The sequence below is a fragment of the Protopterus annectens genome, chromosome 12.part0, assembly GCF_019279795.1.
Source record: "Protopterus annectens isolate FY-2018-M chromosome 12.part0, PAN1.0, whole genome shotgun sequence".
In the NCBI taxonomy this organism is placed as follows: domain Eukaryota; kingdom Metazoa; phylum Chordata; order Ceratodontiformes; family Protopteridae; genus Protopterus; species Protopterus annectens.
Window position 1 is genome coordinate 230,463,958 of NC_056746.1, and position 144,179 is coordinate 230,608,136.

The window sequence follows — 144,179 nt, forward strand, 5'->3', positions numbered from 1 at the left end:
CAAATAGTCCCTCCAGACCAGATAGGAGCTGGATTCTACTCAAGACTATTTTTGGTGCCAAAGAAACCGGGGACTGGAGACCAATTTTTGATCTCAGTGTATTGAACAAGTTTGTGAGAGGACAAAAATTCCGGATGGTCACTGTGCAGTCTATCCTCCCACTTTTGGAAAAAGACTATTGGATGTGCTCTATATATCTTCAAGATGTGTACTACCACATAAAGGTGGACAGGCCATCAAGAAGATTTCTGCACTTCTGTGTGGGAGCCAGTCACTACCAGTTCAGAGTACTGCCCTTTGGACTCTCTACAGTCCCCAGAATGTTCACAAAGTGCATGGCAGTTGTCACAGCTCACTTGCGACTTCAAGGATTCCAGGTGTTTCCTTACCTAGATGACTGGCTCATTTCTGCCCCCACCAGACCTCTACTGGAAAAAGCCCTGGCATACTTTCTCCTCACTGCTCAAAGGCTAGGCATAACCATAAACTGGCAGAAATCCAATCTCACCCCATCTCAGTCGACAGAATTCATAGGGTTATCTTGGACACACAAAAACTGCAGGGCTGCTATTCCAGAGCACAGAATTTTAAAGATAAAGCAACAACTAATTCCAATCTTTTCAAAGGAAAAATCCATTGCTCACTCGGTTCTGCAGCTGTCTGGTTCCATGGCAGCCTCCATCACCATTTTTCCCCTGGCCAGGTTTCACATGAGGCTTCTACAGTGGCTACTGCTCACCCAATGGTATCCTTTTCAGCATCCTCTTTCAGCCATGATTTGAGTAACCCACAGGTGCAAACCAGATTTAAATTGGTGGATGCCGCAGAATCTCTCGCAGTGGTCTCGCCTCTTTTCCCCCCCAGCAACCCAAGGCCACAGTGACAACAGACACCTCCCTGATGGGGTGGGGGGGCTATGTCAGGGACACAGTCCAAGGCACTTGGTCCCAACTGGAGGCCTATCTGCATATAAATGTTCTAGAGCTGAGGGCAGTGCTTCTGGCGTTGCAAGCATTCCATCCCCTGCTGCCGTCTGGGACAATTGCAGTTCAGACAACATGGCAGTGGTCTGGTACATCAACAAGCAAGGTTGAACCAAATCTTTTCCCCTTTGTCGAGAGGCCATGAGGATATGGCAATGGGAGATGGCTACCAACCGTTTTCTTCTAGCAACGCACATTCCCAGGAGTTCCAATGTGATAGCAGACAGACTCAGCAGGTGCATTCTTCAACCTCACGAGTGGTCCCTGAATCCCTTGACAGCGGCGGAGATCTTCCACCGCTGGGGCCGTCCTTGCTGTGTCCTCTTTGCATCCCCGACCAACTACAAATGCAGCAACTACTTTGCCCTGATTCCCCTGCTGGGACAGTCACCCAGGGATGCTCTAGTCCACGATTGGCCCTCGGGTCTTCTCTACGCATTTCCGCCCTTTCCTCTCATTCCCCAGTTTCTGAAGAAAGCCCGGCGGTTGAAGAGCAAGGTAATCCTCATAGCACCATATTGGCCACTACAGATTTGGTTTCCGATTCCTTTGGCCTCACCTACTAGATCGACAATGGATTCTCCATCAAATCCCGGAGTTGATCTCACACCCACAGAACCTGATTCATCCCAACCTGAACAGCCTGAAGCTAATGGCTTGGCTACTCCAATTCCCTTGATTGCCAGGCAGAAAGATCTTTCTTTACCAGTACGTGATATTCTCATTGCTTCTCATAAGTCTTCCACTAGAATTACTTATCTGAGCAAGTGGAAAAGATTTACCTGTTGGCTGAAAAATAAACAAGTAGACCCCTTTTCAGCACCAGTGTCGATAGTACTAGACTATCTGGCCGACCTGTTTCAATCGGGTCTATCAGCCTCTACCATTAGAGTTAATTTGGCTGCAATTTCTAATTTTCATGAGGGTGTCCAAGATTCCTCTCTTATATCCCATAAATTCTGCAAGACCTTCATAAAAGGTGTGAATCATCTGAAGCCACCTTTTAGAGAACCTATTTTAACCATAGGATTTATCGTTGGTTCTACAAGCTCTGATAATGGCACCTTTTGAACCAGCCTCTTCTTGCGACCTCAAGTATTTGTCATGGAAAACCTTGTTTTTGGTCGCTATTACTTCTGCCAGATGTATTTCTGAACTTCAAGCTTTATGTATCAAGACTCCATACTTGATTTTTCATAGAGATAGTGTGTGTCTGAGAACTAATCCGTCATTTCTGCCTAAAGTGATCTCTGAAATGTCCATTAATCAAGCCATTAAATTGCCAGTTTTCTTTCCCAACCATTCAAACAGAGGAGAGTATTGCCTACATATACCCTAGATATACACAGGCAAATCCGTTCTTACTTAAACAGGACTAAACCCTTTCGTAAATCTGACCAGCTATTTTTGGCCTTTTTCTGGATCTAGATTAGGATCGGCTGTTGCTAATGTCACATAGCTAGATGGTTGAAGGACTGTGTGACCTTTTACACACAATATAATATCTCGTTGCCTACTACCATGAAAGCTCATTCAACAAGGTCGGTGGCAACTTCTGCTGCCTTCCATGCCAGAGCTTCTTTACATGACATCTATGCAGCTGCAACTTGGGCTACGCCTCGTACCTTCATCAATCCTTACAAATTGGATTTGGCGTCCCAGGAGAAGAGCATCTTTCGGTTCTGTGGTGCTCAGGAATGTCCTTCCGTGAGAACCTCCCAGAAATAGAGGTAGCTGGGGACTCTGTCCCATGTGTATGGAATGAACGAGGATTAACAATATCAGATAAAGAAGTTATGTCTTACCATAATGTTCCATCTGTATTGTTGATCCTCGTTCAGTTATTACGACCCCCCCCTCCTTCCCCTTCCTGTGGTTTCTAGTGGATCTCACCATCCAGTTCTCTTAGGTTATTTGACCAGAGGTAGCCTCTACCTTCTTTAACATGCAAACTCAATCTGAGGTAACGGAGAGGGGAATTGTGGGTAAGAGTTTAGCTCGAGAGTTTGAAGGTGACGCAAGCTTGGAAAATGGCCAGCTCGGTTGAGTGCTCGGAACCGATACCCATGCATAATGACTGAACGAGGATCAACAATACAGATGGAACGTTATGGTAAGACCTAACTTCTTTTTTTTTCTTTGTATAACCGTTTTTCCTTAGTTTCCTTGTTCTTTGTAGTTTGATGATCCATGGGAAACTCAGTCTTGCATTATATGAAACGTGGTGTTCCAGCACCATTTGAAACTTGATGTTACATTCCTTTACTTTACTGATGTCCTTCTAGCTGCCATCTGCACAGTTATTTTTACAGACTGTTTCCCAATAACATACTACTTTACATGGATGCCAAATTTTAACTATGCTATGCCAGCACATTTACTACTTTTTATTTTTCAGCATTTTACACTATTTCTAAATTAACCCTTTATTTTTCGTATTATTCTTGCAGCTTTTATTCAAGGTAGTTATCATGTTAGCAGTAGTTTGAAAAGACAGTATATGCTATGTAGAACAGAGTATTCTTTCAGTTCGCCGTTTTTTTTATCCATTTTTAGGAACGGACTAAACTTAAAGAAAAAATTGCATTTGTTTGATCAGCATTGCTATTTACAGCATTTACCACTGTGCTCATATTTACAGTCATAACTCATTGAGTTGTTACAACTCTCTGTAACCTGCAGCATATAAACTTTTGTAAGCCGTTATTATTATGACTTTTAAAACTATTAACACAGGATGTATTAACCAGTTTAGCAATTTGGTCCCCGATGATGACCATCCTTTAAATGTGTCCCACCAATTATGGGCAGTGTACGCTTCTGTTTTTGTCTTACTTATTTGAAACCACTCATACAAACTGTGTTGTCACTTGAACAAACATTTTGAAATTTGAAGGTGGTAATGTCCATTTATACTAAATTGTAATCTGTCTATCAAAGATATTTCTAATGACTTACTAAATAGTAGGATTTTCTTGTGCTTGTAAATGTACAATCTGTGAGAGATCTTGTTCTACTAGTTTTTATACCAAGCTCTTTTAAATCTGCATTTGGTATTTTTTAAAACTTGGAAATTTAATATTGAAGTACAATATTGTCTTTTGGTATTGTTGTCCTGTCATGGTACAAGTGGGTGGTACTTTTACACCTTGATCTGCATGAAGTACTGGTTTATTACCCAGAATGGTAAGTATTTTAACCCATGGTCCTTTTTCTTGTATTACTGTGTTGTTTATACAAATAAACAGAGTATTGGTAGAAATTATACCCTTTTCTTCCTCTGAGTTTATTTTTATTTCTGTGTTATTGTCTACACACTGTGACATGTTTGCATGATGTCTTCCCTTGTCAAAACTGTTAATTTTTAGGAGGTAATGTACAGCATCTAATAGAAATAGAGCTGTTTATTGAAATGTTGGTCAGTCTTTGATTGTTTTTCTACTTTTATGTATGCCTGACCTTGTTTAGCTAAACATGCTCTTCTATTTGTGTTAAATGTTGTTTTTTTAAACGTACATTCTGTATGCTTTTTACAACTGAAATTGTCTTGTGTTCTATTTTGTGTAGCATATATTTTACTAAGTTTTATTCGTGAAATATTGTAATTCCCTCTGTTTTGATGCTCAGAATGATGCAAATGAAATGCAGATGTCTGTGTTGCGCCTTGTCTCGCAGCTGCATTTTTAGTCTTTGAAGCATGTTCCAGACACTGAACATTCAGCTTGTCTCAAGCTGTACCAGAAAGTGTGCTACCAAACAGAAATACATGTATTTAACTAACTATATTATTTTTACATATATTATAGCAACAGATGTGTATATGCATCTAACTAGCAAATAGATGTGCACATGCATTTATACATAAACATATCTATCACTGTATACATTCTCTCTGTTTTATTTTAAATACAAAACTGTCTATAGTCAAATTATATTGCTGTTAACTAGAAACACATTGTGAAACAAAATCATTAGATTCCTTTTAATACAGCGTTAACATAGTTTAATATTGTCAACACAGTGATGACAACCATTACTATTAGAACTGGATGAATCTGAATACGACTCTACAGTGATGTTTTATACTGCAATATAATAGAAGTCTAAACCTCAAGATGCACGCCCTCGAAGCCCTCCTCAGTATGGAGAACATCGATGTCTGTGCTGTGACTGAAACCTGGTTCAAGGCTCCTGAGAGCACCCCAGCACTATCAGGTTATACCTCATATCATGCGTTCCGGCCCCAAAATCCGGACCGAACCACAAAAGGAGGGGGGGTATCCATATTCATAAAGGATACCCACACCTCCAGGTTAGTGGCAACGCACGAAGCATCGGAGACCATCCAGGTGCAATTAACCATAGGTAAAACTGCCCTACAGTTTGTAGCATGCTACAGACCACCCTCTGAAACTCAGGAAACCCACACAGCCTTCCTGAAGACACTGGAGAGTATGAATGTCTCTCCAAACACCATCATATTGGGTGACTTCAACTATCCAAACATAGACTGGGAACATTTCTCAAGCCCCAACACCCTAGCCCAAAGGTTCCTGGAGTTCATAAACTCAAATGCTATGGAACAACTAGTCCCCATTCCCACAAGAGGAGAAAATATACTAGACCTGATCATCACAAACATGGAGACAAAATGCTCCACACCGGAAGTATATCCTTCATTGGTGAGATCCAGACCATAAATTAATCTCACTGGAGATCCACATCCCGCCCCCAACCCCAGCAAAAAAGACCACAGTGAAGAACTTCTCAAAAGCAAACTTCACACTTCTTAAGACTGGAGTGGTATCCTTCAAGGCCCCCGAGCCAGTGGAAACCACAACCCACACTGCTGAAACCCTTACAAATGCCTTCTACGAGCACCTCCAGGAATGTATGGATCAAGCAATCCCTAATAAAATCAAGACCCTTTCCACCAAAGGCAGGCGCCCGGTCTGGTGGACCCCAGCCATAAACAAACTCTACAACAAGAGGAGAAAGCTACTACATGACAGAGCAAAATCCCTAAAAGGGAAGGCATCTCTGATCACTACTAGCAAAAAACTACGATCACTCATAAAATCATCCAAGGCCAACTTTGAGAGAAAAATTGCTAATGACACAAAAGGCAATCATAAGGCCTTCTTTAGCTATGTTAGAAACCTGGGTGGAAACTCCCAGATATGCTCAGAATTAGTCCAAAATGATACAAAAATCACTGAACCCACAGACATTGCCAACATACTGGCAGACAGGTTCATTGCAAATTTCTCCCCTCCCTCCCCCCCCAAAAGGAGAAATATCTATCCCACCAGAGTCTAGCCTCCCAAACATCTCAGATGCCCAGGTGAGAGCTGCTCTCTCTAAAGCAAAAAACACAGCATCAATGGGACTGGACGGTGTCCCCGGCTGTGTGCTACACGAACTCAATGAGGAACTAAACCCACACATAAGGCTGCTGTTTAATCTTAGCCTTACTACAGGATACATACCCAAAGAATGGCGTACGACTCCACAAAGGCGGTGCTTCTATGGACCCTGGAAATTACCGCCCCATAAGCTTGACGAGCCTTGTCTGCAAAGCTATGGAGAGGATCATAATGGAACTCATAAATAAAGACATTGGGGACCTACAGACACTGGATCCTACCCAATTTGGCTTTGTCAAGGGCAGATCCTGCCTCTTGAACTTGGTCGACTTTTTCGAAACAGTCACTAAGGCCATTGATGAGGGTAAGGCAGTTCACACAGCCTACCTTGACCTAGCAAAAGCGTTCGACACAATACCCCACTCGGGCATCATAGAAAAGCTCACCAGCTTAGATGTAAACCCATATGTCACAAGATGGGTTGCAAACTGGCTCAAGGACAGAACCCACAGGGTTAGAGTTGCTGGTGCCATGTCAGACTCTAAGCCGGTCACGAGCGGTGTCCCACATGGCTCAGTCCTGGGCCCCCCTTGTTCGGCATTTATTTTTCTGAAGTGCAGGCAAACATAGGGGGATTGTGGCTGACAAAATTTGCAGATGACTGCAAACTGGGCACCATAATTGACACTCCATCAGACACAGACATCCTCCAGAGAGAGGTCTCATAGAAATGGATAACTGGTGCCAGAGCCATGGCCTTAAGCTAAATGCCAAAAAATGCATAGTCATACCCTTTGGGAAAAACAAGGTAACCCCTAATTACCACATAGGTGGTAATCCATTAAACACGGAAGAAGTGATCAGGGACCTGGGGACCCAAGTTGACAGTAACCTCTCTTTTGACACTCACATTGCCAAAGTGGTTAGGAAGACCTTCTACATTGCCCACCTGATCATGAAGGGATTCACATCCAGATCAGGAGAGGTCATTGTACCCTGTACTCTTCACTTATCAGACCAATGATTGAGTACAACGCCCCATTCGAATGTACCTTACCCGACACCTGCAGCAGTTGGAAAGACCCCAAAAGTTCCTCACCAAAAGGATAAAGGCTCAAACATATGTCATACGCTGCCCGACTGAAGAAACTCCAGCTCTATTCAGTCGCATACCGTCTGCTCAGAGGTGATCTGTGCCTGACATACAAGGCCATGTCCAACCCAGAATTAATGGACATGCTCCACCTCAAAAATCCAAATCCACCAGAGCCACGAGAGCAAGAGACTTAAACCTCAACACGGATATAAATAGGACGTGCTGGAGGGACAGATTCATCACCCAGAGACTCCCTACACTATGGAACAGAATCCCAGTCCATGTGAGGCAGAGCCCCTCACTGACTCTGTTCAAGAGAAATCTTGACGAGTGGATGGGAGATCGTAGGTTTACCCCGGGAATCATCTCTGTGTCACTGCTGGACAGAGGCACAGCAAACTAATGGGTATAGTATTCTCATCCTAAGGGGTGGTGAAAGCCACACACACTCTGGCTAGGCTTATAAATGCCATAGGGCAGATAGCCTAGTATGAACCTATGAATTTATTGACAGTGCTTGAGAATTTTATTGCAAAGGCATTGCAGTCTTGTTTTTTGAAAAAAAAAAATGTCACAAATGTCAAACTATGACATGTTACTCTATTTACATAAGCCATTTACTATATACTGTACAGAATACACTTGTACAGATTGTTTTTGTATTTGTATATACATGGCTGTAATGTACACTTAGTCCAATTTTTAATTTTAGCATTAAACTGAAGCCTGCTAATTACATACCTTTTGCAGTACTGTTTACACAGTTAGTGTAAAATTGAAAGCATGCCCTTTCCCCTGTAATATACATCATTTTATTGCAGTGTTTGTTGTTCATTGTGTTTCACTGATGCAGTTGGCATCCTGCTGGCAGGCTACCCGCAGTCGGCCAGAATTCCAAAGTCTAGGTCCGGCATCGGTTGCTGTCTCCTCTTCCCTGACGTCGGTGTGCCAGGGGTATAAAAGATGCAGCAGACACCATTTTCTTCAGTCTTTCTTGCCGCACGGTGCCCGAAACAAAAGTAGTTTGCAAGTGCCGGTCGGCTGACTCCTGAGATTTTCAAAATCGAATTTCAGATCCAAAGTCTTCATTAAAGCTAAGTACCCCATTGGGGAAACTTTTTTCTTGCTCCAGACCGATGTCAGAAAAAGGTTAACAATTGTATTTCTTGTGGGAAGCAAATACTTCATAAGGATTTTCATTCTTGCTGTATTTCTTGCCTAGGCCCTGACCAAGACGTTGCTAGCTGTCAGTTTTGTGCTAGATTTAACCAACGCACTATTAGGCATTGGTACGATTTTGCCTTTCATTACTTTGGCCGGAGACTTAATTATATAATGCCGTTGGAACAGCCGATGACCGGAGTTTGTAAAAAGTGCAAGGAAAAGGAAAAGGACAGGCATCCGAGGTCCAAAACCGACGAGGCCTCCGCTAGGCCAGTCGCCGGTTTTCAGTGAGTCGCTTTCGCAGCCCCTGACGCCTGCTACCTCAGAGCCACAGGCCGCTTACTACTCCCACGTGGAGCCAACTAGGCCTCTGGATACTCAAGGCATTGGACACTCAGAAACTATTCCCTCAGATGGGTCCGGAGCCGCTAAGCAGGCATCGGCTTCTGAGGGTGTTTTCAGACCTACACAGTGTATGTAAAGCCAACCTCACTTCAAAGGCAAAGACTAAAACAACTTTAAAGACAAAGAAACAAGTACAGCATTCTCCTGCACAAACTTCCATGCCTAAAAAACAGATGCTTAAAATGGCTGAGGACCTAATTACTTTGATCAGGGGTTCCCATCCCCCTCCTGATAAGAGGCCTAGGCAAGAGACAGAATATGAATCTTCACATCAGGTTTCCATTTCTTCTGACTCCTCTTCTGAACAGGGATACTCTCTTCCTCCCTATGAGGATTCTGATGCTGAAGAATGTATTCCTTCAGCCACTCCTCCTGAGGATTATTCTTTTGGGGAAACCCTGCAAACCATGAGGGAGCACTTTCACTGGGAGAGTAAAGATTACTCAGAATCTAAGAAAAGGCTCGGAGACTTTCTTTTGCTACCTCAGCACATACCTCTTTCTATTCCACCTGTTCTAGACATTGTAGATGATGTATTTTCAGAGTTCGGCCTGTCTCCTGACTCTTTACCCCCTGCACCTGTAAAGCCAGACGGATACTACAGGGATGTTCTTCGTCTTCCATTGCTGCAGTCCTGACTATTGGGTATAGTCCGCGTCCAGTCGGCCCGAATACCAGAGTATAAGGCTGACGTCGGTCAGAGCGCATTAGACTGACGTCAGTACGTCAGGGTACTAATGCGCATGACCGACGTCATATCCTCAGTCTTTTTTGCCGCATGGTCCGATGCAGAAGCAGTTTTGCGAGTGCAGGTTGGCGTACTGAAATACTTCCGAAACCGGAGTTTCAGACCGAAACAGAGTTGGCTAAGTACCCCGTTGGGGAACATTTTAGTTTTTTCTTGCCTCAGTATTTTACCGGATGTCAGAAAAAGTGAATAACTGTATTTCTTGTGGGAAACAGATACCTCATAGGGATTATCATACCTTGTGTATACCTTGTTTAGGGCCTGAGCACGACGTTGTTGGTTGCCGCTCTTGTGCTAGGTTTAACAAACGCACTATTAAGAGGAGGTTAGACTGTGCCAGGTTAGTGTTTGGGAAGCGTTGCAATTATAAAATGCCGTCGGATGCTCCGGCCGCTTCCTCCAAGAAGCGCAAGGATAAAACAGTGAAGCCTAGGGTTGAGGAACCGGCAGTCCCGGACGTCGGTTCTTTAGAAGGCTCAGTGGAGCCGGAGGTTTTGCCAGGAGTGTCTATGGAGTCCCAGGCAGAAACTATACTCTTACAGGATGTGCCTTCTCAGGAGGTAGGCCAGGCTGAGGGGGCTTCTCAGGTGCCTGCTCTTCCCAAGGTAGTTAGGGCCTCTCCTTCTGTTGCCAAAACTTCTTTGAGAGGTAGGCCTTCTACAGCTTCAGTGGGGGCTTCTCCTAGCATTTCGGGTTCTGTACCTAAGAAACATATGCTTAAAATGGCAGAAGATTTGATTACTATGATTAGGGGTTCTATGCCCCCGCCTGATAAGAGGCCTAGGGTGGAACCGGAGTTTGATAGTTTTGAACAGTGTTCAGAGGCTTCAGAATCTTCTGTGGAAGATTTACAGGAATATCCTACTTATTCTGATTCTGATGTGGATGATTCCACTCCTACAGCGTCTCCACCTGAGGATTTCTCATTTTCAGAGACTTTGCATTCCATGAGGGAGCACTTTAAATGGGAAGGCCAGGATTACTCTGACTCAGGAAAAGGCTTAGGGAGTTCTTGTTTTACCCCAGCATAGGCCTTTAGCTATTCCTCCTGTATTGAATGTGGTGGAAGATGTTTTTGCAGAGGCTTCCCTGAACCCTGACTCTTTGCCTCCTGCTCCAGTTAAGCCTGATAGGTATTATAGGGTGCCCGAAGCTCATAAATACTTGTTTAAGAGTCCTAGGGCGGACCCAGAAACTATTTCTCAAGGGCCTAAGGGTGTAAAGGCTTCTGTGGTTAAAAATCCTGTTCCCACTGATAAAGAGGCAAGGGCTTTGGATAGGTGGGGAAAGAAAGTGTATACTTCTTCCACTCTAGCCATGAGAGCTTTGAATTGTCAGTTTCACATGCTAAAATATCAGAATTATCTCCTTTCACAATTGAAATCTAAGGTGGATGCTTTGGCGGAAGGTATTGAGTGTAAAGAGTTGCTGGATTTGGTTCATGTGTCTGAACAAGTGGGTAAGCATTCTTTGCAATGTGGTTTTGATGCTGTACAGGCCTCCTCGAGGGTGGCTGCTACCAGTTCTGTTCTTCGCAGGCATGCATGGTTGAAGGATCAGAATTTAGCTGAGCATGTTAAGACAAGGATTTTGGATGCTCCTTTACAGTCTGATGTGTTGTTTGGTTCGCCTGTGGAAGCAGTTTTAAAGAAGATGGAGGACAAGGCTAAGTCTATGCAAACTGTTAAAGATTTTTTGCAGGTGCAGCCACCAAAGTTTAGTAGGAATTGGCCTGCTAAGGGGTGGACATATCCTGCTTATGATTCTCAGTCTAGGGGTAGGTCTAGACGTGGTAGGGGCAGGGCTCAAGGTTCTTTTAGGCCTAGAACAGGAGTTCACCTGCTCAGACTTCTGGTGAGGGCAGGGGTCAGTCCTTTCGTAAACAGACCCAATGACCTGTTTTTTCCACTGCCAGCAGATTCACGTCTGGCAGCTCCTTTGGGAGGAAGACTGTCTCTTTTCAAAGAAAATTGGGATCTAATTACTCAAGACAAATGGGTGTTGGATATCATTCACCACGGTTACAGATTTTATTTCCATACCATGCCCCTTTCAAAGGCATGCCAGACGTTCCTCCTCAACAAAGAAAAGAGGCTCACAAGCAAATTTTACAGTTGCTTCACATAGGGGCCATTCAGCCAGTCCCTGTATCAGAAAGGGGCCTAGGATTTTATTCTCGCCTGTTCCTTGTTCCAAAGAAGGGAAACACGTGGAGACCAATTTTGGATCTATCTATCCTCAACACTTATCTGGACATTCCCAAGTTCAAGATGTTGACGTTACAACAGCTTTTACCTCTGCTGGGCAAAGATCACTGGATGGTAACTTTAGATCTCAAAGAAGCTTACCTTCATGTGCCTATAAGGCTAAGTTGCAGGAAATATCTGCGGTTTCGAACTGGAAATTCTCATTATCAGTTCTCTGCATTGCCCTTTGGCTTATCTACTGCCCAGAGTGTTCACAAAGGTTCTGGCTCCAGTGATAGCTTACTTCAGGCTTCAAGGAATTCAAATCTATCCTTACTTGGACGACTGCCTGATTCTGGCTCAAGAAAGGGAAGTTCTTCTACAGCACCTGGAATATGTTATCGCAGTGCTAAGATGCCTAGGGTATTCTGTGAGCGAAATAAAGTCCAGTCTAGTACCCTCTCAAGACATGTGCTTTCTGGGTGTGAGACTGAATACAGCAGCCCAGATGGCCTTTTTAACCCCGGACAAACAAAAGAGTCTGTCACTTTACTTCCATCAACTATCTCATCAGTCCGTGCTGACTGCAAGGACAGTCCTTCAAGCATTAGGGTTCATGGCATCTTGTATTCTGGTGCTTCCCAATGCCAAACTGCATATGAGGAAGTTACAATGGTATCTCAAAAATGTATGGACACAGCACTGCCAGGATTTGGACACTGTCATTCAAATAATACCTTGCCTTCAAAAGGAATTCTTGTGGTGGGCTCAGGAATGTCACCTAAACAAGGGACTCTCTGTGACCCGGCCAGAGGCAAGTCAGATTTTAACAACAGATGCCTCGGACATTGCTTGGGAGCTCATCTAAATGGAAAGTGGATACAAGACAAGTGGCCTGCCAGACTTCAGCATCTACATATCAACATGAAAGAGATGTTAGCAGTCCAGTTTGCATTGATGGCTTTCAAGGAGTTACTTCTTCCAGGGCAGGTGTTGATTCTAACAGACAACACAACTGTCATGTGGTACATCAACAAGCAAGGGGGAACACATTCTAATCCTCTATGCAGGCAAGCAATGATTTTATGGGAGACTGCGCTAAGCCTGCAACTGACTCTTCAGGCAAGGTTTCTGCCAGGAGCACAGAACTCCTTAGCAGATGTGTTAAGCAGACAAATCATGGATCCCCACGAGTGGAAACTGGATCTTCATGTATTTCAGAAACTGACAGTGTCATGGGGAACTCCAGACATAGATCTGTTCGCTTCTCCACTAAACCACCAGCTGCCAAAGTATTGCACAAAGGGGTTTCATCACACGGCTTGGAAAGTGGATGCTCTGTCTTTCAGTTGGAAAAACCTTCATGTGTATGCCTTTCCACCTCTACCTCTTCTTCCAAAGGTACTGTTAAAGGTCAGACAAGACAGGCCAAGGATGATTTTGATAGCTCCAGATTGGCCTCGCAACACTGGTACCCTCTACTACGGAGTCTGGTAAAGAAGCCTCCATGGCCTTTACCTCTGATTCCTCATCTGTTATCTCAGAAGGACGGTCATCTGCTCAATGTCAAGCTACACTCTCTTCATCTAACAGCTTGGCATATTCTGTGTTGAAACACAGCAGGTCTCAACTTCCTCAACAAGTTTTAAATGTGATTATGGAAGCTAGAAGACCTAGTACAAGGAAAGTGTATGCAGAAAAATGGAAGAGATTTTTATTTTGGAGTACAGCAAAGAATTTGGAGATTTCTGAGCCTAATTTGAGTGTGGCTCTTCAATATCTTACTGAATTATTGGACAAAGGTTTGTCCTTCTCTTCCATAAAGATTCATGCTGCAGCAATTTCAGCTCACTATGATTGTGACCCACCTTTGTTTTCGCATCCTTTGTTCAAGCAGTTTCTTAGAGGGGCAAAGAATATAAGACCCCACGTAGAGCTCCTACTCCTGCTTGGGATCTCAATTTTGTGTTGGAAAAACTTACTCTACAACCTTTTGAGCCTGCAGCTACTGCTGAATTGAAATATTTGTCATGGAAGACTGCTTTTCTGTTGGCTATTACTTCTGCAAGAAGGGTGTCTGAGTTGCAGGCCCTTATGGCAGTAGAGCCCTTTTGATTTTCCATAAGGATAGGGTATCATTACGTACTAATCCTTCTTTTATGCCTAAGGTGGTTTCTAGTGTGGCTTTAAACCAAACTATTCATTTGCCTACGTTTTGCAGATCCTCAAAATAAAGGGGAAAAGATTTTGCACACTTTAGATGTACACAGGCAATTGCGTTATTATTTAAGCAGGACTAAGGATTTTAGGCAGTCTCAGCAGTTGTTTGTTTCTTTTGCCTTGAGTTCTCAGGGCAAGCCTGTGTCAAAACAAACTATTTCTAGGTGGATTGGCCTTTGCATTGCATTTTGTTATTCCCATCATGGCAAGGAGATTCCAGCTGGGATTAGGCCTCATTCCACTAGGGCTACTGCCACTTCAACAGCATTTCTAAGGGGTGGCAACTAAGGATATTCTGGAAGCAGCTACTTGGAGTTCAGTGCATACTTTCTCTAGGCATTATCACCTTCCTATCTACTCTAAGTCTAGGGCTGGTTTTGCCACAGCTGTTTTACAAGGCATGTTGTCAGCTCCTACTTCTTTATGATTTGCCAGCCTCCTTACCTCTGCTTTGGGATTCTACCCAATAGTCAGGACTGCAGCAATGGAAGGCGAAGAACATAGTACAGTTTTGTACCTACCATAAATGTAGATGTTCGAGGATTCCATTGCTGCAGTCCAATTTACCCTCCCTCCTTCACCTCTGTATTTAGGGGTGGTTGTGTAGGTGAGTTTACATGCTTATATTTTTGTATATATATGGTTGTATATATTGTGCATGTTTTTGGTGCAGGTTGTTTTGGGACTTGTCTTTTTAGGGTCTTCTGTCATCTGGGGCAAGAAAAGACTGAGGATATGACGTCGGTCATGCGCATTAGTACCCTGACGTACTGACGTCAGTCTAATGCGCTCTGACCGACGTCAGCCTTATACTCTGGTATTCGGGCCGACTGGACGCGGACTATACCCAATAGTCAGGACTGCAGCAATGGAATCCTCGAACATCTACATTTATGGTAGGTACAAAACTGTACTTTCCTGATTCTCATAAATTTCTATATAAAAACCCTGCTGCTGATCCAGAAACTATATCTCAGGGTCCTAAAGGGGTCAAGGCTTCCACTGCAAAAAACCCTGTCCCCTCTGATAGGGATTCAAGGGCACTGGACAGATGGGGGAAAAAAGTTTACACTTCTGCTACCTTGGCTGTAAGGCTTTAAATTGTCAGTTTCATATGCTTAAATATCAGCAATACTTAATGTCACTGCTAAAATAGAAAATGTTGACAAATTCTGAATGTTCTGATAATAAGGAAATGCAGGATTTATTGCATGCAGCTGAACAAGTGGGAAAGCATACTTTGCAATGTGGTTTTGATTCACTGGAGGCCTCTTGCAGGGCCACTGTTACGGGTTCTGTCATTAGAAGGCATGCTTGGTTAAAGGAACAGAACCTGCCTGATCATATTAAAGCAAAATTATTGGATGCTCCATTACAGCATGATACTTTGATTGGTGTTAAGGCAGAAGAGGTGTTGAAGAAAATGGAGGATAAAGCTAAATCTATGCAGACAGTTAAGGATTTCTTACAGGTACAGCCACCCAGATTTAGCAAGAACTGGCCTTCAAAGAATTGGTCCTTTCCAGTGTCAGACAGGCCACAAAGAGGCAGATACAGACACCCTAGAGGCAGATCCCAGCCCCAAGGCTCATACAGGCCTAAACAATGGGGTGTGTCTACTTCCAAAAGCGGAGAAGACAAATCACAGCCATAAAGGAAACCGTCCCAATGACTTTCCTGTGCCAATACCAAGCACTTATCTTTTGGCAGCCCCCTTAGGGGGAAAACTAGCACTTCTTTCACAAAATTGGCACATGATCACCCAGGACAAATGGGTCTTGAATATAGTGTCTCAGGGCTACAGGTTCCACTTTCACACCCTGCCAAAGACAAAAGGTATGCCAGACCTGCCACACAATCAATGGGCAGAGGCACAAAAACAAGATGTTCTTCATCTCACATTGCTGCAGTCCTAACACTTGGGTAGTCCGCTGTCCCAGTCGGCCCGAATACCAAAGTATAAGGCTGACGTCGGTCAAGGCGCATTTGTCTGACATCAGGACGTCAGGGTACAAATGCGCATGACCGACGTCATATCCTCAGTCTTTTTTGCCGCATGGTCCGATGCAGAAGCAGTTTTGCGAGTGCAGGTTGGCGTTCTGAAATTTTCTGAAGTCGGAGTTTCAGACCGAATCAAAGTTGGCTAAGTACCCCGTTGGAGAATATTTTGGTTTTTTCTTGCCTCAGTATTTAACCGGATGTCAGAAAAAGTGAATAATTGTATTTCTTGTGGGAAACAGATACCTCATAGGGATTACCATACCTTGTGTATACCTTGCTTAGGGCCTGAGCACGACGTTGTTGGCTGTCGCTCTTGTGCTAGATTTAACAAACACACTATTAAGAGAAGATTAGATTGTGCCAGGTTAGTTTTTGGGAAGCGTTGTAATTACAACATGCCGTCGGATGCTCCGGCCGCTTCATCTAAAAAGCGCAAGGACAAAGCAGCAAAGCCTAGGTTGGAAGAACCGTCTGTCCCGGACGTCGGTTCTTTAGAGGGCTCGGTGGAGCCGGTGGTTCTACCATACGTTCCTTTGGATTCTCAGGGAGAGACTTTACTGTTACAAGATGTGTCCTCTCAGGAGGTAGGCCAGGCTGAAGGGGCTTCTCAGGTAGCTGTTCTCCCCTCCCTTCCTAAGGTGGTTAGGCCCTCCCCTTCTGTTTCCAAGGCTTCTTCTAGAGGCAGGCCAGGGTTAACTTCAGTGGGGGTCTCCCCTAGTTCTTCAGGGTCTCTGCCTAAGAAACATATGCTTAAAATGGCAGAAGATTTGATTACTATGATTAGAGGTTCTATGCCCCCTCGTGATAAGAGGCCTAGGGTGGAACCTGAGCTTGAGAGTTTTGAGCAGTGTTCGAGGCTTCTGAGTCTTCGGCTGAAGACTTGCAGGAGTATCCTCCTTATTCTGATTCTGATGTAGATGATTCTACTCCTTGCTTCTCCTCCTGAGGATTTTTCTTTTCAGAGACTCTTCATTCCATGAGGGAGCATTTTAAATGGGAAGGTCAAGATTTCTCTGATTCCAGGAAAAGGCTTAGGGAATTTTGTTTCTACCCCAGCATAGGCCTTTGGCTATACCTCCTGTTCTGGATGTGGTAGAAGATGTTTTTGCAGAGGCTTCCCTGAACCCTGATTCTTTGCCTCCTGCCCAAGTTAAACCGGATAGGTATTATAGGGTGCCTGAAGCTCATAAGTATCTTTTTAAGAGTCCTAGGGCAGACCCAGAAACTGTTTCTCAGGGCCCTAAAGGTGTTAAGGCTTCTGTTGTTAAAAATCCTGTTCCTTCTGATAAAGAGGCAAGGGCTTTGGATAGATGGGGAAAGAAGGTGTATACTTCTTCCACTTTAGCCATGAGGGCTTTGAATTGCCAGTTTCACATGTTGAAATACCAAAATTATCTCCTTTCACAATTGAAGTCTACGGTAGATGCTCTGGCGGAAGGTATTGAGTGTAAAGAGTTGCAGGATTTAGTTCATGTTTCTGAACAGGTGGGTAAGCATTCCTTGCAATGTGGTTTTGATGCTGTACAGGCCTCTTCGAGGGTGGCAGCCACTGGTTCTGTTCTTCGCAGGCACGCCTGGCTGAGGGATCAGAATTTAGCTGAGCATGTAAAGACAAGGATTTTAGATGCTCCTTTACAATCTGATGTGTTGTTTGGTTCGCCTGTGGAAGCAGTTTTAAAGAAAATGGAGGACAAGGCTAAGTCTATGCAGACTGTTAAAGATTTTTTGCAGGTTCAGCCTCCGAAGTTTAGTAGAAATTGGCCTACTAAGGGGTGGACATATCCTTCTTATGATTCCCAGTCTAGGGGTAGATCTAGACGTGGTAGGGGCAGAGCTCAAGGTTCTTTTAGGCCTAGAACAGGGAGTTCACCTGCCCAGTCTTCTGGTGAGGGCAGGGGTCAGTCCTTTCGTAAGCAGACCCAATGACCTGCCTTTTCAGCTGCCAGAGCCTTCTCGTCTGGCAGCACCTTTGGGAGGAAGGCTGGCACTTTTCAAAGAAAATTGGAGTTTTATTACCCAAGACAGATGGGTATTGGATATCGTTCATCACGGGTACAGGTTTTATTTCCATACCTTGCCTCCTTTCAAAGGCATGCCAGACATTCCTCCTATACAAAGAAAAGAGGCTCACAAGCAAATTTCTCTGTTACTCCAGATAGGGGCCATTCAGCCGGTTCCTGTGCCAGAAAGGGGCCTAGGATTTTATTCTCGCCTGTTCCTAGTACCAAAAAAGGGGAACACGTGGAGACCAATTTTGGATTTGTCTATCCTCAACACTTATCTGGACATTCCCAAGTTCAAAATGTTAACGTTGCAACAGCTTTTACCTCTGCTGGGCAAAGATCACTGGATGGTAACTTTAGATCTCAAGGAGGCTTACCTTCATGTGCCTATCAGACTCAGTTGCAGGAAGTATCTGCGTTTCCGAGCTGGGAATTCCCATTATCAGTTCTCTGCATTGCCCTTTGGCTTATCTACTGCGCCCAGAGTATTCACAAAAGTTCTGGCTCCAGTCATAGCTTTCTTCAGGCTAAAAGGAATACAGATCTATCCTTACTTGGACGACTGTCTGTTTCTGGCTCAAGACAAGAACGAGCTTCTTCAGCATCTGGAATATGTGATAGCAGTGCTAAGATGCCTGGGGTATTCTGTGAACGAAATAAAGTCCAGTCTAGTACCCTCTCAAGACATGTGCTTTCTGGGTGTGAGACTGAATACAGCAGCCCAGATGGCCTTTTTAACCCCGGACAAACAAAAGAATCTTTCCCTTTACTTCCATCAACTATCTCTTCAGTCCGGGCTGACTGCAAGGACAGTCCTTCAAGCCTTAGGGTTCATGGCATCTTGTATTCTGGTGCTTCCCAATGCCAAACTGCATATGAGGAAGCTGCAATGGTATCTCAAAAATGTATGGACACAGCACTGCCAGGATTTGGATACTGTCATTCCAATAATACCTTGCATTCAAAAGGAATTTTTGTGGTGGGCTCAGGAATGTCACCTAAACAAGGGACTCTCTGTGACCCGGCCAGAGGCGAGTCAGATTCTAACGACAGATGCCTCAGACATAGCTTGGGAGCTCATCTGAATGGAAAGTGGATACAAGACAAGTGGCCTGCCAGACTACAGCATCTACATATCAACATGAAGGAGATGTTAGCAGTCCAGTTTGCATTAATGGCTTTCAAGGAGTTACTTCTTCCTGGGCAGGTGTTGATTCTAACAGACAACACAACTGTCATGTGGTACATCAACAAGCAAGGGGGAACACATTCTTATCCTCTATGCAGGCAAGCGATGATTTTGTGGGAGACTGCGCTCAGCTTGCAGCTGAATCTTCAGGCAAGGTTTCTGCCAGGAGCACAGAACTCCTTAGCAGATGTGCTAAGCAGGCAAATCATGGATCCCCACGAGTGGAAACTGGATCTTCATGTATTTCGAAAATTGACAGTGTCATGGGGAACTCCAGACATAGATCTGTTCGCTTCTCCACTAAACCACCAGCTGCCAAAGTTTTGCACGAAAAGGTTTCATCACACAGCTTGGAAAGTGGATGCTCTCTCGTTCAGTTGGGAAAATCTTCATGTGTATGCCTTTCCACCTCTGCCTCTCCTCCCAAAGGTACTCCTAAAGGTCAGACAAGACAAGCCAAGGATGATTTTGATAGCTCCAGATTGGCCTCGCAACACTGGTACCCATTACTGAGGAATCTGGTAAGGAAGCCTCCATGGCCTTTACCTTTAATTCCACACCTTTTGTCTCAGAGGGACGGTCATCTACTCAATGTCAAGCTTCACTCTCTTCATCTAACAGCCTGGCATATTCTGTTTTGAACCACAGCAGGTCTCAACTTCCTCAACAAGTTTTGAATGTGATTATGGAAGCCAGAAGACCTAGTACACGTAAAGTGTATGCAGAAAAATGGAAGAGATTTTTATTTTGGAGTGCAGCAAAGGATTTGGATGTTTCTGAGCCTAATTTGAGTGTGGCTGTTCAATATCTTACTGAGTTATTGGACAAAGGTTTGTCTTTCTCTTCCATTAAGATTCATGCTGCAGCAATTTCAGCTCACTATGATTGTGACCCACCATTGTTTTCTCATCCTTTGTTCAAGCAATTTCTTAGAGGGGCAAAGAATATAAGACCCCCACGTCGAGCTCCTACTCCTGCTTGGGACCTCAATTTTGTGTTGGAGAAACTTACTCTACAACCTTTTGCGCCTCCGGCTACTGCTGAATGGAAATAGTTGTCATGGAAGACTGCTTTTGTGTTAGCCATTACTTCTGCAAGAAGGGTTTCTGAATTGCAGGCCCTTATGGCGGTTGAGCCTTTTTTGATTTTCCATAAGGATAGGGTATCATTACGTACTAATCCTTCCTTTATGCCTAAGGTGGTTTCTAGTGTGGCTTTAAACCAAACTATTCATTTGCCTACTTTTTATGCAGATCCCCAAAATAAGGGGGAAAAGATTTTGCACACTTTAGATGTACACAGGCAGTTGCGTTATTATTTAAGCAGGACTAGGGATTTTAGGCAGTCTCAGCAGTTGATTGTTTCTTTTGCTTTGAGTTCTCAGGGCAAGCCTGTGTCAAAACAAACTATATCAAAGTGGATTGGGTTTTGCATTGCATTCTGTTATTCCCATCATGGCAAGGAGATTCCAGCTGGGATTAGGCCTCATTCCACTAGGGCTACTGCCACTTCAACAGCATTTCTAAGGGGGGTGGCAACTAAGGATATTTTGGAGGCAGCTACTTGGAGTTCAGTGCATACTTTCTCCAAGCATTACCACCTTCCTCTCTATTCTAAATCCAGGGCTGGTTTTGCCACTGCTGTGTTGCAGGGCATTTTGGCAGCTCCTGCTTCTTTATAGTTTAGCCATCCTCCCTTACCTCTGCTTTGGGATTCTACCCAAGTGTTAGGACTGCAGCAATGTGAGATGAAGAACATAGTACAGTTTTGTACCTACCATAAATGTAGATGTTCAAGATCCACATTGCTGCAGTCCAATTCCCTCCTCCTTCCCCTCTGTGTTTAGGGGTGGTTGTGTGGGTGGGGTTCTATTTTTGTAAATTTGTATATGTTGTACATATATTAGGTACAGGAGTGTTTGGTGTTTTTTGGTTTTGGCCTTATCTTTTTAGGGTCTTCTGACATCTGGGGCAAGAAAAGACTGAGGATATGACGTCGGTCATGCGCATTTGTACCCTGACGTCCTGATGTCAGACAAATGCGCCTTGACCGACGTCAGCCTTATACTTTGGTATTCGGGCCGACTGGGACAGCGGACTACCCAAGTGTTAGGACTGCAGCAATGTGGATCTTCGAAGATCTACATTTATGGTAGGTACAAAACTGTACTTTTTATCCCTCATGGACAATGAAGGCCATTCAGCAGGTACCACAGCAAGAACAGGGGCACGGATTTTACTCAAGACTTTTCCTGGTACCCAGAAAGGAGAAAGCCTGGAGACCAATACTGGACCTGTCTATTCTAAACGCTTAACTGGACGTTCCAAAATTCAAAATGTTGACACTGCAGCAGCTTCTGCCCATGCTGGGCAAGAAGGCTTGGCTTGTAACTTTGGACCTAAAAGAGGCATACCTGCATGTCCCTGTCAGACAGTCTTGCAGAAGATACCTCAGATTCATAGCTGGCTCAATGCACTGCCAGTTCTCTGCACTGTCCTTGGGCTTATCTACTGCGCCCAGGGTCTTCACAAAATGCCTGGCACCAATAATTGCTTTTTGCAGACAAGGAGCAATTCAAATATATCCTTACTTGGACGACTGCCTTATTCAAGCAGAGAACAAGAACATTCTACTGAAGCATCTGGCGTTTGTAAAAAGATTGCTAATTTGCCTAGGGTACACAGTAAACGAAAAGAAATGCAAAACTAGTACCCTCTCAAGAGATAATATTCCTGGGTGCAAGCTTAAATACAACTGCCCAGATGGCTTATCTCACGCCAGACGAACAAAGGCAACTGACTTCTTACTTAGAAAGGTTGGCAACAAAGACCCAGTTATCTGCATGAAAAATTCTGCAGGCTTTGGGCTACATGGCATCCTGCATTCTGCTAATTTCATATGCAAGACTGCATATGAGGAAACAACGGTGTCTAAAAAGTGTTTGGACTCAACATTGCCACAGCATGGAAACATTAATTACCCTCATTCCCTGCCTGTAACAGGAGTTTCGATGGTGGGCACAGGCCTGTCACCACAGCAAGGGACAGCCATTCACCTTACCCACAGTCAGGCAGACACTAACAACAGATGCATCGGATTATGCCTGAGGGACACACATGGTGGGAAAATGTATTCAGGGCATGTGGCCCGCAGACCAAATGCATCTTCATATCAATCAAAAAGAGATGCTAGCTGTACAGAATGTCCCGACAGCCTTCAAGGATCTACTACATCCAGGACAACTATTGCTAAAGACTGACAATACTACAGTCATGTGGTACATAAACAAGCAAGGAGGCACACATTCCTACCCCCTCTGCAGGCAAGCCATGACTTTGTGGAACACAGCACTGGCCTACCAAGTACATCTGCAGGCACAATTCCTGCCAGGAAAGAAAAATACTCTGACAGACGAACTAAGCAGAAACCTTATGGATCCTCACGAGTGGAAGCTAGATCCACAATTCTTCAGCATGATAAGGAAATGGGGATGCCCAGACATAGATCTATTTGCCTCCCCTCACAACTACCAACTACAGAGATTCTGCACAAGGACATATCACAAGCAAGCATGGAAAGTGGATGCTCTATCATTCAGCTGGAAAACCCTTACAGTATATGCCTTTCCTCCACTGCCTCTCATCCCAAAGGTACTCCTAAAGGTCGGACAAGAGAAACCAAAAATGATTCTGATTGCCCCAGACTGGCCATGCCAGCACTGGTACCCAATTCTAAAGAGCTTGTCTCAAGGTCCAGCCTGGACATTACCTCTAATTCCTCATTTACTGACCCAACAAAACAATCGGATCCTGCACAGCCAACTCAAAACCCTAAATCTGGCTGCATGGCAGATAATGTAACCATTCAGAACACACCACCTCTCTCTAAAGCAGTGATGGATGTTATTTTGGAGGCCAGGAGGCCCAGCACCAGAAAATCCTATGCAGAAAAATGGAAGAGATTATGTGCTTGGAACCAGGCACAAGGAATTGACATGCTTGTACCAAATATTCCTCAGATTTTACAATACCGAACTGAGATGCTGGGCAAAGGCCTATTCTTCTCATTGATTAAGATCTATGCCTCTGCCATTTCGGCTCATTACAATACGGACCCACCTATTTTTTCACATCCACTGCTAAGGCAGTACCTCAGAGGGGCCAAAAACACAAGACCTTCAAGGAGAGCACCAGTACCTGCATGGGACCTCAGTTTTGCCTTGAAAAACCTCACACTGCGTCCTTTTGAGCCAGCCAGTACAGCTGACATAAATTTTTTATCATGGAAAACAGCTCTGCTCCTAGCAATGACTTCAGCAAGAAGAGTCTCAGCGTTACAGGCACTAATGGCTGTGGAACCTTTTATAATTTTCCATCCGGACAGGGTTTATCTGAGGACAAACCCAACATTTATGCCTAAGGTAGTGTCCAGTGTGGCTCTTAACCAAACCATTCATTTGCCTACTTTTTATCCAAACCCACAGAATAAGGGGTAGAGACTCCTGCATTCTTTGGACATACACAGACAGCTTTGCTTCTACTTGGACAAAACTAAAGCTTTCAGAAAGACTGAGCAGCTCTTAGTGGCATATGCTGCAGGATCGCAAGGAAAAGCCATCTCAAAGCAGACTATTTCAAAATGGATAGGTCACTGCATTCGTTTCTGCTATTCACAGCATGGCAAATCAGTGCCTAAGGGCATTAGGCCACATTCAACCAAAGCAGCAGCCACTTCAGCAGCCTTCCTCAGAGGAGTACCAACCAAGGACATTTTGGAGGCTGCATCTTGGACTTTAGTGCACACTTTTACAAAGCACTACCACTTACCTCTTTACTCTAAATCCAGAGCAGGCTTTGCCACTGCAGTCGTGCAGGGCCTCATAGCCACTCCTAATTCTATTTAGGCCCAGCCACCCAACCTCAGCTTTGGGATTCAACCCAAGTGTAATGACTGCAACAATGAAACACGATGAACATAGTACAGTTGTGTACCTACCATAAATGTTGATGTTCGAGTGTATGCACTGTTGCAGTCCAGGTTACCCTCCCACCATCCCCCTTTTTTTGCTGGGACTTATCTGTACTTCTCTATCCTATACAACCTATGTGGTGTATTTGCTTGTAGATGAAAGTAATGTTTATGTTAGTGCATGCATTTTTATTGGCAGAATTTTAAGCCTACCCTTTTGGGGGCACCTGACGTCTGGGGCAAGATAAACTGAAGAAAATGGCGTCTGCTGCATCTTTTATACCCCAGCGCACTGACGTCTGGGAAGAGGCGACAGCAGCTGACGCCAGGTCTAGACTTTGGAATTCTGGCTGACTGCGGGTAGCCCCGCCAGCAGGATGCTGACTGCGGGTAGCCTGCCAGTAGGATAACCCAAGTGTAATGACTGCAACAGTGAATACACTTGAACATCTACATTTATGGTAGGTACACAACTGTACTTTTTATGCTGTGAGAATTGAATGTATGCTTGCCCTTTTGGCTGTTACGTAGACTGTGACACTTTGCTCTTACACATTTGCTTATTTATTTCGCTGTTGCCTATACTGTCAAAGTTGTAATAGGAATTGCTTTTGCCAATTTTGAAAAGATGTTCACTGTTACTAGTAGTTATTTGTACCCTCCCTTTTTGTAAATGGGACCTGCATAATTTGTTAACTGCATACAATAACTCATGTACTGACTGTACTCTGTGTAGTATTTACTTGCAAACAGATTTTTACCATCCCTTTTTGTAAAGAGATTTGCATAATTTATTTTAACTGCATACCATAGCCCATGTACTGACTGTACTCTGTGTAGTACTTACTTGTAAACTTTTTTTTTTTTTTTTTTGCTTAATGCTGCACGTGATTACTTAACAATAATGTTTTAGAAAAATGTAAGCCATTTGGCCTGGCAACCAGTCTTTCCTTGACCTTATAAATTTCAGTACCAGTAACATTTTATGTTATGCAACATTGCTTGTAACTACCCATTCCAGCTTGGAAAGATTTGAGCTCACATTACTTTTTTTTTTTTTTTTTTTTGCACATTCCAGACGCTTAACCCATAACTCCTTCAGCACTTATTCGTACCTTCAGTCATTCGTTACTGTACTTGCAACTTGATATTAGAATGCAGTTGTAAAACTCTTAGAATTATAATAAACATTTGTAATTTGCCTAACTATGCATAATACTGTTTTTGAAGACTGTTTTTACTGGAATCTATGCTATTATACAATGACAAAATACTGTAAGAAACCAAGAGATATTTACTTGACCAACACATACTTAAAACAGATATATTTACATGATTTACATTTGCTGTCGTCTGCCTTTTGCTGCAGTTTAGGTGAAAAGAAAACACATGCATGTCAGTCTTGTGACGTCATGTCTTTTCTGCATTTAACTTCTGTCATTTGATTTCTATGCCCGAGAACTGTTTTGTTAGTTGAAATGTCTTAAAATCACTATTTAAGTGCCTTGCTTTAACTGAATGAAAGTTTGTGCTGTGTATGCTTAACCATTTTCTAAATGTAGAACAGTACGTGGTAAATTGTTTTATCAGTGTAGTTAACTGCTCTTGCTTTAACTCTTTACTAACCAGATTAGATTTGTCAGTATTTTGCTCTGCTAACTTTGAAATTCTTACGCACTTTTGAAAAAGTGTTTGCATATGTTGTCTGAACTTTTTGAACTTACTCTGTCTTTTAGAAGTTTATTAAATCTTTTTGTCAGTTCACCATGAACCTTGTTGCTGCTATCTGCTGTGTAATCTGCAGTGGTTTTATGCCACTTTTGTCTTAAGATGTACAGAAGTCTGTAAATAACTGACTTGACTGGTACTGTAACTCTGAAGTTAACATTTTACATGTGGTGACAGGACATAATGCATCTGGTTGTTTACCATTACTTTTAAGACATAAACGTTTACTGTTACACCAATCATGTTGATGTTTAAGATACCAGTCAGACATAATGCATTTACATAAAGCATTGACCTGAGACTTTACCTCGTAAAGTACTACATGTGCTGCAGTTATGTTTATACCAATCTTTAAATCCTGACCGTACATATGCTGGACTGTCATTACTATCTACCTGAAAGGGTAGTCTTAAAATGTCTGTCTTATGGCATCCATGGTTGTAGAATGAGAAAAAAAATTACCAGTTTCTGTGTGGAAGGTGGCCAAATCTTCCTTTGAGAAAGCGTGGAAAGTCCCTCGTTGATTCTCTCAAAAGGTGGTCACACACAGCTGGCAGACTCAGCTGTGTGAATATACAGGACCTGTGGAATCTGCAGAGATGCACTGTTCTGCTACTGGATACTGTACAGAAGAAGGCGGCAAACGTTTGCACTGGAACTGAATGTACCAACTGAATAAAAAGAAGCTGTAGTGACAATAAGAAACCATTCGGTCCGTCAACTGTGACTCGCCATTGAAGAATTCTGTACTGCCTTCCTGTTGGTTTCTTTCTGTTACTTGCCTTTGCATGCAAGCATACCACCGTTCATATACCTATTTATTGTGATTAACTAGTCTTATTACTGTATTGTGCTGAGTACAATAAATACACAGAGACAAAATGTTTCAGTTGATAGGCTTTACTATTACATTCTCCTTTTGATTCTACGAGCAAGCAGTACAAATATGTCCGCTCTCTGTAGCAAATTCCCAAAGCTTGTTTATGCACAGTAACATTTATACCAGAAGGTCTGCTATTTTTCTCAAAGTCTAATGTAATAGTTTTTTTCTTTGTATAACAGTTTTTCCGTCGTTTCCTTGTCCTTGGTTCTTTGTAGTTTGATGATCCATGAAAACTGTCTTGTATTATCTGAAACGTGGTGTTCCAGCACCATTTCAAACTTGATGTTACATTCCTTTACTTTACTGATGTCCTTCTAGCTGCCATCTGCACAGTTATTTTTACAGACTGTTTCCCAATAACATACTACTTTACATGGATGCCAAATTTTAACTATGCTATGCCAGCACATTTACTACTTTTTATTTTTCATCATTTTACACTATTTCTAATTTAACCATTTATATTTCCTGTTATTATTGTGGCTTTTATTCAAGGTAATAATCATGCTAGCAGTAGTTTGAAAAGACAGTATATACTATGTAGAACAGAGTATTATTTCACCAAGGACAATCCTTATTGCACCAGACTGGCCACACCAGTACTGGTACTCACTAATACACAGTCTGACAGCAGTGCCACCCTGGCACCAACATCAGACCCTCTCTCTGCTGTCCCAGCAGGAGGGGCAGATTTTGCATCCCCAGCTGCAAACCCTGAACCTTGCAGCCTGGCTTATTCCCTGAATGCATCACCAGCAACCCTCAGCAAACCGGTGCTGGATGTCATCCTTGAGGCCAGGAGGCCTAGTACTAGGAAATCCTATTCAGAAAAGTGGAAAAGGTGCTGTTCTTTGAGCCAGTCTCCAGGAAAGGGCACAGCCTTGCCCACTTTACCTCAGATCCTAGATTATCTAGCAGAGCTGCTCCACAAAGGCTTGTCCTTCTCGGCAATTAAGATTTATACCTCTGCCATCTCAGCTCATTATAATACTGAGCCACCCCTCTTCTCTCACCCTCTGATCAAACAGTTCCTGAGATGAGCTAACAATTTAAGACCCCTGAGGAGAGCTTTTACTCCTGCCTGGGACCTTCTCTTTGTACTAGAGAAGCTCATGCTTCTCCCTTTTGAGCCTGCTGCCACAGAAGAGTTAAAATTTCTCTCTTGGAAAACAGCCTTACTTCTACCCATCACTTCAGCAAGAATAGTGTCTGAGTTGCAGGCTCTTATGGTTGTGGAACCCTTCATTATCTTCCATGCGGACAGGGTGTCCCTCAGGACGAACTCATCATTTATGCCCAAGGTGGTATCCAGTGTGACCTTAAACCAATCCATCCATTTACCAACCTTTTTTTACTAATCCTCAGGATAAAGGGGATAGGATCCTGCATTCTTTGGACGTGCACAGACAGCTCAGGTTCTACTTTGACAAGACTAAGCCTTTCAGAAAAAATGACCAGCTGCTTGTCCGCTTTGCTACAGGTGCAGAGGGCAAGGCCATTTCAAAGCAAACCATTTCCAAATGGATAGAACACTGCATCCATTTCTGCTACAATCACCATGGAAAATCTATCCCATAGGGGATCAAAACTCATTCCACTAGGGCTACCTCAACTTCTACAGCATTTCTCAGGAGAGTCCCTACCAGGGACATCCTGGAAGCTGCAACTTGGAGTTCTGTGCACACCTTCACCAAGCAATACCACTAACCTGTCTTTGCTAAATCCAGGGCTTAATTTGCCACAGCAGTCTTACAAGGCCTGCTAGCCAGCCCTAATACGTCTTGACTGCTTCCACCCTTCCTCAGCTTTGGGAATCTACCCAAGTGTGATGACTGCAACCGTGAAACACAAAGAATATTGTACAGTTATCTACACTTAACATAAATGTGGATGTTCGAGTGTATTAACTGTTGCAGTCCTGGTTAATCTCCCTCCAGTCCCCTGACTTCTCTTTGCTTTCTACCTTTACTCTTTTTGACCATATCTTATGGCTATGGTATTTACTTTTTACTGGAGGTGTTCCACACCATGTAATTGCTAGCTATTTTGGGGGCTCCTGACATCAGGGCAAGAAAAAATGATGTAATGGGTGTTGGTTGCATGTTTTATACCCTTGACGTCATGGAAGAGGTGACAGCATCCAACGCAGAAATCCCAAGACTCTGGTATTCTGGCCGACTGAGGGTTACCTGCAGGCAGATAACCCAAGTTTGATGACTGCAACAGTGAATTCACTCGAACATCTGCATTTATGGTAAGTGTACGCAACTGTTCTTTTTGGAGTTATTGGCCCTAAAAAGTGTTGGATAGACTGGATATTAAAACAAGAAGGATGCTTCATGCTTACCAAATGATTTATAAAAATCGGTATATACCCAGGTTATATATTCCCCATTCCGAAGAAGGTATGGGCCTCCTTGAAATTGATTACATGTATAGATCTGCAATCGTGGAATTCCACACATTTACTGACCTCACAAGATCCAAATGTACTGAAAGTTTTGAAACGCGAGGAGAATAAATCTAAGATGACCTCTCTGCTTAATTTAGCAGAAGCATATCCACGTCAAGCAGGAATGGAAATCAAACCAGCAATGGATAAAAACCAGGCAACAACTTAATGTGCCAAAAAACAAAAGAAAGAATATAAGGTGACAGACCAGATGAGAGGCAAGAAATGTGGAAAAAAACATAAATATAGTTGCAAGTATAGAAAACTTCTGGAAGAGCCTGATGTTGATCAAGAACAATCACAGGTATGGTTAAGGAGAGGCAAATTCAAACCAAGAAATGAAAGGTTAATATTGGCATTCCAAGGTAGTGGGGTACGTACATGCTGGTTTACAAAGTCCATTTAATGTGGGCGAAACAGACATATGTAGGTTTTGTAAAACTGAATTGGAAACAGTCACACACCTTGTTGCTGGTTGCGATGCACTAATGGCAGACTGTATACTGAAAGGCATAATAATGTGGCTAGAGTGTTACCCTGGAGATTGTGCAAATATCGTGGTATTGAAGTGGCTGAAAAACATTGGAAACATGAGCCATAAAGAATTAGAAAATGAAGTTTATATCACGTGGGATCACCCAATACAGATGCTAGAAAACTGGATATAATGGTCCAAGAAAAGAAGACAGAAGTAGCATTGATCATTGAAATCGCCACTCCCAGTGACTACAGTGTCTTGCCTACCGAGAGACACAAAGTCACAAAGTACCTGGATCTGCAGGCAGAAACGCTAGCCATGAGGAAGAAAGATACTCAGACAGTTCCAATAGTAGTAGGAGCAACGGGTCTTATAAAAAAGAATTTACAATTGTATTTAGATACGTTACCAATTCATGTAACACCGTCCGAATTGCAGGAGTCGTCATTACTGGGCACATTGCAGGTGCTGCGAAGAGCACTTTTGGCTGACATCAGGGAGAAACAATACTAATTTCATGAACTTTAACCATACTTTGACTTGGGTATAGGGTCCATTCCAGTCATGGTATTAGAAACCCAAAAGACTTGTAGAAATTAAAAACTGCAGGTTGCATATTCTTGATCTCTTAAGCTTGTACTTGTGCAAACTGCAACTGTGTAGTTACCCTGCCGGCATAATATTTCATAACTGTTGCATATCAGTTTTCTTCCTCTAGAATCTAAAATGTTGCATAAAATTGTTCTAGACTTTTAAATGGTCTGTGTACATATCGGCTTTCTCACTTTAAGAAGCAAAAGCTTTGTAAGTAATTGTTCTACACTGTTTAGTATAGAATTGTCAAATGTTTGTTTTTGGAGTATTAAGAAGCTAAAACTTTGTTAATTTGTCTATACTATTTATCTATATACTGTCAAATGTATTTGTGGAGCTTTTCTCCTTGGGCCTCCACTGAAAATGGGCCAGGTTTAGCCTAGTGGACCATACTGGTAACCAAATGTCAGTAAATAAGTAAATAAATTGCTTTTATGGACGCCACCAGAATGAAGCTTAACAAGGCCTTATTATGTGTAGGCAATGCAAATCCTGTATCCCAGTCAAAAAGATAATCTTGTTTGTTACATGCATTTGCTCACCAGTTATTCCTGACAAGAGTACTCTGTAGGAAATTTTTAAAGTCTACCAACCCATTGCACTCCCAAAACGTATGAGCTGATGTTGCCCTTTTCGTTTATTCCTCAACTAATGGGTTTGGATCTGAGACTCGGACATGACTCAGCCGCTTCTGCGAGATCTTTTGATCGAGAACTCTCAAGCTTCTCCCTTTACCCATAATGCCTCACCAACCTAACATACCTCAGATCTCATTTGCTTCAGACACAGATCTTGTCGCTCTAGAGCTTTCGGAGTTACTATCACTGTCTTCCTGAGTTGCATCTTGGTCATCTTATTTAAATTACTTACGCATTCTCCTGTCTCCCTTGCTAGTTTTCCAGTATCTTTAAACAAGTTTTTATCTTGTGTTGGCTACTGATTTGTCATTACCTTTTCAACGTGCCATTGCTGGTACTATCTTTTCAACTTAAACTTACTCTTTAGAGTACCCTTTTCATCACCATTGTTGGTAGTTCTTTCTGTCTGTTCCTTTATTCTTTTCCAAAAAAAAAAAAAAAACTCTTCCTTTGAAGTTGTGGCCAATAAGCCTACTGGTTTTAAAAAGTGCACTACCCGTGGGTGTAAATTCCCTAACTCGGATGCCCACAGGGAATTTGTATATTGTTTAGTACCCGTTCACCTGGACGTGGATTGCTCTATTTGCTCTAGATTCATCTTCAGAGCTCTGACTGACCACAGGAACGAACTAGAGCTGAAGAACCTTCTCCTATTTATGTCTTCTTCTGTGGCTAGGGCTCAAACCCCCTCCAAGAAACCAGACAAGGGGAAGCCAGATTTGGCTTCTATGGAAAGGGTCATGCAAGAGGTCCCTGGACTACTCTTACTCATCAGCTTCTTCATTGGCTGTTAAAAAAAAAAGTCTGATATGACAACTTCGGATCCAACTGGTTCTGTCTTTTCAGATCCAAACTCAACTCCTTCCAGATCCAGCCACTTAGGTTCGTAGGTGTGTACTAGGCTAATGGCCCTGGAGCCTTTACAAGCCTAGCCCCTTAGGATTACCCTGGCATCGTGCCACCTGACCTTAGTTCCCAGTGTCTCTGTCGAGTGGAGTCACTGGAGTGATCCCCAGGGTGCATTTTTTATCCACTCATCAAGATCCCGCTTGAAGAGGGCCAGTGAGGCGCTTCACTTGACATGTATAGGAAGTCTATTCCATAGCATGGGCAGTCTCTGGGTTATGAACCTGTCCCTCCAGCTTGTTCTGTTGATTGTGGTAATGAGGTTTAGGTCTGTGGTGCGTGTGCTGTGGAGGGATTGGGATGTCTTTAGATGTAGCATTGATAACAGAACTGGGTTAGACATAGCTTCTTAAGTCAAGCAGAGCTCGCCTCTTAGTAGGAGATATGAGACAGATAATAGTTGAATTTTTTGAGTCTGTCTATATAGGACAAGTGTTTAAGGCCTAGGATCCTCTTTGTGAGGTACTTTTGCAGCCTCTGCAGTTGTTGCAGGTGTGTAGTGAGGTACATGCCAAATGGGGCATTGTCCTCGGTGATTGGCCTAATGAGGGAAGAGTAGAGGGAGACTATGATCTCTTTCTTTCTGGATGCAAAACCCTTGGTAATGAGATGTGCCACACAGGACTTTCTGACCGCAGTGGCAATGTGGTGATCAAAAGAGAGGTGGCTGTCACCCTGTGTTCTTAGGTCTCTTGTGACGTCTTCTGTGTTCAGTAAACTACTATCGATGTGGTAATTCATGGGAACCGGGTTTTTCCCAAAGGGGATGACAGATTTTTTGGCATTGAGCTTAAGGCCATGGTTCTCAGATCAGTCGTTGCTCTCAGTGAGGCCTTTCTGTAGGATGTCAACATCACTTGAGTTAATTATGGCTCCCAACTTGCAATCGTCTGTGAAGTTTTTCAGCCAGAGTCCCTTCGTGTTGGCCTGGATTTCAGAGGAGTATATACCAAACAGTTAAGAACCCAGGACTGAACCCTGTGGCACTCCACTCGTGACTGAGCAGCAGTCTGACTTGGAGTCATCTACTTCACCTTTTTTTGGAGGCATCCTTCTGTAGGCATTCCAAACCTCCATTCTGCACATCTTATCTTGCGTCTCCCATAAGCTTATCTGAAGCTGTTGTGGGTAGGATGATGAGAAAATTTCTCAGAGCTCAGATTCAGATGGGAGTGCTCTCGGCTTGGACTCCCACTGGATCTGCAAGCTGACCTTTGTCCGCGTCTCCATTGGTCTCTCCTTCTCCGATCTGACCTAGTGTTTTTGGATCCCTTAGATCCAAGACCCTTGGGGGTGACCTCATCTGTTCTGAAGATTCTTTTCTTCAACTCTGGTAACTTCCCTGAGTTAGCCAGCCCTTAGCCTTTTGGAGTCTATGCTTTGGCGCTTGGTCCGGTGGTAGGATGGTGGTTGGGATTGACTCTTAAGTTCTTGGAGCAGTCTCTCCTCCTCGGGGCTTTGTCATTGGACACCTCAATTCCGGCTCCTTCCTTGAGTGCACCACTTGTTGGTTTGCAGGAGCCAACAGTTCGGGAATTATTGGCTCCTTTGCCATAGACTTCTGTTCCCTTAGGCCTTCCTCCTTTGAGATTTTGGAGAGGGCCTTCTGTTTGTCTTGAGAAAGGGCATCTCTGCCCTCTCAGATCGGACAACTTAGCCTTTTCCAGTTTTCTGCTCTGAACCTTATTCATCATTCCACTGGGATAGCCAGCCTGATAAAGTCTGCAGTTCTTCCATTAGGACATCATCTTTTCTGATACTTTTCCCCAGACTGTCCCACTGAGGAAGTCCCTTGGAGGAGAATGTGTAAAAGGAAACTCCTAGATTCCCTTCAGGTATCCGTCATGGAAGACACTGATTTTGATGAAGTGGAGGGGTCCCCCAGATCTTCACCTGAAGACATCTTAGAGCTCCAGAAACAAAAAGTTGGTTGGTCTTCAGATACCCCCTGACTTTATCTACGGGGGCGGAACTTTTTTATTTTTTTTTCTCAGATACCCCTTCCTAGGAGGAATCGCTGTTTCTCTAGGTTTCCGGACTCTTGTAACTTGTTTCTCATCAGGCGTGGAAGGAGTTGGATACTTTATAGCCAATCCCTAAAAGACCTGATAAAATTCTAGCTCCCCCTAAGGGTTAGGGCACACTGGAGCAAAGGAGTTCTGGTTGATGCCATGTTTGTGGTGGCAGCCACCAACAAAGAGCTTGCAAAACAGAGTTCTGTCCATCCCTGCAATGGGGGAGTCCAGGGTCTTGGACAGATTTGGTAAGGACGTGTTTCAGTGAAGCTTTGCACTCCAGCTGCTGAACCATCTGGCACGTTTTACAAGATTGCAGAGAGATTTGGCCAAATCTCTTTCTGGGTCCATGTGTTTCGAGGACCAAAAATAGAATTTCCTTGCAACTGGCCGCCCTATAGTCTTATTTCTAATGCATCCGTGAGGCTGATCTTCCATTTAGTGGAAGGTACCCCACAGGCAATGGGTTCAAGCATAGCCATTAGGAGACTTGCCTGGATGTGACTGTGATTCTGCAGACTTTTAAGTCTTCTATCCATCAGTATGCCCTTTGTCGGACCTTATTTTGGCCGCAAGGTAAACAGATGTGAGCAAGACTGAAAGACCTTGTGTGATGTGGGCATACTTTTACAGCTCCTCAAAGACCGATCACAAGGAATAAATAGGGAGGTAGGAAAATGTAGTCTTGCAAATCCCAGGGTTCTTTTCAAGACTTGCATGGAGATAGTTCCCCCTGAGGCATAGGAGTAAGTCAAATGGAAGACACCATCCCTGTGGCAGAGTTGACTCGCAGAACCAGGGCTTCCAGGATTACGTCTTGGATAAACCCTACTAGTGCTTCTGAAGGGATGCCCAACTGTTAAAGTCTTGAGGCATTTGGAGGGAGGGCACTTGTCTCTGTACCAGAGAGCCTGGCTATCTATAACAAGATTCCTGAGTGCAGAGAATCCTATCCAGATGTTCTATAGTATTATTTTCCCAAATGCTCCCAACCAAAATGAAAAGGATCCCTGATGATCCACCCAATCAGAGGGAAGCAGCAGCATTAGAAATAAAAAGAAAAGCTGCTAGACAGTAGTCATCTAAGAGGTTCCCCCCAAGACCAGAGAGATCTGGGGCCTTTTCAAGATTCTTCTGGTGTTACAGGGGATTTGAGGCCAGTTCTGGATCTCAGCTAAGTAAATCAGTTTGTACAGTATTCAAAGTTTCAGATGCTCACAGCTCAGTCTATTTTGTTAGTGCAAGAGGACAACTCCAAATGTTTCCATACTTAGATGACTGTCCCTCATCTGCCCCAACCAGGCATCATCTCCCAGAAACACGGGATTATGTGCTCCAGTTGTGCAGCCATGTAGGCATCATATTACAACTCTCACCTACACAGAGTTTGGAGTTCATAGGTGCTCATCTGGACACAGTCAGTCAGATAGCCTTCCTTCTTTCCACTTTAATTCAGACACTGAGGTCTCGGGTCAGGAAGGTAATTCAGAATTTGTTCTTCCAGTGAGACTAATTGTAAAGCCTTGGAATCCATGGCAGCTGCTATCACTCTCACTCTGGCCAGGTTTCACATGTGAATACTTAATGGATTCAACTCATTAGTCCATCCTTCAGCATTCTTTAACAACTCCAATCAAGGTCCAACATGCATGCATGCAAAAGGTATCTTCTTTGGTGGAGTCATTTGAATGAACACTCTGAAGGTTGTCCATTTGCTCTTCCCCTGCCCACGACCACAGTGATCACAGATGCCTCCCAACTGGGTGTGGAGGGGCACTACTTGGAAAGGCCTATCCAATGTTCGTGATCACCCCATTAGATGCCAAGTCCCGTATTAGTTCCTGGAAATAAGAGCAGTCCTTCTAGCATTGCAGGCCTTTCAAGACCGTCTCCCACCCAGAACAGTTGCCATTCAGATAATATGTCAGTGGTGTGGTACATCAACAAACAGGGACGAACCAAGTCTTAGCCACTTTGTCAAGAAGCTGTGAGAGTGTGGCAATGGGTGATCTTTTCCAGTCAATTTCTAGTAGCAATGCACATTCTGGAGAAATTTGGTATGATTGCAGACAATCTAAGCAGGCCCATTCTGATGCCTCACGAGTGGTCCATCAATGTCAAAGTGATGGACAAAATTTTCGTTCATTTGGGCCAGCCATGCTGCGATCTGTTAGCTTCTCCTTTAACCAAGTGCAATAGTTTCTTTGCTCTGATTGTCCCAACGAGGGAGTCAGTGAGAGATGCTGTAGTCCACAGTAGGTACCCCCTATCTCCTTTATGCTTATTTATCGCTGCCTGTGATTCCCAAGTTTCTACAGAAAGCAATACAATAAAGGGCACAGTAATCCTCATTGCCCTCTTCTGACTTCACCAGATTTTGGCTCCCCAGCCTCTGGGCTTGGCTTTTTCATGTGCCATGGATACTGGTTCCAATTCCAGACCTCTTGTCTCACCTGCCAGAGATGACTCATCCAGATTTAACAGGCCGCAAACTAATTGGATGGTTTCTCCAGTTCCATTGATTGTTAGACTGCCCAGGCTCTCCTCCCCTGTTTGTCATATGGTGTTGTCTTCTCAAAAAGCTTCTACTAGAAAGATTTACAAAAGTAAATGGAAGAGCTCTATATTCTGGGCCCTTTGCAGGGACCTGGTACCCGTTTCAGTACCTGTGCAATCTATTCTTGAATTTTTAGCTTAAATTATCAATGAAGGGGATAGATTTTTCTTTTACTGAGGTCCATTTAGCTGCCATGTCTAATTTCCATCTGAGTGAAATAAACTTCTACCTTAGCTTCTTCTAAACTATGTAATGCTTTTCTCAAAGGAACCTTTTTACTTAGACCTCAGTTAAACGATCCTACTCTTCCTTGGGACTTGACTGTTGTGCTTTAGCCCTTAACCCAAACTCCATTTGAACCTTTCAGCTAAGTCAGATCTAAATTTTTTATATCGGAAAGCAATTTTTCTTGTCAGCGTCACATCCACTAGACAAGTATTTGTATCTCTCCTAAACGTCCTTACCTAGTTTCCCACAAAGACGGTGTGTCCTTGGCGGATCAGTCGGTCTTTTATCCTAAGTTAGCTTCTGAATCCAACTTAAATCATATCATTAATCTTCCAATTTCTTTCCAAACATTTCAAATGAGGGCTAGTGTATGCTCCATCTATTGGATGTGTACAGACAGCTTTGATGTTCTGTGTTTCACTGTTGCAGTCATTACATTTGGGTAATCTGATGGCAGGTTGCCCTCAGTCGGCTTGATCAACAAAGTGTTGGGTCCTTTGTCGGTTGCTGTCCCTTCTTCCATGACGTCAGGTCGTCAGGGGTATAAAACATGCAGCTAACGCCATTACATCAGTCTTTCTTGCCGCACAGTGCCCGAAGCAGAAGCACTTCACAAGTGCTGGTCGGCAGACTGCTGAAATTTTCGTTTTCGAGTTTCAGAACCGAAGTCTTCAACTTAAAGCTAAGTACCCTGTTAGGGAAACTTTCTTGCTCCTTACCGATGTCAGTAAAAGTTAATAATTGTATTACTTGTGGGAAGCAAATACCTCTTAAGGATTTTCATTTGTACTGTATTCCTTGCCTAGGCCCTGACCACGACGTACCTTGCTGTCTGTTTTGTGCTTTATTTAATCAGCGCACTATCCGTCGTCGGTACATTTTTGCTTATAAATATTTCGGTTCTCTGTTTAATTATCCAGAAATGACATCGGTTAGCCATCCGACTACCGGAATACCGAAAAAAACGCAAAGAAAGAGACAAGCCGTTGAGGTCCAAAACTGCCCGTGACGCTTCTAAGCCAGTCGCCAGTTCACCGGTACTCAGTGAGGCACTTTCGCAGCCCCTGATACCCGCTACTTCTGATTCTCACGCCTCTACTGAGACCCATTCGGAGTCTGGTATGCCGCAAGATGCTTCACCTATGGAACCCGCGGATGTCTCTATCTTGGATGGGTCTGCAGCCGCTGTGCAGGCACCGGCTTCTGAGGGTGTATTCAGGCCTACAGACTTGCATATTAAACAGACTCCACCTTCAATACTACGGTCTAAATCTCTATCTTTGTCTAAAAAACAGACTCCTAGGCCACATGTTCAGGCCCCTATGCCTAAAAAACAAATGACCAAAATGGCTGAAGATTTAATTACTGTAATCAGGGGTAGTCAAACCCCCCCCCTTCTAAGAGGCCTAGGGCTGAACTTAATTATGAATCTTCTGAACAGGACTCTGTTTCTTCTAACTCTTCCAATGACCTGGATTTGTCCATTCCCTCTTATGAAGACTCTGATGCAGAGAATTCCATTCCCTCTGCTTCTCCCCCTGAGGATTTTTCTTTTGGAAAAACTTTACGTACCGTAAGGGAGCATTTCCACTGAGAAAGTCAGGATTTTTCTGAATCCAAAAAGAGGCTTAGAGATTTCCTCATTCTTCCTCAGCATAGGCCTTTAGCTATACCTCCTGTACTAGACATTGTTGATGTGATGTTCATCGTGTTACCCTGCTGCAGTCATCACACTAGGGTTATCCTGCCGTCAGGTGGTCCCGCAGTCAGCCTGAATTCCAAAGTCATGGTCCGGCGTCAGTTGCTGTCACTTCTTCCCTGACGTCAGTGTGCCTGGGGTATACAAGAGGCATCCGACGCCATTTTCTTCAGTCTTTCTTGCCGCGGATTGCTCGAAGCAGAAGCAGTTCTCAAGTGCCAGTCGGCCGACACGTGAGATTTTCGATTCGAATTTCAGTCCGAAGTCTTCAATAAAGCTAAGTACCCCATTGGGGAACCTTTTCTTGCCTCAGTCCGATGTCAGAAAAAGTTAACAATTGCATTTCTTGTGGGAAGCCAGTACCTCATAAGGACTTCCATTCCTATTGTATTCCTTGCCTAGGCCCAGACCACGATGTCTCGGGTTGTCGGTTTTGTGCTAGGTTTAATAAACGAACTATCAAACGCCGTTTTGACTTTGCACGACATTACTTTGGTAGGAAATTTAATTATATCATGCCGTCGGAGTAGCCGTCGACCGACATACATAAAAAATGCAAGGATAAGGACAGGCAGATTAGGAACAAGCCAGACTCCGAGGCCCTGTCACCGGTTGTCCGGTTTTCAGTGAGGCGCCTATGCAGCCCCTGATGACCGCAGAACTGGAATCCCAGACAGCTGCTGATTCTCAAGCGGAGTCTACTAGGCCGACGCAGCCATCTTCCGACACCGGAGCAGAAGTAGACCCCGGTGCAGTGGAAACACGTTTGGTTGCAGAAGGTGTCTTACACTCACCATTAAATCTTATGCTAAGCTTAAAACTCCTTTAAAACCTAAGAAGACTGTACATCAGTCTACAGTTCAAGGCCCCATGCCTAAGAAACAGATGCTTAAGATGGCTGAAGATTTGATTACCCTAATCAGGGGTTCCCATTTCCTTCCTGATAAAAGACCAAGACAAGAGGAGGATTATGCTTCCGCTGGCCAGGTTTCTATTTCCTCAGATTCTTCTGAGGATCAGGATTACACTTTTCCACCTTATGAAGACTCTGATGCTGAAGACTCTATTCCCTCACATCTCCCCCTGAAGACTTCCCCTTTGGGGAAACTTTACATACCATGAGGGAACATTTCCACTGGGAAGGCCAGGACTACTCTGATTCTAAGAAAAGGCTCCGAGAGTTCCTTTTACTACCCCAGCACAGGCCTCTTGCTATCCCTCCAGTTTTAGATGTTGTGGATGATGTTTACTTGGAGTCTAGTTTAAATCCAGACTCTCTACCTCCTGCTCCAGCCAAACCAGACAGATACTACAGAGTACCTGACTCTCACAAATTCCTTTATAAAAGCCCTGTGGCTGACCCAAAAACAATTTCCCAGGGTCCTAAGGGAGCTAAAGCTTCTGTGGCTAAAAATCCTGTGCCCTCTGAAAGGGATTCCAGAGCCCTAGATAGATGGGGAAAGAAAATATACACCTCAGCAACTCTGGCTATGAGAGCATTAAATTGTCAGTTTCACATGCTGAAATATCAGCAATTCCTAATGTCTCAATTAAAACAAAAAATGAGCGCACATACTGAACAGTCTGAATTCAAGGAAATGCAGGATCTGTTGCATGCAGCTGAACAGGTGGGCAAACATACTTTACAATACAAATGTGATTCGTTGGAAGCTTCCTGTAGAGAAGCTGTTACTGGCTCTGTCATACATAGACATGCTTGGTTAAAAGAACAAACCCTTCCTGATCATGTTAAAGCAAAATTATTGGATGCACCTTTACAGCAGGATGTATTATTTGGTGTCAAAGCAGAAGAGGTTTTAAAGAAAATGAAGGATAATGCAAAGTCTATGCAGACGGTCAAGGATTTTTTGCAGGTACAACCCCCTCGTTACAGCAGAAATTGGCCAACAAAAAACTGGTCCTTTCCAGCTTCTGACAGATCACAGAGGGGCAAATACAGACGCCCAAGGGGCAGAGGTCAAGTCACAAGGCCCTTACAAACCTCGCCAATGGGGTACTGCTACCCAGAAAGGAGGAGAAGACAGGCCCCAAGCTAGTAGAAGACAAACACAATGACTCAATCGTCAAACTACCAAGCAAATCTCTCCTGGCAGCTCCCTTGGGAGGAAAATTAGCATTTTTTGCAGACAACCGGCACATCATCACAAAAGACAAATGGGTCCTAAACATCATCTCTCAAGGATACAGATTCCACTTTCATACCTTACCAAGGATAAAAGGAATGCCAAACCTGCCACCAAATCAATGGGCAGAGGCACAAAAACAAATTACAGCTTTCATGGACTTGAGAGCCATTCAACAAGTACCTACACAGGAGCAAGGACAAGGATTTTACTCAAGACTCTTTCTAGTCACAAGAAAAGACAAAGCATGGAGACCCATTCTGGATCTTTCAATTCTGAACACCTATCTGCAAGTACCAAAATTCAAGATGCTAACACTATAGCAGCTTCTTCCCATGCTTGGCAAGAATGCTTGGCTGGTAACGTTGGACCTCAAGGAGGCATACCTGCATGTCCCTATCAGACAAAATTGCAGAAGATACCTCCGCTTCATTGCTGGTTCAACACATTATCAATTCTCTGCACTGCCCTTTGGCCTATCTACTGTGCCCAGGGTCTTCACAAAATGCCTGGCACCAGTAATTGCATACTGCAGACACAGGAATTCAAATATACCCATACCTGGACGACTGCCTTATTCAAGCAGAAAGCAAGGGCGTTCTTTTAAAGCATCTGGCATTTGTCAAACTCCTAAGTTGCCTAGGGTACACAGTAAACGAAAAGAAATCAAAACTAGTGCCCTCACAAAACATAATATTCCTGGGTGCCAGCTTGAATACAACAGCTCAGATGGCTTATTTTACGCCAGACGAGCAACAACAGCTGACTCAATATTTCAAAATAATGGCAACAAAGACCCAACTCCCTGCAAGAAAAATTCTGCAGGCCTTGGGATTCATGGCATCTTGCATACTAATACCATTTGCAAAACTGCATATGAGGAAATTACAGTGGTACCTGAAAAGCGTATGGACTACAGCCACAGCTTGGAAACAATGATACCACTCATTCCCTGCCTTCAACAGGAGTTTCTATGGTGGGCACAGGCATGTCACCTCAACAAGGGTCAGCCTTTCACCTTACCCACAGCCAGGCAAACTATGACAACAGATGCATCGGACTATGCCTGGGGAGCACACATGGCAGGACAGTGCATTCAGGGCAAATGGACTACAGATCAGAGGCATCTGCATATCAATCAAAAAGAAATGCTAGCAGTGCAGAATGCCCTAACAGCTTTCAAGGACCTCTTACACCCAGGACAACTAATAATAAAGACGGACAATACCACAGTAATGTGGTGCTTAAACAAGCAAGAGGGCACACATTCCTACCCTCTATGCAGACAGGCAATGACCTTGTGGAACACTGCACTGTCTTACCAGGTTCAGTTACAAGCACAATTCCTGCCAGGAAAGAAAAACATATTGGCAGACGACCTAAGCAGAAACATCATGGATCCACACGAGTGGAAACTAGATCCACAAGTATTTGCAATGATAGCTCAAAAATGGGGGCGCCCAGACATAGATCTGTTTGCAAGCCCCCAAAACTACCAACTTCAAAAATTTTGCACAAGGACATTCCATCCACAAGCTTGGAAAGTGGACACCCTCTCATTCAGTTGGAAAACATTAACAGTGTATGCCTTTCCTCCACTGCCTCTTCTAGCAAAGATACTGCTGAAAGTCAGATTAGAGAGGCAACAAATGATACTCATTGCACCAGACTGGCCCCTCCAGCATTGGTATCCAATTCTAAGAAACATGGCCCACGGCCCACCATGGATTTTACCACAAATTCCTCACCTGCTCACCCAGCGAGACAATCAGATTCTACACAGCCAGCTCAAGACTTTAAACCTGGCTGCATGGCAAATTACCTAAACAACCAGCCAACACCTCTATCCAAAGCTGTTAGGGATGTCATTCTGGAGGCCAGGAGGCCAGGCACCAGGAAAACCTATTCAGACAAATGGAAAAGATTTTGCGCCTGGAACCAGGCTAAAGGCCAAAATCCCCTTGATCCAAACATTCCTCAGATTCTACAATATTTAACTGAGATGTTGCACAAAGGACTTTCCTTTTCATCTATTAAGATCCATGCCTCAACAATTTCAGCTCATTACAACACGGATCCTCCTTTATTCTCACATCCACTCCTAAGACAGTACCTCAGAGGGCCTAAGAACATAAGACCGCCAAGGGGAGCACCAACACCTACGTGGGATCTCAACTTTGTACTGGAAAAGCTTACACCGTCGCCCTTTGAACCAGCTTTTTCAGCTGATTTAAAATTTCTTTCATGGAAAACTGTCCTGCTACTAGCAATAACCTCAGCTAGAAGAGTCTCAGAGCTACAGGTACTAATGGCAGTGGAGCCTTTCCTCATTTTTCATCAAGACAGAGTCTCTCTACGAACTAACCCTTCCTTTATGCCAAAGGTGGTATCCAGTGCGGCCCTAAACCAAACAATTCATTTGCCCACCTTTTTCCCAAATCCCCAGAACAAAGGAGAAACACTCCTGCACACTTTGGACATTCACAGGCAATTACGTTACTGCTTGGATAAAACTAAGGTTTTCAGAAAAACTGACCAGCTCTTCGTAGCCTATGCTACAGGATCACAAGGAAAAGCTATCTCAAAACAGACCATTTCTAAATGGATAGTGCATTGCATACGTTACTGCTACAACCATCATGGGAAACCGGAACCTGCTAACATTAGATCCCACTCCACCAGGGCTACAGCTACATCAGCAGTCTTTCTCAGGGGAGTGCCAACCAAGGATATTCTGGAAACTGCAACTTGGAGTTCAGTGCACACCTTCACCAAACACTGTCACTTACCTCTATATTACAAGACTAAAGCTGGTTTTGCCACTGCAGTTTTGCAGGGCCTACTAGCTTCTTCTAACCCTGTTCAACTCCACCTCCCATCCTTAGCTTTGGGATTCAACCCAAGTGTGATCACTGCAGCAGGGTAACAGCGATGAACATAGTACAGTTTTGTACCTACCATAAATATAGATGTTAGAGTGCTCACCCTGCTGCAGTCCAGGTTACCCTCCCTCCATCCCCTCTGAACTAGCTGAACTTATCTATACCACTCTATCCTATACAACCTCTGTGGTGTATTTGCTTGTGCCTAAAGGTATTGTTTATTTTTATCTAGCTATATATATATATATATATATATATATATATATATATATATATATATATATATATATTTTGCCTACCTATTGGGGGCACCCGACATCCGGGGCAAGAAAAACTGAAGAAAATGGCATCAGATGCCTCTTGTATACCCCTGGCGCACTGACGTCAAGGAAGAAGCGACAGCAACCTACGCCGGACCAAGACTTTGGAATTCAGGCCGACTGCGGGACCACCTGACGGCAGGATAACCCTAGTGTGATGACTGCAGCAGGGTGAACACTCGAACATCTACATTTATGGTAGGTACAAAACTGTACTTTTTCGGAATCCAGTGTGGCCCCTGATTCCCACAGGGCTTGAGTCCCACAAATTCCTTTTCAAAAATCCTGTTGCAGACCCTGAAACCATTTCTCAGGGGCCCAAGGGCATTAAGGCTTCTACTGCTAAAAATCCTACCCCTTCTGATACAGACTCCAGGGCGCTGGATAGATGGGGTAAAAAGGTTTATACTTCTGCAACTTTGGCAATCTGGGCTTTAAACTGTCAATTCCATATGCTAAAATAACAGCATATCATTGGACTACTTAAACAGAAAACGATGTTGATTTCTGACTGTGTGGAAAATAAAGATTTACAGGATTTATTGCATTCAGCTGAACAAGTTGGAAAGCATACTTTGCAATATGGTTTTGATTCTGTAGACACCTCTTGCAGGGCTGCTGTTACTGGGTCTGCACTTAGAAGGCGTGCTTGGCTTAAGGAGCAATCTCTGCCTGATCATGTTAAAGCAAAACTGTTGGATGCTCCTTTGCAGCAGGACCATCTGTTTGGCAATAAGGCTGAACAAGTTCTAAAAATGATGGAAGATGAAGCTAAATCTATGCAAACTGTGAAAGATTTCTTACAAGTACAACCTCCAAGATTTAGTAGGCATTGGCTTACTAAGAACTGGTCCTTTCCAACTCCTTTCAGGGCCACTCCAGCCAAACCCAGAAACTCAAAAAAGCACCAGGTTTCAGTCCCAAGGGACTTTCAAAACTAAGCAATGGGGTGCTTCCACTTCCAAATCTGGAAATAACAAGACACCACCCTGTGGTAAACAGTCTTAATGACTTTCCTTTAAAATTACCAAGCACTTACCTCTCAGCCGCCCCTTTGGAGGGAAAACTCTTCATGCAAAGAACTGGCGACCTATAACCCAGGACAAATGGGTTTTAAACATAGTGTCCCAGGGTACAGATTTCATTTCCACACGTAGCCAACTCCAAACTGGTGGCCAGACCTGCCCCCAAATCAGTGGGCAGAGGCTCAGAAACAAGTACTTTCCCTCCTAAACATAGGGGCTATTCAACTAGTACCAGAAGAGGAAAAGGGACAAGGTTTCTATTCCAGACTTTTCCTGGTACCCAGAAAAGACAAATCATGGCGTCCAATTCTGGACCTGTCTACTCTAAACACCTTTCTGGACATTCCAAAATTCAAAATGCTGACTCTTCACCAGTTATTTCCTATGCTAGGCAAGGATGCCTGGTTGGCAACTCTAGATTTAAGAGACTTACCTGCATATCCCAATCAGGGAATCTTGCAGAAGATACCTACGCTTCAAAGCAGGCTACTTGCATTATCAGTTCTCTGCACTGCCCTTTGGCTTGTCAACTGCGCACAGGGTATTCACAAATTCTAATTCAGGCAGAAAACCAGGCCTTTCTTCTAAAACATCTGGCATTTGTAAAAAGAGTTCTAACTTGTCTAGGGTACACCATAAACGAAGAGAAATCACAACTGGTATCCTCTCAAAAAAATTACAATCCTGAGTGCAAGCTTTAATACAACTGCCCAGATGGCTTTCCTTATGCCAGAAAAGCAAAGTCATTTGGTGACTTACTTCGAACAGGTGGCCACAAAAACCTTGCTATACTGCAAGCCTTGGGGTTCATGGCCTCCTGCATTCTTCTAATTCCATATGCAAGATTGCATATGAGGAAACTTCAGTGGTACTTAAAAAGTTTATGGAGTCAACATTGTCACAGCCTGGAAACAATGATTCTTATCGTATCTTGCCTGTGCCTAGACTTCCTGTGATGGGCAGAGGTCTGCCACCAAAACAAGGGGCTGCCATTCACACCACCCCCTGTCACCCAAACCCTAACTACAGACGCATCAGACTATGCATGGGGGCTCATCTGGCAGGGAAGTGCATTCAGGGCAAATGGAGCCCAAATTAAATGCACCTTTATATCAATCAAAAAGAAATGCTAGCTGTACAGAATGCACTGACAGCCTTCAAGGACTACCTTCATCCAGGACAACTAATGGTAAAGACTGACAACGTCACTGTTATGTGGTATATAAGCGGGGGGGTACACATTCCTACCCCCTCTGCAGACTAGCCAGGGCATTGTGGAACACGGCCTTGAGCTACCAAGTACAACTACAAGCTCAATTCCTGCCAGGAATGCTGAGTATTCTGGCAGATGAACTAAGCAGAAATCTCATGGACCCACACAAATGGAAATTGGAACCATGGATTTTCAATATGTTGACACACAAATGGGAATCCCAGACATAGATCTTTTTGCCTCACCGTAGAACTACCATTTGGACAAATTTTGCACACGAGCTCCTCACAAAAAAGCCAGGAAAGTGGATGCTCTGTCCTTCAGCTGGAAAAACTTCTGTCTATGCCTTTCTCCCTCTGCGTCTGCTCTCCAAAGTTCTACTGAAAGTCAAACAGGGCAAAATGATTTTGATTGCTCCAGACTGGCCTCTCCAGCACTGGTACCCACTCCTGTGCAGTGTGTCACAACGTTCTCCATGTTACCTGCCTCCGACACCTTCCTTACTGTCTCAGCAGGAGAACCAAATTCTGCACTCTCAGCTCCAAACATTGAATCTTGCAGCTTGGCTAATCATTTAAATTCCCCCTTAGCATCCCTCAGCAAACCTGTTATGGATGTCATTCTGGAGGCGAGAAGACCTAGTACTAGAAAATCTTATGCTGGCAAATGGAAAAGATTCTGTGCCTGGAATCCATCTCAAGGGATGAGCACAGTAGCGCCCAATTTACCTGAGAATTTGCAATACTTAACTGAGATGCTTCACAAGGGCCTGTCTTCCTCCATAAAAATCCATGCCTCAGCCATTTCAGCTCATTACAACACAGAACCCTAAAGCAGTAACTCAGAGGGGCCAAAAATTTGAGACCACCCAGGAGAGCTCCTACCCCTGCCCTGGGACCTTTAATTTTGTAATTGAGAAACCCACTCTACCTCCTTTCGAGCCGGCTGCTACTGCAGACTTAAAATTTATTTCCTGGAAAACAGCCTTCCTTTTAGCTATCACTTAGGATATCTGAATTACAGGCCCTTATGGCAGTGGAGCCTTTCATCATCTTTCATGCGGACAGGGTGTCACTCCAGGACCAATCCATCCTTCATGCCCAAGGTGTGGTATCCAGTGTGGCTTTTAATCAGTCCATTCATTTGCCAACTTTTTTTTCCAATCCACAGAACAAGGGCGAACGGATTCTGCATTCATTGGATGTACACAGACAACTTAGATTCTACTTGGACAGGACTAAATCTCGAAAAAAATCTGAACTGCTGGTAGCATTCGCTGCAGGGGCGCAGAGGGGAAGGCTATTTCAAAACAAACCATTTCTAAATGGATAAGCCATTGTATTCATTTCTGCTCTAAGCATCATGGAAAACCTATCCCCCAGGGGATCAGATCTCATTCCACCAGGGCTGCTTCTACTTCTACAGCCTTTCTCAGAGGTGTTCCTACCAGGGATATTCTAGAAGCTGCTACCTGGAGTTCAGTTCATACTTTCACCAAGCATTATCACTTACCAATTTTCTCTAAATCCAGAGCTGGCTTTGCCACTGCTGTTTTGCAGGGCCTTATAGCTGGTCCTAATGCTGTATAAATCCATCCTCCCAACCATGGCTTTGGGAATCTACCCAAATGTAATGACTGCAACAGTGAAACACGAAGAACATAGTACAGTTGTGTACACTTACCATAAATGTAGATGTTCAAGTGTATTCACGGTTGTAGTCCTGGTTACCCTCCCTCCAGCCCCCTGTTTTTGTTTTTCTCTTACTACACCTCAACTTTCTTTTAGTATGCTTAAAAGCCTTTTTGATATATTTGCTTTTGTTTGGAGGTATATTTTCGTGTTTTTAATTGTGTATTTTGCTTCCCATTTGGGGGGCACCTGACATCTGGGGCAAGAAAAAGTGATGTAATGGAGTCAGCTGCATGTTTTATACCCCTTACGACCTGACATCATGGAAGAAGGGGGCAGCAACCGACGCAGGACCCAAGACTTTGTTAATCAAGCCAACTGGGGGCAACCTGCCTGCAGATTACCCACATGTAATGACTGCAACAGTGAATACACTCAAACATCTACATTTATGGTAAGTGTACACAACTGTACTTTATCTCTGTAGAACCAACGATGTCAGGAAAATTGACCAGTTTGTTTCCTTCTCTCCTAACAGGTTGGGCAAATCAATATGCAAAGTTGCAGTGGCCAAATGGTTAACTGATTGTTCTCCTTTGTCTATGGTAAAAAAGATTATCCTTGCCCAAGTCTCCTAGAGCTCACTCCATGAGATCTTTGTTGGGCTCTTCAGCCTTTTGGTCAAGGACTTATTTGATGACATTTGTGCAGCTGCAACTTGGACTTCTACTCAATTGTATTACAGATTACGAATTAGACTCTGTTTTCAGGAACAGAACGGCCCGTGACTCTGTAGTACTCCAGAATATCCTTGCATTTGGGTCACCCAAAGTTCTGGTAGCTGTGGAACTGTGTTCCATCAGGAGGAATGAATGAAAAGGACAACATCAAATAGTTATTTACTCACCATAGCATTCCGTTGGTCAAAGTAAGTGTTACTGTCATTTAGACACCACAAGTGAAGTCTTAAACTTCTGTACATCATACTGGAATTGAGAAGGTAGTACATACATACAATTACACATGCATCTGTGTTGTCTGTTTTCATTTTTCCTCAGCCTCCCACCCACCTGCCCCCTCGCTTTGCTTTTAGAAAGACCTAAGAGTTTTAAAGGAACCTCTGTTCCTTGTTTGAACTCCAGCTTCCTTTTTCCTTTCTGTCCTTGTTAATTTGTTTACAAGTTTTCCATTTCTATCTAGGGGCAGCAAAATCTATCTGAAGTATGTTGGGTTAACAGGGCATTGTGGGTAAAGGGAGGAGCTCGAGAGTTTTGGATCCGAAGATCTTGTAGAAGTGGCCAAGTCAGATTAGAGTCTGTGATTCAAAGCCATCATTTGAGGAAGAATGAAAATGGACAACACATATGTAACGTTATGGTGAGTACATAACTTTTGTTTTCTCCAGCTACCTCTTTATTCTCCATAATACCTCCAATATTTGCCAACTATCCGAGGAAAAATTATTTGAAGTGTGCTTGTGGTATAAAAGTATCTATGCAAATACTTCTTAGCAGAAATCCTAAATCTTCTAGATTTTGTTGGGTGTTTGGCAGCCATACATATGTTCTTCTGTTTCTTTGGGAAGATTGTGAATTGTCTATCTAATCTTTCTATTCTTACCTGTTCTGGTTGATTCCTGTAGTCATCATGCAATGATGTTCTTCAATAATGCATCTGCAGTCCTAACAAATGGGTTGTCCTGCCTCAGGCAGTCCTTCGTTCAGCCGGATTCCAAAGTCTGGGTCTGGCCTCGGCTGATGTCGCACTTCGCCCGACGTCATCGCTGCTGGGGTATAAAGGCATCAGCCGACGCCATTTTCCCCAGTCTTTCTTGCCGCGCGGTGCCCGAAGCAGAAGCTGTTCGCAAGTGCCGGTCGGTCAGATCCAGAGATTTCTACTACCGAAGACTTCTAAAAAAGCTAAGTACCCCGTTGGGGACTCTTTCTTGCCTCAGCCGATGTCAGAAAAAGTAAATAATTGTTTAACTTGTGGGAAACAAATACCTCATAAGGATTTCCACTCTTACTGCCTTCCTTGCTTAGGCCCAGACCACGACGTATCAGCTTGTCTTGTTTAGCCTGTGCTTCCTTCAACCGACGGACGCTTAGACGTCTGTCGGAGTTTGCAGAAGAGTTTTTTGGTCCCGCTTTTGCATGTAAAATGCCGTCGGGGACTCCGACTACACAATTAGCTAAAAAACGCAAGGAAAAGACTGACACTCGCGGCCCACGGTTTCGGCTGAAACCACGGTTAGGCCTACCGCGAGTGTCTCGGTTTCGGCTGAAACTGAGCCCTCGGTTCTTCCTTCGGCTGAAAGCATGCCTCCGATAACCGAGGCCACACAGGCCATGGCTGAATCGGCTTCAGATATTACTGCTGCAGAAGCAGTCACCCAGGATTTGTCAGACACTATTCCTTTAGACATCTCTACTCCTGCACGTGGGGCTGCTAGACCCCCTGCTTCTATGTCTATCAAGGCCTTTTCCAGGGCTAAAGCAGCCAAAATTTCCAAGGCCTTACCTACTAAAGCTCCCTCTCACAGGCCTACTTCTAGTTCCCAGATACTCAGCCTTGCTGAGGACCTTATTTCTTTGATCAGGGGGTCCCAACCTCACCCAGACAGGGCCTCTCAACCCCCTGCAGATAAGAGGCCTAGGACTGAACCACCTGAACCTCTCTCTTCAGACTATTCCTCGGATGGCTCAGATTTATCTGACCATCAGGAAGGCCCATATTCACCTTATGAGGATTCTGATGCAGAAGACTCCATACCTTCTGCTTCTCCTCCTGAAGAATTTTCTTTTGGGGAAACCCTACACTCAATGAGGGAACACTTCCAATGGCAGGGCCAGGAATTTTCAGATTCAAGGAAAAGGCTAAGGACTTTTTACATTTACCACAGCATAGGCCTTTAGCCATACCTCCTGTACTATCTGTTGTCGATGATGCATATAATGATGCCAGTACTGCCCCTGATTCTCTTCCTCCGGCCCCTGCAAAGCCTGACAGATATTACAGGGTCCCGGACTCTCACCACCACTTGTATAAGGCTCATGTTGCAGACCCAGAAACCATTTCTCAGGGCCCTAAAGGTGTTGCAGCTGCCTCTGCCAAAAACCCTCTTCCCTCTGAAAGGGAATCTAGAGCATTGGAGAGATGGGGTAAAAAAGTTTATACATCTGCTTCGCTTTCTGCCAGGACCTTAAACTGTCAATTTCACATGATACAGTACCAGAAATTTTTATTAGACCAGCTAAATAAAAAACTGTCCTCTCCTGAACCTATAAACCGTAAGTCCCTTCAGGAATTGGTACATAACTCTCAGCAGGTCAGTAATCATTTTTTAAAATGTGGCTTTGATGCACTGGAGGCTTCTTTTAGATCAGCTATGACTGGAGCAGTGATTCGAAGGCATGCCTGGTTAAAAGAGCAATCCTTACCAGACCATGTTAAGTCAAAACTCCTAGATGCTCCTATGGAGAAGCACAGTTTGTTTGGCTCCCCAGCACAGGAGGTTCTAAAGAAAGTGGAAGAAAAAGCAAAATCTGTCCAAACAGTCAAGGATTTTTTACAGGTCCAACCTCCGAGGTTTAGCAGGAATTGGCCCTCGAAAAATTGGTCCTTTCCAGACACATCCAAAACACAGAGAGGCAGAAATAGACGTCCAAGAGGCAGAAACCAATCAAGAGGTGCCTACAGGGGTCGTCAATGGCAACCTGCCAACCAGAGAAGTGCTGCCACAGCTGCCACTACAACCACTTCCACAGGACAGACACAATGACTTGACTCTCATTCCACCTACCAGGGAACAACTAGAAGCACCCTTGGGCGGAAAGCTAGCTTTATTTTCAGAAAACTGGCATTATATTACAGGAGACAAATGGACTTTACAAACAATAGACAAGGGCTACAGGTTTCACTTCCACACTCTACCAAAAAGGAGAGGAATGCCAAACCTTCCACCAAGCCAAAAAACAGAAGCTCTAAAACAAATCATCAATTTACTAAAGATGAGAGCAATAGAAAAGGTACCACCTATGGAGCAAGGCCAAGGATTTTACTCCAGACTATTTCTTGTACCAAGAAAAGAAAATCAGTGGAGGCCTATTCTCGACTTGTCCGCACTGAACACATACCTCATTGTTCCAAAATTCAAAATGCTGACCCTCCAGCAACTTCTTCCCATGCTGGGCAAGGAGTCCTGGCTGGTGACTCTAGATCTCAAGGAGGCATACCTGCACGTCCCTATACGACCAGATTGCAGAAGACACCTCAGATTTCTTGCAGGATCAGAGCATTATCAATTCTCAGCATTACCCTTTGGCTTATCTACTGCGCCCAGAGTATTCACGAAATGCCTGGCATCAGTAATTGCTCATTGCAGGCTTCAGGGAATTCAAATTTACCCATACCTGGATGACTGCCTACTACAAGCGGACAGCAAGACAAAATTAATAAAGGATTTGGCCAATGTCATACACCTGTTGCAAGCCTTGGGATACACAGTCAACATTCAAAAGTCAAGGCTAGTGCCATCCTAAAGGATAACATTTTTGGGTGCAGAACTGGATACAACAACTCAGATGGCTTTTCTCACAGAAGAAAAACAAAAGCAACTACCAGTCTATTTCATGGCACTAACAACACAAACTCAGCTTACGGGAAGGAAAATCCTGCAAGCCCTGGGTTACATGGCATCCTGCATAATATTGATTCCGCATGCCAGGCTGCATATGAGAAAGTTACAATGGTACCTAAGGAATGTATGGTCTCAACACAAGCACAGTCTAGAAGCCCAGATACCAATTATTCCATGCCTGAAGAAAGAATTCCTGTGGTGGGCTCAGGCCTGTCAGATAAACAGAGGATTGCCTTTCCACAATCCACATCCAAGCCAGACAACCACCACGGACGCCTCAGACCTAGGCTGGGGGGCACACATGGAAAACAAGTGTATACAAGGCCTATGGTCCCAAGACCAGTTGAATCTTCACATAAATCTAAAGGAGATGCTGGCAGTGAAACATGCAATCGAGGCATTCAGACCATTCCTCCAACAAGGACACCTGCTGATAAGGACAGACAACACCACAGTTATGTGGTACATCAACAAACAGGGAGGTACTCACTCATACCCTCTATGCCAGATGGCAATGGACCTGTGGCATTTGGCCCTGAATCTCAGCATTCATCTGCAGGCCAGATTTGTGCCAGGGAAAGAAAATTCACTAGCAGACACCTTAAGCAGAACTACCACGGATGCTCACGAATGGATGCTGTATCCAGATATCTTCAGAACCATAACAAAGAAATGGGGAATGCCAGAGATAGACCTGTTCGCCTCCCCACACAACCACCAATTGAAGAAATTCTGCTCAAGAGTATACCACCCACTTGCCTGGAGGGTGGACTCTCTATCCTTCAGCTGGAAAAACCTGACAGCATATGCATTTCCACTTCTTCCTTTGATGTACAAAGTCCTACTGAAGATCAGAGAGGAACAGCCAAAGGTAATTCTGATAGCTCCGGACTGGCCAAGACAACATTGGTACCCACTTCTGAGAAGCATGTCTCGGGCACACTCATGGCCTCTTCCTCTATTCCCCTTACTTCTAACAGAACAACTACAAGACCCTGCATCCAAACTTGAAGACACTGCAGCTAACTGCTTGGAATATCCCATGAAACAAAATCAACCAGATTTATCTCAGAGGGTTAAGGACATTATCCTGGAGGCTCGCAGACCCTCCACAAGGAAGACATACTCAGCCAAATGGAAAAGATTCCTCATTTGGAGTGCAGCAAAGGGAGAAAATGTCTCAATGGCAAACATAGCACACATCCTGGAATACTTAGCAGAACTGTTCCACAATGGCCTGTCCTACTCCTCCATTAAGATTCATGCATCAGCAATTTCAGCAGAGTACAACATGGATCCACCTGTCTTCTCTCACCCTCTACTCGGGCAGTTTTTGAGGGGAATCAAAAACGTAAAGCCTCCAAGGAAGCCACCTCTGCCTGCATGGGATCTCAACTTTGTGCTGGAAAAATTAACACTTCCTCCCTTTGAACCAGCAGCAACAGCAGACTTACAGTTCTTATCGTGGAAAACTGCATTCCTGCTAGCAATCACTTCAGCAAGAAGAGTATCTGAGTTACAGGCCTTAATGACAGTACAGCCTTTCCTTATCTTCCATCAGGATAGAGTGTCTCTGAGAACCAATCCTACTTTTATGCCAAAGGTGGTCTCCAGGGTATCCTTGAACCAAGCTATACATTTACCTACATTCTTCCCCAACCCACAGAACAGGGGGGAAAGACTACTACACACCTTGGATGTGCACAGACAACTATGCTATTACCTGGACAGAACTAAAACCAGCAGAAAAACTGACCAGCTTCTGGTAGCATATGCAACAGGAGTGCAAGGAAAAGCAATTTCAAAACAGACAATCTCAAAATGGATAGGAAATTGCATTAGATTCTGCTACTCCTTTCACGGAAAGACAACTCCTGAAAATATCAGGCCTCATTCCACAAGAGCTACAGCCACCACTACAGCTTTCCTACGAGGAGTGGCTACCAAAGACATTTTAGAAGCTGCTACTTGGAGCTCCGTGCATACATTTGCCAAGCATTATACTCTTCCTTTATACTCCAGATCCCGAGCAGGTGTTGCAACTGCTGTTTTGCAAGGGATCTTAACTACACCATCATTATCTTAGTGCCTCCTGCTCCAGTTTGGCTATGGTATTCTACCCATTTGTTAGGACTGCAGATGCATCCTTGAAGGACATAGTACAGTTTTGTACCTACCATAAATGTAGATGTCCGATAGGTATGCATCTGCAGTCAGGATTACCCACCCTCCTTCCCCTCTGTGGTATTCCTAGGGTACTTAACCCACTTTTAGCTAGCTGGGGGAATCTATTATGGTGTATTTGTTTGTGTATATATGTATATCTATATTTTGCTCTCTATTGTTTGGAATTATCTGCATTTATCCAAATTTAGCCTTCCTAGAGGGCACCTGGCATCTGGGGCAAGAAACACTGAGGAAAATGGCGTCGGCTGATGCCTTTATACCCCAGCAGCGATGACGTCGGGTGAAGTGCGACATCAGCCGAGGCCAGACCCAGACTTTGGAATCCGGCCGACCGAAGGGCTGCCTGAGGCAGGACAACCCATTTGTTAGGACTGCAGATGCATACCTATCGGACATCTACATTTATGGTAGGTACAAAACTGTACTTTTTATATGCCCTATTAGTTATCTCTTTTTTAACAGCTTCTGTTCTAGATTCAGTTAAAAACTCAGTGCATGTCGTTCATGTAGGATTCCCTTTTCCCTTTCTTTCCAGATGTAATCTGATAGCAATCTCTGGTATGGAAAGCAATCACTAGCCTGCAATCCAAATGTCTTCCTGGCCTCTTCCCATTATGTTATCTTTCTCTCTCTAATTATTTGATGATCTTCGTGTTTCACTGTTGCAGTCATCACACTTGGGTTATCTGCCTGCAGGTAGCCCTCAGTCGGCCCGAATACCAGAGACTTAGTATTTCTGCATTGGTTGCTGTTGCTCCAGGTCTGACGTCAGGTCATCAGGGGTATAAAAACAGGCAGCCGACACCATTACATCAGTCTTTCTTGCCGAGGAGCCTGAAGCAGTTCGCACGAGTGCCCGTCAGCCGCTACCTGAGTTTTCGTTTCCGAATTTAATTATCCTGAAGTCTTATAAAGTTAAGTACCCTGTCGGGGATCCTTTTTTCTTGCTCGAACTTGTTAGAAAAAGTTTACAATTTGTCTTGCCTGTGGAAAGCAAATACCACACCGAGCTTTCCATTCCTACTGTGTCGCCTGTCTAGGCCCTGACCATGACGTACCTCGCTGTTGGTTTTGTGCCTTATTCAACGCCCAAACTATTCATTGTTGGGCCCTTATTGTTGCTAAATACTTTTGTTCTCTATCTCCGTATTCCGAAATGGCTTCAGTAAGCCATCCGACTACCGATGATCTGAAAAAATGTAAAGACAGAGACAGACCGCACAGATCCAAAGCTGCCGATGACGCTTCCGTTAAGCTACTCGCCAGTTCACCGGTACTCAGTGAGGTGCTTTTGCAGCCCCTGATGCCTGCTTCAATGGGTTCGCAGGCCTCTACCAAGACCTGTTTGAAGTCCGGTATGCCACGAGACTCTTAAGACTACAAAACCTACAGATGTCTCTACCTTGGATGCGTCTGGAGCTGCTGAGTAGGTACCGGCTTCTGAGGAAGTTCTTCACACTACCGATATTCGACACAAACCGATGACTTCTTTCACATCTTCAGTTTTGTCTAAAACTACTGTGTTTCTAAGGCCAAGAGTACGCGCTACGCCTTAAAAGCAGACGACCCAAACTTCTGCATCTGCTTCCTTGCCACAACATCAAATGCTTAAAATGGCAGAAGACCTTATTATGCTGATTAGGGGTAGACAGCCTTCCCCTGGTATGAGAAAGAGACCTGTCCTCAGCAGCTTTAACAGACCAAGAGTCCGACGACTCTGAGGTATCTGATTATGAATGTACTCCAAAGAATAAATGTAACACCATATGAAACGAAAAATCTTCTGTACAACTGGAAAGCATATAATTCTTTTAATATCTAAAAACTTTACAAGTGAGCGCTTTCGTCTGCTCAGGGCAGACTTCATCAGATGAAAAACCACTGGTGCATCAGATATTTATATTAAAATCAACAAAATAAATCATTCAATTAACTACAGTCAATTATAAACCTTAAAGTTGTATCTTCCCTCATTTTTTTATAATGTTAGACCTCACTGAAAAAAAGGCTAGACAAAATGAAATTCTTATAACCTTTTAACCAAAATTGAATTTAAAACCAACCCCCCAGACTACAGTCTCAGGGCATGCAGAGAGCTAAACAATTGAGTGCCTCCACTTCAAAAACAGGGAGTGCTAAGCATCCCTCCTATGGAAAGAATTCACAATGATTTCTCAACTCCACTCCTCACCTATGTCCAACTGCTTGTGCCCCTAAGAGGAAAACTTGCCCATCATGCAAAAAACTAGACATCCATCACCAAAGACTGATGGGTCCTCAACATTGTATCCCAGGGGTACAAATTTTACTTCCACTCACTGCCAACCTCAAAAGGGTTTCCCAGACCTTCCTCCAAACCAGTGGGCAGAGGCAAAAAAACAAGTTCAATCCCTGCTCTCTACAAGGGCAATTCAGCCTTTTCCTGCAGAACAGATGGGTCAAGGGTTCTATTCCAGACTATCCCTGGTACCCAGAAAAGAGGGCACTTGGCGCCCTATCCTAGATCTTTCCATTCTAAACACCTTCCTGGTGGTACCAAAATTCAAAATGCTCACCCTGCAGCAGCTTCTTCCTATGCTGGCCAAAGATGCCTGGTTAGCCACCTTAGACTTAAAAGATGCCTATCTGCACATCCCTATCAGTGACTCTTGCAGGAAATATCTACGCATAAGGACAGGATCTATGTATTATCAGTTCCCTGCACTTCCCTTTGGCTTATCCACTGCTCCCAGAGTTTTCACAAAATGTTTGGCTGCAGCCATTGTCTACTGCAGACAGCGAAAAATTCAAATTTACCTGTACTTGGGCAATTGCCTGATTCAGGCAGGCAGGACATGCTGTTGCAGAGCCTGACATTTGTAAAGAACCTTCTAACCTCCCTGGCGTTAAACCATCAAGGAAAAGAAATCCAAACTAGTCCCCAGTCAAAAGATTGAATTCCTGGGAGCAAGCTTGGACACAGCATCCCAGATGGCATTCCTTACTCCAGAACAACAAGGCTATGTGGCAGACTACTTCACTCAAATGGCCACCAAAACCCAGCTATCCGCCAGGAAAATCCTGCAGGCCCTAAGGTTCATGGCCTCATGTATCCTACTAATTCCATATGCCAGACTGCATATGAAGAAACTTCAGTGGTACTTAAGTCTTTGGTGCCAACATTCTCAGGATCTGGAAACAGTCATTCCTTGTCATACCTTGTCTATGGGCAGAGTTTCTTTGGTGGGCAGTAGCATGCAACCACAACAGGGGACTGCCCTTTACTCAACCCCATGCCGGCCAGACCCTAACCACAGACTCATCAGACTATGCCTGGGGGGGACATACCTGGACAAGTGCATTCAGGGACACTGGAGCCCAAGCCATATTCATCAAAACCTCATTAGGCAACATGTCGAGCAAAGTTGGCAGTGCCATGATTGCTCCCCAGGCTAGTGAAAGCAGATAAAGTACACATACTAAACCTAGAGTACTTGATAATAGTTTTCACTCTTACTCGCAAACACTGGCAAATCTGCAGTGTATGTACTGTACCTGTGTACTATGTAGGTATTCTACCTATGTTCCCAATTTCAGCTGTACACCACAAATCTGTTAATTAGTTTTATTTTTAAATTAATTTGTTCTCTCCACTGTAACTGTGGATGTGCTGCATACCACTGTAAAAGCATGTTTATTGTAATTTATGTGCATACTGATCATGTCTAAATATCTAAATATATCTGTAATTTTTTTTGTGTGGAGCTTCTCTCCCCGGGCCTCTGCTGAAAAAGGGCTGTTTTGGCTCAGTCAGACACCCTCTGTTAACAAATGTAAAATAAAAATAAGTAAAATCTGCACATCAACCAAAAAGAAATGGTAGCTGTTCAGCATGTTCTAACAGCTTTCAGATCCCTGCTCTCACCAGGATCCCTCCTAATAAAAACAGACAACACCACAGTTATGTGGTAAATCAACAAGCAGGGGGAACCCACTCTGCAGGCTAGCCATTGCCCTGTGGAACACGGCTTTGGACATGTAGGTCCATCTGCAAGCTCAGTTCCTGCCAGGCAAACAAAACTCTGGCAGACAACTTAAGCAGAAATCTCCTAGACCCGCACGAGTAGCAATTAGAGTCCAGCACCTTCTGATTCAGAAATGGGGGTCCTCAGAGGTGGATCTCTTTGCTTCCCCTTGCAGTCACCAGCTCAGCAAATTCTGCACCAGGACACCTCATAGTAGAGACTGGAAAGTGGATGCCCTGTCCTTCCAGTGGGTAAACCTCTCAATCTATGCATTTCCCCCTCTGCCCAAGATAAGACGGGACAGACCAAGGACAATTCTGATTGCCACGGCCTGGCCACACTAGCACTGGTACCCACTCCTGTGCACCCTGACACCTACCCCAGAGCCCGACCCTGTTCACTCAGCAGGGGGGGACAGATCTTGCATCTGCAACTGCAAACCCAGAATCTTGCAGACTGGCTTATTCCTTGAATTCTCCCCCAGTGACCAGCCTAAGCAAGCAGCTGCTGGATGTCATTCTTGAAGCCAGAAGACCCAGTACAAGGAAATCCTATGCTGATAAGTGGAAAATGTATTGCTCCTGGATTCAGTCTAAAGGAAAGGACACAACTCTGCCCTCCCTACCTCTAATCCTGGATTACTTAGCGGATCTACTCCACAAATGCCTTTCCCATTCCTCCATTAAGATTCATGCTTCTGCCATCTCGGCTTATTACCACTCTGATCCACACCTAATCTCTCACCCGCTCATCAAACTGTTCCTGAGAGGGGCAGATAACTTAAGGCCACCAAGGAGAGCACCCACCCCTGCTTGGGACCTTAACTTTGTACTGGAAAAGCTCACACTACCCCCTTTTTGAGCCTGCATCATCAGCAGACTTAAAATTCCTCTCTTGGAAAACAGCATTGCTCCTGGCCATTACTTCAGCGAGAAGAGTGTCTGAGCTACAAGGACTTATGACAGTAGAACCCTTCATTATTTTCCGTGCTGACAGGGTCTCCCTCAGAACTAATCCTTCCTTTATGCCCAAAGTGGTGTCCAGCGTGTCTCTCAACCAATCTATTAATTTGCCAACTTTCTTTCCTAATCCTCAAAATAAAGGGGAAAGGATCCTGCAGTCCTTGGACCTACACAGACGGCTCATATTCTACCTGGATAGGACTTAGCCCTTCAGAAACTCTGACCAGTTATTACTCAGTTTTGCACCAGGGGCAGAGGGCAAAACCTTTTCAAAACAGACCATTTCCAAATGGATAGCACACTGTATCCATTTCTGCTACAAACACCATGGGAAACCAACTCCTTAGAGGGTCTGAACACATTCCACTAGAGCAATCTCTACCTCGACAGCATTCCTCAGGGGAGTCCCTACCAGAACTATTCTGGAGGCTGCTACTTGGAGTTAATTACACACATTCACCAAGCATTACCACCTGCCTATATTTTCCAAATCCAGGGCAGGTTTTGCAACTGCAGTCCTGCAGAGCATTCTAGCCAACCCAAACACTTCTTGACTGCCTCCACCCTTTCTACAGCTTTGGGAATCAACCCGAGTGTGATGGCTGCAACAGTAAAACACAAAAAACATAGCACAGCTGTGTACACTTACCATAAATATAGATGTTAGTGTATTCACTGTTGCAGTCCTGGTTTCCCTGCCTCCAGCCCCCTGCTCTTTGTCTGTCTGTCTTTCTCTCTGTATACTACTCATCCCTTGCAGGGGTATTGGTATTTACTTTTTACTTATGGTGATTTTTTTCCACCATAGCTTAGCTCCATATTGGGGGGGGGGGCTCCTGACATTTGGGGCAAGAGAAACTGATGTAATGCGGTTGGCTACCTGTATTTATTCCCCAGACCTGGAGCAACAGCAACTGATGCAGAAATACTAAGTCTCTGGAATTTGGGCCGACTGAGGGCTACCTGCAGGCAGATAACCCAGGTGTGATGACTGCAACAGTGAATACACTCTAACATCTACATTTATTTAAGTGTACACAACTGTACTTTACCAATACCATGGTTTCTTTCCCAGCTTCCAGTAAATTCAAACCCTCTTCTTTACTAGTCTCTGTACCCCTTATTGCAGTCATACCTATTGGCTGAATCTCCTTTCTCCATTCCCTTGTTAGCTTAGATGGACTTCGTGTTTCACTGTTGCAGTTATCACTCAGCCGGCCTGCGTACCAGAGTCTTTGGATTTCTGCGTCGGATGCCGTCATTTCTTCCTTGACTTCAGGTTATCAGGGGTAGAAAACATGCAGCCGACGCCATTGCACTAGTCTTTCTTGGCTTTTGGTGCCCGAAGCAGGAGCAGTTCGCAAGTGCTAGTCGGCAGACTCCTGTAATTTTCGTTTTCGAGGTTCAGACCCGAAGTCTTCAAAAAGGCTAAGTAATCCATTGGGGATCCTTTATCTTGCTCTAACTGATGTCAGTAAAAGTTAACAATTGTCTTACCTGTCAAAAACAAATACCTCACAGAGATTTTCATTCCTGCTGCATCCCTTGTTTAGGCCGAGACCACGACGTCCCTCGTCAGTTTTGTGCCTTGTTCAATGCCCAAACTATTCGTCGTTGGGCTATTTTTGCAGTTAATTACTTTCGTACTAATTCTGTGTACTCTGAAATGGCTTTGTCAAGCCATCCAACTACTGATTATTCTGAAAAAATGTAAGGATAAAGACAGACCGCATAGGTCCCAAACTGCCAACAACGCTTCCATTTAGCTAGTCGCCAGTCCGCCGGTACTCAGTGAGGTGCTTTCGCAGCCCCTGATACCTGCTACTTCTGATTTGCAGACCTCTGCTGAAACCCATTCGCAGTCTGGTATGCTGGGAGATGCTTCTTCGACTATGGAACCTGCGGATGTCTCTACCTTAGATGGGTCCGGAGCCACTGTGCAGGCACCGGCTTCTGAGGGTGTATTCAGGCCTGAAGACATTCATATTAAACTTACGCCATTGTTTTCATCCATGCCAAAAACTCACACCGTGCCTAGAAAATCGATGACCAAACCGCAGACTCTGGCCCATATGCCTAAAAAACAAATGCTTCGAATGGCTGAAGACCTTATTACCTTAATTAGGGGAAGCCAGCCTTCCCCCCTCTAAGAGACCTTGAACTGATTTTCTTTCTGATTCTTCTGATCAGGAATTTGATATTTCTGCTCCTTCTAATTGCAAGGATTTGCCCTTATCTACTTATGAGGATTCTGATGCAGAGGATTCTATTCCCTCTGCTTCCCCTCTTTCTTTCGGTGAAACCTTGCACACTCTTAGGGAGCATTTCTGCTGGGAACGCCCAGCTTACGCAAAGTCCAAAAAGAGACTTGGGGAATTCCTACTACTACCTCAACACAGGCCTTTAGCTATCCCTCCTCTTCTGGACATTGTAGATGATGCTTTCTTGGATTCTAACCTTACCACAGACACTTTACCTCCAGCTCCCAGAAAACCTGACGGGCACTACACAGTATCTGACTCTCACAAGTTCCTCTTCAAGAATCCTTCTGCGGCTCCAGAGACCATTTCCCAAGGATCAAAAGACGTTAAGGCTACTGCTGCCAAAAATCCTACCTTGCAATGTGGTTTTGACGCTTTAGATGCATCTTGCAGGTTGCTGTCACTGGGTCTGTAATTAGAAGGCATACTTGGCTTAAGGAACAAAACTTGCCAGATCATGTAAAAGACAAATTACTGGATGCTCCCTTAACCCAAGGCCGCCTTTTTGGCAACAAAGCAGAAGTTGTCCTCAAAAGGAAGGAGGAAGAAGCTAAATCTATGCAAACTGTTAAAGATTTCCTACAAGTGCAGCCTCCCAGATTCAGTAGGCATTGGCCTTCCAAGAACTGGTCCTTTCCAGTCCCTTGTAAGCCTTCTCAGTCCAAACCCAGGAACAGCAGACCACCTAGGCTACAGTCTCAGGCTATGCACAGTCCTAAACAATGGGAGGCTCCCACTTTCAAAGCAGGGAGTAGGAAGCCACCCCCCTATGGAAAAATGGAACAATGACTTAACCTTAACCGTTCCAAGCCCTGCTCAACTACCTGCTCCTTTAGGAGGAAAGCTCGCCCTGTATCCAAAAAACTGGGGACTCATTACCCAGGACAAATTGGTTTTGAACATAGTTTCCAAAGGATACAGATTCCACTTCCACACACTACCAACTCCAAATGGTTGGCCAGACCTACCCCCAAACCAATGGGCGGAGGCTCAACAGCAGGTTCTCTCTTCTCAATATCAGGGCTATTCAACTTGTCCCAGCAGAACAAACGGGACAAGGTTTTCATTCAAGACTTTTTCTGGTACCGAGAAAAGACAAATTCCTGGTGTTCCATCCTGGACCTCTCTATTCTCAGCACCTTTCTGGTAGTACTAAAATTATAAATGCCAACTCTGCAACAGCTTTTTCCCATGCTATCCAAGAATGCCTGGCTGGCAACCCTAGACTTAAAGGAAGCTTACCTCCATGTCCCAGTAAGGGAATCTTGCAGGAAATACCTACGCTTCAAGGCAGGCTCCATGCACTAGCAGATGTTCTTCATGATTCACTGTTGCAGTCATTACATTTGGGTTATCTGCTTGCAATAGCCCTCAGTCTGCCTGATTAACAAAGTCTTGGGTGCTACGTTAGTTGCGGTCCCCTCTTCTGTGACGTCAGGTCGCCAGGGGTGTAAAACATGCAGCTGATGTCATTACATCAGTTTTTCTTGCTGTGCGGTGCCCGAAGCAGAAGCAGTTCGCAAGTGCCGGTCTGCCGACTCCTGAAATTTTCGTTTTCGAGTTTCAGAACAGAAGTCTTCAACTAAAAGCCAAGTTCCCCGTTTGGTAAACTTTTTCTTGCTCTAAACCGATGTCAGTAAAAGTAAATAATTGCATTTCTTGTGGAAAGCGAATACCTCATAAAGATTTTCATTCGTACTGTATTTCCTTGCCTAGGCCCTGACCTCGACGTACCTCGCTGTCGGTTTTGTGCCTTATTTAAACCACAAACTATCCGTCGTCGGAATCTTTACATTACTAGATATTTTGCTGCTCGGTTCAAATATCCTGGTATGTCTTCGGTAAGCCATCGGACTACTGACATTCAGAAAAAACACAAAGATAAAGACAGAGAGAGGCCGCTCAATTCGCCGGTACTCAGTGAGGCACTTTCGCAGCCCTTGATGTCCACTACTTCAGATTCGCAGGGCTCTACTGAGACCCATTCGGAGTCCTGTATGCCGCGAGATGCTTCAACTGTGGAACCTGCAAATGTCTCTCTATCTTGGATGGGTCCGGAGCCGGTGTGCAGGCACCGGCTTCTGAGGGTGTATTCAGGCCTACTGACTTGCATATTAAACCACTGCTATCTTCTTCTTTAAGGCCTAAAACTCGAACCATGCTTAGAAAACAGACTCCCTGACCGCTTGGTCTGGCCTCTATGCCTAAAAAACAAATAAGAATGACTGAAGATCTTATTACTTTAATCAGGGGTAGCCAGCCTTCCCCCTCTAAGAAACCTAGGACTGAGTTTGCTTATGATACTTCTGACCAGGATTCTGAATTTTCTGATGTTCTTCGTCTCACATTGCTGCAGTCATAACCTGTGGGTAGTCCGCTGTCCTCTGTCGGCCCGAATACCAAAGTGTTAGGCTGGCGTCGGTCATGGTTGCTCAGAGCTGACGTCAGTACGCAGTAGTACTTAAGTGCATGACCGACACCATATCCTCAGTCTTTCTTGCCGCGTGGTCCGAAGCAGAAGCAGCATTTGCAAGTGCCGTTTGGCGTTCTGAAATTTTCATTTTCCGAGTTTCAGACCGAAGACCAAGTTGGGCTAAGTACCCCGTTGAGGAATATTTTTGTCTTTTCTTGCCTCAGTTAATCCGGATGTCAGAAAAAGTTAATAATTGTATTTCTTGTGGGAAACAGATACCTCATAGGGACTATCACTCTCTCTCTATTCCTTGCTTGGGGCCTGAGCACGACATAGTCGGGTGTCGCTTTTGCGCTAGATTTAATAAGCGCACCATTAAACGCAGATTAGACTGTGCTAGGCTTGTTTTCGGTAAGCGGTGTAACTACAACATGCCGTCGGATCCTCCGACGCCCGCTACCGCAAAAAAGCGAAAAGATATATCATTAAAGTCTAAGCAGGATGAGTCGTCCGTTGCAGACGCCGGTTCTATGGAATCTACGGTTGAATCTGTGGATCCAGCCGAGGTCTCGGCTGAATCACAGGGGGAACCTTTAATATTACAGGAGTTGGCCTCTCAGGAGTTAGGTCAGGCCGAGGGGGCTTCTCAAGTTTCTGTGGTTCCATCCTTGCAAAGGGTTATTAGGCCTTCTACTTCTGTCACTAAAGGCCCTGCTAAAGCTAGACCTGGTCTTTCTGGTACAGGCATCAGCCCTAGTTCTTCGGGTTCTGTTCCTAAAAAACATATGTTGAAAATGGCAGAGGATTTGATTACTTTAATCAGGGGTTCTATGCCCCCTCCAGAGAAGAGGCCTAGGGTGGAGACAGATTTAGAGGGATTGGAGCATTCCTCAGATTACTCTGAGTCTTCAGCTGAGGATATTCAGGATTTTCCTCCCTATTCTGATTCGGATGCAGAGGATTCCTGCCCTTCTGCTTCTCCTCCAGAGGATTTTTCCTTTTCTGAAACCTTGCACTCCATGAGGGAGCATTTCAAGTGGGAAGGTCAGGATTTTTCAGATTCTCGTAAGAGGCTTAGGGAATTTTTGTTTTTGCCCCAACATAGACCTTTGGCTATTCCCCCTGTTTTAGATGTTGTTCAGGATGTTTTTTCTGAAGCTTCCCTTAATCCTGATTCTTTACCCCCTGCCCCTGTCAAGCCAGACAGGTATTACAGAGTTCCAGAGGCTCATAAATATTTGTATAAGAGTCCTAGAGCTGACCCGGAAACTATTATTCAAGGGCCGAAGGGTGTCGGGGCTTCTGTAGTTAAGAATCCAGTACCTCTGGATAAAGATTCTAGAGCTTTGGATAGGTGGGGTAAAAAAGTGTATACCTCCTCCACGCTAGCTATGAGGGCTTTAAATTGCCAGTTTCATATGCTGAAGTATCAGAACTTTCTGTTAGGTCAGTTGAAATCTAAGGTAGATGCTTTAGCTGAGGGTATAGAGTGTAAGGAATTGCAGGACTTAGTTCATGCCTCAGATCAGGTTGGTAAGCATTCCTTGCAGTGTGGCTTCGATGCTCTTCAGGCTTCTTCCAGGGTGGCTGCTACTGGTTCAGTTCTTCATAGGCATGCCTGGCTTAAGGATCAAAATTTGTCGGAGCATGTTAAAGCTCGAATTTTGGATGCTCCTCTTCAATCTGAAGTTCTTTTTGGTTCTCCTGTGGAGTCAGTTTTGAAAAAGATGGAAGACAAAGCCAAGTCCATGCAGACGGTTAAGGAATTTTTGCAAGTGCAGCCCCCTAAGTTTAGCAGGAATTGGCCTGCAAGAGGATGGTCTTACCCTTCTTCCGATTTCCAGTCTAAGGGCAGGTCTAGACGTGGTAGGGGCAGAGCTCACACTCGGGGTTCTTTCAGACCTAGGACTTGGAGTTCTCCTGCACAATCTTCTGGTGAGGGCAGGGGTCAGCCTTTTCGTAAACAGACCCAATGACCTGTATCTCCAGCTGCCAGATTCTTCCTGTCTGGCAGCTCCTCTAGGAGGAAAGTTGGCACTTTTCAAACAAAATTGGCTTTTGGTCACCCAGGACAAATGGGTGTTGGACATTATAAATCAAGGCTACAAGTTTTATTTTCACACTTTTCCTCCTTTCAAAGGCATGCCAGATGTACCTCCTCAGCAAAGGCTGGAGGCTCACAAACAGATTTCTTTGCTTTTGCAAATGGGGGCAATCCAGGTGGTACCTCCGTCAGAAGTAGGCCTAGGGTTTTATTCTCGCCTATTCCTTGTGCCAAAGAAAGGAAACACTTGGAGGCCAAATCTGGATTTGTCCATTCTCAATACATACCTAGACATTCCAAAGTTCAAGATGTTAACTTTACAGCAACTTCTGCCTCTGCTAGGCAAAGATCACTGGATGGTAACTCTGGATCTCAAAGAGGCTTATCTTCACATTCCTATCAGGCCCAGCTGCAGGAGATTCCTGCGTTTTCGGGCTGGTATTTTTCATTTATCAGTTCTCTGCATTGCCCTTTGGCTTATCTACTGCACCCAGGGTGTTCACAAAGGTCCTGGCTCCTGTGATAGCCTTCTTAAGACTGAGAGGAATACAAATTTATCCTTATCTGGACGATTGCCTGATTCTTGCTCAAGACAAAGACAAGTTACTTCAACATCTACAGTATGTAATGGCAGTTTTAAGGTGCCTAGGGTATTCTGTGAACGAAACAAAGTCCAGTCTAGTACCCTCTCAGGACATGTGCTTTCTGGGTGTGAGACTGAATACAGCCTCTCAGATGGCTTTTTTGACCCCGGACAAAGGAATCTTCACCTATACTTCCAGCAATTATCAGTAATGTCCAGGCTGACTGCAAGGACAGTCCTTCAAGCCTTGGGGTTCATGGCATCTTGCATTCTGGTACTTCCCAATGCCAAACTGCATATGAGGAAGCTACAATGGTATCTCAAAAGTGTATGGACTCAACACTGCCACGATTTGGACACTGTCATTCAGATAATACCTTGCATCCAGAAGGAATTCTTGTGGTGGGCTCAGGAATGTCACCTAAACAAGGGACTCTCTGTGACCCGACCAGAGGCGAGTCAGATCTTAACGACGGATGCCTCAGACCTGGCTTGGGGAGCACACTTCAATGGGAAATGGATTCAAGACACGTGGCCTCCCAGACTACAGCATTTGCATATCAACATGAAGGAGATGTTAGCAGTCCAATTTGCCCTGTTGGCCTTCAAGGATCTACTTCAACCAGGACAGGTGTTGATTCAAACAGACAACACAACAGTCATGTGGTACATCAACAAGCAGGGGGGAACCCATTCTTACCCTCTTTGCAGACAAGCTATGATTTTGTGGGAGACTGCTCTGAGTTTGCACATCACTCTTCCAAGCACGGTTTCTGCCAGGAGCACAGAACTCCTTAGCAGATGTATTGAGCAGACAAATTGTGGATCCCCACGAGTGGAAATTGGATCCTCACGTATTCCAACAGTTGACAGTGGCTTGGGGAACTCCAGACATAGATCTGTTTGCTTCTCCACTAAATTTCCAACTGCCAAAATTTTGCACAAAGATGTTTCACCCAAAAGCTTGGAAAGTGGATGATCTATCTTTCAGTTGGAACAACCTTCACGTCTATGCTTTCCCTCCTCTGCCTCTCCTTCCCAAGGTACTCTTGAAAGTCAGGCAGGACAAGCCTTGCATGATTCTAATAGCACCAGATTGGCCACGTCAGCACTGGTATCCTCTGCTGAGGAGTTTAGTACAGGAGCCTCCTTGGCCTTTGCCACCAATTCCACACCTGTTGTCTCAGGCAAGCAATCATTTTCTCAATGTCAGAGTACAGTCCCTGCATCTGACAGCCTGGCGTATTCTGTTTTAGACCCTGGGGGGTCTCAACTTCCTCAACAGGTTTTGAATGTCATTTTGGAAGCCAGACGGCCTAGTACTAGAAAAGTTTATTCTGATAAATGGAGGAGATTTTTTCTTTGGAGCACAGCAAAGAGCTTTGATGTCTCAGTGCCTAATTTGAGTTTTACATTACAGTACCTTACTGAATTACTAGACAAGGGTTTGTCTTTTTCCTCCGTGAAAGTTCATGCTGCAGCCATTTCTGCTCACTATGATTGTGACCCTCCTTTATTTTCTCACCCTTTGTTTAAACAATTTCTTAGAGGGCAAAAACATAAGACCCCCACGTAGAGCTCCTACTCCTTCCTGGGATCTCAATTTTGTGTTGGAAAAGCTTACTTTACCTCCTTTTGAACCTGCAGCTACGTCTGAGTTGAAGTTTTTGTCCTGGAAGACTGCTTTTTTGTTGGCCATTATGTCTGCTAGGAGGGTATCTGAATTACAGGCTCTCATGGCAGTTGAACCCTTCCTGATATTCCATAAGGATAGGGTGTCCTTGCGTACTAATCCTACTTTTATGCCTAAAGTTATTTCTAATGTGGCCTTAAACCAGTCTATTCATTTGCCTACCTTTTATGCTGATCCCCAAAATAAAGGGGAAAAAGTCTTGCATTCTTTGGATATTCACAGGCAGTTACGCTATTATTTGAGCAGAACTAAAGAATTCAGGCAGACTCAACAGTTATTTATTTCTTTTGCTTTGGGTTCACAGGGGAAGGCTGTTTCTAAGCAAACTATTTCTAAGTGGATTGGCCATTGTATTGGTTTTGTTATTCTCATCATGGAAAGGATGTTCCTGCTGGGATCAGACCTCATTCCACTAGGGCTACCGCCACATCTACTGCCTTTTAAGGGGTAGCTACTAAGGATATTTTGGAGGCAGCTACTTGGAGTTCAGTGCACACTTTTACTAAACATTACCATCTCCTCTTTATTCTAAGTCTAGGGCTGGGTTTGCCACTGCAGTTTTACAGGGCATGTTGGCAGCTCCTAATGCTTTTTAGTTTGCCAGCCTCCCTTTACCTTTACTTTGGGATTCTACCCACAGGTTATGACTGCAGCAATGTGAGACGAAGAACATAGTACAGTTTTGTACCTACCATAAATGTAGATGTTCGAGGATCCACATTGCTGCAGTCCAATTTTCCCTCCCTCCTTCCCCTCTATAGTTTGGGGTTGCTATGTTCCTTTTGGGATAATTATTATTTTATCTATATTGGTTGTTGGGTATTTTCTATTTTTGCTATGGCCTTTCCTTTTTTAGGCCTTCTGACATCTGGGGCAAGAAAGACTGAGGATATGGCGTTGGTCATGCGCTTAAGTACTACTGCGTACTGACGTCAGCTCTGAGTGACCATGACCGACGCCAGCCTAACACTTTGGTATTCGGCCCGACCGAGGACAGCGGACTACCCACAGGTTATGACTGCAGCAATGTGGATCCTCTAACATCTACATTTATGGTAGGTACAAAACTGTACTTTTCCTCTGACCAGGATTTACCCTTATCTACCTATGAGGATTCTGATACTGAGGATTCTATTCCCACTGCCCCCCCCAGAGGATTTCTCTTTTGGTGAAACCTTGCATACTCTCAGGGAGCATTTTCGCTGGGATAGTTTTTTTTCTGATTCTAAAAAGAGGCTAAGGGATTTCTTACTCCTGCCCCAGCGCACGCCTTTAGCTATACCTCCTGTACTGGACACTGTTGATGATGCCTTTTTGGAATCTAGCATGGCTCCTGATTCTTTACCTCCTGCTTTCAGAAAACCTGATAGATATTACGGGGTTCTTGACTCTCAAGTTCCTTTTCAAAAATCGTACTGCGGATCCTGAAACCGTTTCACAGGGACCCAAGGGCATTAAGGCTACTACTGCCAAAAATCCTACCCCCCTCTGTTAGAGACTCCAGGGCGCTGGATAGATGGGGTAAGAAGGTATACACTTCGGCAACTTTGGCCATTAGGGCCTTGAATTGCCAGTTTCATATGTTAAATTATCCGTTGCATATTATTAAATTGCTTAAACAGAAAATTATGTTGATTCATGATTGTGCTGAAAATATGGATTTACAGGATTTAATGCATTCTGCTGAACAAGTTGATAAACATACATTGCAATGTGGTTTTAATTCACTAGAGGCATCTTGCAGGACTTCGGTAACTGGGTCTGTACTTAGAAGGCATGCCAGATCATGTTAAAACGAAATTATTAGATTCTCCTTAAATCAGGACCGCCTATTTGGCAACAAGGCAGAAGAAGTTCTTATAAAGATGGAGGAAAAAGCTAAATCTATGCAAACTGTTACAGATTTTTTACAAGTACAACCTCTAAGATTTAGTAGGCATTGGCCTTCTAAGAATTGGACCTTTCCTGTCTCTTCCAGACCTTCTCAGTCCAAACCCAGGTCCAGCAGAGCACCCAGGCTTCAGTCCCTGGGTACGCACAGCACTTAGCATTGGGGGGGCCTCCACTTTCAAATCTGGGAGTAATAAAACTCCCCCTATGGTAAAGTCTCAATGACTTATTTTTAAAACTTCCAAGCACTTCTCAACTGACAGCCCCTTTGGGGGGAAAGATTGTACTTCATGCAAAGAACTGGGGAGTCATTACCAAGGACAAATTGGTTTTAACTATAGTGTCCCAAGGATGCAGATTTCACTTCCACACCTTACCAACTCCAAGCAGTTGGCTGTATCTACCTCCAAATTAGTGGGCAGAGGTCCCAAAACACAAGTACTCTTCTCTCTCTTAAGCATAGAGGCTATTCCTTTGGTACCAGAAGAGGAAAAGGGACAAGGTTTCTACTCGACATTTTTCCCAGTACTCAGAAAAGACAATTCATGACGTCCTATCCTGGACCTGCCTACTCTAAACACCTTTTTGGTGATTCCAAAATTCAAAATGCTGACTCCTCACCAGTTGCTTCCTATGCTAAGCAAAGATGCCTGGTTGGCAACACTAAATTTAAAGGAAGCATACCTGCACATCCCAGTCAGGGAATCTTGCAGAAGATACCTATGCTTCAAAGCAGGCTCCACACACCATGAGTTCTCTGCACTGCCCTTTAGCTTATCTACTGCACCTAGGGTATTTCACAAGGTGCCTAGCTCCAGTCATTGCATTTTGCAGGCAAAGATATTTTCAAATATAGCAATACCTGGACGATTGTCTAAGTCAGGCAGAAAACCAGGACATACTTTAGAATCATCTGGCTTTTGTACAAAGGGTGCTAACTTGTCTGGGGTACACCATAAACAAAAAGAAATCACACCTGGTACCCTGGCAACAAATTATATTCCTGAGAGCAAGCTTGAATACAACTTCACAGATGGCTTTCCTCACGCCAAAGAAACAAATTCACTTGACAATTTACTTCAAACAAGTGGCCACAAAAACCCTTTTATCTGCAAGGCAAATACTACAAGCCTTAGGGGTTCATGGCCTCCTGCATTCTTCTAATTCCATACGCAAGACTGCACATGAGGAAACTACAATGGTATCTAAAACGCCTATGGTGTCAACATTCTCAGGATATAGAAGCAATGATTCCTATCATTCCTTATCTGCGCCTAGAGTTTTTTTGGTGGGCAGAGGCCTGCCACCAAAACAAGGGACTACCATTCACACTACCCCCTGCCGCCCAAACCCTAATAATAGACTCATCAAACTATGAATTGGGGGGCTCACCTGGCAGGGAAGTGCATTCAGGTCAAATGGAACCCAATTTAAATGCACCTGCACATCAGGCATAAAGAAATGTTAGCTGTACAGAATGCTCTGACAGCCTTCAAGGGCTTCATTCTTCCAGGACAGTTAATGGTAAAGACGGACAACACCATTGTTATGTAGTACATAAACAAGCAGAGGGGTACACATTCTTACCCCCTCTGCAGACTAGCCATGGCATTGTGGAACACAGCCTTGAGCTACCAAGTGCATCTACAGGCTCAATTCCTGCCAGGAAAACTAAATACTCTGGCAGACGGACTAAGCAGAAACATCATGGACACACGAGTGGAAACTGGAAACAAAGATTTTCAACATGTTGACAAGCAAATGGGGGAGCCCAGATATGGATACGATGTTCTTCATTCCACATTGCTGCAGTCCTAACTATTGGGTAGTCCGCTGTCCAGTCGGCCCGAATACCAAAGTATATGGCTGACGTCGGTCAGGGCGCATTAGACTGACGTCAGTACGTCAGGGTACTAATGCGCATGACCGACGTCATATCCTCAGTCTTTTTTGCCGCATGGTCCGATGCAGAAGCAATTTTGCGAGTGCAGGTTGGCGTTCTGAAAGTTTCTGAAGTCAGAGTTTCAGACCGAATCAAAGTTGGCTAAGTACCCCGTTGGGGAATATTTTGGTTTTTTCTTGCCTCAGTATTTAACCGGATGTCAGAAAAAGTGAATAACTGTATTTCTTGTGGGAAACAGATACCGCATAGGGATTACCATACTTTGTGTATACCTTGTTTAGGGCCTGAGCACGACGTTGTTGGATGCCGCTCTTGTGCTAGATTTAACAAACGCACTATTAAGAGAAGGTTAGACTGTGCCAGGTTAGTTTTGGGAAGCGTTGTAATTATAAAATGCCGCCGGATGCTCCGGCCGCTTCGCCAAAAAGCGCAAGGACAAAGCAGCAAAGCCTAGAGTGGAAGAACCGACAGTCCCGGACGCCGGTTCTTTAGAAGGCTCAGTGGAGCCGGAGGTTCTGCCAGGAGTTTCTTTGGAGTCTCAGGGAGAGACTTTACTGTTACAGGATGTGTCCTCTCAGGAAGTAGGCCAGGCTGAGGGGCTTCTCAGGTGGCTGTTCTTCCCTCTCTTCCTAAGGTGGTTAGAGCCTCCCTTCTGTTTCCAAGGCTTCTTTGAGAGGCAGGCCAAGTTTAGCTTCAGTGGGGTTTCTCCTAGTGCTTCAGGGTCTTTGCCTAAGAAACATATGCTTAAAATGGCAGAGGATTTGATTACTATGATTAGAGGTTCTATGCCCTCCTGATAAGAGGCCTAGGGTGGAACCTGAGTTTGAGAGTTTTGAGCAATGTTCGAGGCTTCTGAGTCTTCGGCTGAAGACTTGCAGGAGTATCCTCCTTATTCTGATTCTGATGTGGATGATTCTACTCCTTCAGCTTCTCCTCCTGAGGATTTTTCATTTTCAGAGACTCTGCATTCCATGAGGGAGCATTTTAAATGGGAAGGTCAAGATTTCTCTGATTCCAGGAAGAGGCTTAGGGAATTCTTGTTTTTACCCCAGCATAGGCCTTTAGCTATACCTCCTGTTCTGAATGTGGTGGAAGATGTTTTTGCAGAGGCTTCCCTGAATCCTGATTCTTTGCCTCTTGCCCCAGTTAAACCGGATAGGTACTATAGGGTGCCTGAAGCTCATAAGTATCTTTTTAAGAGTCCTAGGGCGGACCCGGAAACTGTCTCTCAGGGGCCTAAAGGTGTGAAGGCCTCTGTTGTTAAAAATCCTGTTCCTCCTGATAGAGGCAAGGGCTTTGGATAGATGGGGAAAGAAAGTGTATACTACTTCCACTTTAGCCATGAGGGTGTTGAATTGTCAGTTTCACATGTTAAAATATCAGAATTATCTCCTTTCACAATTGAAATCTAAGGTGGATGCTCTGGCAGAAGGTATTGAGTGTAAAGAGTTGCAGGATTTAGTTCATGTGTCTGAACAGGTGGGTAAACATTCCTTGCAGTGTGGTTTTGATGCTGTGCGGGCCTCCTCGAGGGTGGCTGCCACTGGTTCTGTTCTTCGTAGGCACGCCTGGTTGAGGGATCAGAATTTAGCTGAGCATGTTAAAACAAGGATTTTGGATGCTCCTTTACAGTCTGATGTGTTGTTTGGTTCGCCTGTGGAAGCAGTTTTAAAGAAAATGGAGGACAAGGCTAAGTCTATGCAAACTGTTAAGGATTTTTTGCAGGTTCAGCCTCCAAGTTTAGTAGAAATTGGCCTACTAAGGGATGGACATATCCTGCTTATGATTCCCAGTCTAGGGGTAGGTCTAGACGTGGTAGGGGCAGAGCACAAGGTTCTTTTAGGCCTAGAACAGGGAGTTCACCTGCTCAGTCTTCAGGTGAGGGCAGGGTCAGTCCTTTCGTAAACAGACCCAATGACCTACCTTTTCAGCTGCCAGTACATTCTCGCCTGGCAGCACCTTTGGGAGGAAGGCTGGCTCTTTTCAAAGAAAATTGGGATTTAATTACCCAAGACAGATGGGTTTTGGATATCATTCACCACGGTTACAGGTTTTATTTCCATACCTTGCCTCCTTTCAAAGGCATGCCAGACATTCCTCCTCTACAAAGAAAAGAGGCTCACAAGCAAATTTCTCTGTTGCTCCAAATAGGGGCCATTCAGCCAGTTCCTGTGCCAGAAAGGGGCCTAGGATTTTATTCTCGCCTGTTCCTAGTACCGAAGAAGGGGAACACGTGGAGACCAATTTTGGATTTATCTATCCTCAACACTTATCTGGACATTCCCAAGTTCAAAATGTTGACGTTACAACAGCTTTTACCTCTGCTGGGCAGAGATCACTGGATGGTAACTTTAGATCTCAAGGAAGCTTACCTTCATGTGCCTATCAGACTGAGTTGCAGGAAGTATCTGCGTTTTCGAGCTGGAAATTCTCATTATCAGTTCTCTGCATTGCCCTTTGGCTTATCTACTGCGCCCAGAGTATTCACAAAGGTTCTGGCTCCAGTGATAGCTTACTTCAGGTTAAAAGGAACTCAAATCTATCCTTACTTGGACGACTGCCTGATTCTGGCTCAAGAAAGGGAAGACCTTTTACAGCATTTGGAATTTGTGATAGCAGTGCTAAGATGCCTAGGGTATTCTGTGAACGAAATAAAGTCCAGTCTAGTACCCTCTCAAGACATGTGCTTTCTGGGTGTGAGACTGAATACAGCAGCCCAGATGGCCTTTTTAACCCCGGACAAACAAAAGAATCTTTCCAGTTACTTCCATCACCTATCTCTTCAGTCCGGGCTGACTGCAAGGACAGTCCTTCAAGCCTTAGGGTTCATGGCATCTTGTATTCTGGTGCTTCCCAATGCCAAACTGCATATGAGGAAGCTGCAATGGTATCTCAAAATGTATGGACACAGCACTGCCAGGATTTGGACACTGTCATTCAAATAATACCTTGCATTCAAAAGGAATTTTTGTGGTGGGCTCAGGAATGTCACCTAAACAAGGGACTCTCTGTGACCCGGCCAGAGGCGAGTCAGATTCTAACGACAGATGCCTCAGACATTGCTTGGGGAGCTCATCTAAATGGAAAGTGGATACAAGACAAGTGGCCTGCCAGACTACAGAATCTACATATCAACATGAAAGAGATGTTAGCAGTCCAGTTTGCATTAATGGCTTTCAAGGAGTTACTTCTTCCAGGGCAGGTGTTGATTCTAACAGACAACACAACTGTCATGTGGTACATCAACAAACAAGGGGGAACACATTCTTACCCGTTGTGCAGGCAAGCAATGATTTTATGGGAGACTGCGCTCAGCTTGCAACTAACTCTTCAGGCAAGGTTTCTGCCGGGAGCACAGAACTCCTTAGCAGATGTGTTAAGCAGACAAATCATGGATCCCCACGAGTGGAAACTGGATCTTCATGTTTTTCGACAATTGACAGTGTCATGGGGAACTCCAGACATAGATCTGTTCGCTTCTCCACTAAACCACCAGCTGCCAAAGTTTTGCACAAAGGGGTTTCATCACACAGCTTGGAAAGTGGATGCTCTTTCTTTCAGTTGGAAAAATCTTCATGTGTATGCCTTTCCACCTCTGCCTCTTCTCCCAAAGGTGCTCCTAAAGGTCAGACAAGACAAGCCAAGGATGATTTTAATAGCTCCTGATTGGCCTCGGCAACACTGGTACCCATTACTGAGGAGTCTGGTAAGGAAGCCTCCATGGCCTTTACCTTGATTCCACACCTGTTGTCTCAGAGGGACGGTCACCTGCTCAATGTCAAGCTTCACTCTCTTCATCTAACAGCCTGGCATATTCTGTTTTGAAACACAGCAGGTCTCAACTTCCTCAACAAGTTTTAAATGTGATTATGGAAGCCAGAAGACCTAGTACAAGGAAAGTGTACGCAGAAAAATGGAAGAGGTTTTTATTTTGGAGTGCAGCAAACAATTTAGAGATTTCTGAGCCTAATTTGAGTGTGGCTCTTCAATATCTTACTGAGTTATTGGACAAAGGTTTGTCTTTTCTTCCATTAAGATTCATGCTGCAGCAATTTCAGCTCACTATGATTGTGACCCACCATTGTTTTCGCATCCTTTGTTCAAGCAATTTCTTAGAGGGGCAAAGAATATAAGACCCCACGAGAGCTCCTACTCCTGCTTGGGATCTCAATTTTGTGTTGGAGAAACTTACTCTACAACCTTTTGAGCCTCATGGCTACTGCTGAATTGAAATACTTGTCATGGAAGACTGCTTTTTGTTGGCCATTACTTCTGCAAGAAGGGTTTCTGAATTGCAGGCCCTTATGGCGGTAGAGCCTTTTTGATTTTTCATAAGGATAGGGTATCATTACGCACTAATCCTTCCTTTATGCCTAAGGTGGTTTCTAGTGTGGCTTTAAACCAAACTATTCATTTGCCTACTTTTTATGCAGATCCCCAAAATAAAGGGGAAAAGATTTTGCACACTTTAGATGTACACAGGCAATTGCGTTATTATTTAAGCAGGACTAAGGATTTTAGGCAGTCTCAGCAGTTGTTTGTTTCTTTTGCTTTGAGTTCGCAGGGCAAGCCTGTGTCAAAACAAACTATTTCTAGGTGGATTGGGTTTTGCATTGCATTTTGTTATTCCCATCATGGCAAGGAGATTCCAGCTGGGATTAGGCCTCATTCCACTAGGGCTACTGCCACTTCAACAGCATTTCTAAGGGGGGTGGCAACTAAGGATATTTTGGAGGCAGCTACTTGGAGTTCAGTGCATACTTTCTCTAAGCATTATCACCTACCTCTCTACTCTAAGTCTAGGGCTGGTTTTGCCACAGCTATTTTGCAAGGCATGTTGTCAGCTCCTGTTTCCTTATGATTTGCCAGCCTCCCTTACTTCTGCTTTGGGATTCTACCCAATAGTTAGGACTGCAGCAATGTGGAATGAAGAACATAGTACAGTTTTGTACCTACCATAAATGTAGATGTTCGAGGATCCACATTGCTGCAGTCCAATTTACCCTCCCTCCTTCCCCTCTGTGTTTAGGGGTGGTTGTGTAGATGAGGTTATATTTTGGTAATTTTGTATATATTGTACATATTTTTGGTGCAGGTATGTTTGGAGTTTTTGGTTTTGGCCTTGTCTTTTTAGGGTCTTCTGACATCTGGGGCAAGAAAAGACTGAGGATATGACGTCGGTCATGCGCATTAGTACCCTGACGTACTGACGTCAGTCTAATGCGCCCTGACCGACGTCAGCCATATACTTTGGTATTCGGGCCGACTGGACAGCGGACTACCCAATAGTTAGGACTGCAGCAATGTGGATCCTCGAACATCTACATTTATGGTAGGTACAAAACTGTACTTTTGCTTCCCCCCAGAACTATCAATTGGAAAAATTTTGCGCAAGGACTCCCACAAGCTTGGAAAGTGGATGCTCTGTCCTTCAGCTGGAAAAACCCATCAGTTTATAACTTTCATCCTCTGCCTCTGCTCTCCAAAGTACTACTAAAGATCAAACGAGACAAACCAAGGATGATTTTGATTGCATCAGCCTGGCCATGCCAACACTGGTACCCCCTCCTGCGCAGTGTCACTGTTGGCGCCATTTCACCTGCCTCAGACTCCTACCCCGCTGTCTCAGCAGGAGAACCAGATTCCGCACCCTCAGCTTCCAACACTGAACCTAGCAGCCTGCTTAATTACCTAAGCTCTCCTTTACCATCCCTCAGTAAACCAGTGATGGATGTCATTCTAGAGGCAAGGGGGCCTAGTTCTAGAAAATATTATGCTGAAAAATGGAAAAGATTCTGTGCCTGTAACCAGTCTCAAGGGATGAGCACAGCAGTGCCCAATTTACCTCAGATTTTACAATACTTAACTGAGATGCTGCACAAGGGCTTGTCTTTTTCCTCAGTAAAAATTCACACCTCAGCCATTTCAGGTCATTATAACACAGAACCTCCCATCTTCTCTCATCCACTGCTCAAGCAGTTCCTCAGGGGGGCCAAAAAATTTAAGACCACCCAGGAGAGCTCCAACTCCAGCCTGAGACCTTAACTTTGTATTGGAGAAACTCACCCTTCCTCCTTTCGAGCCAGCTGCTACTGCAGATTGGAAAACAGCTTCCCTTTTAGCCATCCCTTCAGCAAGAAGGGTGTCTGAATTACAGGCCCTTATGGCAGTGGAGCCTTTCATCATCTTTCTTGCGGACAGGGTGTCATTCAGGACCAATCCCTCATTCACACCAAGGGCGGTATCAAGTGTGGCCTTTAATCAGTCCATTCATTTGCCAACCTTCTTTCCTAATCCACAGAACAAAGGGGAACGGATACTGCACTCCTTAGATGTGCACAGACAACTTAGATTCTACTTGGATAGGACTAAACCTCAAAGGAAATTTGAACAACTGCTGGTGGCAATTGCTGCAGGGACAGAGAGGAAGGCTATTTCAAAGCAAACCATTTCCAAATGAATAGGCCATTGCATTCATTTCTGCTATAAGCACCATGGAAAATCTATCCCACAGGGGATCATTCCCCAGTCAACCAGGGCTGCATCTACCTCTACAGCCTTTCTCAGAGGTGTACCTACCAGGGACATCCTAGAAGCTGCTACCTGGAGTTCTGTGCATACTTTCACCAAGCATTACCATTTGCCAATTTTCTCTAAATCCAGAGCTGGCTTTGCCACTGCAGTTTTGCAGGGCCTTATAGCTGGTCCTAATGCTGTCTAAATTCCTCCTCCCATCCTTAGCTATGGGAATCTACCCAAATGTAATGACTGCAACAGTGAAACATGAAGAACATAGTACAGTTGTGTATACTTACCATAAATGTAGATGTTCGAGTGTATTCACTGTTGCAGTCCTGGTTACCCTCCCTCCAGCCCCCTGACTTCTTTTGGCTATACCACTTCTTTCCTTTTCAATTCATAAAAGCTTTTCGGTGTATTTGATTTTTTGTTTGAGGTATAACCTTGTATATTTATAGATTTAATTGCATCCCATTATGGGGGCACCTGACACCGGGGGCAAGAAAAACTGATGTAATGACGTCGGCTGCATGTTTTATACCCCTGATGTCATGGAAGATGAAAGCAACCGACGTAGGACCCAAGACTTTGTTAATCATGCTGACTGTGGGCTACTGCAAGCAGATAACCCAAATGTAATGACTGCAACAGCGAATACACTCGGAACATCTACATTTATGGTAAGTGTACACAAGTGTACTTTCTCTGCATTTTACTTTGGCTTATCTACTGCGTCCAGGGAATTCACAAAGTGTCTAGCTCCAGCCATTGCATTTTGCAGGCAGAGAAATATTCAAATTTACCCATACTTGGATAATTGTCTTATTCAGGCAGAAAGGCAAGACTTGCTATTACAACACCTGGCATTCGTAAATAAACTTATAACCTCTCTGGGATACCCCATCAACGAAAAGAAATCTCACCTAGTACCCTGCCAACAGTATTCCTGGGAGCAAACTTGAACACAACTTCCCAGATGGCATTCCTCACTCCAGAGTAACAAGTTTGACAACCTACTTCAAACTATTGGCCATAAAACCCCAGCTATCTGCAAGGAAAATACTGCAAGCCCTGGGGTTTATGGCCTCTTGCATTTTACTAATTCCATATGCAGGACTGCGTATGAGTAAACTCCAGTGATATCTAAAAAGCCTATGGTGTCAACATTCTCAGTACCTGGAAACAATGATTTCTATCATTCCTTGTATGAAGACAGAGTTCCTTTGGTGGGCAGAGGCCTGCTTCCACAACAAGGGACTCCCTTTCACTCTACACCCTGCCGCCCAAACCGTAACAACAGACGCTTCAGACTGTGCATGGGGGGCTCACATGGCAGGGCAGTGCATTCAGGGCCGATGAAACCCAAGACAGATGCACCTGCATATCAATCAAAAAGAAATGTTAGCTGTACAGAATGCTCTGACAGCCTTCAAAGACCGTATTCATCCAGGACAACTATTGGTAAAGACAGACACTACAGTTTTGTGGTACATAAACAAGCAGGGGGGAACCCACTCGTACCCTCTCTGCAGACTAGCCATGGCTCTGTGGAACACAGCCTTGAGCTACCAAGTACACCTGCAAGCTCAATTCCTGCCAGGCAAACTAAATTCACTGGCAGACAAATCTCATGGACCCACACAAGTGGAAACTAGAACCCAAAATATTCAACCTCTTGAGGAACAAATGGGAGACTCCAGTGGTAGACCTGTTTGCCTCCCCTCAAAACTTCCAATTGCACAAATTCTGCACATGAACTCCCCACAGCCAAACTTGGAAAGTGGATGCCCTGTCCTTTACCTGGGAAAGCCTCTCAGTTTATGCCTTTCTCCCTCTCCTCTCAAAGGTCCTACTAAAGATCAAACAGGACAAGCCAAGGACAATACTGATCGCACCAGACTGGGCACGCCAGCACTGGTACTCCCTCTTGCGCAGTATGACACTGGTATAACCATGGCACCTGCTGGAGACCCCTTCCCTGCTGTCCCAGTAGGCGGGCCAGATTCTGCACCCTCAGCTTCAAACCCTGAACCTTGCAGCATGGCTAATTCCTTGAGCTCTCCCCTAGCATCCCTCAGTAAGCAGGTATTGGATGTCATTCAGGAGGCTAGGAGGCCTAGTACTAGAAAATCCTATGCTGAAAAGTGGAAAAGATACTGTTCCTACAATCTAGCTCAGGGGATGGGCACAGCGGTGCCCAGCTTGCCTCATATTCTGCAGTACTTAACAGAAATGTTTCACAAGGGCCTATCCTTCTCATCAGTTAAAATTCATGACTCTGCCGTTTCAGCACATTATAATACTGAGCTACTCCTCTTCTCTCACCCCTTGCTAAAGCAATTCCTTAGAGGGGCCAAACATTTAAGCCCCCCCCCCCCGGAGAGCTCCCACTCCAGCCTGGGACCTTAACTTTGTATTTTAAAAGCTCACCCCCCCCCCCCTTTGAACCAGCTGCTAAAGCGGAGTTGAAATTCCTTTCTTGGAAAACAGCCTTCCTTCTAGCCATTACTTCAGCTAGAAGAGGGTCTGAATTACAGGCCCTCATGGCAGTGGAACCCTTCATTATCTTCCATGCGGACAGGGTTTCCCTCAGGACTAATCCTTCGTTTATGCCCAAGGTGGTGTCTTCTGTGTCCCTAAATCAATCCATTCATTTGCCTACTTTTTTCTCTAATCCAGAAATCAAAGGGGAACGAATATTGCACTCTCTGGACGTGCACAGACTACTTGGATTCTATTTGGATAGGACTAAGCCTATCAGAAAATCTGAACAGCTGCTAGTTAGCTTTGCTGCAGGGGCAGAGGGGAAGGCTATTTCAAAGCATACCATTTCCAAATGGCTAGCCCATTGCATCCATTTCTGTTACAAGCACCATGGAAAACCTACCCCACAAGAGGATAAGATCACATTCCACCAGGGCTGCATCTACCTCTGAGGAATTTTTGAGAGGGGTCCCTACCAGGGACATCCTAGAAGCTGCTACCTGGAGCTCTGTACATACCTTCACCAAGCATTATGACTTGCCTATCTTTTCTAAATCCAGAGCTGGATTTGCCACTGCAGTCTTGCAGGGATTAATAACTGGGCCTAATACTCTTGAATTTCCTCCTCCCTTCCTTTGCTTTGGTAATCAATCCAAATGTGATGACTGCAACAGTGAAACATGAACATAATTCAGTTGTGTACACTTACATAAATGTAGATGTTAGTGTATTCACTGTTGCAGTCCTGGTTACCCTCCCTCCAGCCCCTGACTTCTCTTGCTTCTACCTTTCCTTCTTGTTTGGCATGTATTATATCATGTGTCTTTGCTTTTTGCTGGGGGTGTACCAAGCCATATAATAGCTTCCTATTGTGGGGTCACCTGACATATGGGACAAGAAAAACTGATGTAATGACGTCGGCTGCATGTTTTATACCCCTTACATCAAGGAAGAAGCGACAGCATCCGACGCAGAAATCCGTAGACTCTGATATTCAGGCTGGCTGAAGGATGTTCTTTGTGTTTCACTGTTGCAGTCATTACATTTGGGTAATTTGCTGGCAGGTTGCCCTCAGTCAGCCTGAATAACAAAGTCTTGTTTCCTTCGTCGGTTGCTGTCTCCTCTTCCATGGCGTCAGGTCGTCAGGGGTATATTCAGTCTTTCTTGCCGCGTGGTGCCCAAAGCAGAAGCAGTTTGCAAGTGCCTGTCGGCCAACACCTGAAATTTTCATATTCGAGTTTCATAACTGAAGTCTTCAAACTAAAGCGAGGTACCCCATTGGGGGAAACTTTTTCTTGCTCCTTACTGATGTCAGTAAAAGTTAATAATTGCATTACTTGTGGGAAGCAAATACCTCATAAGGATTTTCATTTGTACTGTATTCCTTGCCTAGGCCCTGATCACAGCGTTCTTTGCTGTCGGTTTTGTGCTAGATTTAACCAATGCACTATTAAGCGTCTGTATATTTTTGCTTCTAAATATTTTGGTTCAAGATTTAACTATCCTGAAATGTCATCTGTTAGCAATCCGACTACCGGAGTTCACAAAAAATGCAAGGAAAAAGACAGAGATTAGACCGTCGAGGTCCAAAACCGATGACAAAGTTTCTCCTAAGTCAGTTGCCTGGTCGCTGGTACTCATTGAGGCGCTTTTGCAGCCCCTGATACCCACTACTTTTGAGTTGCAGGCCTCTGAACCCACGGATGTCTCTCCCTTGGAGGGGTCCGGAGCCGCTGAGCAGGCACCGCGGTGCTTCTGAGGGTGTTTTCAGGCCTCAACATTTTATGTTAAACTGACGCCAGCAACAAAAACAAGGTGAAAAACTACTTTTGTGTCTAAAAAAAATGACGCATGAGCCATGTACTCAGGCCCCTATGCCTAAAAAACAGGTGATCAAAATGGCTGAGGACTTGATCACCTTAATCAGGCCCCGCTAACAGGCCTAGGCAAGGCACTGATTATGAATCTTCAGATCAGGTTTTCATTTTGATTCCTCTTCTAATCAGGAATTTTCTATCCCACTCTATGAGGATTCTGATGCAGAGGAATCCATCCCATCTGCATCTCCTCCTGAGGATTACTCTTTTGGAGAAACTTTGCTTACTTTAAGGGAACATTTTCACTTGGAGAGTCAGGACTTCTCTGAATCAAAAAATCGGCTTGGGGATTTCCTTCTTCTTCCTCAGCATAGGCATTTGGCAATACCTCCTGTATTAGACATTGTTGATGTGTTCTTGAAATTGAGCATGGCTCCTGATTCCCTGCCTCCGACTCCTAGTAAGTCAGAGCAATATTACAGGGTTCCTTACTTCCACAAATTTGTTTTCAAAAATCCTGCTGCTGATCCTGAGACTATTTCTCAGGGTCCCAAGGGTGTTAAGGCCTCTACAGTCAAAAATACTACCCCTTCTGATAGAGATTCCAGGGCGCTGGATAGATGGGGTAAGAAGGTTTTATACGTCTGCAACCTTGGCAATCAGGGCTTTAAACTGCCAGTTTCATATGCTTAAATATCAACAGCATGTTATGGGCTTACTGAAACAGAAAATGATGTTGATTTCTGATTGTGTGGAAAATAGAGTTACAGGATTTACTGCATTCAGAAGAACAGGTTGGAAAGCATACTTTGCAATGTGGTTTTGATTCTTTGGAGGCCTCTTGTAGGGCCGCCGTTACCGGATCTGTGATAAGAAGGCATGCCTGGTTCAAGGAGCAAAATCTGCCTGATCATGTTAAAGCTAAATTGTTGGATGCCCCTTTGCAGCATGATACTCTGTTTGATAAGGCAGAAGAGGTTTTAAAGACAATGGAAAACAAATTTAAGTCTATGCAAACTGTAAAAGATTTCTTGCAACTGCAGCCACTCAGGTTCAGTAGGCACTGGCCTACTAAAAACTGGTCCTTTCCTGTGTCCAACAGAGCCACTCGGGGCAAACCCAGTCGTTCAAAATACTCCAGCTATCAATCACAGGGTTCTTGCAGGTCAAAGCAATGAGGTGCCTCCACCTCCAAATCTGGAGGAAACAAAGCACAATCCTACATTAAGCAGTCTCAATGACTTTCCTCTACCATTTCCAAGCACTTATCTTTTGGCAGCCCCCTTGGGGGGAAAACTAGCACTTCATGCTCAAAATTGGCAGTTAATTACTCAGGACAAGTGGGTATTAAGCATAGTTTCCCAGAGGTACAGATTTCATTTCCATACTTGGCCATTTCCAAATGGATGGCCAGATCTGCCACAAAACCAGTGGGCAGAGGCCCAGAAACAAGTCATGTCTCTCATGGATATGGGGGGGCTATTCAACCAGTACCAGAAAAGGAAAAAGGACAAGGTTTTTATTCAAGACTCTTCCTGGTACACGGAAAAGACAATTCATGGTGTCCAGTACTGGACTTATCGATTCTGAACACCTTCCTGGACATTCCAAAATTCAAAATGCTGACTTTACAACAGCTACTGCCTATGTTAACTCTAGACTTAAGAGGCATACCTGCATATCCCAATAAGGGAATCCTGCAGAAGATACCTCCGCTTCAAAGCAGGTTTTTTGCATTACCAATCCTCTGCACTGCCCTTTGGCTTATCTACTGTGCCCAGTGTCTTTACAAAGTGCCTGGCACCAGTAATTGCATTCTGCAGACAAAGAAACATTCAAATTTATCCTTATCTGGATGATTGTCTCATTCAAGCAGTGGACAAGGACACTCTTCTTCAACATCTGGCGTTCGTAAAAAGGCTTCTAGCCTATGGTACACCATAAACGAAAAGAAATCACAATTGGTACCCCTTCAAATAATTACATTCCTGGGTGCAAGCTTGAATTCAACTGCCCAGATGGCTTACCTCATGCCAGACAAACAAAGACAACTGACAACATACTTCAAACAAATAACAGCAAAAACCCAGTTATCTGCAAGACAAATTCTGCAGGCTTTGGGGATCATGACATCCTCCATTCTACTAATTCCATATGTGAGACTGCATATGAGGAAACTTCAATGGTACCTAAAAAGTTTATGGAGTCAGCATTGTCGCAGCCTGGATACAATGATTTCTCTCATTACCTGCCTACAACAGGAGTTTCTTTGGTGGGCAGAGACATTTTGCCAAAACAAGGGACTGTCATTCACTCTACCCCTTACTACCCAAACCCTAACTACAGACTCATCAGACTATGCTTGGGGGGCCCACCTGACAGGGAGATGCATGCAGGGCAAATGGAGCCCAAACCAAATGCATCCGCGTATCAACCCGAAAGAAATTCTAGCTGTTCAGAATGCTCTGACAGCCTTCAAGGACTTGCTTCATCCAGGACAACTACTGGTAAAGACGGACAACACCACAGTTATGTGGTACATAAAGAAGCAGGGAGGAACACATTCCTACCCGCTTTGCAGATTAGCCATGGCTTTGTGGAACACAGTCTTGACTCGCCAAATACATCTTCAAGCTCATTTCCTGTCAGGAAAGCAAAATACTCTGGCAGGCGACCCAAGCAGAAATCTTATGGACTCGCATGAATGGAAACTGGATCCACAAATCTTCAGCATGTTAACACAGAAATGGGGGAGCCCCAGACATTGATCAATTTGCCTCTCCCCAAAATTATTAGTTGGACAAATTCTGCACAAGAACTCATCACAAAAAAAGCATGGAAAGTGGATGCTCTTTTCTTCAGCTGGAAAAACCTATCAGTCTATGCCTTTCCCCCTCTGCCTCTACTCACCAAGGTCTTACTAAAAGTCCGACAGGAAAAAACAAAAATGATCCTAATTGCTCCGGACTGGCCTCGCCAGCACTGGTACCTGCTTCTAAGGAATATGGCACACCTTCCTCCTTGGTACTTTCCTCAGATACCTCGTCTACTGTCTCAGCAGAACTATCAAATTCTGCGCGCACAGCTCAAAACTATGAATCTTGCAGCATGGCTAATCAACTAATTATTCAAACCACACCTCAGTAAATCTGTGACTGATGTCATTTTGGAAGCCAGAAGGCCTAGTACTAGAAAATATTTTGCTGATAAATGGAAGAGATTCTGTGCTTGGAACCAAGCACAAGCAATAGACACAGCAAAGACCAATATTCCTCAGATTTTACAATATTTGACTGAGATGCTTGACAAGGGCCTATCTTTTTCTTCAATAAAAATCCATGCCTCTGCCATTTTGGCCCATTACAATAAAGTGCCTCCCCTCTTTTCTCATCCACTGCTTAAACAGTATTTTAGAGGGGCCAAATATTTAAGACCTCCCAGGAGAGCACCAACTCCTGCATGGAACCTCAATTTTGTGCTGGAAAATCTCACCCTGACTCCTTTTGAACCAGCAGCTACTTAGGATATAAAATTTCTATCTTGGAAACAGCTTTTCTTTTGGCAGTCACTTCAGCAAGAAACGTTTCAGAACTACAGGCTCTCATGGCAGTGGAGCCTTTCATTATATTTTACCCAGACAGGGTGGCCCTCAGGACCAATCCTTTTTATGCCTAAGGTGATATCCAGTGTGGCTCTTAACCAGACCATTCACCTGCCAACATTTTACCCAAATACGCAGAACAAGAGGGAGCAAATTCTGCATTCATTGGATGTGCACAGACAACTAAGATTCTACTTAAACAGGACAAAATCTCTAAAAAAAAAAGTCTGAGCAACTACTAATAGCATTTGCTGCAGGATCAGAGGGGAAGGCTATATCGATGTAGACGGTTTCTAAATGGATAAGCCACTGCATTTGTTTCTGCTATTTGCACCATAGTAAACCTATGCCCAAGGGGATCTGATCACATTCCACCAGGGCTGCCTCTACTTTAATAGCTTTTCTCAGAGGGGTCCCAACCAAAGACATTCTAGAAGCTGCTTCTTGGAGCTCTGTTCATACCTTCACAAAGCATTATCATTTACCTTTCTTCTCTAAATCCAGGGCAGGCTTTGCCACTGCAGTCCTGCAGGGCCTTATAGCCGCTCCTAATGCTGTTTAGTTCCATCCTCCCATCCATAGCTTTGGGATTCTACCCAAATGTTATGACTGCAACAGTGAAACAAGAACATAGTACAGTTGTGTACACTTACTATAAATGTAGATGTTCGAGTGTATTCACTGTTGCAGTCTGGGTTACCCACCTGCCACCCCCCTTTCTATACCTTTTCTTTCCTTCACTATACTCAAAAGCCTTTGTGGTGTATTTGCTTTTAGTTGAAGGTAAAGTTTGTTTCTAAAAGTGCATTTATATATTTACTGTTTATTTTATATATATATATATATATATATATATATATATATATATATAATATGTATATCTTTTTGCTCCCCATTTGGGGGGCACCTGACATCTGGGGCATGAAAAACTGAAAAAAAAAGGCGTCTACATGTTTTATATCCCTGATGACCTGATGTCATGGAAGAGGAGACAGCAACTAATGCAGGAGCCAAGACATTGTTATTCAGGCCGACTGAGGGCAATTTGCCAGCAGATTACCCAAATGTAATGACTGCAACAGTGAATACACTCTAACATCTACATTTGTGGCAAGTTTACACAACTGTACTTTACCTGCAGGCAGATAACCCAAATGTGATGTATGCAACAGTGAATACACTCGAACGTCTACATTTAGTGTACACAACTGTTCTTTCTTGGTATACTTTCTGCTACTATATGAATATAATATTTTTAAGACTGTTTGTTTTTCTCCTTAAGGATCTGCATCCAAAATCCCATTCTTTCATTATTTCTTGAATTCCCCTCTGCTTCATCATTATCCCTTTTCCACTTTGAATTGTAGGTTTCTGCTTGTGTTATGTATAAAAGCCTTGCATGTGTAGCTCTAAAATATTCCTTCAAAACAGGTAGTCCTAAACCTCTTCTGCTTTTAAAATACTGTTAAACAAAACCTTCCAGATCTTTATCACTTTCTTGCCTCCTATCTTCCAAGTTTCCATTCGAATGCCATCTGTAAATGAAATCTTTCCTGCAGATTGATTATACAACATCATTTTTCTGTCATCTCCTGTCTTAGCTGTTAGATCTGATGATGTCTGCTTTGTCTGGATTCAGCATGTGGGACTTTGGAACTGACACTGGCCATTTCAAAAAACATTAGCCCATTTTGTCTCTTCTTGCCTTACTGCTCTGCTCCTCCAGATCTAGTTTGCTGCCATTCGTGTCTGCAGCTTGGTCTTTGGCCCCTGCTTGGCTAACTTGATTTTGTCGAAGAAGTTAAAGTAAGATTGGTGAGATCTTTCTTCCCTTACCCCATAGAATAGTGGTTAGTGTTTTTCTGTTCGCCTTAGATAGTTTTGAGGTAGTTTGTTAGATCTAGGCAGCTTGGATATTTTTTCTCTTTCTCATTCCCAATCTTTACCCTGTCAGGTGTTACTATTGTTGTTTGGCTTGTGTCTCTGTCATTTGTGTGTGTGTGTTGTGGTATGATTATGGATAAGGTTTTTAAAAAAAGTGCATTTCCTGTGGGCAAAAATTGCTCTCCCAGGATGCACACCTTAAATGTTTCTGCTGTCTAGGTCTGGAGCATCAGGACTTTGGTTGCTCCTTCTGTGATCGCTTCAGCTCAAGCATTCTTAATGAGTCCAAGGCCGAACTCATGTTGAAAGGGCTTTTGCTGTCTGCCTCTTTGGGTACTATTTCTGCTTCCAGGCCCCCCCCCCCCCCCCGCATCTCAAGACTGGATTTGAGAAGCCAAGGGCCGTGAGACTCTAGGCATACTAAAAGGGGGCACAAGAGGTCTTCTTTGGCATCCACTTCTGGGCTGTCTGGGTCTAAAGGTCCTTCGAATTACAGCCTCCCTGGCAGCATCAGCACAGACTTCAGCTGTGACTTCTCAGAGCCGATTGCCTTTGACAATTTCTGAGTCCCTTCCTGGTTTAAGGGACATCTTTGGGCAGGGTAGTGCCCCAATTTTCCCCGTGTGCTCCTCGTCTTTAATTGCTGGTGTCCTCCCCGTCTCCACCCAAGTTCAGTGCACCCCTAGCTTGGCTTTGGCATGCAGAGTCCTCTTCCCATATACCATGAAGCCATCCTCAGTGGTCTTGTCTGTCCGGCCATTGAGGGCAGCATCAAATGTACTGATCAGGAGCAGATGTTGAAGTCCCTTTTGCAGACAGAGATGCAGTTGAGCCTTATCCTTTCTGGTCTGGTACCAACACTGCGACCCATGACTCCATCATTCTGGTTTCTTCCCTTGTACCCTTCGGAACTGAGGTTTTTGAGCCTGGTCGAGTTTCCACCTTCTAGATTGGATCAGATAGCCTGGCCTCCTTCAGCTCCATTCTGTTCTTTGTTGGCCTTGACCATGTCTTACTTAGGGCTGTCAGACCTTGCAGCTGTGGCGTCGAAGCTGGAATGTCTTGGTCGGGGTTGATTGTTCCTGCTTCGAAATCATCACTTCCTCTCTGTGCTTCAGCTTAACATAGCTTGGCTCCACTCTCAACATTAGGTCTAGGCACTGTTCCCTCGAATTCTGGGTTGTCTTCGGTACCCTCTGGTTCTGGGACCCTTGGACCAGAGAGGCCCATCTCTGCCTTGGCCGTTCGTGTGGTTGAGAGGATGCTCTCTTCTTGAGAGAAAGGTTGGATGTCTCCTGCTGCCACCCCCTCCCAGTTATCTGTTCCTCTGGCCAGTCATCAGTCTGCTTTGGGAAAGTTTGCATCAACCAGCCTCCAGTCTGCACCTTTGGTAGGGCTGGCTGATTCTTAACTCTCTTCTCCAGCTTTGTCATACTGGGAGGTTTCCGGGAAAACAGAGTGCACTTAACATTCCCCAAAGGAATCCCTTACCAAGGGTACTGACCTCTAGGAAGGAGAGGGTTCCCCCAAGTACCTCCTTGATGATGCCTCCTTTGGCAATTTGATGGAGCTGCTTTGCCAGAGCAGAGGCTGGGCCACTGAAGCTTCGTCTCTGGAGGAGTTGGTCTGTCTTGGAGGCCCTTGGTATGGGTCCATCCCTTGCCTTAGGTGGTTTCCCCTCCAAATGCCCCTAGAGACCTGTTATCCTGCAGGGCGTGGAGGGAGCCCAACTCAGCAGAACCTATTCCTAGGAAGACAAAGTTCTTGCCCAACTAAAGACAGGACTCATTGCACTAAGGGCATGACCCATCAATGCCATTGTTGTGGTGGCAGCCACCAAAAAGAAGATTTGAGGAAAACTCCTCTATTCCTTCCCCCAAGCAGGGAGTCTGGGATGCAGGATCAATTAGGGAAGCGATCCTATGCCTCATCCAGTTTTGCTTTGAGGGCTCTTAACTACTTGCCGCACTTGACAAGGCTTCAGTGAGACCTAGTCTTTTAAGTGTCAATCATTCTCAAGACACAACAGTCTTTAGATACCCAAAAGAAGGTGGAGACTCAGTTATTCACCATAAGCAACTTGCAGACCATTCCAGAGCATTCATCAGTGCAACTTTTGTCAGGTCCTCCTTGTTTTGGACCCAAGATTAAAAGCATGTTAATGAGGACTTAACAAGAGGGGAGTGTGCTTTGTGCCATTTTTCACTTTTCTACTGCCCAGTGATCCTTCTGTAGGAATCAGATAGGAGGTAATTGACTCTTCTTTCTGGAAATCACAGTTCTCTTCCCAGGATGCTCCTTTGGAGGGTTCCTCCTAAGGAGAGGGGATCATAACAGATGCTGCCTGTGGGGCAGAGTTTGATTAGCTCTCCACTTCAAACCTTGGGAAGCCATCACTTCAGATGCCTGGGTGTTGAGAGTTGTATCCAGAGGTTTTGCCATTCCCTTTACAGAAATTTCAAAGTGTCTCCCGAAACATCTGCCAGATTTTCCACCCTATTAGAGACTTTACGCAGCAGCAGAGATCAAAAAGCTGCTCACAAATTGAGTCCTTCAGGAGGTCTCAGCAGATCAGATAGGATCCGGTGTCTTTTCCATAGTCTTTAGTACCAAAGAATAGAGAGGACCTTAGGCCAGTCTTGAATTTTAGCAAACTAAACCAGTTTCTTAAAAAAAGACCAACTTCCGGATGATCACGGTGCAGTACTTATTACCTGGTCCGAGGAAGGATAATTAGATGCGCTCAGTAGACCTCAAGAATTCTTGCCTTCACATCAAGATAGATAGTCATTCCCGGTGGTTCTTTAGCTTTTGGCTGGGAGCTAATCATGGTCAGTTCAGGACCCTACTATTTGGTCTCACCACAGCCCCCACCTGGGTTTTTACCAAGTGCATGACAGTAGTTGCAGCCTGGATCTAGCTGCAGGGGTTCCATGTATCCCCGCCCCCCCCACAAAGGCATCATTGATCTTGGCTAGGGATTCCTTATTCCAACTATGTGACAAATTGGGCATTGCAGTCAATTACTCCAAATCGAGCCTTCAGCCTGTAATAGCATTCATAGTGTCATCTGGACATGGTCCATCAAATTGCCAGGTTCCTGAGCTCCAGAATTTTTCAGTTTTCAAGCTCAAGTCCCGTCAGTGCATGCAGTTCCCAAACCACAAAATCATGTACTTATAAGGATTCTGGGTCATATGGCAGCATCAGTGTGACTGATTCCTATAGCCAGATGTCACATGAGGGCCCTGCAATGGACTCTGGACATTCAGTGGTCCCCCCTAATGCATCCATTAGAATTCCCAATACAGCTGGCAAGAGCGTGGCATATGCAGATTCACTGGTGGGTACAGTCTCCTTTAATAATACAAGGAAGTCTATTTGTAATTCTTTATCTTTTGGCCGCAGTCACCACAGATGCTTCCCACCTGGGTAGGGGGTGGGGCATTTTGAATGAAGGACGCTTCAATGGTCCTGGTGTACTGCAGAAGCTCATATTCACATCAGTGGTTTGGAGATGAGGGTGGTCCTCCTAGCACTGCAAGTTTTCCGGAATGCTGTCCCCAGGGGTGTGATTGTGAAACAGACTGACTGTTAGTCATTTTGGTATTTTTATATACATGGAGAACACATTCTTAACCAGTTTGTCAGGAGGCGTTGAGGGTTTGGCATTGGACGATCTCCTCTCAGTAGTTTCTGGTGGCAACACATATCTTGGAGAAGTCCAGCATTCTTGCTGGCAGTCTCAGCAAGAGTGTTTTACTGCCTCATGAGTGGTCCCTAAATCCAACAGTGGCAGGTTGGATTTTTCGGATTACCATTTTATGAACTGTTTGTGTCCCCGTCCAACATAAAGTGCGACAGCTGTTACTCTATTTCCCTTCCAGGACATGCACCCAGGGATGCCCTGATGTTTGCTTGGCCCCTATGTCGTCCTTGTTTCTCCCTCATTTATCCTGATAGTAAAATTTCTACAGAAAGCAGCCCATTGCAGAACTTCAGTGATCCAAATCTCTCCCCCTTTTGTTCTAGTCAGGTGTGGTTTCCTTAATTTTTACCCCTCTTGGGTGTTGGATCCCTTTCTAGATCTCATCACTCATCCAGCCGGTCTGGATCCCTCCAATCTTCAGTCAAGTTGACCATGTGGTTCCTCCAGTTCCCTTGATGGCCAGGAATCCTAAGGCTTTGCAGGCATTATTCATATATTGTTTTCTGCACAGAAAGAATCCACTAAAAAAGTGTATACCAGTAAATGGAAAAGATTTATTTTGTGGGCAGAAGCTGAGTGACTTGACCTCTTTTCTGCCCACTTGGAATCATTCTTGGCCTTTCTGGCTGAGTTGTTTGGCTCAGGCTCTAGCTTTTCTACTACCAAAGTACAGTTGGTGGCCATTTCTGACTTTCATATTGGTAGAGATAGTATGCTCTTGACCTCTTTCAAGATTTCCAAGGCTTTTCTCAAAGGGACTTTTTTCATCCACCAGTATGGGATCCGGTTTCTCCCTGGGATCTGCCTTTTGTTCTTCAGGTTCTAGCTGAGCCTTCTTTTGAACCTTCAGCTTTCTTGGATTTGAAGCTGTTGTCTTGAAAAACTTTGTGTTTTGGTTGTGATTACCTCCGCCAAAAAGGCTTTTAGAGTTGCAAGCACTTGACCCCCACCCCCTCACATTTCCATAAAGACAGGATTTCTCTTTGTATGAACTTTTCCTTTTTACCTGTGGTAGCTTCTGAGAATAACCTTTACAGTTACTTTCATCTTCTTGTGTTTTTATCCCCAGTTTTTCCAGCAAAGGCAAATATCTGATATTGTTAATCCTCATTCATTCCTTACGTATGGGTATCTGTTCCGAGCTCGGAACTGAGCTGGCCATTTTCCAAGCTCGCGTCAGCTTCAAACTCTCAAACTAAACTCTTGCCCACAATTCCCCTCTCCCTGTTACCTCAGATTTCATTTGCCGCGTTGCCATCTGGTCGTGTCAAGCTATTTCTCTTGAGCTAAGTACAGTCAATTGTTGTTTAATTGCTTTACAAATTACTTTTATGTCAGAAAAGTTGATATTTTGTCTCTTACCCTATCACATCTAGCATTCATAAATTCCTCAGGTTTTTCTGTCTTTTCCGTACTACTTTTACCGCGAGGTATTTCTCTTTACCATCATTGGTAATCTTTTTTCCTTTTCTCTTTCATACCTTTGGGTACTCTCTTGTACCATTGTTGGTATTTTTCTATTAATTAATATGGCAGATAAAAAAGGTAGTCCGGGGTGTAAGCGGTGTTCTGATTATGGACACAAACTGCCTACTTCTGATGCACACTCTTTGTGTTTATTGTTTGGGAGCTTCCCATTTATCTGTTGAACCAACTTGTACTATTTGTGAGAACTTTTCTAGTAGAACTTTGTTAGAAAGGAAAAACGAGCTCATACTGAAGGGACTTCTAAAATCTCCCTTTTCAGAGGCTATTTCTGGGTCGGAGGTCTCAACCCCTCCTAAAGCCCAGAAATGGATGTTTCTACTAAGGCTAAATCCTTGCCGTTGTCCCCGGCTGGGGACTCTCACCAACCAAAAACCTAAAAAGGCAAAATTTTCGGCTCTGGAGCTCTGTCAGCCCCAGTGCTTTCGTTGCTTAGACCTTCGGCACCAAGGCCTTCGGCTCCATTAGTGACTTTGGCTCCGTCCTCTCCTGCAGCCTTGTATATATTGGCACCAAGGGGCTCCTAGGTTCAGACCATTACCACTGTATCAGCAACGACTGTTCAGTCGGCGCAGACCTTGACCGCGTCGGCTCTGAGATCTTCTTCGGAACTGAGGCCTTTCTTGCTGACTCCAGTTTTGTCGGTTCCAGCTTTGGCACTGACTCCCACCACTTAGGCGCCGACAACCACTTCGGCGCCGATCCCTGTGTCGTTGCAGACAATGACCTCGGCACCAATGACTTCGGTGCAGACAACAGTAGTCCAGTCTTTCTCTGCACTGTTGTCCTCGATGCAGTCAGATGAGATGAGCACAGAGTCGGCTTTTTTTGTGGACAGGTCTGTTTCTCCCTCAGTCTCTGTGAGGTCCACTAGAAGCCTTTCTGAACATCATGTGTTGCGTCTCGTGGACCAGGCATTCTTGGCCAGAGGAATTCCACCCCTCAGGAACTATCCTTCCTTAGGATGTGATCACCCATCTCCAAAGACACCTTCTTATTCTCCTCCTTCCTTGCCTTTGAAGTCCTTGGATATAGCACAGTCTTCCCCTTCTGTAGTTCCCTTTATGGATCTCACTAAGGAACCACAGTTGTCTTCATGGCAGGAATGTTTTGCTATGACCCAGGATGTCAGCGGTGACACGCTTAGCTTGCTGCTCCACAGCCATCCAGGGACTCCGGGTCGGCAGGCTGAGCCACTTAGGGGAGGAGTACCCCCTGTGCTAGATATACACTCCTCTTCGGGTAGACCAGCCTACCAACTGATGGAGAAAGCTTTCGCTGCTGCTGGCAATACCGGACGGTCTATACCTCCTCCTTCCTCTGGTACACTGGTTTCACAAGTTGCATCTAGCGGACACTGGGTGCAAGGGCCGCAGGAGATATTCCCTCAGAAATCCCCCTTTCCGTTGTCTTCCCCAGCTTCTCCCGCTGAGGAGGTCCACCGGAAAAGTTTGTGTAAGTGGAAGCACATGGACTCCACAGAGGAGTCCCTCACCAAAGACACAGATTTCGATGAGGGGGAAGGATCCCCTCGGTCACCCTCTGGGTATCCTTTGGCGATATCCTCGAAATCCTGAAACAGAGAGGTGACTGGCAGTCCTCTATTCCAATCCCTGAGCAATCTATCTTCCTGCAGGCTTATCGTGCCCGGCCCCCTACCTCCTGGGTTACTCCCACCTGCTGATGAACTTGTCAGGTTGATCGAGCAGCATGCTTGGAAGGCCCCTGATACCACTGAAGATACTACTCGGAGGCCAGATAAGATCTTGTCCCCTCCTGCTTTGGATCCCCATTGGTCCAAAGGTCTTCCTGTGGATGCTTTGGTGGTTGCGGCTGCAACAAAAAAGGATCTGGTAGAAGAAGAAAGCCAGACTGTCCATCCGCCTCACAGAGAGTCCTGGACCCTGGACAGGATAGGGAAGCGCACCTTTGCTTCTGCTACCTTTGCTATCAGGTCCCTGAATTATATGGCACATTTTACCAGGCTTCAAAGAGATCTGGTTTCTGAGCTCTCTGAAACCTTGGCTGGTGCCGTGACTGATGAGGTCCGTGAAAAAGTGGCCTCTCAGCTGGCCACCATTGAGTCTATATCTAACACCTTTATGCAACTGATATCTCACGCATCAGAAGGAGCAGCTAGAGCGGCGGTTCAGCTGCGTTTTTTAGATGACACACCTGGATGCGCTTGTGTAACTTCACGGAACCTTTTAAGTCTTCTTTTCTTAATGCCCGCATTGAGGCCTCTTCGTTGTTGGGGCCCAAAGTTAAAAGCACACTGGCCAGATGTCAACAGGATGGTAAGACCCTTTCTGCCATAGGTGTCTGTTATTCTTCCCCTCAACGTGCTTTCTCCCGAAACCAAAAGAGTGGAAAGATAAGGTTCAAGAAATCTCTGGGTTCTTTCCATTACACACGGGCCGAGTTCTCCCCCAGAGGCAGAGGGGGAAACTCACAGGGAAGACTCTCCTTTCTGGGCTGAGGGGGTTCGCGTAACCAGTGTTCTAGGAAATCCTTCCTTGGTCAATCCTACCAGTGCTCCCGAAGAGTGGCCCAACTCCTTTCCTCTGGAAGTGGTTGGGGGAAATTTATTCTTGTACCTTTCTGCCTGGCTAACCATCACCACCGATTCTTGGGTGCAAAGGATTATAACCAGAGGTTATCATATCCCCTTCGATCTTTGTCCTGCCCTTTAAAAAAACCTTCCTGATGTTCCACCCAGTCAAAGGGAAGCAGCAGCACTAGAGATAGAAAAGCTGCTAAGAAGGCGAGTCATCCAAATAGTCCCTCCAGACCAGATAGGGTCCGGATTCCACTCGACTATTTTTGGTGCCAAAGAAAACCGGGGACTGGAGGCCAGTTTTGGATCTCAGTGTATTGAACAAGTTTGTGAGTACAAAAATTCTGGATGGTCACAATACAGTCTATCCTCCCGCTTTTGGAAAAAGACGATTGGTTGTGCTCAATAGATCTTCAAGATGCGTACTACCACATAAAAGTGGACAGGCCATCAAGAATATTTTTGCGCTTCCGTGCGGGAGCCAGTCACTACCAAGTTCAGAGTACTGCCCTTCTGACTCTCTACAGCCCCCAGAGTGTTCACAAAGTGCATAGCAGTTGTCACAGCTCACTTGCGACTTCAAGGATTCTAGGTGTTTCCATACCTAGACCACTGACTCATTTCCACCCCCATCTCCTGGAAAAAGCCCTGGCATGCTCTCTGCTCAAAGGCTAGGCATAACCATAAACTGGCAAAAATCCAATCTCACCCCATCTCATTCGACAGAATTCATAGGGGTTCTCTTGGACACAAAAAGCTGCAGAGCTGCTATTCCAGAGCACAGAATTCTAAGGTTAAAGCACCAACTAATTTCAATCCTTTCAAGGGAAAAATCCATGGCTCACTCGGTTCTACAGCTGTTGGTTTCCATGGCAGCCTCCATCATCAGTGTTCCCCTGGCCAGGTTTCACATGAGGCTTCTACAATGGGCTACGGCTCACCCAATTGTATCCTTTTCAGCATCCTCTTTCAGCCATGATTCGAGTAACCCACAGGTACAAACAGGATTTAAATTGGTGGATGACACACAATCCACCACAGTGGTCTCGCCCCTTCTCCCCCCAGCAACCCAAGGCCACAGTGACCGCGGACGCCTCCCTGATGAGGTGGGGGGGCTATATCAGGGACAGACAGTCCAAGGCACTTGGTCCCAACTGGAGACCCATCTGCTTATAAATATTCTAGAGCTGAGGGTGATGCTTCTGGCGTTGCAAGCATTCCATCCCCTGCTGCTGTCTGGGACAATTGCGATTCAGTCAGACAACATGGAGGTGGTATGGTACATCAACAAGCAAGATGGAACCAAATCTTATCCCCTTTGTCGAGAGGCCATGAGGATATGGCATGGGGCGGTGGCTACCAACCGTTTTCTTCAAGCAACGCACATTCCCGAGAGTTCCAACGTGATAGCAGACAGACTCAGCAGGTGCATTTTTCAACCTCACGAGTGGTCCCTGAATCCGTTGATAGCGGCGGAGATCTTCCACCGCTGGGACTGTCCTTGCTGCGATTTCTTTGCATCCCCCGACCATCTACAAATGCAGCAACTACTTTGCCCTGATTTCCCCTCTGGGACAGTCACCCAGGGACACTCTAGTCCATGATTGGCCCTCAGGTCTTCTTTACACATTTCCACCCTTTCCCCTCATTCCCCAGTTTCTGAAGAAAGCCCGGCGGTTGAAGAGCAAGGTGATCCTTATAGCACCATATTGGCCTCGACAGATTTGGTTCCCCTTCCTTTGGCCTCACCTACTAGATCGACCATGGATTCTCCATCCAACCCCGGAGTTGATCTCACACCCACAGAACCTGATTCATCCCAACCTGAACAGCCTCAAGCTAACGGCTTGGCTACTCCAATTCCCTTGATTGCCAGGCAGAAAGATCTTTCTTTACCAGTATGTGATATTCTCATTGCTTCTCATAAGTCTTCCACTAGAATTACTTATCTGAGCAAGTGGAAAAGATTCACCTGCTGGCTGTAAGATGAGTAGACCCCTTTTCAGCACCAGTGTCGATAATACTAGACTGTCTGGCCGACCTGTTTCAATCGGGTCTATCGGCCTCTACCATTAGAGTTCATTTGGCTGCAATTTGTAATTTTCATGAGGGTGTCCAAGATTCCACTTGCATCCCATAAATTGTGCAAGACCTGTATAAAAGGTGTGAATCATCTGAAGCCACCTTTTAGAGAAACCTATTCAACCATGGGATTTATCATTAGTTTTACAAGCTCTGACAGTGGCACCTTTCGAACCAGCCTCTTCTTGCGACCTCAAGTATTTGTCATGGAAAGAACAAAAACGAAGCTATAGTAAAACTGATTCAAATTTATTTGATATGATGGAAGAAAAATTGATTGATACCAACCTATATAGGTATTTGAAAGTAGAAAAACCTCGTATTCCATCTGTTTTCGGAATACCCAAGATACATAAAAATGAAACTGATCCACCTTTTAGGCCTATAGTTTCTGCAGAGGGATCCAAGACCCAGCCCCTAGCTAAATACTTAGATGCTAAATTAAAAAATATATGGATGGGGAAAACTTTCATTCTGAAGGATTCTTGGGACCTACTAAAATGCGTTACTCCAGATATATATGATGAAAATATGATCTTTGTGACTATAGATATAGTGGATTTATTTTCTTCTATTCCCTGGGTGGAAGGAATAAGAATGTTTGAAGATGCTATATACCAAGAAAATAGTTTAACCTTGGAAGAGAAGTTAACTTGTACATGGTTAATGGATTTAGTATTGAGAAGTAACTTCCTATATTTTAAAGGAGAATGCTATCAGCAAAAACAAGGTGTAGCTATGGGGGCAGCTTGTGCTCCCACATTTGCTAATATTGTTCTTTCCCAGTGGGAAGATGAAAACATAAAGACAACAGAATTCAAACAATATTGGAAACTTTACCGTAGGTTCTTGGATGATATTATAATTTTTTGGAATGGGGGAAAAGAAAAACTGAATGAATTTCTTACATGGTTGAATACTACATGTCCCTTCTTGGAATTTACTTATAATATATCAGAAAATAAAGTAGATTACCTAGACATTGAAATATATAAACTGAACAATAAATTGGAAACAAAGGTACATAGGAAAAAAACATTTTGTAATTCCTTTTTGCCTTTTAATAGTGCACACCCTTTGCACTGCAAGAGAAATATTGTAAAGGGGCAATTTATTAGGGGGAGTCGGATGACCAGTAGAAATGAAGATTTCGAAACAGAATGTAACCTTTTAGAATCTATGTTTATAGAGAGGGGTTACCCCACCCTCTTTTATTAATGATATAAAAAAAGAAGTACTAAATGGGAGAAAGGATAGGTTTAAACCAATAATCATGGGTAATTGTGAGGACAAAACAATAAGTCTACAGAAAAATAAACCTAATATTGACTTCGAAAAAACTTTAGTAATAGAATATAATGGGATCAATAATATAACCAAGAAAAAGTTTTTGAAAGAATGGGAACGTTTTATTGCATTTACTGATATAGAAAACATCCCCAAGGGACCTAGGAAAATAACATACAAGAATTCAAATAATTTGAGATCATTGTTAGAAAATAAACCAAGGAAAATTAGAAATAGGGTAGGAACTTATAAATGTGGTAAGTGTAGTCAATGTCAATACATTATGAATAAGGAGAAATTTTATTTAGAAAGTAGGAAGAAATGGTTAGTTAATAAAGATTATTTTAATTGTGACTCGAAAGGGCTTATTTATTTTGCAGTTTGCACAGTTTGTGAATCCTTCTATATAGGAAAAAGAGAGAAAACTAAAGAGAAGGATATACGAACACTATTATGAAATGACCACTAAAAAATAAACTAACGCACTTTATAAGCACTTAACTACCTGTGCACAAGGCACTTTTTTGTTCCTTGTACTTGAACAGATTAAATGTGATGGTAGGGGTGGACCATGGGAAGAGACAATCGAAGTAAGGGAGCTTTGGTGGCAATTGACACTGGACGCAGGGAACAAACCAGGGTTGAATGAGTACATATCTATTTTACCCGTTTTAAAGTTAAGGGCTGCTAAATTGTGAATAGTTACAGTCCTTGTATTTTACTACCTCTAACAAACAATAAACAATAAATATATGATAACACTTTCTAAACTTTTAAAAAATTTTTTTTACCAAACTATCTCCTTCAGAAGCCCTAACCTTGGTTGTTTAGATTATTGCACATAAATATGTTTTATTTATTGTAATATACATACCATATTTAAAGAAACATGATATTAGAGAAATAAAAGGGAATGTAATTGATATGTATTATATACATAACATGTTTTTAAATGAATTTTTTTAAATTAATTTATTTATATACACAAAATCTATTCATAGTAGTTTTTAAATATTTATTAAATAATTTAATCAATTTTTTCTTATAAATAAACTATGTTAATTTAAGTTCTTTTTGACCCAGCAGTATGTTTTAAAGTATGTTAAAGTATGGCAACAGAATTTGGCAGCAAGATATGATGCGTTTTTTACCCAGATATAAGGAAGTGACAGTTCATTAATACAGAATGAATTATTCATGAATAGTCAGGAATAAAGTTGTTTCATTGGTTGTTTTTAAATTAATTGAAACACGATGATTGGAGCATGATTGGGTTGCTTGTATATAAAGAAGTGATTTAATTAAATGGAGTGTATCTGATGAAGTCTTTATACTGTTAAAGACGAAAACGTACTTCAAATATTGACGAGACGTTAATGCGCTGTTTTGTGTGACCTGTTTGGATTAAAAAGTGGAAAGTTTTTCTGGTCTGTGTTCTTTCCAGTTTTGCAGACTGTTTATTTGTCATGGAAAACCTTGTTTTTGGTCGCTATTAGTTCTGCCAGACGTATTTCTGAACTTCAGGCTTTATGTATCAAGAGTCCATACTTGATTTTTCATAGAGATGGTGTCTGTGAGAACTAATCCGTCGTTTCTGCCTAAAGTGATCTCTGAAATGTCCATTAATCAAGCCATTGAATTGTCAGTTTTCTTTCCCAATCATTCAAACAGTGGAGAGTATTTCCTACATACCCTAGATATACACAGGCAAATCCAGTTTTGCTTAAACAGGACTAAACCCTTTCATAAATCTGACCAGTTATTTTTGGCCTTTTCTGGACCTAGATTAGGATCTGCTGTTGCTAAGGTCACATTAGCTAGATGGTCGAAGGACTGTGTGACCTTTATTTACACACAACGTAATATCTCGTTGCCTACTACCATGAAAGCTCATTCAACAAGGTCGGTGGCAACTGCTGCTGCCTTCCATGCCAGAGTTTCTTTACATGATGTCTGTGCAGCTGCAACTTGGGCTATGCCTCATACCTTCATCACTCATTGCAAATTGGATTTGGCCTCCAGGGGAAGAGCATCTTTCAGTTCTATGGTGTTCAGGAATGTCCTTCCATGAGAGCCTCCCAGGAATAGAGGTAGCTGGGGACTCTGTCCCATACGTAAGGAATGAAAGAGGATTAACAATATCATATAAAGAAGTTATGTCTTACCATAATATTCCATCTGTATTGTTGATCCTTGTTCAGTCATTACGACCTCCCTCCTTCCCCCTCCTGTGGTTTCTAGTGGATCTCACAATTCAGTTCTCTTAGGTTATTTGACCAGAGGTAGCCTCTACCTTCTTTAACTTGCAAACTCAAACTGAGGTAACAGGGAGAGGGGAATTGTGGGTAAGAATTTAGCTTGAGAGTTTGAAGCTGACACGAGTTTGGAAAATGGCTGGCTCTGTTTCGAGCTTGGGACCGATACCCATACGTAAGGAATTAGCGAGGATCAACAATACAGATGGAACGTTATGTTAAGACATAACTTCTTTTTTTGCATTGTTTGGATGTGCATAGGCAATTAAGATTTTATCTTGACTGTATCAAGTCTTTCAGTAAATCTGTCCATTTGTTTGTTTCCTTTTCAAAATAAAGGCTGGGCTGTCCTGTGTCTAAAGTAACTTTATCCAGGTGGCTATCAGATTGTATTTTATTTGCATATTCTTTGTAAGGCAAGACTCTTCCACATGAGCCTAAAGATCATTCAACTAGGGCTGTAGCTACTTTTACAGCTTTTGTTTCTAAAGTACCTATGGGTAATGTTTGTGCTACCATTGCTTGGCTGGGCTACCACACTTTTGTGTCACATTATAAGCTAGACATTCAATCCAGGTCCACAGATTTTTACTGTGTTGTGGAATATCCTTCCTTAGTTCCTCCCGTGGAATTGTCATGGCTGGGGGACTCTGTCCCACAGGTTGAATGCAGACAGAGCAGACATCAGATACGAAAGGTATTTCTGCACCATAACAAAATGTTAAATCTTTTTTCTTTTTTAAGGAGTTGACTTGGTAGATGCTGAGGGTGTACTTTCCGGGATCTGGCTTGTGGGTGAGGTTTCATATTCCTGGACCACGGCTAGGTGGCGCCTGTTTTCCCCTCGACCTTGGCAGTAGCCGACGTCGGAATAACCTCCAAGGACGTGCCTACCAGTACTTTGGAAGCAACTTCCTTGAGGGCAGTCATTGAGGGTGCCGGTTCTAGTGGACGTCCCTCAACCCCTATATTGGTGGTTGGCGGGGCGTCCGCCAAAGGAGCAGAAGTGGTAGACCTTTAAACTTTGGCCTTCTTTTTAGGGGGCTCCATCTCGACTGCTGACTCCGGATCCATTCCTAAAGCCAATCTTTTTAACCTCTGGTTCTTTATGTATAAATTTAGGGCTGACAGATTACTGCGGAGAGTTTTGAGAACAACCGACTGGCAGCATGTACAGGTAGTATGGTCATGTTCCTGCCCTAAACAGAGCAGAGTTCACGGGAATCTTTGTGCAGAATTTGTTCACACCTAATTTTGCCTTTCCTACCGGACATCGGCTAAGGAAACAAGCAACAACCAAAGCTCAAGCAAGGATAATCAACTTTCCCCAATGGGGTACTTATGTTTAGATGTCTTGAACACAGCAGAGTGAAGCGATTGATCTGATGTTCTACTGCGGCGGGGAAGTTTAGAGTCTACGTGTGCAGACGACACATTTAAGGCCCCTGGTTTATGGCCCCGCATGTGACGACCCACGCACTAGCAGCAACCAGGCTTGAGCTTTTGCATAGGAGCCAATGTTTGAGTCACCTGTGGCGGAGGATCCCACAGTAAGAATGCTGCAGCATGGAAGAGAAGGACCTCTGTTGTTATGATAAAATTACACACAGCTGTTCTATCCATGTAATCTGTCTGTGTCTGGTTCAACCTGCCTGCCCTCCTGCTGCCCCTGCCTTAGTGCTGGTTTGGTGAGTCTTCCCCTCTGTGATGACCGGACAGTGAAGGATCTTCATTCATGTCTTCTGCAGTCTCGTGTTAGCCTGCGTGTTTCCCTTGCATTTGTGGGAGATGTGTGGATTATTTGGATATGTTATTTCATCATATTTTGAGTCATGGGACTAACTCTATCTGGGGAGTTGATGCAGGAGTGGGGAGTTATGGATAAGGGAGGTAGAGCCAAAACTGGCCAAAGGCTTTTGAATTGGCAAGTGTCAGATCTGAAGTCCCGCAGGTTGAAGCAGATGGAGACTGACAACACGGATCTATCATTATGGTGAGTACATAAGCCTCCTTTACCTCTATCCTTGGCATGCTTCAGTCTTGTGTAAATATTTTCATTTCTGCTTTTTCTTGATTTTCCCACTTCTTTGCTTGATAGAAATTTTCGTAAAATTTCCATAATATCTCTTAATAGCTTTAAAGGATCTCTGGTTATTTATTTATTTTTTGTTATTGGTGCCTTAAGTTTGCCAACAGACCTTAATGCTTTCTGTTGCTTAAGTCATTATGACAAATTTTGTGCTCTGGAGCTGTTTTCCAAAAAAAAGTTGCTTAACAGTATTCTATCTAAAATCATGCATATTACCATGTAATGCCTTATTTTCTTTCTAGCAGTCTGGAGTTGTGCCTCTTGTTTTGTGAGATTGCCCTTATTTTTAATAGTGTAACATTTGTCAACCCTTATTACTTCTTAAACAGATCTCTTTTTCTTTTTTTTCCTACCCTGTTTTAAAACCCCACTTTCGTTTTATCCCACTCACTAGCTATAACTTTTGGACTACTTTTTATCTTCCATAATAACTCCCGGAAAATTTCCACTTCCTATTCTTTACATTCTTTTTTTTTTTTTTTGTTTAACAATCAGGTGGGGAAGCACCAGTGTCTCATCTTTACTTTATTATTCTGTATTTTTTATCATAGTAATTATTGGCGCATGATCTGTAGTTATTGGATGTGGTGTATCGAAGTTCACAATTAAATGTACATCTCTGTGTGTCTAGTCTAGCCCAGTTATTATACCTTGTGGAATAATTATGTAAATGTTCTTCCTACTGAATGTACATCTTTCATTCCAAATATTTTCATAAATGTCTTCAGAAATGTACCTTTTTTTTCCTTTCTAGGCCCCCCCAGATAACTCCACATCTATTCCCCACCAAGTAATATTCCCTGCTGAATATTTGTCATTTCTTCTCAAAAAGTTTAAGCCTCATAATAGCAGTTTTAATTGGAGTATAAATTCATGCCAATGTAATCCTCATCCCTTCCCCTGTAGCCCCTTACTACCACACAGGCTAGTCATAATTTTTTGTTTCCTCTTCTATCTGTAGTGGAGCTCCTGTAGCAATTTATGTAAGTACTCCTGTTTTCCTTTGTCCCTGATATTCTGCAGATATCTGTACTAAAATCATTTCTTTATTAAATTCACATTCTCATTTCTTTGTCAATGTCTCTCAAGGCATTGCTATTTGCAGTCTGCATTTCCTAGCATAATTAAGTATTCTTAATATAGAAAGTGTAATCATTATGGAAGAAATCAGTATTCCCACCTATCATAAATGGCAGTTTTTTAAATGTCTATTTCCAGCTTTTGTGATGCATGCACACATTAATGTTTGACAGGTTTATCTTATATACAGTTTATCTGATGTTATTTTCGTTTGTTCCTCAACTGATGGGTTTGGATTCGAAACTCTGATCTGAATCGGCCACTTGTACTAGATTATCAGATCCTAGAACGCTTGAGCTCCTCCCTTTACCCATAATGCCCTACCAACCTACAAATACCTATGATCTTGTTTGTCGTCATTAAGTATCAGATGCAGATTTCTCGCTCTAGAGCATTTTTGGGGTTTTTGTAGGACTTTACCTTTTTGCTGGTGTTTGTGAGTAAATTACATTTATTATACTACCTTTCTTCTTTCTCCCTCCCTCCCATTTTTCAGTGTATTAGCTAATTATTCCCCCTTTATAGTGTCCGTTACTGTTTTGGTACTTTTCTCAATACCATTGCTGGTATCCATTTGTACTTTTTTGAGTAGTTTTGTCTACCATTGTTGGTAATTTTTTTCCTCCTTCTCCTCCTTTCTCTTTTTCGTTTAGAAAATGTTTTCTGTTTAAATAGGCTGGTGTTCTTCGTGTTTCACTGTTGCAGTCATTACATTTGGTTAATCCTGCTGGCAGGTTGCCTTCAGTCGGCCTGAATTCCAAAGTCCTGGGTCCTGCATCGGCTGCAGTCGCCCCTTCCCTGACGTCAGGGGTATAAAAGATGTGGCAGACTCCATTTTCTTCAGTCTTTCTTGCCGCACGGTGCCCGAAACAGAAGCAGTTCGCAAGTGCCGGTTGGCCGACTCCTGAGATTTTTGTGTTTGAGTGTCAGATCCGAAGTCTTCAATAAAGCTAAGTACGCCGTTGTGGAAACTGTTTTCTTGCTCCAGACCGATGTCAGAAAAAGTAAATAATTGTATTTCTTGTGGAAAGCAAATACCTCATAAGGACTTTCATTTTTACTGTATTCCTTGCCTAGGCCCTGATCACAACGTTTCTGATTGTTGGTTTTGTGCTAGATTTAACCAACGCACTAAGTGTCGGTATGATTTTGCTTTAAACTATTTTGGTCACCGGTTTAATTATCCACAACTGTCGTTGGATAGCCATCCGACTACCGGAGTTCACAAAAAACGCAAAGAAAAGGGAGAGCTAGACAACCGAGGCCTAAAACCGACGAAGCTTCTCCTAAGCCAGTCGCCGGTTCTCAGTGAGGCGCTTTCGCAGCCCCTGACACCCGCTACTTTAAAGTCGCAGGCCACTACCGACTCTCACATGGAGTCGGCCATGCCGCTGGAAACTCAAGGTATTGGAGCCTCAGATACTATTCCTTCTGATGGGTCCGGAGTCGCTGAGCACACACCGGCTTCTGAGGGTGTATTCAGACCTAAACATCTTTACATTAAACCAACCTCAGCTTCAAAGGCAAAGGCGAAAGCACCTTCTAAAGCAAAGAAACAAACTCAAGAGCCACGTGGACAGGCCTCTATTCCCAAAAAACAGATGCTCAAAATGGCTGAAGACTTAATTACCTTGATCAGGGGTTCCCATCCCTCTCCTGATAAGAGGCCTAGGCAAGAGACTGACCATGAATCTTTAGATCAGGTTTCTATTTCTTCTGATTCCTCTTCAGATCAGGAATATTCTCTTCCCCCCATGAGGATTCTGATGATGAAGAATCTAGATCTTCAGCTTCTCCTCCAGAGGACTATTATTTTGGGGAAACCTTGCATACCATGAAGGAGCATTTCCACTGGGAGAGAAGATTTTTCAGAATCTAAAAAGAGGCTCAGGGATTTCCTTTTACTACCTCAACACAGGCCACTAGCCATTCCACCTGTGTTAGACATTGTAGATGTGTTTTCGGAGTCTAGTCTTACCCCTGACTCGTTTCCTCCAGCTCCTGTTAAGCCTGACAGATATTACAGGGTTCCTGACTCTCATAAATTCCTTTTTAAAAACCGTGCTGCAGACCCAAAAACTATTTCACGGGGTCCCAAAGGAGTTAAGGCTTCCCCTGCAAAAAACCCTACCCCCCTCTGACAGAGATTCTAGGGCACTGGATAGATGGGGAAAAAAGGTTTACACATCTGCTACCTTGGCCATAAGGGCCTTAAACTGTCAGTTTCATATGCTCAAATATCAGCAACATGTCATGGCATTGCTTAAACAGAAAATGTTATTAAACTCTGAATGTGCAGAAAACAAGGAAATGCAGGATTTATTGCATGCAGCTGAACAAGTTGGAAAGCATACTTTGCAATGTGGTTTTGATTCTTTGGAGGCCTCCTGCAGGGCCGCAGTTGCGGGTTCTGTAATTAGGAGGCATGCTTGGTTAAAGGAACAAAATCTGCCTGATCATGTCAAAGTTAAATTATTAGATGCACCTTTACAGCATGATACTTTGTTTGGTGTTAAGGCAGAAGAGGTGCTAAAGAAAATGGAGGACAAAGCTAAATCTATGCAAAATGTCAAAGATTTTTTACAAGTACAGCCACCTAGGTTTAGTAGACACTGGCCTGCAAAGAATTGGTCCTTTCCTTTGTCAGACAGACCTCAAAGGGGCAGATCCAGACGCCCTAGAGGCAGATCCCAGGCGCAAGGTTCATACAGGTCAAAGCAATGGGGTGCTTCTACCTCCAAAGTTGGAGAAGACAAATCGCGACCATACAGGAAACAGTACCAATGACTTCCCCCTGCCTGCACCAAGCACTTGTCTCCTGGCAGCACCCTTAAGGGGAAAATTAGCACTTTTTTCTCAAAATTGGCACATTATAACCCAGGACAAATGGGTTCTAAATATTGTGTCACAAGGGTACAAGTTCCATTTCCATTCCCTGCCAAAGGCAAACGGCTGGCCAGATCTGCCAAAAAATCAATGGGCAGAGGCACAAAAACAAGTCTCTTCCCTCATGGACATGGGGGCCATTCAACAAGTACCAGAGCAAGAGCAGGGACAAGGATTTTACTCAAGACTGTTCTTGGTACCCAGAAAGGACAAGGCCTGGAGACCAATACTGGACCTATCTATTCTGAACACATTCCTGGATGTACCAAAATTCAAGATGTTGACTTTACAGCAGCTTTTGCTCATGCTGGGCAAGAACGCTTGGCTTGTGACTCTAGACTTAAGAGGCATACCTGCATGCCCCAATCAGACAATTATGCAGAAGATGCCTCAGATTCCAGGCTGGCTCAATGCATTACCAATTCTCTGCACAGCCCTTTTGCTTATCTACTGCGCCCAGGGTCTTTACAAAGTGCCTGGCTCCAGTAATTGCATTCTGCAGACAAAGAGGAATACAAATTTATCCTTACTTGGACGACTGTCTAATTCAAGCAGAGAACAAGGACATTCTTCTACAGCATCTGGCATTTGAGAAGACTTCTAACATGCCTAAGGGTACACAGTCAACGAAAATAAATCAAAACTAGTACCCTCTCAATAGATAATATTCCTGGGTGCAAGCTTAAATGCAACTGCCCAGATGGCTTATCTCACGCCAGACAAACAAAGGCAACTGACTACCTATTTCAAAACATTGGCAACAAAGGCCCAGTTATTTGCAAGAAAAATTCTGCAGGCTTTGGGCTTCATGGCATCCTGCATCCTACTAATTCCATATGCAAGACTGCATATGAGGAAACTTCAATGGTACCTAAAAAGTGTTTGGACTCAACATTGCCACAACCTGGAAACAATGATTACTCTCATTCCCTGCCTAAAACAGGAGTTTTGATGGTGGGCAAAGGCTTGTCACCAAAACAAGGGACAGCCATTCACATTACCCCCAGCCAGGCAGATACTAACAACGGATGCATCAGATTATGCCTGGGGGGCCCATGTGGCAGGAAGACGTATTCAGGGCACGTGGTCCTCAACCCAAATGCATCTACATATCAATCAAAAAGAGATGCTAGCTGTTCAGAATGCCCTGACAGCCTTCAAGGGCCGACTTCATCCAGGACAACTACTGATAGACAGACAACACCACGGTCATGTGGTATATAAACAAGCAGGGAGGCGCACATTCTTACCCCCTTTGCAGACTAGCTATGACTTTGTGGGACACAGCATAAACTTACCAAGTGCATCTGCAGGCACAGTTCCTGCCAGGAAGGAAAAATACTCTGGCAGACGAACTAAGCAGAAACCTCATGGATCCCCACGAGTGGCTGCTGGATCCACAAGTCTTCAGCATGATAACAAGGAAATGGGGATGCCCGGACATAGATCTATTTGCCTCCCCTCACAACTACCAACTAAAAAGATTCTGCACAAGGACTTATCACAGACAAGTATGGAAAGTGGACGCCCTATCTTTCAGCTGGAAAAACCTACCAGTATATGCCTTTCCCCCACTGCCTCTCTTACCCAAGGTACTCCTAAAGGTCAGATAGGAGAAGCCAAAAATGATACTGATTGTCCCAGACCGGCCCCGCAAGTACTGGATGTTCTTCATCTCACATTGCTGCAGTCCTTACACTTGGGTAGTCCGCTGTCCTCGGTCGGCCCGAATATCAAAGTATTAGGCTGACGTCGGTCAAGGCGCTTAAGACTGACATCAGGACGTCAGGGTACAAATGCGCATGACCGACGTCATATCCTCAGTCTTTTTTGCCGCATGGTCCGATGCAGAAGCAGCGTTGCAAGTGCCGTTCGGCATTCTGAAATTTTTCGAATTCGGAGTTTCAGACAGAGTCAAAGTTGGCTAAGTACCCGTTAGAATATTTTAGTTTTTCTTGCCTCAGTGGTTTACCGGATGTCAGAAAAAGTGAATAACTGTATTTCTTGTGGGAAGCAGATACCGCATAGAGATTATCATACTTTGTGTATTCCTTGTTTGGGGCCTGAGCACGACGTTGTTGGGTGTCGCTTTTGTGCTAGGTTTAATAAGCGTACTATTAAGCGAAGGTTAGATTGTGCCAGGTTGGTCTTCGGGAAGCGGTGCAATTACAATATGCCGTCGGATGCTCCGACGCCCGCTTCTTCGAAGAAGCGCAAAGACAAAGCAGCTAAACCCAGGCAAGAAGTCTCGTCCGTACCGGACGCCGGTTCTTTGGAGGTGTCTGTGGAACCGGTGGTTCCTCCGGAGGCCTCTCTGGAGTCCCAGGGGGAGACTTTGATATTGCAGGATGTGGCCTCTCAGGAGGCAGGTCAGGCTGAAGGGGCTTCTCAGGTTACTGTACTCCCCTCCCTTCCTAGGGTGGTTAGGCCCTCTCCTTCTGTTTCCAAGGCTTCTCCCAGAGGCAGGCCAGGTTTAGCTTCTGTTGGTGTCACTCCTAGTTCTTCAGGATCTGTGCCCAAGAAGCACATGCTCAAAATGGCAGAAGATTTAATTACTTTGATTAGAGGTTCTTTGCCCCCTCCTGATAAGAGGCCTAGGGTGGAACAAGAGTTGGGGAGTTTTGAGCAGGTTTCGGATGTTTCACAGTCTTCGGCTGAAGACTTGCAGGAGTATTCTCCTTATTCTGATTCTGATGTGGATGATTCTACTCCTTCTGCTTCTCCTCCAGAGGATTTTTCTTTTTCAGAGACTCTTCATTCTATGAGGGAACATTTTAAGTGGGAAGGTCAGGACTTCTCTGATTCCAGGAAAAGGCTTAGGGAATTTTTGCTTTTACCCCAGCATAGGCCTTTGGCTATTCCTCCTGTTCTGGATGTTGTGGAAGATGTGTTTGCGGAGGCTTCACTTAATCCTGATTCTTTGCCTCCTGCTCCTGTTAAACCGGACAGGTATTACAGGGTGCCTGAAGCTCATAAATATCTGTATAAGAGTCCTAGGGCAGACCCTGAAACAGTTAGTCAGGGACCTAAGGGTGTCAAGGCCTCTGTGGTAAAAAAATCCGGTTCCTCCAGATAAAGAGGCCAGAGCTTTGGATAGATGGGGAAAGTAAGTCTATACTTCTTCCACCTTAGCTATGAGGGCTTTGAATTGCCAGTTTCACATGTTGAAATATCAAAACTATCTTCTTTCTCAATTAAAGTCTAAGGTAGATGCTCTGGCGGAAGGCATTGAGTGTAAAGAATTACAAGATTTGGTACATGTTTCTGAACAGGTGGGTAAGCATTCTTTACAATGTGGTTTTGATGCTGTACAGGCCTCATCTAGGGTGGCTGCCACTGGGTCAGTTCTTCGTAGGCACGCCTGGCTGAGGGATCAGAGCTTATCTGACCATGTTAAGACAAGGATTTTAGATGCTCCTTTACAGTCTGATGTATTGTTTGGTTCACCTGTGGAGGCAGTTTTAAAGAAAATGGAAGACAAGGCTAAGTCTATGCAGACTGTTAAAGATTTTTTGCAAGTTCAGCCTCCAAGTTTAGTAGGAATTGGCCTGCTAAGGGGTGGGCGTACCCTTCTTATGATTCACAGTCTAGGGAAGGTCTAGGCGTGGTAGGGTAGAGCTCAGGGCTCTTTCAGACCTAGATCAGGGAGTTCACCTGCACAGTCTTCGGGTGAGGGCAGGGGCCAGTCCTTTCGTAAACAGGCCCAATGACCTACCTTTTCAGCTGCCAGAGCCTTCTTGTCTGGCAGCACCTTTGGGAGGAAGGTTGGCACTTTTCAAAGAAAATTGGAGTTTAATTACCCAGGACAGATGGGTATTGGATATTATACACCAAGGTTACAGGTTTTATTTCCATACCTTGCCTCCTTTCAAGGGCATGCCAGACGTTCCTCCTCAGCAAAGAATAGAGGCTCACAAACAAATTTCTCTGCTGCTACAAATAGGGGCCATACAGCCGGTCCCCCTGCCAGAAGTAGGCCTAGGATTTTATTCTCGCCTGTTCCTAGTACCAAAGAAGGGGAACACGTGGAGACCAATTTTGGATTTATCTATCCTCAACACTTATCTGGACATTCCCAAGTTCAAAATGTTGACGTTACAACAGCTTTTTCCTCTGCTGGGCAAAGATCACTGGATGGTGACTCTGGATCTCAAGGAAGCTTACCTTCATATTCCTATCAGGCTAAGTTGCAGGAAGTATCTGCGTTTTCGAGCTGGGACTTCTCATTATCAGTTCTCTGCATTGCCCTTTGGCTTATCTACTGCGCCCAGAGTGTTCACAAAGGTTCTGGCTCCAGTGATAGCTTTCTTCAGGCTAAAAGGAATACAGATCTATCCTTATTTGGACGATTGCCTGATTCTGGCCAAAGGAAGGGACGAGCTTCTTCATCATTTGCAATACGTGATAGCAGTGCTAAGATGCCTGGGGTATTCTGTGAACGAAATAAAGTCCAGTCTAGTACCCTCTCAAGACATTATTCCACACAGCACCTTAGGAGCGAAACCTAAAATAGTTAGTTCCACTAACAAGTTCACAGCACCCATGCCTTTAAATTTTCCCCTACCCTACAAAGAAGCAGTGCGTACTCGTTCTACCAGCCGGGGAAGGGGAAAAAGGAAACTATCTGGAGAGACACTGGAACAAAGAAAAAAGAAGAAGAATGAAAATATAAATTGTTTGTTTTTTAACTTATCTACCAGATCATTTACATCAATTGAGCAAGACATATTGAACAAGGGTTTATCATTTATTCCTTCAAAACTTAGCATTATTTCTGATACCTTAATAGGTTTACGTAAGTTCTGTAGGAAACTTTCCCTTAAGGTGTTATTCAAGGATAATTTATCTAATCCAATAGGTAACCTTGGTGATGTTACCGTTTGTAGGAAGAAAAGTGTCTTCATGCCCCCACCTGTACAATCTGTCGAATGCTTTTTGAAGACATGTGAGCGGGACTTTTATCTATATTATGATCGTCATGAAAAAAAGAACAACTTTGTCAACCTAAGTGAAATGGAGGGAGTTGAATTGAAAAATTTGTGTAATGACTCTAGTCTTGTTTTTAAACCAGCAGACAAGGGAGGGGGCATTGTTGCCATGGATACAACTTTTTATCGACAGCTTATGCTGAACATGCTGAATAATGATAGGGCTTATAAGGAAATAGAAAAATCACGAGTAAAATCAATTATACAGTATGTCTCTGACACCTTGTATGACATGTTAATGACCAGGTCCATTGACAAATCTCTGTATGACTTCTTGACAATAGACTTCCCTTTGATACCTGTAATTAAAGGGTTGCCTAAGTTACACAAAGACAAGCATCCACCTCCATTGCGTCCCATTGTATCAGGTGACCATTGGGTAACACAAAACATATCTTTATACATCCAAACTAAATTGGGAATATTTGTCAAGAAAATACCAACTATATTGTTGGACTCTTTTAGACTGTTGGATGACTTAAAGTTAGACATTGTGAAGGACAACATAAAGCTTGACACTAGGCTAGTGACACTAGATATAGAAAGTCTCTTCACCAACATTCCCAATGAATATGGTATAAATGCAATAAGAACCCACATGACAGAGTTAAAAATAGATAATGTTGAGATCATGAACATATGTTGTATGTTGGATCTCGTTTTGAACAGCAACATCTTCCTGTATGAAAACCAGGCATATGCACAAACATGGGGGGTGGCCATGGGCACCCCCTGTGCCAATGCATATGCCAATCTTGTTGTTTTTGAATGGGAAAAGGAATTTATATTTAACGATCCCAGATTCAAAAATGTCGTCTTATACAGACGTTTCATCGACGACATTTTAATATTGTGGAATGGGGATGAAGTTACCTTAAATTCATTTATTAACCATATGAACAGCACCACTTCCTTTTTTAAATTTACTTTTGAATCTTCCAAGTCCATCATTAATTTTCTGGATATCACTATTAAGATAAATACTGAATGTGAATTAGCAACGACCCTTCATAGAAAATCCTGCTGGAAGAATGGGATTCTCCATTACAGTAGTTTACATCCACGTCACATTTTTCAAAATATAGTAAGGAACCAAATTAGCAGGATTTTGAGAATATGTAGTGATTACTCAGATGCCTTGGATTTAATTAACACCCAGAAGAAACATTTTTTAGCTAGGGGCTATCCATTGAAATTGATAGATGACGTGTTGAAATCCATCATTAACAATACCACCCCTAAGATCAAATTATTCAGACCCAACACAACAAAGAATGGGCTCCATAAAGTACAATATGAAATAAAATATACTAGTGATGTACAGCATTTAACCAACATAGTGAGAGGCAATTGGAAAATTTTGCTGTCAGACAACACAGTGTCAGAAATACTTAGTGATAAACCAGCTTTTAGATATATGAATTGTTTAAATCTAAAAAGGTTGCTATGTAAGGAAAGACTAAACATTACTTCCACTGATATCAGGTCTCAATTGAAAACAGGTACTTTTCCATGCGGAAAATGTTCACTTTGTGGACATATTATTAAGAAAAGTAGTTCTAATGCCTTAGGTGTTGAATTAAATGCAAAATCTATGTTTTATGCAACCTGTAATACTAGAAATGTTATCTATTTAGCTACTTGCAACCTTTGCGACAGCTATTACGTGGGCTTGACCTCACGTAGACTTAGAGACCGGATCTACAACCACGTCTATGAGATAAGAAGAAATAGTACTACTAATGCGTTAGCTGTACACTGTAATACCCACCATAAACATAGCTTTGTATTTCAGGTCTTACAAGTAATAGATCCGAACAGAAGGGAAGGTGACCATATGAACACCTTGGAAACCTTCGAACTCAGATGGATCTTGAGGCTGAAAGCCCATATACCACCAGGCTTAAATACAGTGGTTAATATTCGACCAGCGTTGTCAGGTCCCACTTGATCCATCACCCCATCACCTATACTTTTAAATGAATAAACAATAGGTGATATCATATATTTCATAAGTAACATTTCTTATGAAGAGCCCCAACGCTGTTAGAGGTTGTTCATTTTAGTTGGGTTTGAAATATCTTATGTTTTTGTCTGATGACTGTAATGCATGTCCTATGAATAACTATTGCTGATACTAGTTGATATTCCAGCAAAAATGAAATTGCTTGTTTATAATGTATTTATTATTCTGATAGGTTTACTAATATATGTTAGACATAATATATATTTATTTTATTTTTGTTTGACCTATACAGGTTTATTATACACACCAGTTTATTTTATATTTTTATATTTTTTATATATTGTGCTTAGAAGCTTGTTAGTATTATTTGGCATGTATAAACAATGTCATCTATTGATGACTGTCACTATCGTGTCATTATAGATGTTCCAGTAGTGACAATGCCCATAAGAAATGAAATAGTATCGATAGGCTATATACATGTTTCAGCTTTTAGCTGCAGCTCAGCATCAGTTTGGCTGCTTTATTCTGGTTATGATCATTTCGTTTCATGAGACCTTTTTTAGAAAATTTCTGTACAACTAGGATTGTCATCTTATGTTTTACGAAACCATACATCTGTGGCATGTGGTGTTGTTGCCGGGTATCTCCCAGCATGCAAGAGTGAGAGGTTGTTTATCTGGCATTGTTTTGTCTTGTTATGCTTGTGTGAGAGCGTTCTTCATGAAGGCAATGCTCTGGATTCACTGCTTGCCTTATAAGGGCAAGATTTCCTTAAGAATGGCTGACGGGCTATATTTACATCAATTATAATTTAATGAAACACATTTTCTCTTTTTTCTTTCGTTTTATGTTATCTTTATTATGATTATTATAGCATATTTTATATTATAATGACACATCAATGTATGACACATTATTTACATATTCATTCATATAAATATTATGATATATTTATTTTATCTTATTTGGTTATTTTGGTTTTTATGTTTTGTTGACTTAACAACGCAATTCAATTAATGATATCACGCCCAGAATGAGCCTTCTAAATATGGGCATGGCTTCCTTAAAAATGATTAACGAAGCATACTGATATCATTATGGTATTATACTAATGTTTGATGACAATTTGTCCATGAAGCTCTATTTAATACAAAGCTATTAACTTATACAGACGCTACTAGGATTTTAATAAAATTTTAAATTGTTTTTCTAAGTGGCTTTCAGGTTGTTGGCTGAGACCTAGCTTGGTCGTTGTCATATTGTTGCATTGATGCTGAATCTTTACTAATTATGTATTAACCTGTGCTTGACTTAATTGTATAATTGCAAATCAATGCTTTACTATATAAGATGGCCATATATCTTTTATAATTTGTAACCTGATGAAGCGCAATCTACATTGCGTGAAAGCGCTCGTTTCTGTTCAACAATAAATATTTTTATTTTATTCCGTGGTGGTTTCACGCATTTCTTCAGTTTTGACCCTCTCAAGACATGTGCTTTCTGGGTGTGAGACTGAATACAGCATCCCAGATGGCCTTTTTGACCCCGGACAAACAAAAGAATCTTTCCCTTTACTTCCATCAATTGTCTCTTCAGTCCAGGCTGACTGCAAAGACAGTCCTTCAAGCCTTGGGGTTCATGGCATCTTGTATTCTGGTACTTCCCAATGCCAAACTGCATATGAGGAAGCTACAATGGTATCTCAAAAATGTATGGACACAGCACTGTCAAGATATGGACACTGTCATTCAGATAATACCTTGCATTCAAAAGGAATTTTTGTGGTGGGCTCAGGAATGTCACCTAAACAAGGGACTCTCTGTGACCCGGCCAGAGGCGAGTCAGATTCTAACGACAGATGCCTCAGACAAAGCTTGGGGAGCTCATCTAAATGGAAAGTGGATACAAGACACGTGGCCTGCCAGACTACAACATCTACATATCAACTTGAAGGAGATGTTAGCAGTCCAATTTGCATTAATAGCTTTCAAGGATTTACTTCTTCCAGGGCAGGTGTTGGTTCTAACAGACAACACAACTGTCATGTGGTACATCAACAAGCAAGGGGGAACACATTCTTATCCTCTATGCAGACAAGCAATGATTTTGTGGGAGACTGCTCTCAGTTTACAGCTCAATCTTCAGGCAAGGTTTCTGCCGGGAGCACAGAACTCCTTAGCAGATGTGTTGAGCAGGCGAATTATGGATCCCCACGAGTGGAAATTGGATCCTCATGTATTTCAGAAATTGACAGTGTTATGGGGAACTCCAGACATAGATCTGTTCGCTTCACCACTAAACTACCAGCTGCCAAAGTTTTGCACAAAAAGGTTTCATCCCACAGCTTGGAAAGTGGATGCTCTTTCTTTCAATTGGAGCAATCTTCATGTGTATGCCTTTCCACCTCTGCCTCTCCTCCCAAAGGTACACCTAAAGGTCAGACAGGACAAGCCAAAGATGATTCTAATAGCTCCAGATTGGCCTCGACAGCACTGGTACCCATTACTGAGAAGTCTGGTTGGGAGCCTCCATGGCCTTTGCCTTGATTCCACACCTGCTGTCTCAAGAGAACAGTCATTTACTCAATGTCAAACTTCACTCTCTTCACCTAACAGCCTGGCATATTCTGTTTTAAACCCTGGAGGGTCTCAGCTTCCACAGCAAGTTTTGAATGTTATTTTGGAGGCCAGAAGGCCTAGTACAAGGAAAGTATACGCAGATAAATGGAAGAGATTTTTGTTTTGGAGTGCAGCAAAGGAATTTGATGTTGCTAAGCCCAATTTAAGTGTGGCTCTTCAATATCTTGCTGAGTTACTGGACAAAGGATTGTCCTTCTCTTCTATTAAGATTCATGCTGCAGCAATTTCTGCTCACTATGACTGTGATCCACCATTGTTTTCTCATCCTTTGTTTAAGCAATTCCTTAGAGGGGCAAAGAATATAAGACCCCCACGTAAGGCTCCTACTCCTGCTTGGGATCTCAATTTTGTGTTGGAGAAACTCACTCTACAACCTTTTGAGCCTGCAGCTACTGCCGAGTTGAAATATTTATCATGGAAGACTGCTTTTTTGTTGGCCATTACCTCTGCGAGAAGGGTTTCTGAATTACAGGCCCTTATGGCAGTTGAGCTTTTCTTAATTTTCCATAAGGACAGGGTATCTTTACGTACTAATCCTTCCTTTATGCCTAAGGTGGTTTCTAGTGTGGCTTTAAACCAAACTATTCATTTGCCTACTTTTTATGCAAACCCCCAAAATAAAGGGGAAAAGATTTTGCACACCTTGGATATACACAGGCAGTTAAGATATTACTTGAGCAGAACTAAAGGGTTCAGGCAGTCTCAGCAGTTGTTTGTTTCTTTTGCTTTGGGTTCTCAGGGCAAGCCTGTGTCAAAACAAACTATTTCTAAGTGGATTGGGTTGTGCATTGCTTTCTGTTATTCCCATCATGGTAAGGAGGTTCCAGCTGGGATTAGGCCTCATTCCACTAGAGCTACTGCCACTTCTACAGCTTTTTTAAGGGGGGTGGCAACTAAAGATATTTTGGAGGCAGCTACTTGGAGTTCAGTGCATACCTTCTCTAAGCATTACCACCTTCCACTTTACTCTAAATCTAGGGCTGGGTTTGCCATTGCTATTTTACAGGGCATTTTGGCAGCTCCTACTACTTTATAGTTTTTGCCATCCTCCCTTACCTCTGCTTTGGGATTCTACCCAAGTGTAAGGACTGCAGCAATGTGAGATGAAGAACATAGTACAGTTTTGTACCTACCATAAATGTAGATGTTCGAAGATCCACATTGCTGCAGTCCAATTTACCCTCCCTCCTTCCCCTCTGTTAGAGGTGGTTGTGTGGTTTGGGTTGTAAATATTGTACATTTTGTATATATTGTTCATATGATTAGTGCAAGGGTGGTTGGTTGTTGTTTGCTGTCTTTTGGTTTTGACCTTTCTGTTTAGGGTCTTCTGACATCTGGGGCAAGAAAAGACTGAGGATATGACGTCGGTCATGCGCATTTGTACCCTGACGTCCTGATGTCAGTCTTAAGCGCCTTGACCGACGTCAGCCTAATACTTTGATATTCGGGCCGACCGAGGACAGCGGACTACCCAAGTGTAAGGACTGCAGCAATGTGGATCTTCGAACATCTACATTTATGGTAGGTACAAAACTGTACTTTTCTAATCCTAAAGAACTTGTCTCACTGCCCAGCTTGGACCTTACCTCAAATACCTCATCTACTGTCCCAGCAAAACAATCAGATCCTGCGCAGCCAACTCAGGACTTTAAACCTGGCAGCATGGCGGATAATGTAGTCATACAAAACGCACCTCTCAGTAAAGCTGTGATGGATGTCATTTTGGAGGCCAGAAGGCCTAGTACCAGAACATCTTAAGAGATTCTGTGCTTGGAACCAGGCACAAGGAACTTGTACAGCAGTTCCAAATATTCCTCAGATTTTACAATATTTAACTGAGATGCTGGACGAAGGCCTGTCTTTTTCATCTATTAAAATTCATGCCTCTGCCATTTCGGCTCATTACAATACAGAGCCACCAATCTTTTCTCATCCCTTATTAAAGCAGTACCTCAGAGGAGCCAGAAATTTAAGGCTTCCAAGGAGATCACCAATGCCTGCATGGGACCTCAACTATGTCTTGTAAAAACTCACCCTGCTTCCTTTTGAACCAGCTGCTACTGCTGATATAAAGTTTTTATCTTGGAAAACAGCTCTGCTCCAAACAATAACTTCTGCAAGACGTGTTTTAGAGCTACAGGCACTCATGGCTGTGGAACCTTTTTATCATTTTTTATCCAGACAGGGTCTCTCTGAGGACAAACCCAACATTTATGCCTGAGGTGGTGTCCAGTGTGGCTCTTAACCAAACTATTCATCTGCCAACTTTTTATCCAAATCCACAGAACAAGGGGGAGAGAATTCTGCATTCTTTGGACGTATACAGACAACTTAAATTCTACTTGGACAGAACCAAAGTTTTCAGAAAGACAGAGCAATTACTAGTGGCATATGATGCAGGATCACAAGGAAAGGCCATCTCAAAGCAGACTATTTCAAAGTGGATAGGTCACTGCATTCATTTCCGCTACTTACACCATGGTAAGCCACTGCCTAAGGGTATTAGGCCACATTCAACCAGAGCTGCAGCCACTTCAGCAGTCTTTCTCAGGGGAGTACCAACCAAGGACATTTTAGAGGCTGCTACTTGGAGTTCATTGCACATCTTTACAAAGCACTATCATCTGCCACTCTACCCTAAATCCAGGGCAGGCTTTGCCACTACAGTTCTGCAGGGCCTCATAGTCGCTCCTAACACTGTTTAGCTCCAGCCTCCCAACCATAGCTTTGGGACTCTACCCAAATGTAATGACTGCAACAGTGAAACACGAAGAACATAGTACAGTTGTGTACACTTACCATAAATGTAGATGTTCGAGTGTATTCACTGTTGCAGTCCAGGTTAACCACCCGCCATCCCCCTTTCTTCTGATAGAACCTATCTTTCCTTCTCTGATTTATAAAACCTATGTTGTGTATTTGCTTGTAGGTGAAGGTAATATATATAAATTTTGGCTACACTTTTAGGGGGCAACTGACATCTGGGGCAAGAAAAACTCAAGAAAATGGTGTCCGCTGCATCTTTTATACCCCTGACGTCAGGGAAGGGGCGACAGCAGCTGACGCAGGACCCAGGACTTTAAAATTCAGGCTGACTGAGGGCAACCTGCCAGCAGGATTACCCAAATCTAATGACTGCAACAGTGAATACACTCAAACATCTACATTTGAGAACGCTGAGTCCACGGGCTCTTAGGACGCCAATTACACCTTACTGAACCAGTAGCTGGCAAATGCAATACTGCTGATGTATAAAAGTATAAAAAAAATGCTTCTCTAATATTTAATACATAATTAATATTGTGGCCTCAATTAATCAAGCTTATTTTTTTTACTGATGAATCATATAACATTTTTGTACTGGTGAATCATAATTTTTTTACTGATGAATCGTATAATTTTAAAAAAATGACTATTGTAACTACCGCATTTTATTGTATAGGAATTTACAGGATGAGATAACATTTTTTGTGTGTATAAGTTGCTTTAAATGTTCACATTATTGGTGCCAAACATTTATTTAAATTGCAACAGTTTCTTTCAGTACTGTTCTGATGAAGCCCCTATTGTAGTGGGTGAAAGCGCTTGACCAAGTCTGTTGTTGTGGGAGTTTTAACCAAGTCTGTAAATAAATGGGAATTTTAATGACACAAGAGTGGTTGACACTTTTATACGTCAGCAGTATTGCATTTGCTAGCTAGTGGTTCAGTAAGATGTAAATGGCATCCCAAGAGCACGTGGACTCGGCATTCTAAGTTTTTTGTTGTTACAATTCAGTGGTTAACTGAACGCTACAGTTTTCTTTGGTTCTGGAACATCTACATTTATGGTAAGTGTACACAACTGTACTTTTTCCTTTAACCTTTGCTAGCATTATACTACTTGTTACTTGTTGCGTGTTTGTTGCAGTTTTGAGATGTCATAGAAACTCTCTGGATTTAAAGTGTGTGTGTTCCTGTAGGCATAAGATCCCAAATTCTGATGCCTACTGGGAATATTTATATTGTTTGGGTCCGGCACACCTTGATGACTGTGCTATTTGCTCCAGATTTAATTCCAGAGCCTTGACTGACTGCAAGAACAAATTAGTTCTGCGGCGTCTGTTGTCCTCAATATCTTAGGTGGCTTGGAACAAAATCCTTTTAAAAAGTCACAGAAATCAGAAGTTGACATTTTAACTAAGGACAAGGAGTCCCAGAAAAGGTCTCCAGAAAGATGCTCGACTTTGTCTTGGGCTTCCTCAGTGGAGCCCCCTGCTAAGATCTAAAAAAAAAGTCTGATCTTTCAGTCTTTGAGCTGACAACTCAAAAATCAAGGTCTCATTGGAACCATACTCCACCCTTTCTTCGGATCTGATTTCATCTAGGGTCCTCTTGTCTGTTCTTAGTCACCTCAAAGGCATTCTAGGCCTTCTTCCAGTATGTCCTTTCTGACCCTCCAGATGCCTTTCAGAAGCAGGTGTGAACAGGATAATGAGGAAATTCTTTAGGGCACAGATACCAAAGGGGGGTTCTTCCAACTCTGACTCTTTCCAGGCCTGAAAGTCGACACATGTCCATTTCCCCTCTTGTATGTCCTCCTTTGATCGATCCTTCTATTCTACAGCCATTGGATCCGAGATACCTGGGAGTGTCTGCTTTGGATCCAAAGAATGTTTGCACTGTGACTCAAATAGTTTCCTTGAACCAGCTGGTACAGTGTGTTTTGGAGCCAGAAGACTCCTTGAGCCAAAACATAGGTGCCAGATCAGAGGGCTTGGAGTAGACTTCAGGGTTTTCGTAGCCTCAGCGCTGGATTGCTCTGATTCTGCTCCCTCCTCGGGTGGAGTGCGGATGGGGCTGCAAGAGCTGATGATTTGAGAGGATCCAGCTTTGGACCAGTCGACTTATATTCTGCTTTGGGTAGGATTTTCTCTGTGACTTGAGAGCAGACATCCCTACCTGCTTTGGATCAGACAACCTTACCTCATACTGCTCTGTGTTCTGAGCCTTGATTATCTTTTCCACTGGGACAGATAACTTGGGCAGTCTCCAGCCAATCCATCAGGGCATTGTTATATCACCCAACACTTCCGCAGAGCACCCCACTCTGGAAAGTCCCTCGAAAGGGGATGTGCAAGAAGAGGCACTTAAATCCCCCCAGGAATCTGAGGACAGGGATTTTGATGAGGGAGTGGGGTTCCCCAGATCACCACCTGATGGTGTCTCCTTTGAAGACATCCAGGAGCTTCTGAAACAAAAAGGTGGTTGGTTTTGTAATACCTCCTCCCAGGAAGGTATCAGTGATCTTCGTATTTCATTGTTGCAGTCCTAACTTGTGGGATTTCCTGTCGTGGAATGCTGAGGGTCTTGTGTTCAGGAAGGTTATGAAATTCCTTGATTCTTCGCTTAAATTGTGGGTTGTCTTGTGCTTCCCACTGTGTGTTCCCTCAAGGTGTGAAGAGTTTCCCTGAAGGAAATTTCCATAAGAAGGGAGGCCAGTGTAAGATTCTACTGTCTGTATCCTCAAAGGAAACCATAGAAGCACCCTCTTCAAAGGTGGAATCCTCCTGGTCAAAGTTCTCATCTGAATTAAAGGAATCTGAGATATTCTGGAGGGGTCTCTCTTTTTCTTTTACCTGAAGATCCACAGGTCTTAATTCGGTTATTGAAAGCTGTGGAGCTGGAACCTGCATAGTGGTCCCAGCCCCAACCAACGAACTGAATCCTACAGTTTGAAAAGATGGTGAGGGACCAGAAGGCATATCGGACTCCAAATGGGTCTCATTAGAGATCTGCGCCACCAACTTGGTCGCAGAAGGTTGCTGCAAAAGTGCCTCACCTTCTTTAGAGATAACGAGCCTAGGAGGACCGGCCGACTGAGTGCGTGTTTCGTCCGAGGCTCCAAGACCAGATTATTTTTTGCTATCTCTTTTTTGCTTAGGGATGTCTACTTCATCCCGACCAGTGGACGCCATAGGAAGCGAATGAACAGTCACCCACTAAAGTACCTAGCTAAAATCTCAGCCCTATGGCTAATGGTCCTTCTGTTAAAGTGATCACAAAATGCAGTTGGGAACATTGCGTCTCAGTGTGGTATCTCTTTACCACAGTGGCGACTATTATTAATTTTCTCTGACAGTCAAATGAAAGATAAGGTTCCCCACTGGGGTAATTAGCTTTCCAGAGTCGTCTTTCTCTGGTGAGGACTGACTAATGCACTGGCTGGCATCTTCCTTTATGTTCCAACGACAAGAAAGGACTGAGATCAAGGCACCAGCTAAGTACACTTGTACTCAAGCATAGTGATGTCTAATAGGGCATATGTTGGCTCCAAAAGAAGAGAAACTATTCTGCGGTAGTCAGGCATGTCAGGGGTTTCAATGGCGGGAAATCTCACAAGTTAGGACTGCAACAATGAATACACTCTAACATCTACATTTGTGGAAAGTATACACAACTGTGCTTTCCTGGAGGCTTTTGAGTCTGGTCTGTCTATTTCCTGGGTGGCCCTCTCCAATGGCTGATGAGCTTATTGACTTAGTCTCTTGGCAGGCGTGGAAGGATGCAGACACTATTGAGCCAATACCTAAAATATGAGAACCTCCCCCCCCAAAAGACTGTGCATGCTGGAGGAAGGGGGGGTGCTTGTTGATGCCATGTTTATGGCTGCTGCTACAAGAAAGGAAATAGCAGAACAGAGTTCTTCTGTGTGCCCCCCTAATAGAGAGCCTAGTGCGTTGGATAGATTTCTGAGGAGTGTTTATGCTTCAGTGTCTTTTGCACTTGGGTTGTTGAATTACTACGCACATTTTGAGACTGCAGAGAGATTTGATCAAGATGCTTGCCAAATCTTTTTCTGGGTCAGTGCTCTCCAAGGATGGGAACAGAATCTCTTCACAGCTGGCCACCCTTCAGTCCATCTCAAATGCGTCCATCCATGAGGTTGATATTCCATGCTGCAAAAGGTTCTTCACGGACAACAGAGTTTAGGCATAGCTCTCAGGTGACATGCCTGGATGCACTAATGCGATTTTGCAGAATCATTTAAGTCTTCGTTTGTCACTGCGTCCATTGATGGATCTTCTCTGTTTGGCCCAAAGGGTAAGGACACACACTTCAGTTGTGAACAGAAAGGAACGACACTGTCTGCTGTGGGTATAGGTTTTAGTATCCCTCAAAGGTCCTCTCTGGGAAACTGTAAGGTGGCAGAAAGATGCGTGTTATTAAGTCCTAGGGTCTTTAACAGGATTCATGCGGAGATGGTTCCCTCAGGGGCAGAGGGGGAAACTCAGCTGGAAGATGCCTTCTTCGAGGTAGAGGTGGTTTATAGAACCAGGACTCTTGAGATTCTTTCTCGGGCCCTGTCGGTGCTTCTGAAGGGAGTCCCGACTGTCCCTCACTGGAGGCAGCTGGGGATCCTTTATCCCTGCACCGGAGAGCCTGGCTATCACAGAAGATTTGTGGTCGCAGAGGAGTATATCCAGAAGTTATACGATACCGTTTTCTCTAGCCCCTCCCACAGTCGTGAAGAAAATCCCTGGTGTTCCAGCCAGTCAGAGAGAACCAGCATCTCTGGAAATTAAAACGCTGCTAGAAAGTCATCCAAGAGGTCACCCCAGACCAGATGGTGTCCAGAAATTACTCGAGTCTTCTTGGTAGAATAAAATACCAGAAATAAATGCCAGCTCAAAATCCACAGTTTGTTAGCGCTTTCATTCGTTCACAATGAAGGAACTTCTTCAGGCATCAAAGTATAATACTGAACAATTTAAATACCACAGTTAATAATGACTTCATAACCTCTCCCAAGCACAAATACAGCTCCTAAAAGCCATTTAAAGAAATATGTACCATACATAGAAATGCATATATATATATATATATATATATATATATATATATATATATATATATATATATATATATATACATATATATATATCTATATCTATCTATATCTATCTATCTATCTATATATATACATATATATATATATATATGTATATACATATATATATATATATATATATATATATATATATATATATATATATATAATTATTAAAATTCACATACTGAAAAAATAAATAAACATTTGTATCACTGTCAATATTTTTATCTGTTTAAAGATTTTAGTTGTAAGATGCATTTTAAGGAACAAGCATCACTTAAGCCAGGGAAAGAAAAAGCAGTAGTCTTCAATTGCCAAAATAACTCCCTTTCCTCAAGTCTTAATGACCACAGTCTTCCCCTATGGCTAACTTCTACTTTTTCAACAACATTGTAATGAAAGCAGTGATAAGTTTGTTCCAATTTGTGTCTGGCTAAAGCATTATGTTTATCCTGTTTGCTGATGGCATACTGATGCTCATAAATCCTTTGTTTGAAGTGCCTCTCCGTCTTCCCAGTGTAGAATACGGGGCATTGTTGACATCTTGCTAGGTAAATAACTCCCTTTGTGTTAAAATCATATTTCCCTGCCAGGATAAATTTCATGTTTCCTATATTCACTGAGCAGGTTATTTCTACATATTTACATATAGGGCATCTACCACACTTTATCTTGCCCTTGTTGGGAACATAGGGCCTTATTTCTTTATTTAATAATGATTTCAAGTTAAAACCCTTTTTAAAAATGATCTTTGGTTCTTGTCCAAGTTTGTTCTTTAAATTACTGCCATCATTTACCAAAACCAAATTTTTACGTAGTATGTTCCCAAGGTCGATGGCATCAGTTGAAAAAGTTGTTAGAAAGCTGATTTTATAATCAATTTTCTCAGTAGTTTCACCTCTCCCAGTAGAAATAATACTTGAACTTATTCTTTGTTTAGATGAAACTAACCCTTTATTCAATATGGGTAAGAAATGTCCTGATTCTCTTTTCCTCCCAACCTCATTAATGATCTCATCCAGCAACAAAGAGGGGGTAACCTCTCCTGAAAAACATCCATTTTAGATTATCACACTGTGTTGAAATCTGAATTCAGGGTTCCAGTTCCAATGTCCACAATTTTCCAGTATAGCTTTACAGTAGATGAAATTTGTGCTGTGACCACCTGGTCTACTGTCCATACCTTTGTGTCTCACTGTAAGTTGGATGTGCATTCCAGCTCTTGTACCTCTTTTGGCTCTGCTGTTGTCAGGAATATCCTTCCTTGATGCCATCCAGCGAAACAGGTAGCTAGGGAATGTCTGCCAACTGTTGAATCAGGTGAAAATGAATAACATCAGATACAAAAGTAACGTGCTCACCATAACAATAGATCTTTCTCCCATTTTCTTCTGGTTAAACATCCCCCCCTCTTCCCCTTTCCAAATTGACACCTCTTGTACCTCGAAGAAAGGAACAGTACATTACAGGACTCTTGCAAAAATAAGCCTTGATAGGTTGTTTTCTTTTGTCTTTCCATGAGAGTTATTTTGTATATTGAACATAGTCTTTAATTGGCTGGCAGTACATTAAATGCTTATCTTATGTTGGGCAAATTCGATCTAAGGAAGGAGAGGGAATTATAAGTAGCAGAGGAGTCACAGCCTTTGGTCCAAAGGTTTAAAGATGCTGTGATCGTATCAAAGTCCCAACAGTTGAACCGGATGAAAACAGGACAACTTAGATCTGTCGTTATGGTGTGTGCATAACTTGTTTTTATACCATACTGCAGGAAGATCTTTTTGGGGGCATTGTTTTACAGTAAGCCATGTTTTCTCCCTCTTGTGAAGTTTTCCTGCATCCTGTATGTAAGTGGCAGGGGAAGATTGCATTACATCACGATCCATCTTTTGGGGCATGAAGTACTGTCTCTACTTGTGGTTCTCTCAGCTGGGGTACACAAGGGGAAGATCAGTAGAACCCAAGGTGTTTGCATCAGTACCTCTATCTGTCTGTAACTCCTTCAGTATAGAATGGATGCTTATTTCGGGGGCATCTTAAGTGAAAGCTAGACTAGGTGATGACTGTCCGTCACGGGGATCCAGACCCCAACTGTGGATGCCCTTGACTTTGCTTTGAGAACCCATACTTTGATTTATCCTACAACTCTGTTGCAGATGAGTTGTGCAGATCCATCCCCTGTCTTAAGCTAGAAGTACAGATATTCCACAACCTTGCCCTTCTGTGGAGGATCTTTGATTTAGATCTGTTCACTTCCCTTCAGAACAAACAGCTTTAGAAATTTCGCTCTCAATTCTCGTATAGGGAAGCCTAAGCAGTGAATGCCTTTTCAGGTCAGTGGGAAAGGGTAGCTGCTATACACTTTACTCTTCTTAACTCTTTTCCCAAGTTCTGCCGAAAATAAGGAAAGAAAGGATATATATAGTTCTAGAAAAGACCCCCCTTCTAGCCAAGGCAAATGTGGATGTTTTTCATACTGTGCCATGCAGAAGGCTGTGACAAGCCCAGTTTCCACAGGCTTTGCATCATCCATAGCCGACAGATGTCGGACTGTCATCTGGACATCAGGGTATAAAAAGAGCATCCGGTGCCATTTTAAGTTCTTTCTAGCCAATGCTGTCTGATGAGCTTCACATGTGTTCGGTACACTCGCTGTCCATAGGTAGGCCCTTTTTTTTTTTTTTTTTTTTTGAGAATGTTCTTTTAGTCAGATAAGTACCCCAGTGAGGAAATTTCTGTATTAATTTACTGTTCAAAAAGTCAGCAATTGCTTGAAGTGGGAAGCAAATACCGCATTAAGATATTCACTCATTTTGTCTGATGTTCATCGTGCATACAGCTGCAGTAATCACATATGGGTTCTCTGCCGTCAGGCGGTCCCTCGGTCGGCCGAATTCTAAAGTCTAGGTCCGGCGTCGGTTGTTGTCGCTCTCCTTCCTGCCGTCAGTGCGGCAGGGGTATACAAGACACAGCTGACGCCATTTTCTTCAGTCTTTTTTGCCGCGCGATGCCTGAAGCAGAAGCAGTTCGCAAGTGCCGGTCGGCCAGCTCCTGAATTTACGAAAATTTGGAAACCAAAGTCTTCATTAAAGCTAAGTACCCCGTTGGGGAAACTTTTCTTGCCTCAGACCGATGTCAGAAAAAGTTAACAATTGTATTTCTTGTGGGAAGCAAATACCACATAAGGATTGCCATTCCCTCTGCATACCTTGTTTAGGCCCAGACCACGACGTCTCAGGCTGTCGCTTTTGCACGACTTTCAATAAATGCACTATTAAGCGTCGGGCGGAGTTCGCCCAACACTTTTGATTATAAAATGTCGTCGGAGACTCCGACTACTGTTTTGTCCAAAAAACGCAAGGACAAGGACCGACACGCGAGGTTCGCGGTCCCTACCGACATCACGCCAAAACCGGCTACACGTGGTCCGGTTCTCAGCGAGACGCCTATGCAGTCCCTGACTACCGACGACACTTCTTTGGCTGTGTCTCCTGTAACTGAGACCGCAGGTACCTCGGCCCTTATCCAGACTACAACCACCGAAGCCACTGTGAGCGTTGAGCCTCCGAATGTGGACAGGTCCACTTCCACCCATGGTGTCTTTAGACCTTCATCTTCCTTTTCCATTAAGGCCTTTACTAAGTCCAAATCAGCCAGGCATCCCAAGAGGCCTGTTGCACAGGGCCCATCTCCAGGCCCCATGCCTAAAAAGCAGATGCTTAAAATGGCTGAGGATTTAATTACTCTTATCAGGGGTTCCCAACCCCCCCCAGACAAGAGACCCAGACTGGAGGAAGATTCTCCATCTTCTGATCAGGGCTCCATTTTTTCAGAACATTCTGATGTAGAGGAACACTCTTACTCCCCTTTTGAAGATTCTGATGCAGAGCAGTCCATTCCTTCTGTATCTCCTCCTGAGGATTTTTCTTTTGGAGAAACCTTGCACACCTTGAGGGAACACTTCCATTGGGAAGGCCAAGACTTTTCTGATTCCAAGAAAAGACTTAGGGAATTTCTTTTGTTACCTCAACACAGACCTCTGGCGATACCTCCTGTCTTGGACATTCTTGATGATGTTTATTCGGAGGCTTGCCTTAATCAGGATTCCCTGCCTCCTGCCCCAGTCAAGCCTGATAGGTACTACAGAGTTCCTAGCTCTCGCTTGGGGCCTCAGCACAGCATCTCTAACTGTCCAGTGTAAAATTCTGTGTGAAAATGTTAGCATTCCTTCCAGGAAAAAATTGGAGAGACAAAAAGGCCAAGGACCCTGTCGTTACTGAGAAAGCTTTGTCACTAGACCATAAGTCGACAGTCACCCAGGTGAGGCATCTTTGCAGCCGTCTGGTCCAGTGACTCCTAGGCCTGAACCCTTTGCTGTGACTCCTTGGGAGGCTGTCATGGTCTCCAGTTTACTTGCAGATCTCAACAGGGCACACAAAAATAGAATAGTTGTGTAAGAACTTACCATAACCTTAGATGTCCTCCTCTTCCATGTTGCAGTATTCATAACTGTAGGGAGGTTGCTGCCTGCAGCACTGGACATCCGGCCAGTATACCAAAGTCTTAGAAGCAGGGATACGTGCTACATTGCTTGTCAGGGCCATAAACTGATGGCTATAAAAGTGACGTCTGCACATACCCCCTTCAGAAATGATTGCCGCATACAGTAGTACCCCTGGGAAACAAGGAAAAGTAAGATTTTCAGACCCACATATGCCATCAGGCCAAAGGGACCCAGTAAATTTAAGTGCCTGTTGCAGTGCCCTTTTTGGAGGTAGGGAAAGTCACTCCATATGGAAAAACAGTAAGAGAGGGGGTTGGAGGGGGGGGGGGATTGAATACTGCAACATGGAAGAGGAGGGCATCTAAGGTTGTGATAAGTTCTTACACAACTATTCTATGTCCTTCTATTCTCATGTTGCAGTGTTCATAACAGTGGGGAGAGTACCCAAACTTTAGGTATGGATCTGAGAAGGTAGATTGAGGTGCCTGGTCTATAAGACAATGTAAAATTGACCTAACAAACCCAGATGTTCTTCGTGTTTCACTGTTGCAGTCATTACATTTGGGTAATCTGCTGGCAGATTGCCCTCAGTCGGCCTGATTAACAAAGTCTTGGGTCCTGCGTCGGTTGCTGTCCCTTCTTCCATGACATCAGGTCATCGGGGGTATAAAACAAGCAGCCGATGCCATTACATCAGTCTTTCTTGCCGTGCAGTTCCCGAAGCCGAAGCAGTTCTCAAGTGCCGGTCGGCCGACTCCTGAAATTTTCGTTTTCGAGTTTCAGAACCAAAGTCTTCAACTAAAAGCTAAGTACTCCGTTGGGGAAACTTTTTGTTGCTCCTTACCGATGTCAGTAAAAGTTAATAATTGCATTACTTGTGGGAAGCAAATACCTCAAAGATTTTCATTTGTACTGTATTCCTTGCCTAGGCCCTGACCATGACGTACCTTGCTGTCGGTTTTGTGCTTTATTCAATCCGCGCATTATCTGTCGTCAGTACATTTTTGCTTCTAAATATTTTGGTTCTCTGTTTAATTATCCACAAATTATGTCGGTTAGCCATCAGACTATCGGAATACTGAAAAAACGCAAAGTAAAAGACAGGCCGTTGAGGTCCAAAACTGCCAACGATGCTTCTCCTAAGCCAGTCGCCAGTTCGCTGGTACTCAGTGAGGTGCTTTTGCAGCCCCTGATAGCCACTACTTCTGATTCACAGGCCTCGACTGAGACCTATTCGGAGTCTGGTATGCCACAAGATGCTTCAACTATGGGACCCGCGGATGTCTCTACTTTGAATGGGTCCAGAGGCTCTGTTCAGGCACCGGCTTCTGAGGGTGTATTCAGGCCTACAGACTTGCATATTAAACCGACTCCACTTTCAGTGCTAAGGCCTAAATCTCTGTCCATGTCTAAAAAAACCGACGCCCAGGCCACATGTTCAGGCCCCTATGCCTAAAAAACAAATTATCAAAATGGCTGAAGAATTAATTACTCTAATCAGGTGTAGTCAAGTCCCCCCTTCTAACAGGCCTAGGGCTGAGCCTGACTATGACTCTTCTGAACAGGACACTGAATCAGGGCTTTGAACTGTCAATTTCATATGCTAAAATATCAACAGCATATCATGGGCCTGCTTAAATAGAAAATGATGTTGATATCTGACTGTGTGGAAAATAAAGATTTACAGAATTTATTGCATTCAGCTGAACAAGTTGGAAAACATACTTTGCAATGTGGTTTTGAATCTTTAGAGGCCTCTTGCAGGGCTGCTGTTACTGGGTCTGTGCTTGATTGGCTTAAGGAGCAATCTCTGCCTGATCATGTTAAAGCAAGATTGGTGGATGTTCCTTTGCATCAGGACAGTCTGTTTGGCAATAAGGCTGAAGACGTTCTAAAAAAAGATGGAAGATAAAGCTAAGTCTATGCCAACTTTGAAAGATTTCTTACAAGTGCAACCTCCAAGATTTAGTAGGCACTGGCTTACTAAGAACTGGTCCTTTCCAGCTCCTTCCAGATCCACTCAAGCCAAATCCAGACAAACTAAAACCACCAGGTTTCAGTCCCAAGGGACTCTTAAGAACTAAGCAAAGAGGTGCTTCCACTTCCAAATCTGGAAATAACAAGACACAACCCTATGGTAAACCGTCTCAATGACTTTCCTTTAAAATTACCAAGCAGTTACCTCTCAACCACCTCTTTGGGGGGAAAAATTGCTCTTCATGCAAAAAACTGGCAGCTTATAACCCAGGACAAATGGGTTTTAAATATAGTGTCCCAGGGATACATGTTTCATTTCCACACATTGCCAACTCCAAACGGGTGGCCAGACCTGCCCCCAAATCAGTGGGCAGAGGCTCAGAATCATGTACTTTCCCTCCTAAACATGGGGGCTATTCAACAAGTACCAGAAGAGGAAAAGGGACAAGGTTTCTATTCCAGACTTTTCCTGGTACCCAGAAAAGACAAATCATGGCGTCCAATTCTGGACCTGTCTACTCCAAACACCTTTCTGGACATTCCAAAATTCAAGATGTTGACTCTTCACCAGTTACTTCTGTGCTAGGCAAGGATGCCTGGTTGGCAACTCTAAATTTAAGAGGCTTACCTGCATATCCCAATCAGGGGAACTTGCAGAAGATACCTATGCTTCAAAGCAGGCTACTTGCATTATCTGTTCTCTGCACTGCCCTTTGGCTTCTCTACTGCGCCCAGGGTATTCACAAAGTGCCTGGCTCCAGTAATTGCATTTTGCAGGCAAAGAAATATTTAAATATGTCCATACCTGGACGATTGTCTAATTCAGGCAGAAAACCAGGCTATACTTTTAAAATATCTGGTGTTTGTAAAAAAGGTTCTAACTTGTCTAGGGTACACCATAAACGAAAAGAAATCACAACTGGTACCCTCTCAAAAAATTACATTTTGGGTGCAAGCTTGAATACAACTGCCCAGATGGCTTTCCTCACGCCAGAAAAGCAAATTTATTTGGTGACTTACTTCAAACAGGTGGCCACAAAAACCCTGCTATCTGCAAGACAAATAATGCAAGCCTTGGAGTTCATGGCCTTCTGCAGTCTTCTAATTCCATATGCAAGACTGCATATCAGGAAACTTCAGTGGTACTTAAAAAGTTCATGGAGTCAACATTGTCACAGCCTGGAAACGATGATTCCTATCATACCTTTCCTACGCCTGGAGTTCCTATGGTGGGCAGAGGCCTGCCACCAAAACAAAGGACTGCCATTCACACCACCCCTTGCCGCCCAAACCCTAACTACAGACGCATCAGAGTATGCTTGGGGGGGGGGGCTCATCTGGCAGGGAAGTGCATTCAGGGCAAATGGGAGCCCAAATCAAATGCACCCACATATCAATCAGAAAGAATGCTAGCTGTACAGATTGCTCTGACAGCCTTCAAGGACTACCTTCATCCAGGAAAACTAATGGTAAAGACAGACCACACCACGGTTATGTGGTACATAAACAAGCAGGGGGTACACATTCCTACCCCCTCTACAGACTAGCCATGGCATTGAGGAGCACGGCCTTGAGCTACCAAGTACAACTGCAAGCTCAATTCCTGCCAGGAAAGCTGAATATTCTGGCAAGTGAACTAGGCAGAAATCTCATGGACCCACACGAATGGAAACTGGAACCACGGATTTTCAATATGTTGACACGCAAATGGGGGAGCCCAGACATAGATCTTTTTGCCTCACCCCAGAACTAACAGTTGGACAAATTATGCACAAGAACTCATCACAAAAAAGCCTGGAAGGTGGATGCTCTGTCCTTCAACTGGAAAAAAAAACTATCAGTCTATGCCTTTCCCCCTCTGCTCTCCAAAGTTTTGCTAAAAGTCAGAGGACAAACCAAAAATGATTTTGATTGCTCCAGACTGGCCACGCCAACACTGGTGTACCCACTCCTGCGCAGTGTGGCACAAATTTCTCCATGGCCCCTGCCTCAGACACCTTCCTTACTGTTTCAGCAGGAGAACCAAATCCTGCACCCTCATCTCCCAGCATTGAATCTTGCAGCTTGGCTAATCACTTAAATTCCCCCTTAGCATCCCTCAGCCAACCTGTGATGGATGTCATTTTGGAGGCGAGAAGACCTAGTACTAGAAAATCTTATGCTGACAAATGGAAAAGTTTCTCTGCCTGGAATCAGTCTCAAGGGATGAGCACAGCAGCATCCAATTTACCTCAGATTTTGCAATACTTAACTGAGATGCTTCACAAGGGCCTGTCTTTTTCCTCCATTAAAATCCACGCCTCAGCTATTTCAGCTCATTACAACACAGAACCTCCCCTCTTCTCTCATTCTCTGCTCAAGCAGTACCTCAGAGGTGCCAAAAACTTGAGACCACCCAGGATAGCCCCAACCCCTGCCTGGGACCTTAACTTTGTATTGGAGAAACTCACCCTACCTCCTTTTGAGCCAGCTGCTACTGCAGACTTAAAATTTCTTTCTTGGAAAACAGCCTTCCTTTTAGCAATCACTTCAGCTAGAAGGATATCTGAATTACAGGCCCTTATGGCAGTGCAGCCTTTCATCATCTTTCATGAGGACAGGGTGTCACTCAGGACCAATCCATCCTTCATGCCCAAGCTGGTATCCAGTGTGGCTCTTAATCAGTCCATTAATTTTCCAACTTTCTTTCCAAATCCACAGAACAAGGGGGAGCGGATTCTGCATTCATTAGATGTGCACAGACAACTTAGATTCTACTTGGACAGGACTAAATCTCGAAGAAAATCTGAACAACTGCTGGTAGCATTTGCTGCAGGTGCAGAGGGGAAGGCTATTTCAAAACAAACAATTTCTAAATGGATAAGCCATTGCATTAATTTCTGCTATAAGCACCATGGAAAACCTATCCCCCATGGGATCAGATCTCATTCCACCAGGGCTGCATCTACTTCTGCAGCCTTTCTCAGAGGTGTTCCTACCAGGGATATTCTAGAAGCTGCTACCTGGAGTTCAGTTCATACGTCCAAGCATGATCACTTACCAATTTTCTTTAAATCCAGAACTGGCTTTGCCACTGCTGTTTTGCAGGGCCTTATAGCTGGTCCTAATGCTGTATAAATCCATCTTCCCAACCATAGCTTTGGGAATCTACCAAAATGTAATGACTGCAACAGTGAAACATGAACATAGTACAGATGTTCTTCATGTTTCACTGTTGGAGTCATTACATTTGGGTAATCTGCTGGCAGGGTTGCCCTTAGTCGGCCTGATTAACAAAGTCTTGGGTCCTGCGTTGGTTCCTGTCCCTTCTTCCATGATGTCAGGTCATCAGGGGTATAAAACATGCAGCTGATGCCATTACATCAGTTTTTATTGCCATGCGCTGCCCGAAGCAGAAGCAGTTTGCAAGTGCCAGTCGGCAGACTCCTGAAATTTTCGTTTTCGAGTTTCAGAACTGAAGTCTTCAACTAAAAAGCTAAGTCCCCGTTGGGGAAACTTTGTCTTGCTCCTTATCGATGTCAGTAAAAATTAATAATTGCATTACTTGTGGGAAGCAAATACCTCATAAGGAATTTCATTTGTTCTGTATTCCTTGCCTAGGCCCTGACCACAACTTAACTTGCTGTCGGTTTTGTGCTAAATTTAATCGACGCACTATTAAACGTCGGCACATTTTTGCTTCTACATATTTTGGCTCTTGCTTTAATTATCCAGAAATGTCGTCCGTTAGCAATCCGACTACCGGAATACCTAGAAAAAGCAAAGAAAAAGAGGCCGTCTAGGTCCAAAACGGATGGCGACACTTCTCCAAAGCCAGTCGCCAGTTCGCCGGTACTCAGTGAGGCGCTTTCGCAGCCCCTGATACCCGCTAACTTTGATTCGCAGGCCTCTACTGAGACCCATGCCGCGAGATGCTTCAATTATGGAACCCAGGGATGTCTCTACCTTAGATGGGTCCGGAGCTGCTGTGGAGGTACTGGCTTCTGAGGGTGTTTTCAGGCCTACACATTTGTATATTAGACAGAAGCCATTTTCAAAACTAAGGCCAAAATCTAAATCTGTGTCTAAAAAAAGACTCCTGCGCTACATGTGCAGGCCCCTATGCCTAAAAAACAAATTATCAAAATGGCTGAAGATTTAATTTCTCTGATCAGGGGTTAGTCCACCCCCACCCCCCTTTTAAGAGGCCTAGGCATGACATTGATTATGACTCTTCATAACAGGATTCTGTTTCTTCTGACTCTTCTAATGAATGGGATTTGTCTATACCTACTTATGAGGACTTTGATGCAGAAGATTCCATACCTTCTGCTTCTCCCCGATTTTTCTTTTGGGGAAACTTTACATACCTTAAGGGAACATTTCCACTGGGAAAGTCAGGATTTCTCTGAATCTAAAAAGAGACTTGGGGATTTTCTTCTTCTGTAACATAGGCCTTGGGCTATACCTCCTGTTCTAGACATTATTGATGATGTTTTTACAGAATCTAGTATGGCTCCTGATTTCTGCCTCCAGCTCTTTGTAAGCCAGACGGATACTACAGGGTTCCTGACTCCCAAACATTCCTTTTTAAAAATCCTTCTGCAAATCCTGAAACCATTTCTCAGGGTCCCAAGGGCATTAAGGCTTCTACTGCTAAAAATCCTACCCCTCCTGATAGTGATTCCAGGGCGCTGGATAGATGGGTTAAGAAGGTTTACACTTATGCAACCTTGGCAATCAGGGCTTTAAACTGTCAATTTCATATGTTTAAATATCAACCGCATATCATGAGACTGCTTCAACAGAAAATGATGATAATTTCTGACTGTGCGGAAAATAAAGATTTACAGGATCTATTGCATTCAGCTGAACAAGTTGGAAAACATACTTTGCAATGTGGTTTTGATTCTTTGGAGGCCTCTTGCAGGGCGGCTGTAACTGGGTCTGTTCTAAGAAGGCATGCTTGGCTCAGAGTAAACTCTGCCTGATCTTGTTAAAGCAAAATTGTTGGATGCTCCTTTACAACAGGACTTTCTCTTTGGTAATAAGGCTGAAGAAGTTTTAAAAAAAGATGGAAGATAAAGCTAAATCTATGCAGACTGTGAAAGATTTCTTACAAGTGCAACCTCCAAGATTTAGTAGGCACTGGCCTACTAAGAACTGGTCTTTTCCAGATGTCCTTCAAGAATGCAACTGCAGTCCTGACATATGGGTTGTCCTGCCTCAGGCAGCCCTTCGGTCGGCCGGATTCCAAAGTCCGGGTCCGGCGTCTGCCGATGTCGCCTACTCCCCGACGTCAGAGCGGCTGGGGTATAAAGGCATCTGCCGACACCATCTTCTCCAGTCTTTCTTGCCGCGCGGTGCCCGAAGCAGAAGCAGTTCGCAAGTACCAGTCGGTCAGCTCCTGTGTTTTCAGTTACCGAAGTCATCAAAAAGCGAAGTACCCCGTTGGGAAACATTTTTCTTGCCTCAGCCGATGTCAGAAAAAATTGAAAAGGTTAATAATTGTTTGTCTTGTGGTAAACAAATACCTCATAAGGACTTACATTCTTACTGCCTTCCCTGCCTGGGCCCAGACCACGACGTGTTGGCCTGTGCTGCCTGTACTTGCTTTAATAAGCGTACACTCAGGTGCCGGGCAGAATTTGCCGAAGACTTTTTTGGCGAAAATTACGCTTATATCATGCCGTCGGAACAACCGACAGCACATATTTCCAAAAAACGTAAGGACTGGGACTGACATCCTCTGCCCGCGTCGTCCACCGATACCAAGCCTAAGCCTTCCGCGAGTGCATCGGTCTCTTCGGAGGCGGTAATTCAACCGCTCCAGGCCGACGACACCGCTTTACCGCGTACTTAGGTCCCGGAGGTTTCCCCGGTGCCGGTTGTTGATTTTCCTCCCGAAACCGAAGCTCAAGATTTACCTGACACCATACCAGTGGATAAAGTTACTCCTGCACGTGGGGCAGCTAGGCCTCCGGTCTCCATGTCCATCAAGGCCTACACACGTGCTAAGGCTGCCAGCCAGGCTAAGGCCCATCCTCCTAAAACTTTTTCCCAGGGCCCCTCTTCTGATGAACAGATCATGACCCTAGCTGCAGATCTAATCTCACTAATCAGAGGTTCTCAGTCGCATCCAGACAGAGGTTCTCAGCCTCCTGCAGATAAAAGGCCTAGGACTGAGCAGACAGATACCCTCTCTTCAGATGAAGCCTCTAGGGATTCAGAGCACTCAGATACTCAGGAAGAATCCTTCCAGGTCTACGAGGACTCTGATGCTGAGGAATCAATTCCTTCTGCCTCTCCTCCAGAGGATATTTCTTTCAGAGAAGTTCTCCACTCCATGAGAGAACATTTTCAGTGGCAGGGTCAGGAATTTACTGACTCCAGGAAAAGGCTACGTACTTTCCTTAAGTTACCCCAGCACAGGCCTTTAGCTATTCCACCAGTATTAGATGTATTGGATGATGTGTACTCAGACTCCAGTGCTTCCCCTGATTCTCTCCCTCCTGCTCCTGTCAAGCCAGACAGATATTACAGGGTTCCTGAAGCTCATAAGCATCTCTTTAAGGCCCACTCTGTGGATCTAGAAACTATTTCTCAGGGGCCCAAAGGAGTGGCTACTTCCTCGGCCAAAAACCCTTTGCCCGCAGACAGGGAATCAAGGTCCCTGGAGAGATGGGGCAAAAAAGTTTATACCTCTTCCACCCTTGCCATGAGGTCACTTAACTGTCTTTTTTATATGTTTCAGTACCAGGATTACTTAATGGATGATTTGCAGAAAAAGTTAGCCTCTCCTGAGCCTATAGATAGAAAGGCATTGCAGGATTTGGTTCACAACACTCAGCAGGTTAGCAATCATTTTCTTCAGTGTGGTTATGATGCATTGGAAGCTTCATGTAGGGCAGCTATGACAGGGGCTGTTATACGTAGACATGCTTGGCTGAAAGAACAGCCACTAAAGTAAAGCTCCTAGATGCACCTCTGGAAAAACAGAAGCTTTTTGGTGCTAATGCACAGGATGTGTTGAAGTCTATTGAGGAAAAGGCTAAATCAGTACAGACAGTCAAGGATTTCCTCCAGGTTCAGCAGGAATTGGCCTTCAAAGAATTGGTCCTTTCCAGACACTGACAAGTTTCAAAGGGGAAAAAACAGGCGTGCTCGAGGTAGAGGGCAATACCGAGGCTCCTACAGGGGCCGCCAATGGCAACCACCAAATCAGAGAAGTGGCGCAGGGAGTTCAGCTGCACCACAGGGACAATCACAATGACTTGACTTTCACTCCGCCGACCAAGGCTCAAAGAGAAGCACCTCTAGGCGGAAAATGATCCCTATTCTCAAAGAACTGGCACATTTTAACCAAGGACAAATGGATTCTGGACATAGTAGACAAAGGTTACAGGTTCCACTTCCATACCTTACCAACGAGACAAGGCATGCCAAACCTGCCACAAAATCAAAGGGCAGAGGCACTCATACAAGTTTCAAATAAAAGCAATAGAAAAGGTTCCTCCTCAGGAACAAGGCCAGGGATTCTATTCAAGACTGTTCCTTGTTCCAAGAAAACAAAAACAATGGAGACCTATACTGGACTTGTCCGCTCTAAACACTTTTCTCATTGTGCCAAAATTCAAAATGCTGACTTTACAGCAACTCCTTCCCATGCTGGGCAAGGGGTCTTGGCTGGTTACTCTGGACCTCAAGGAGGCATACCTGCATGTCCCAATCAGACACAGTTGCAGAAGATACCTCCGATTTCTTGCAGGGTCAGAGCATTATCAATTCTCAGCATTGCCGTTTGGCTTATCTACTGCGCCCAGAGTATTCACAAAATGCCTGGCATCAGTAGTTGCACATTGCAGGCTCCAGGGGATTCAAATATACCCTTACCTGGACGACTGCCTTATACAAGCAGACAGCAAACAAACCTTGATAAGAAACTTGGACTATGTCATTCAATTACTACAGGCTTTGGGATACACAGTCAACATTCAAAAATCAAGACTACTGCCATCCCAATAGATTATTTTTCTAGGAGCCAAATTGGACACACAATCACAAATGGCTTTCCTCACAGAGGAGAAACAAGAACATTTACCAGATTACTTCAAAAGCCTAGCAAAGCTCACCCAGCTGACCGCAAGGAAAATCCTGCAGGCCCTGGGGTTCATGGCATCTTGCATTCTTCTGGTACCTCTGGCAAGACTACACATGAGAAAGCTACAATGGTACCTAAAAAGCTTATGGTCTCAACACAGCCACAATCTAGAAGACGTAATACCACTCATTCCATGCCTGCAAAGGGAATTTTTGTGGTGGGCTCAAGCAAGTCATTTAAACAAAGGCGTGTCTTTAAACAAACCTCTAGCAAGTCAAACCATTACAATAGACGCCTCAGATCATGGATGGGGGGCGCACATGGAGGGCAGATGCATTCAAGGGCAATGGACTCCCAGGGAAATGCATCTGCACATAAATCAAAAAGAAATGTTGGCAGTGATGCATGCAATCGAGGCCTTCGGGAAATACCTTCAGCAAGGTCATCTGCTAATAAGGACAGACAACACCACTGTCATGTGGTATATAAACAAGCAGGGAGGCACTCACTTTTACCCCCTCTGCAGACTAACAATGACTTTTTGGGAAAAGTCCCTGAAACTGAACATCCACTTGCAATCCCAGTTTGTTCCAGGCAAGGACAATGTTCTGGCGGACAGGCTGAGCAGAAATTTCTTGGATCCGCATGAATGGATCCTGCATCCACACATTTTCTCACAAATAACAAGTGCATGGGGAAGACCGGACATAGATCTCTTTGCTTCTCACCTCAATCATCACCTGGAGAATTTCTGTTCAAGGACGCACCATCCTCTAGCCTGGAGAACGGATGCTCTCTCCTTCAGCTGGAATTCCCTAACAATTTATGCATTCCCTCCTCTACCATTACTGACCAAGGTGTTACTGAAGATCAAAGCAGAACAACCAAAAGGAATTTTGATAGCTCCAGACTGGCCAAGGCAGCACTGGTATCCATTGCTACTGAGCATAACTCACACCAAACCGTGGCCCTTGCCTCAATGGCCTCTGCTTCTAACTCAGCACAATTACAGGACTGTTCATCAAAACCTGCAAACATTGCAGCTGACAGCTTGGAGGGTTCCATGACTTTCACCCATATCTCTCTTTCCGAAAAAGTACAAGAAATCTTGCTGGAAGCACGCAGACTTTCCACCAGAAAAACCTATTCAGCCAAGTGGAAGAGATTCATCATCTGGAATGCCAACAAGGGTCAGGATGCATCAGTAATGAGCATACCACAGATATTAGAATACTTGGCAGCAATGTTTCATAGTGGCCTCTCATATTCGTCCATAAAAATTCACGCTTCAGCAATCTCAGCAAAATACAACTGTGACCCACCTGTGTTTTCGCATCCCTTGCTAAGACAGTTTCTAAGAGGGATAAAGAATATCAAACCTCCAAGAAAACCACCAGTACCTGCATGGGACCTCAATTTCCTCTTGGAAAAATTAACTCTTCCTCCTTTTGAACCAGCAGCATCTTCAGAAATGCAATTTCTCTCCTGGAAAACTGTTTTCCTGTTGGCAGTTACCTCAGCAAGAAGAGTCTCGGAGATACAGGCCCTCATGGCAGTATCTCCCTTTCTCATTTTTCATCAGGACAGAGTTTCTCTAAGAACCAATCCTTCATTCATGCCAAAAGTGATATCCAGGGTGTCTCTAAATCAAGCAATTCACCTGCCTACTTTCTTTCCCACTCCTCAAAATAAGGGGGAAAAGCTGCTGCACACTTTGGACATACACAGACAATTACGCTACTACTTGGACAGAACAAAGACCACCAGAAAGTCTGACCAACTATTTGTAGCCTATGCTGCTGGAGTGCAAGGAAAGGCAATCTCCAAACAAACAATTTCAAAATGGATTGGACACTGCATCAGATTCTGTTATTCTTTCCATGGAAAAGGTGTGCCAGCCAATATTAGGCCACACTCCACCAGAGCTAAAGCCACATCCACAGCCTTTCTAAGAGGAGTGGCTACAAAGGACATTCTAGAGGCTGCTACATGGAGCTCCGTGCATACATTTACCAAACACTACAACCTGCCTTTATACTCCAGATCCCGAGCAGGCTTTGTTCGGCAGTCCTGCAGGGCATTTTAGCTACACCATCCCTTTCTTAGATCCTACCACCCCCAGCTTGGCTATGGTATTCAACCCATATGTCAGGACTGCAGTTGCATTCTTGAAGGACATAGTACAGTTTTGTACCTACCATAAATGTAGATGTCCGATAGATATGCATCTGCAGTCAGGTTTTCCCTCCCTCCTACCCCTCTGCAATTTTCCTTTTGGGTCCATTCCCCCTTTCCTCTATTAGCTGGTGATATCTGTTATGGTGTATCTGTTTATTACTGTTGTGCATGTCTTGAATTTTTTATCCATTCACCAAATTTAGCCTTCTTTGGAGGGCACCTGGCATCTGGGACAAGAAACACTGAAGAAGATGGCGTCGGCGGATGCCTTTATACCCCAGCCGCTCTGACTTCAGGGAGTAGGCGACATCGGCCGACGCCGGACCCGGACTTTGGAATCCGGCCGACCGAAGGGCTGCCTGAGGCAGGACAACCCATATGTCAGGGCTGCAGTTGCATATCTATCGGACATCTACATTTATGGTAGGTACAAAACTGTACTTTCCTTCGAGAGCCACTCAAGTCAAATCCAGACATTCCAAAGGCTCCAGGTTTCAGTCACAAGGGACTTTTAGAACAAAACAGTGGGGTGCCTCCTCCTCCAAATCTGGAAACAACAATACACCTCCCTATGGTAAGCAGTCTCAGTGACTTCCCTTTTACACTTAACAAGCACTTACCTTTTAGCCGCCCCCTTGGGGGGGAAACTGGCACTTCATGCAAGAAATTGGCAACTTATAACCCAGGACAAATGGGTTTTAAATATAGTATCCCAGGGATACAGATCATTTCCACATGTTGCCAATCCCAAACGGATGGCCAGACCTGCCCTTAAATCAGTGGGCAGAGGCCCAGAAACAAGTACTGTCCCTCATGAATATGGGGGCTATTCAACCAGTACCAGAAGAGGAAAAGGGACAAGGTTTCTATTCCAGACTTTTCCTGGTACCCATTAAAGACAAATCATGGCGTCCAATTCTGGACTTATGTACTATAAACACATTTCTGGACATTACAAAATTCAAGATGCTGACTGTTCAACAGTTACTTCCTATGCTAGGCAAAGAGATGCCTGGTTGGCAACTCTAGACTTAAGAGGCTTACCTGCATATTCCAATCAGGGAATCTTGCAGACGATACCTCCGCTTCAAAGCAGGCTATTTGCATTGCCAGTTCTCTGCACTGCCCTTTGGCTTATCTACTGCGCCCAGGGTCTTCAAAAATTGCCTGGCTCCAGTAATTGCATTTTGCAGGCAAAGAAATATTCAAATATACCCATACCTGGATGATTGTCCCTGTTTTCTGCCTGAAGTAGACATTCTTCTAAAACATCTGGCGTTAGTAAAAAAGTTTTTAACTTGTCTAGGGTACATGGTAAGCGAAAAGAATTCTCAACTGGTACCCTCTCAAAAAATTACATTCCTGGGTGCAAGATTGAATACAACTGCACAGATGGCTTACCTTACACAAGAAAAGCAAATTCATTTGGTAACTTACTTCAAACAGGTGGCCACAAAAACCCTGCTATCTGCAAGACAAATTCTTCAAGCATTGGCAGTCGTGGCCTCCTGCATTCTTCTAATTCCATATGCAAGACTGCATATGAGGAAACTTCTGTGGTACTTAAGTTTTTGGAGTCAACATTCACAGCCTGGAAACCATGATTCCTATCATACCTTGCTTGCAACTAGAGTTACTATGGTAGGCAGAGGCCTGCCACCAAAACAAGTCACTCCACCCCCTGCCGCCCAAACCCTAACTACAGATGCATTAGACTATGCTTGGGGGGGCTCATCTGGCAGCGAACTGCATTCAGGGCAAATGGAGCCCAAATCAAATGCACCTTTATATCAATCAAAAAGAAATGCTAGCTGTACAGAATGCACTGACAGCCTTCAAGGACTACCTCCATCCAGGACAATTAATGATAAAGACAGACAACACCACAGTTATGTGGTACATAAACAAGCAGGGGGGTACACACTCCTACCCC